The sequence below is a fragment of the Platalea leucorodia genome (genome assembly GCF_965183815.1).
Source record: "Platalea leucorodia genome assembly, chromosome: 7".
Lineage (NCBI taxonomy): Eukaryota > Metazoa > Chordata > Aves > Pelecaniformes > Threskiornithidae > Platalea > Platalea leucorodia.
Window position 1 is genome coordinate 14947817 of NC_138829.1, and position 144179 is coordinate 15091995.

At 43.7% G+C, this 144179-nt stretch overlaps 1 protein-coding gene across 4 annotated transcripts; it reads left to right on the top strand.

Annotated features, from left to right (window-relative positions):
• Nucleotides 1–6345: 6345 nt before the first annotated feature.
• On the top strand, nucleotides 6346–97609 carry BCL11B (BCL11 transcription factor B). 4 transcript variants are annotated; one of them, XM_082317608.1, is made up of 4 exons: nucleotides 6346–7198; nucleotides 20770–21138; nucleotides 49156–49371; nucleotides 95593–97609. In XM_082317608.1, the coding sequence occupies exons 1-4, from the start codon at nucleotides 7141–7143 to the stop codon at nucleotides 97602–97604; spliced, it is 2655 nt and encodes an 884-aa protein (XP_082173734.1). In that variant the 5' UTR covers nucleotides 6346–7140; the 3' UTR covers nucleotides 97605–97609. The 4 variants fall into 4 exon arrangements, with proteins under 4 accessions (XP_082173734.1, XP_082173735.1, XP_082173736.1 ...); XM_082317609.1 differs by having other exon boundaries at nucleotides 20773–21138; XM_082317610.1 differs by lacking the exon at nucleotides 49156–49371.
• The last annotated feature ends 46570 nt before the right edge of the window (nucleotides 97610–144179 follow it).

Sequence of the window (144179 nt, forward strand, 5' to 3'; positions counted from 1 at the left end):
CAGGTGCCTGGGGAGAAGGCGAAATCAAAACTGGGAAAGTGGCAAGCACGGTCCTGGAGTCAGGAGCAGCATCCTTGAAGGAACCGAGGTGGAAGGAAACACAATCCAGGTCTGGGGCGCGCGCGCGTGTGCGCACACGCGTGTGCTCGCGGTGTGTTACGGCCGATACCAGCTGCTGCCCTGGGCTTTTCAGCTCAGCCACCTTCAATGAGAGCGGCGATACATTGTCATTTGTTTGTCGAAGGGAATGCTGTTATTTGATCATTTTCAATTAAGATGTGAGTAGTTGCCTGAGACACGAGCAATGACGTTCACATTCATACTTTGCTCCTCTCTTTATGAACAGGAATGTGTAATTTGGGTGCAATACACAAGCACTCCCAGGCCAGGCATCTGCACTTCTCCGATCCGTAATTGTCAACAGGAAAAATGAAACTGCAGAGGCTGGTACCGAATCCAGAAACTGATGAATTTCCCTGTTTGAGTTCCATTGCCCAAGTTAAAATAATAAAATTAATAATAATAACAATGCTAACAGGTTACTATGGATATACCCGATTTAAATAAAATGAAGTAGGAAGAACAGAGAGGAATAAAGAAGAATGGATGGGGTGCTGTTCTCTTCTGATGTTCAGATTTGGATTTTCCTGATTCACAAGAGACAGGCTGGAACGTTTCTGTCATGAGTTCAAGCTGAAGATTTCATTGCCACGTTCAGAGCTTAGAGGCTTTTGTTATTTTAAACAATCCAAAGATTTCAAATCCTCTTAAAATCATCTCAGAAGGGAAAGGGAAGAAATCGGTTGAAACTTGCACTTGAAAGCAGTGGAGAGCTGTATGGATCCCAAATTTCAGGTTGTGTAAGTTCTGAGGAGCACTTACGGAGGAGCACTTCTTTGCCCCCTCCACATGCAAACTGAGTTGCACACGAATCTCTAGAGAGATACAGTGTTATGCGTTTCCATAATGGAGCAAGTTTTAGAAGTACCTCTTCAGATGAAAATATCCCTCCATTTCTAGGAGTTTTGCAGGGATTTTTTTTTTTTTACCACAAAACGAGCTCTGGTTCACGAAACGTAGTTTATTGCACCAAGCAATGATGGCATTTGTTTTCCAAAGACACAAACAATCCTTGGACTGAATTAATTAGGGAATATCTGCCAGCTTTTTTTAAAAAAGCCTCCCCAGCAACAGTGGATTTTGCCCATCTTCCTTCAAATTTTTTTTTTTTTTTGTAAATAACAGGCCTAACCCACGTGTTACAGGGATGCCCGAGTGGCATCCTTAGTGGGACAGAGCATATATAGCAGATGGGATGCCTGACTCCTGTTTACTTTGCGCGCTTGTAAAGCGTGTTCCCCTCTACCTTTGCCTGTCGGCGTGTGGACGCAGGTGCAGGCGGTGGGCTGCAGAATGAGAGAGGCTGCTGGAGAGGGCTGTTCTCTGACTTTTAGAGAGACCCTCAAGTTGCAAATGTAGCGGCGGGTCTTGCTCTCACTGCAGTCCCTGAGGGTCCTGCAAGTGATTTCAGTGGGGACACAACTGAATCTCTTCTGTGGGAAAGTCTGAAGCTTAAAAAGACCAAATTCTGCCTTTAGGAATGCACCTTTAAACTGAAGAAGGAAAACAGGGCCCAATCCTGCATTTTATCTGATTTAAAAAAAAAAAAAAATCAGTGTTTTTCTTCTGCTCTTGCTTACTGGTTCATTGATTTTTGGGGGGAGAGGTATTGTTTTGATTTTGTTTATTTTAATTGAAAAAATGTGTGGGAGAAAACTGGGCCCCAGCATTTGGACTGTTATCGAGTATGTTTAACACTTCAAAAGAGTTGGAAAAATGAGGGGCTCTGCAGGAAAAAAAACCAAACCACAAAACCCAGAAAAAAACCCCACAGACCATTGACTAAGCAGGGGACTCCAGAGAAGGTTTGGAATGTAAATGTTGAGGAAATCTCATTTTCTAAATTCACTCCTGGAAACATCAGCAAGTGACAGCTACCAAAAAGAAGGGGACACCAAATGTCTTGAAAACACAGCAAAATCTGCATTGCTTTTGCCTCTCTCCAAAAAGTCTTGGGAATGGGGCAGGAGATAATACATTATCCTCTTAAGCCTTCATTTCACTGCACCCTCAAATATACCAGTGTCATGGAAAAGAAAATCAAGTGAATAAATGTTGCAATTTATATATATTTGGATAGATAACAAGAACAATTTTACTGTTTGCCATAAATGAAAAACCCCACCAAATCATTCCTCTGATTGAGGTTCTGAAGCTCTGTTTATGGCTGCAAAGTGATTTGATACAAAAAAAAATTACACATTTTGAGTTATTATATCACCCAGAAATTTGATGCCACTTAACTATGTAATTTTCAGAAATGATATAAAACCACTGCAGAAAAATATTCAGGGAAGCCCAAAAGACCTCTTTTTATCTTTTTTTATGGGTCTAAAATGAGAACTCGCAGAGATCCTTGCACTGTATGTGAAGGCTGAACTGCCACCTCGGGAGCTTTATTAATATGTATGTAAATATGATCTGCTTAGATCCTGTGTTTCTGTGGCTTTTCACAAGGTGGAGCGGCTAACTAAGCCGATCAGATCGACGCCCTGTGTTTATTCTTTTTTTTGTTTTTTTCTTCCCAAGCAGCAACATTTAAAGATTCAAAGAGAATGAGGACAGCAGCCTCATTTATGTCAAGATTGTCTCAAACCTCCTTCCTTCCTTCCTTCCTTCCCTCTCTTTTCTCTCCCCCCCCAACTCCCAGATCTGTATCAAAAACAATTTACTTCTAACTTAGCATGAGCTTTCTCAGTAAAGACTGGGGAGAAACTAAAATCACATCACACAGAATCTGCAGCTCCAATTTTTCTTCCACTGAAAAGTTATTTGAGCAAATGGGGAGAAAGTGGAAATGCATTCGAAATGTGTCCAAGTGACACATCAAGCTTATCCTCCGTGAGGATATCGGGACTTCCTCTTTACACTGAAGCCACTGTTATTTATGTATCTATATCCGTGCCAAATTTTAGCTAAAGACATTGCACGATTTCAAAAAAAAAAAAAAAAAAAAAGAAAAGAAAGAGAAACCCAGAAGCTGAACATGTGTGCGCGGAGAGTTCTTGACTCGGCATGCCTTGTTGTGTACAGGATAAAATGGAATATTTAACATCATATTAGCTTGTTTTCCCCTATGGTAAGGACGGTGTTTCTAGACGAGAAGTCCTCAAATCCCTGGTATATTATGAAGAGAGAAAAGCTGATTACCTTAATACAAGATATTTTGTGCATGAGTGTGCTTTTTTCCCCTTAATTTAAAACAAGGGACTATAGCACCTTTAAGGCTAGCGAAACGCTTGTTCTCTTCTCGCAGGTTATGCTCCCCTTTTGCCTGTTTATTTCTTTCTTTGGGGGATTTTTTTGCTGTTGTTTTGGGGTTTTTTTGTTGTTGTTACGGGGCGCTGCGGCTCCGGGTTTGCAGGCCGGTGGCGGGAGGCCGCCGCCGTGCCGTAGCCCCCAGGACGGCGGAGCGGGGCCCGGGGTGGGAGCACAGGCCCCCTTCCCGGCTTCGGGCGCCCAGCACGGCCGCGCAGCCCGGGACAAAGCGGGGCGATGTCGGGGTCGCCCCCCGGGCAGCCCCCGGGGACCCCGGCCCCTCTGGCGGGGCTGCTGCCCCCGGCCGCGGCGGGGGGGGACAGAAGCGCGGGGCCAGCTGCAGATGGAGGCGGGTCGAGGGATAGGTCAAGGTTAGAAAGAGCCTCTATTGATCTGGCTTTGAACGAGAGACAGGGAGAGCAGAGAGACTAAAGGGGGAGCTGTGAGACAAGACATTAACAGCTTTCAGTGCTAATGATCACAAGTGCCAGACAGGGGAGGAAAGAGGAGACTGAGAAATCACTTTGGAATTTTTTTTTTTTCCCCTTATTGGGATGTATTTTCGGAGGAGGAGGAGGCGGCAGGCTGGGGGCTCACCCCCCGCAGCCCTGCCCGCAGCCGACGAGGCGGTGCGGGAGGGGGCTCCGGCGGCCCCGCCGCCCCGGGCAGCCGGGGCGCCCGCCTGGTCAATCATTGCCGGCCCTTATCTCCTGCTCTCGGTGCCCACTGGAAGACACTGGTTAATCAACAGATGATGCCCAGTAACTTCCCGATAAGCTGCGCTCCGAAGGGGTGCAGCTTCCTGCAGCTCGCCGAGAAGCGACGGCGGCCGCTGCGAGCCGGACTTTGCACCCCGCAGCCCGCCGGGACCGCGGCCGCAGCCCCGCGGGGCGGCCCCCGGGCCGGGCCGCGCTTCGCACGGCAGGCACAGCCACAGCCGCACAAAGCCTCCCCGCCTCGCCAGCCGGGGGGAAAGGCGTGATCCGAGGCGGGGGAGGAGTGAGGGCAGCCCCCATCCCCGCTGACCTGCCCGGGCCCCCTTCCCCGCGGGGGCGGAGGCCCGTGGAGGGGAGCCCCTTCCCTCCGCCCCCCCCCCCCCCCCCGAGGGTGCCGCATCCCGGCCCCCGCAGACTCGGACCACGCTGCCCCGGGGGGGGTCTCCTCCCGTCCCTCCCCTGCCCGGCGGCGCCGAGCCCCTGCCATCCCCACGCTCATTTTTCTTTGCGGGACCCTGCAAACCAAGCCAAAACAAAACCGATGAAGAATCTAAACGGCTTAAGCGCCGTTAAATGTCTTTTACGTGTTTGCCGGGCGTTAACAGAGGCGGAGGGCTGAGCCGGGGCAGAGGAGGGCACCGCAAGGCTGGCCCGGCGCCCACCGCCCGGCCTGGGAGCTGCGGGGGGCCCGGCTGCCCTCGGCGTGCCGCCGGGCCGGGCTCCGGGGGGCCGGGGGCTGGCAGCGCCGAAATGCGAGCTGTGAGCGGGCGGGCGGTGTGGGGAGGAAAAGGCAGATTTGCTGGAGGAGGCGAGAGCGTTGCTGTTTAGCCAAATTCTACTCAAAGCTGATTAAGGGCACCGAGATGAATTCTGGTCCCCCCCCAAGGCTCTTATGCGATTTAATAAAAAAAAAAATATTATTTAACGTGGAAAGTAAATGACACGACTGCAGAGCGGCTCTCCTAGCGTGCTCCGGGTAGAGGCTGGGTTTCTTGGGTTTCTGCTCCATCTGCCTTCAAGCCCCCAGCCCTCCCCCTCTCCCCATTCCCCTCGCCCTGTCCAGACCTGGTGCTGAAAAGCTGTTTGCACCGAACAATTTCCTTGTCTGGGGAGAGAGAGAGAAGGAAAAAAATAATAATGGCAGGAGATGGGCTGGGAGAGCGGAGGTAGAGCGGAAAAAGTTGGTTTCCAAGAATCTCCCAAGTTACAAGCGCACGCAGTTGTGGGCATTTACCTGCGTGTGAAATAGGAGGAAAAGTGCACCGAGATGCGGTCCCTGGGAACTCGGCGTCTCTCGATTCGTGGCTGAGACTAAATTCCTCCACGGAAAAATCCTCTCTGCCAGGATTTTAAGGGAAGGGGGGGTGGGAGAAGAAGGTCGGAGCGTGTGTGCGTGTGCGGATCGGGAGTGTGTGCGCGCGTGTCCCGCTACCATCACACTTCGGGTAGGGAGAGAGGAGGGAGGGAAAAAAAAAACAACCCTCTCCCCAGCCCACACAGATATTTGTGTTGTTGTAAAACTGTTCGAAAGAAATGCAGGGGAACGCGCTCGCCGCCGAGGAGCTGCGGCGGCGCCTGGAGGGAAGAGCGGCCCGAGACCCCGGGGAGCGGCCGCTCCGGGGCAGGGACGGCGCGGAGCACGACCCGGCGCCCAGCCCGGCCGGCGGAGAGCGGCCGCCGCGATGAGCGGCGGCGAGGCGGCGGCAGCGGCGGGCAGCGCGCCCCGGCCGCCCGCCCCCGCCGCCCCCGGCCGCCGAGCCCCGGCCGCCGCCCCCGCCCCGAGCGCGGCCGGGCCGCCCCCGCCGCCCCCGCCCCAGCCGCCCCCGCTGCGGCCGGCGCCGGGCCCGGGGAAGTTTGGCCGTGCGTGAGGATGCGGATTTATTCCTTCCCCCCCCCCCCCCCCCCCCGCCTCGCTTTTCCTTCGCTGCCGGCACTCCGCGTACCCGGGAAAGCAGCGCTGCACAAAGCCCGGAGCGGCTCCCGAGCCCTGCCTGGGCTTCAGTTTGTGCGCCAGCCTGTGTGTGTGCGTGTGCGAGTGTGTGTGCGGTGTGTGCGAGTGGCGTTTCTTGTTCTCTTGCAGGGTACAATGTTAAAAAGCCACCGCTAGTCGCCCCCAGTGCTCCTACTCTCTGGGTCTTTTTGTCTCTAGTGCAGATTAAACGTCACGTCCGCACTTGAACTTGAATTTTATCCCATTGTACAGAGGCAGCCCCAGCCATAGAGAGACAGAGCGCTCCCAGAGAACCAGGACTCCGCCATCTTCACATTGCAATATATAATAGTAATAGCCAGCACCAGCCCAGCTGCACTGGGGGCTTCCTTCCTTCCAGTCCCAGTGCCAGGCGAGGGGGGAAGAGTGCAAAGTGGTGCAGGAGCACTGGCAATCCAAAAGCACCAGGGCAAAGCAGTGCCACTTGAACTGGGAAAGAGGAGACACAGTTTTGGCTACCCCTTTTCAAAAAAATTATCTCTATATATCTACCCAGCAAGGGTCAATCTCTGAAAAACATTTTTTTTTTTGGCAATTTTTTGTGTGTGTGGGCAATCCCAATTCCAGTACTTTTTTTGATATTCCTGCTTTTTTTTGCTTTTTAAATTTTTTTTTATTTTTTTTCTTTTTTTTTACCCTCCTGGTGGAAAAGCGCACTTGCCAATTTGCCCAGCACTCTGGAAAGAGGGAAAGAGAAAAGTGTCACTGGCGGTGCATATCCTCCTAAGTTCAAGAAGAGATCTGGAAGTCCAAGTGGCAGAAGCAGTGGAGAAAAGACAGAGTGTGTGAAAGAGAAAGAAAAAAAAGAGCGAGAAAGAGCTTTTCCTGATGATGACGATGATGATGATTTTTAATTGAGAGGGGATCCCATCCAGTGCACCACAGCAGCAACAAAAAGGAGGCTTTTTTTTTCCTTTTTAATTTTTTTTTGAAAGAAGAAGAACTCGATCAAGAAGAAGAAAGAGGAAAAAAAAAAGAGGAGGAGGATCGCCCCCCCAACACATCCCCCCAAACCAGTGCAGCTCTCCAGGCGATGCCAGTGTAAATGCCAGGGCAATGTCCCGTCGCAAGCAGGGAAACCCGCAGCACTTGTCACAAAGAGAGATTATCACACGTAAGTTTGAACTTGGAACCAGACCGAGCCGAAATCGAGGAGCAAAATTAGGGAAGGGGAGGAAGCGGCTGGGGGGGGGGGGGGGGAGACTCCAGGAGCAACCAAAGCTGGTAAATGACTTCAGAGAGAGGGAGAGGAGAAGGGAATTAAAGAGGGGAGGGGGGTGTGTGGCTAGGGGGGATGGGCTGGGGGTGGAGGGGGGGAGAAGCCCGAAGTTTGCTGTGCGTTTTTGCAGCGGTGCGGAGGTGAGGCGGGCGGGCAGGCGGCGTGGAGCGGGGCAGGCGCTGCCGGCGGGGAGAGCGCGGCGTGGCGCGGGGCGGCGCGGGGCTCCCCCGGGAGCGGGGCGCGTCTGCGGGGGGCGGCGGAGCGGGGCGCGCCGCTCCGGGCCGGGCCGGGCCGGGCCACCCCGCCGGGGCTCCGCCGCTCGCCCCCGGCCCCGCTCCTCGTTCCCCGCTCCGGGGGCAGCGCGGAGCGGTGGGAAAAGTTGGCCGAGCGCCGTGCCTCGGCGTGACAGCCGGGCCGGGGGGGGGGGGGGGGGCGGATCAAGGTGGGCAGCGAGGGGGGGAGAAGCGGAGCGGCCGGGGGGGGCTTAACGGGAAGCAGATGGAGGCGGTGGCCGGCCGGGGCCGGCAGCGGCGGGCGCCGAGCCCCCCGACGCGGGGCAGGTAGATGGGCAGGCTGCGCCCTGCCCGCCCCGGGGCGCGTAACTCCTCCGGCGCGGGGAGGGGGGAGGCAGGATCAGCTCGGCTGGGGCGAGAGGCAGGGCAGGGGCTGCAGAGGGGCCGGGGGCGGGCGGGGGTGTCTGTCGGTGGCGGGGGACGCGGGGAGAGCCGAGGCGGGGGACGGGGCTGGAGGGCACGAAATGCGGGCCGGGCAGCGGCACCGGCTCGGGGTGCCGGGGCAGGAGCGGAGGCTGCACTTTGCCGAAGCTCCCATTGTGAAATGAAAACACACACGTACCCCCCCCCCCCCCCCCAATATATATATATATATATATATATATATAGGGAAGGAAAAGATAAAGCGGGGGGAGGGAAGGAGGCGCCCCCCCCTCCCCCCGGCTCCAGCATCCCCCCTCCTCCCCGTTCCCAGCCCCGCAGCCCCGGGAGAGGGGCGAGCGCCTGCAGGCAGAGCCGGGGGCAGGTCCCCGCGCCGGGCGCCCCGCTCCGCCGCTCCGCCGCTCCCGTCCCCGGGGGGGGGGCGCCTCCCGGGGCGCGGGGCCCCCAGCGCCCCCCGCTGCTCCGCCGCCACCGGGGCGCGGGGGGGTCCCCATTTCCCTCCCATAGGATCAGACCCGTTTGGGGGGGCTGGTAGAAAATGCCCGGCGCGCCGTGGGGAGGTTTGGGGGGCGGAGGGCGGGATGGGGTCCCGCACCCCGCCGGGAAGGCCGGCCGGACACCGCCCCCCCCCCCCCCCCCCCGAGTCCGCAAGTTGCCGGGCTGCGGGGGGCGGCGGCGCGCACGGAGCCGGCCCGGGGCTGAGCCTGAGCCGCGGCCGATCCGAATATTTATGTTGAGATTTTAAAGAATTTAAATAAATAAATAAAATATTCCCCCGGCTTCTCTCCCCTCCCCTGAAAGCCAAGAATAGGAGCCATCTGCCAGGAGCATTTGGTGCTTGCGAGCTCCTCTCTTTCTTTGTTACCGGTGATAAATTTCTGTTTGTAAGATTTCCTTGGGAATCAAGATATATATGTGTATATAATTTTTCCACCTCCTGTGAGATTTTTTTTCTTTTCGTAGCAGAGGGTTGTGGGGCGACGGTTTGGGTCCCGAAATTTCAATTTCTTTTGCTCCATCTTTCCCTTTTTTCTTTTTTTTTTTTTTTTTTGGTGTGCGCCTTTATTTTTTAACCCGTTCCTCCTTCTCCCCCCCCCCCCCCCCCCCCGCCCCCGTCCATCAGCTGGCGGAACACAGATGAAGATGCATCTGGTATTCAGCTCTTTTTGGGGGGGTTGTTTTTAATTCATTGTTATTTTGGAGTCAGATTTGCATCACCATAAAAGGTGGATTCCCCCTCCTCAGCTCCCTCCCCTTCGTCAATTGCATTTTTGTTTTTAACCATCCGGTTTGGAAAACGCGTTTCCCTTTTTTGTTGGTGGCTTCTTAATTTTCCCCCCCCCCTTTTTTTTTATTTTTTATTTTTAAGAAAAAGCATCAACAACCTAACCCCTCTAAATCGCCCGGTGCAATTTCTCCCACTTCTTTTCTGGCTCAGTTGCGAGGAGATGTGGGGTGTTGAAAGGGGGTGTGGGGAAAATCTGGTTTGTTGCGCACGTCTGAATTTGTTTAAAGGGGTGAAACATTTATTTTCTCGCTGCTGTTGCTGCTGGGGGGGGGGAGGTGGGGTGGAGAAGAGAGCCAGGTAGGTTTGTTCTTCCAATTTGATCTCCTTTTCTGATCGCTTTACTTGAAAGTAAATAATGAGGAAGGAGAGCATTAAAAGGTGCCGAGGAGCTGCGTGTACAATGGGTTTAGCGGGGAGGCTGGGGAGGAATGGAGAGCAGAGCGGTACGCAGCTTCCCTCCCTCCCCTCTTCCATTTATCTATCTCTCCATCCTGAGGAAGCTGGCGGAGAAATCAGGCTGCATACTGAACAGTGGCAGAAAAAAATGAAGGTATCCAGGGGAGGAGGGGGTGGGAGCCGGGGGGGCTGGGGCTGGGGTTGGGGCTGGGGGGAGCAGGAGGCGCAGGCATTGCAGCGCACAGGCGCTGAGCCTCAGCTGCAGGCTTGCAGGAGGGGGGTTTCGCAATCCCCGCGCTCCTCGGGAAGGTGTCATTCGTGGGGAAAAGCAGGCAGGGAGACTGGCCTCTGCGAGGGGGAGTTTGGAAAGTAGCGGGCAACGGAATGGGAAACCAAAACACTTGCAGCAAAATAAAGCCAACCCCAAGCCAAGCCCCCAGAGCCGGGATGAATTGATACTGCTTTCTGAAATCTTGCACTTATGTGGCGTTCAGCTTGGGCTTTTTTTCCCCCCTCTCTCTCTCTCTCCCTTTTTGGCATCTGTCAGGAGAGTTGCATTTCAGGATGGATTGGAGGTCTCTGCCAGGCATGGAAAGAGAGATTGGGAGAGAGGTGGGGAGAGAGAGAGGGAGAGAAGGGTTTTCTGACACTGCTCAGCTGGAGTTTATTGGGTTTCATGCTCTTGGTGTTCAGAGAAACGTTTAGATCCTGAGTGTAAGACAAACAAACAAACACAAAAAGCAGAGAGGCTGCAATGTAGTTGTGCTCCAGAGTTGCAGCGTCTCATTAGCACAGTGGTTTTTAAGACTGCAAAACGGAGTGGCCTGTTGGTCCTTGCCAGGCTCACCCGGGCAGCCTTGTAATGGATGTGTGTGCAGGACAAAAAGAGGGGAAACACATGGGGAGAAAAGAGCAGCTCTGCACCTTTCTTCAGTGGTGGTGGACAGAACAAACTTGGTAGCTGAGCGCGCTTACATGGGTGGACAAAGCAAAAGAGGCGATTATGTAGAGAAGAGGAGGCTGAGCTGTTGAGCTGCTCTGTGCAAAGAAACGTTATTTTGGTTTGATTCAAATTGCTGATTTTCCAGCTTAAGATCTTCTTTTTTTAACTTGAGAAATCTGTTTTCAAACTAGCCCTGCATTTTGCATTTGAAGGAAATGTGAAAGGCGAGAGCATGTGAAAAGCTCGCTGATAGCAGTTTTGCAGAAGGCGGCAAAGCAAGAACATTTCTGTAGAGCAGCAGCAAAGATTGGGAGGGAAAGGCACAGTAAAATCATACAATTCCAGGTAGAGAGCCAGGTTTCCCAAGGAGGCTCTTCAGTACCTGGTCAACAGGTTCCCTAGGAAAAGTAATAATTTCCTTTAACGCTTTGTATTTGTACGTAGTCATTAAAGAGAATAATTAAAAAAACCCTACCATTTTTTGCATGTCAAAGTTTTGCAAATTGCTTCAAGGAGCTTCTCTTAAAATGCATTTAGATGTAGTGCAATTAATTCACTTTTTCCTACAGAAAAAAAACCCACACCAATGTAATCAACTCTGATACAAAGAGAATGTAAGCTGACACTGAAGAATCAGAGAGGAATTTATTATTATTTTGGAGATGGCTGACTTTTTCATAATACCCACGTAGTTGTGCACAGAAAAGCCTAATGTGCGTTTAAGAGACGTTACATGTGTTAGCTTTAAATAGGACAGGAAAAAAAAAAGGTTGTGTGCTGTCGACTTCCAGGTTGCCTTCCATTTGAACATGTTTGTATTGGACTTATAAGATGAAAAAAAAATACTGGCACATTTTCATAGTTTCTGGTCTTTTAAAATATTTTTGAAAAACCGGCGCAGAGTAAATAGATTGTGGATCTAGGTTGTTTCGTCCTTTTTGGTTGATGTGCTCAGTGGCTTAAATAGATGTACAGCGGGTGAGAAATCATTTTGCATTTTTTTTGCCGGTCGGCAGATGCAGAGCATATTTTGTCAGGCTTATTTAAATATTGAGAAATAAAAGTCTTCAAGATTTTACAACCTGGCTGCCTTTAATAGGAATGGTTGGAGCCCTTGTCTTGCGCAAACTGTATGTTTCTCAGCAGAACAAAGGGTTGTCTTGTGACATATTTGACAATAATTACGACTTAGAGGAGTGCGCGCTCGTGGAAGTAGTACAAATTATTGATATCGGTTACCGACTTCAGCTGACACCTCCTCAGCGGCGCTTCCCAGGGCTGCGCTCGCTGCTGGCGAATCCGTCCCCTTAAAAACCGCCTCGCACCAGACTTGTGCCTCTCTCCCACCTTTCCTACCTGGGTCGCTCTGCGCTCCGTCGCGGTTGTTGGCGGCAAACACCATTCCAAAATAAACTTTGCTGGCCGTCCGAGCCGCCTGGCAAGCCTGCGGGGCGGCGGCGGCGGGAAGTGGCGGGCGGTGGCGGCTAGGGGGAGCTCGCAGCCCGCGCCACGGCCGGCCGGCGCGGCGCGCGCTGCCCGGGGAGCGGCGGCGCGAGGCTGCGGCGTGCAGCCGGAGCGCGGATTTTCACGCGCAGCTCCGCGCGGCGCCGGCTGAGCGGGGCCGCCAGCGAGGCGCAGCTATTTTGAGCTGAATCGCGGCTGATGAATTGACTCGGGCGGACAGGAGTTTTTAATTAAAATTAGTTTTTAACAATGCCTTTTATTGGCAACGTGCAGTGTTTAAATTCTCAATTTGTTGTTGGCGGATAGCGCTCGGGGTAATGATACCTGTACGTGAGCGAGTCTCTGTGCGTGGGGGGGGGAACCCCACGGAGACCCGTTTGTTTGTTCCAGTGGATGTAAAAACACGGAGCGAGGAAGCTGGAGTTCTGGGAGAAGGTGTGTACAGCAATAAAGCAGACATACACGTACATAATTTGGCGTTGATTACACGTCAGAAAGCCACATGTACCCCTGCCGAGAGGATTTGCTATTAGATAGTTTACCGTACTTTGATCCTCAGGTCCTTACAGCAAAAAATCTGCAGTTCCTGCAAATGAAAATAAGCATTATTTTTCCTAGAGAAATAAACACAAAATCACATCTGTCACGTAGAAGTTGCTGCTGAGCAGCTCACAGGCTGCTCTGCCGGGCTGGTGCTGTTCTCTGCTGCAGTCGGTTTGTGCATCGTGGAGGGACTTTAGCGGGACGCTTTCTTGCTCAAACGTATAATTTTGTGGCGTACACACGGGAAGCTTTGATCAGTGGATGTTTATTTCACCCAACCTGAGAAATTAATCAAGTTACGGTATTGTTAACAGAGCACAAGCATCTTCTTATTTTTAGGGCGCAATATGTGGATGGAGGTTATCCCGTGACAGGAAAGCGCACTTTATTCTAACCTGAAAGAGAAGTAAATTAGGTCAGACAAAAGATCAGGGCTGTCATCAGCTGTACAAAAACCCTTCACTCTTGGGTAGAGAGGGCCAGCAATTTATCTGATGATTTCTCTACTTCAATTAATGTGTGAATCGAGCTAGTTGGAAGCATATAGACAGCAGCCAGCTCGTTTAACAGACCGGTAAGCTGAAGAGCACAGCGCCTGGGCCGCTGATGATGCTGGTGTTCCCCAGCCATGGGGGGAACATGGCTGGGGAACACCTTTCCTTCTCCCCTCCTGAAACCTCAAACTTCGCCGGTTGTGGTTTTCCTTCCATTCCATGACTGTTAACTTCTACCAAGAGAAACAACGATCCCCCTCTCCTCCTCCCCGTCGCCTCTGCCCGCCCAGCGCACGCACACCCACGTTCCCCTTTCTCCCGCTCCCTCCTCTGCCTCCCACCCATCCCACTCCCCCAGGATGAAGCCTGGTGGAAAAGTCTCCCCGCGGAGACCTGATACCCCAAAATGGCCCTCTGCCTCCTTGCCAGAGCGTTTCCTTCTTTTTGGTTGCAGCTTGGTTTCTCCAGGGTTGCGTTGCAGTTGTCGGTTGAATTTGGTCTCCCCTCGGTAGCGTCCAGGGAAAGCACGCGGAAAAATAAATGGGGCTGGGGGTTACCGCCTGCTTTAAAGTTAGCGATACTGTAAAAGTGCTTGGTGAAGCATCAGCATTGGCTGTAGACGGATTTATATATCTGTATCTTTTTAACGAGGGACGGAAAAGACATCAATAACTGTGTGCATTGATAAATGCGTGATTCATTCAGCTGCTCTTACTACAGCACCTTCCTCTCTTGTGTTTATTTACTTTCTTAAAATGTATCTGGGCAGGCTGCACACCGTTCCTCGGCACCCACGGTTGCAACCTCAGAGGCAGTTGTGTGTTCAGCTCCTGAACATCACTTAAATTTGCTTGCTGTCTGCCCTCCCTCCCAAAAAGCTGTTGCTTGCTTGGTACTGTAGCCCCTTGCTGGAGCTTTAAGTAGCAGCTTCTTTTTTTTTTCTTTTCTTTTTTTTTTCCGAAGGATATATAAAAAATGCCTAAAGCAGGCTATTTGAAAACAAATTAAAGCAGAGGGACACACTTCATGCGTTGCAGGCACGCGCCAGTAGAAGGGGGTTAGAAGAATATCGTCATTTTACTGGCAAAAGTGACACCAGATCGGGGATTTGATTAATGGTGCAGCATTCACAGGGACTTAGTTCTGTATTTTTGACATATGCAAGTCTTTTGTATAGTAGCCTCAGTGCAAGAAATTCCATTTTTTTTTTTTTTTTCCTGGAGCAGCTGATAATTTGTGTGTGTGCTGGATATGCCCAAGGTACTTTCCAAAGACTAAGCTCTAGACAGCACAGTATAAAAAAGGAATCCAAAGTTAAGGGAGAGGAAAAAAACACACTGGTTTACTTAACTTTTTTATGACCCCTTTTACTAAGCCACTGGAAGAAGCCATAAATTCGCTGAATGTTATAATGAATATGCTTCAATGAAAGTAAAAAAAAAAAGGCTTAAGAAAATTGTATATGAGCAACAGTGTGCCACACACAATTGAGAAAAACAGTCTCTTTTGAGCCTGATATTTAAGAAAAGAACAGAGCTGTTGTGTGTTTAATACATGTTCAAAACTAATTACTTAATTTTGATCATGCCTTTTAAATCCTGGGGTAAGAATCTGTGCTTCCAATATCCTTTTCTACGCCAGTTAAAAGCCCGTACCCAAATACTGCTCCCTCTCCTTTTGTGGCGCCGAGCGCTCCTTTCTCTCCTTGGTTGTCGTTTAGTTTTAAATAAAACAAATGTATTCACTGGGGAACAAAGAATGCTTTTATATCACATCATCACATCCCATTTTATCTGCGGAGATTTACAGCTTCTGCAGTCTATAGAAGAGCCTATGCATTCTCCGCTCTCAAAAGCAGTAAATATTTTTTTATGAACGTATAGTTTACTTAAGAGGAGACACGCCACTCCCTTCTTTAGCACTGTACATAGTTTCTGGTGAAATAACATCTGACAAGTGTTGGAGATTTGCACGGATCCTTGGATGTTCTTGGCTTTTGTTCTGTTTGGGTCCAGCGTGGTTATTGTGTCGTTTTCCTCCTTCTTTTTCCTAAACCCCGATGCATTGCCCGGCTCTTTGTGGCAGTGCTTGGGCTTACTCTGTGTCAGGTGTGTACAGAGGGTTAAACTGCTTTCTGAGAGATTTGGGCTACTTCTGCAAAAGGCGCCTGACTGTACCGGCTTGCAGGAGAGTCATCTAACTCACGGCTGTGCATGGGGCTTGCTAAGGCGTTGGAGCAAAACGGGTTATTTCCCTCCCCTGCTGCGTCCTGGTCCCCTTGCTGTCGGCACCCAGCGGGGGCAGCTCGGCGGGCTGTGCCGGGGCGGTGGGCTCCATCCCGCCGCTGTGGGCAGGGGTCGGTGGCCAGCCCACCCCGGCCACCACCACCTGCTGTGCCGTGCTGCCGTCCGGCAGAGTGGGCTGGAGCGCGGCGGTGGATGGCCGGACGGCGGCGGCTCGGCAGCTGCACCGGGGCCACGCGCGGCACGGCGGAGGTTCGCCGCTGCTCCAGCCGCCTTTGTGCACTTTGCACATGCCTGAGAGTCGCTAGGAAAGTAAGGCAGAGCTGTGGGCTCCTGTGTTTCTGGGGCTTCCCGATCAAGTTGCCTCTTTTGGCCAACTCAGCCTCAGACTTTTATTTAAAAAAACATAAAATACTCCGAACAATTGTTTTTCAGTGCTCAGAAAAATTAAAAATTGATGGCAGATAAGCGGTGCCTAGTACCGCTGAGCGTGATGCTGATGCAATATGTAGGCATAAGCTCAACTCTGCACCTTGCAGCTGCAGGGAGCTGTGGGGAGGCTCCGAAAACAGGTTATTGATAAACTTCAACAGCGAGGAGCTGCGTCGCCCGCTTTGAGCAGCGTTAGTCTTTGTGCAGAGAGGATCCTGACACCGATCTCGGCGATAACCCAGCTAGAGAGCGTGTGATCCGAGCTATTTCCGTTAAGCATGTTGATGTTACAGTAAATGTGACATGTGGGTGTTGATTGAAGGGACATCATTTTCAGGCCTGCTTTGGGCCAGCACCCTGAAGAGCGAGTCCTTTCTTTGTGCTTGCTCCCCAACTAGGCTGAGCTCTTTCTGGATGTGCCTTCAAGACAGCAGCGACTGTGTGCGCAGACCGGTGTCCTCGGCGTGCTGCGGCTAGCTTGCGGGTGGCTTCCCGTGCCTGGGCGCCAGGAGCTGTGCCCCTGTGGCAGCCCCCGGGCAGCCCCAGCTCGTCCCAGAGACGGGTGACCCCTGATGTAGCCCGTGTTTTGCCCCTAGGTGGGCACAAGGGCAGGCAGTGGCTGCAGTGGGGTGCCGGGGCAGGCAGGGCACCCATCCACCATCTGCGGTGAAGGCACCGGCAGCGCTCGCCTTAACCCTCCCATTATCGATTTGTGCAGAAACCGACCGCGGAGGGGAGGTTTCACACGCAACGCTTTGGCCCATTACCAAACTGATCCCTCTTCCCCCTTTCTCTGCCTCCTTTTGATACTGTGGGACGGGAGAAATAAGGAAGAGAATAGGTTGGCAACTTTCAGATCCCTTCTTACCTTGGTTTTGCAGTGCAAAAAAAATACAAGAAAATAAATTACTGCTGCCTGGACGCAGCCTCACCCAAACCCCGTGAAGAAGCATCCACAGTTTTGTCCTTAGAGGCCTTGGAAATGATTTTTAGTAACGCAGTCTTTTTCACTATTAATGGGTATGATTTTGAGACATCTGACAGGCAGAAAGTAGTTAGCATGTGCATTTGCTTTAATACTGGGCGTAAGAGTATTGTTTGCACGGGGCACATATGCTCTAATGATGTCACCATGCTGAAGTAGGAGCACTGGTGGTTTTGCAACAGTGCCTTTATGGAATTAAGGAGTTTGTCCACTGTATTTTGGCATGGTAGGCAGCCGGAGAGTTTGGAGATGCTGCTTAGAGTCCAGCCAGCAAGTGTAACGCTTTTCAAACTAAAGCGAGTTATTTAGATTGGCCAGTTGCATTAATTTCATGAAGCCATCGGATAACAACAGTGTCACTCACATCCCCATAGATCGCCTGCCCCGACTCGCTGTGCTCCCTAGGCAGGCAGTGCCAAGGCAATCCTCCTCAGAGGAATCTCTGGGTGCAGGGAAAAGGCTGGGCACACCTTAACACACCTGGAAGAACCAAGGCACGAGTCCTGGCTGGAAATAGCTCGTTTGCATTTTTTTTTTCCTTTTCCCACGTAAGGGAGATGAGATGTTTTCCATTCTCCTTTTTTGTGTGGTTTGATTTTTCCTTCTTAAAAAAAAAAATTAATTTTAAATAAATACTCTTGAGGAAACACCCTCCTCCCCCCAAACCCAGTTACCAACAAACAGCAATAACACCACAGAGTTAAATTCAAATAATGTGAAGCGACTCATTTGAAACCTGCAGACACAAGTGGAGTCAGAACTTTAGATTAAGACTGGCCTAAATTGCCCCATTGGTATTAAAGGACTCCTTAAACAGCCTAAGATCTTGGCTGTTGTATTAACCAGGCATGACCCGATGCGTTATGGGCTGGACTTGCAGGCTTTTTTCTCTTTTCCTTTGTGGGTTTTAAATCTCTCCTGTAATGTTACTTGAATGTAGGTTTTTAATGGCTTAATTGAGTTATCAATAGGAAGCCTTTTCTTTTTTTTTTAATTCCGAGTAAAAAAAAAAAATGCAAATTGACATGGATAAAATGCATTTGAAGATCTATTCAGTATTTTGTTTTTCATTCTTTTATATATGATTTCCACATTGTGAATAAGGGGATGTAATATAGCTTCTGCATTGTTGGGTGTACGGCTGGTCTCATGCTTGGTGATTATTAAGCTCAAATCAGAAATAGAGTCAAGTAAAAAAATCTTTTGATAGTTTGAAACCCAATTACTACTGATCATGAGGGCTCCGCGTACCAAGAAAACGAAAAGCTGAATTTCGGTAATGTGACGACTGCCAAAATATGAAGGAATACCAGATGTTATTTTAAAAAAGTGCCATTGCAGAGTCCTTGGAAAGAGAGAGTGAGCGAGTGTAAGTGAATAGGCATATGTGGATTTAACTAATATTCAAATGAAGTGTAGAACTGAAAAGAAAGAATTCGCAACAGTTTAGCTGTTTAAACCTCCTTCGCGTTTCCACAGACGCCTGGTCAGGACCCTTATCAAATGCAGCAGTTTTGCTACCTTTTCTGAAGAGCACAATTTAAATCGCAGGCAAAAAAAAAAAAAAAAAAATCCCCACATCAAAAAGATAATAAAGTTGAGATCTGTGCTTTTCTTTCTATTTGTTATATGTATATAAATGCCAGAATTCAGCCTTTGTAATTTGAGAGACAGACTTTAATCTGAAGGCTTTGCAGGAATGTTAGGTGAAACTAGTAACGAGCATTTTCCCCCTCTGCCACCTTTTTTCCTTACGACCCTTGGTTCAGTTCCTGTTTTCGTGTTGTCTTTTCCAGCTCTTTGTCCCATCTCCCGCGTGTGTATCTGCGTGCCTGTGTGTGCCTCTCTGTGTGTTTTTTTTTTTTTTTAATATTTTGACACTCTGCTCCCCCTTAATAGGAATTCTTCCTAGAAATAGCGCGCACATTTCTAAAGGACCCTTTTCACAGTCCTTTTCTTTTGGCTCTAAAATGATGTATATGTAATTGGTAATTAAAGGTGCAAGCTCTCTTCAATATAAACAATATTGCTCAATGTTAGATCATTAAAGGGAACCACAGCACTAAATAATTACCTTTTGCATCGTGACACAGTGTTCGCAGGCATCCGCTCCTTCCCAGCAGTCCCTGTTCAGCACAGGGTTATGGTTACATTTTCACTAAGGCAAGGAGGCATCTTTTCATGATATAAATTGCTGAATTCATTACGTAGTATTGTCTTCAAACTCCTTTTAAACTTAGATTAAGGGGAAAAAGGTAATTAATGGTTTTCAGAATGAGTATTGTGCTGTGTATTTGGTAAGCTTGGTGTGAGTTAGGAAACTGAAGCCTTCCCATGCCCATCGTCTTGCTCCAGCAGGATGGTCCGTGCTCAGGCACTTCTCTGGGGTCCCGGTCCTTTTCCTGCTGCCGCTGGTGCTGCTGCTGCTCTCTGCTTTGCTGTTAGTGAGCTCTGATGCAACTTGTAATACAGCTGGTAGATAACACCGATCAATTATTATTCTGGAAGGAAAAACTGGGGGCGATTCTTTTTCTAAACTGCCTTTTTCAAGGCTCAACCATTTTTGTTGCCAGCTAATACATTCCACCTTCTACCTCTTGTCCCTTTCCTATGTGGTTTTTTTTTGCAATTTGGTGAAGAGTGGGACAAAACTGCTTTTGTTTTCAGCCAGGAGGAGAATCCAGATTTGGATTATAACATCTGTCTATCTCAGTCTCACTTCTTTGAGATATTTGTGTGACTTGCTTTCTAGAGGAAATCCATAAGCAAACCGCTCGGGCTAATAGAGAAGATTTTTCCTCCTATTCCTTTAATCCTGATTCGATTAGAGGTCTCACTTGCTGATTTACATACTGTTAGTTCCTCTGTTTTGTTCAGCCCAAATCCTATAGTCCTTGCAGAGGCAAAACAGCCTTAGGCAAAAGTCAGTGGAAATTTTGACCGAGTAGAGACCAAGGTTTGTATGATTTGGCAGTTACACGGCAGAACAAGAGAAAACAAACCAAAAAACACGTTTTGCCCCAGAAATGGATTGTGATCCATAATTATTTTATAATGTAAGAATTATCTTCAAAATACCCATTAAAAACACACTGTGTTTTATTAATTGTGAAATGAGAAGTTACTTATTTCTTAGACACTGATGCAGGTCACTCAGAAATGCTTTCCCAGTCTTTGGGGCTAATGGTACGAAATCCATCAGGTCCGTGGGCAAGATTTAAACAAAAAACTTTTATTAACCTATATAGCAACTGCAGGGGTATTGGACATCAGGAAAATGAGTGGAAGATTTCAGGCTCAGCCAATATTCCAGCATGTTAAATAAGTGCCTCGTTCCTTTTCCCACTGTACACACTTTTAAAACCCCTTAACTTCTCATGAGACCGTGTCCTGCTTACCTTACTCTTGCAAACAGTTTGTTGAATTCGTGCTAATGGGTGGTCATTTAACCTTGCCGGTATCTTTGTAATGGGACAAGGTGGTACTAATTTTGCATGCCACATGGAGCCTGATCCTGCTTGTTCAGAGCATGCAAGCATTTTTCCCCCTCTCTCTGAAATAGGAGGACAGGTTTGGGTGCATAAGATTTGCTGGATGGGGCCTTGGCCAGATGGCTGGGAGATGCGGTGTGAAAGAGAAGGTGGGATAAAAAGAGAGGAACTATTTCAGAAAGTAACTCGGGGCTCGAACGTTTGCAAAATGGCTCTTTGCTGATATCCTTGCAGCGCTGGCAGCAGTGCGAAGGAGCTGTCAGGAAAGCTATGCCAGGTCAGCCTTTCCATTTTGTTTCAGGCAGGCTTCGTTGCAAAATATATTGAAATCATTCTGGGAGAGCGGAAAAGCTGAAAAATAAAAGATCTAATCAGGCTTGGCTTCTCTGGGGGGGTGGGGGGGGAGGCTGGGCCTCTCGTGATGCATCCTTCAGAGTCTCTGAACATTCAAAGCAATCTCTTTCTCTTCTCCCCTCGTCCCTTTCCTCCCTCTTTCTCCTTGTCCATGTAAAGCAGAGGCTGACCATGTGGAACCGGCACTCGCCGACGAGGATGAGAGCCTGGCAATAGCAGAGCCGGGCGGCATCAGCATCGCCGCAGGCGGGACAGACCCCGACTTGTTAACCTGTGGACAGTGTCAGATGAACTTCCCGCTGGGAGACATCTTGGTTTTTATAGAGCACAAGAGAAAACAGTGCAATGGCACTGGTGGTGCCTGCTATGAAAAGAGCATGGATAAGAGCAGCCCTCCCCCCTCCTCACGCGCCGAGCTCAGGAAAGTGTCAGAGCCAGTGGAAATCGGGATCCAAGTCACACCCGATGAAGAAGACCGTCTTCTCACGCCTACAAAAGGAATTTGCCCCAAGCAGGAGAACATTGCAGGTACAGCATGTTTTACACTCAATCAACTGCCTAGGTAATCTTTTAACGAGAGCCCTCTAGAAAGTGCCATGAAACACAGGCTTCAGGAACAGGTCTTTATAGGAGCCACTGGTCTGGAGGATCCTCACGGCTATGCAGAGCTCAGCAGGGCTGTCCACTCCACGTTTAACTCAGTGTAGCTATCTGCAGAGGGCCAGCTCCCGGAGAGAGCGGCTTCTCAGTCCCCTGGGAGAGCCATAGGGCAGCCTGTACATGTAGGAAAAAGCAGAAAGTTGGGGTCAGAAACCATTTCAAGAGCATCCTTAAGCAGGTAGCAGTGGCAGAGCGATAGGGGACTTCGGTGAGATGCTCAGTTCAGTCCAGTTCAGATACCCTTTGTCACATGCAGACCCACTGGGAAGGACCAAATCCAGACCCCACTGAAGTCAGTGGAAAAATCCTCTTCCCACTGACTGCAGTGGGAAGAAGATATGGTTGCGAGGGCTAAAGCAGGGCTTCATTAAGTCCTTGCTTGTTCCTTCTGCTGGGCTAGATGTCAGCTTCCCAGTCTGCATTGCTGCCTGTGCCGCCTGTCCGAGGTCTCTGCAGATGGCTGGAGTTGGGTGGGCAACACCTCCATTCACATGCATACCCCAAGTGCGGCTTTTGAATGACGAGACGAGCACAGGCTGGCCTGGGTGAGCAAATTGCAGGCATCTCTTTTTATAAAACTCTCGTACGTGGTGCCGTTACCATTTACTCAGCGGACCTCCCTGGTTCAGAGGTGGGCAGGCAGGAGATGGTATCCACCTGGGCGAGCTGCTGCGCAGCGGTTCCTGCAGAGCGCCCAGCGTGGGGCCGCTTCCGTCGTGCAGGGCGTTTCTTCCCTCTGCAGCGGTGTGTTCCTCTGTAGTGGTGAAAGGAAGGCTCTGCTCCCTGCTAGTGAGTGGGGGTTTTATGTTACACAGCAGGATCTCCCCTCAAACGGGCCTTTTTTGTTCCAATTGACTGTATCCCATACAGAAGACCAGTGGCAATTTGTCTTTGCTGCTGCTATCCCCATTTCTCTAGGAATTATCCTGTGGCATTAGATCTGATGGTCCAGGATCCTGCCTGTAATAGAGATGTTCCCATGAGGGGATCCCCAGAAGACTTGTGAGAGGCTCCTATCTTTACACTTGAAGCTTAAGAGATTCCTGGTTTTAGCACTGCAGGTCTCCGAGTCAGTTCCTAGCATCTCTGACAGGCTTGGCCATTGTATAAATGAGTCTTCAGATCTCCAGATGATCTGCCTCTTGGGAGCAGGCATATGACACCCATTGAGTATCTTCTTGTCTTCTAGGAATCTTTTTTGGGTGCAGTCACCATCTTGGCATGGGGCAGCTGATAGTTTTAGGGGCATTAGTGGTGGCAGCCTGTGCTGTAGCATTGTAAGCAACCCTACTGTAAGACCTGACCCTGTCCTTTCCTCATCCTCTTTCAGCTTTCCCCATCCTTTTTCAGCTTTCCCCATCCTTTTGCAGTTGTGAATGCACCTCTTGGCAGAGATGACTACCTCATGGTGTAGCAGCTTTGAGGGCTAGATTTCCTTCCCATTTGGTGAGCGCAGAAGTATTCAGGACCTTCTCCTCCAGCCTGCTGAAGGCCTCCAGAATGGTGCTGAGCACTCTCAATAGCTCTTGATCGCGGTGTGAGCTGATGGTGCTCAGCCTCTTGCAGAGGGTGCCCAGTGCTTAGTAAGGTTGGTCCAGGAGACCTACGCTGTAGTTGCAATCCAGATCTCATCTCTTACTAATCTGTGCCCAAGTTCAGTCCATAGTGAAATACGTCAATGGCAATGCCCAGCGTAGAAAGTGCTGTCCCATCCCAGCTTCTGGGGGTCAGCATCAATATAACTAACGCTTTTGCCATGCAGAAAATCTGCTGGGGGAGGGGGTGAAGGCGATGTTCACATGTGGAAAAGGCGTAAAAAAAAATTTAAAAGCCAATCTGGAGCACCTAATCTCTTTCAGACTAAACTGAGTATCAAATGAAAATATGTAGGAAAGATTTTGAATTGAGAAAAATAAAAGGGTTTATCACTTGATTGGCATTTTCTCAGCAGTGCACGGAGATAGGGACATCCACTAAATAGTGCAGTAATAATGCTTTCTCAATTAGGAGCCCAGCTCCGAGATAAAAAGGTGCAGCGTCCTTCCGTATTTTTTTTAATAGCAGCAGATAGTTTTCAATAGTAGGATAAAAGCCTCACATTACAGCCATGGAGGGTAGCCATGAAAAACCCACAGAAGTCATTCACTGGAAAGGCTTTAGTGGGATATACCAAACCCCTTATTTATATTTCAATAGAAAGGCTTTCTGCATTAGCCAAGAAAATCAGAATCTGCATTTAACATTAAAGGTATTTCCCAGTGAGCGGCTGTAGAGCATTGTTGTTAGATTTGTTAAAAAAAGAGACTAAATACGATTTCATAAAAGGGAAACTTAATCTCTAAGGCAGCTTTCTCCCACCCCACCACCCCCTCCCTTTATTTTTTTATTTTTTTGGTAATAATGCAACAGCCTACAGTATTTTTACTTTATATGTGACGAAAGATATTCTTAGCCTTTCTGTACTGCGACAGGAAGAATGAATTTCTTTATTCCACCAAGAAATATGTAAAATAATCCCTTAGAAGTATGGGGAGATATGTTTGTTCAAAGCATTTAAAATGTTATTTTAATCAAAGGCACAAAACACTCTACATGCTGTGTCAGCTAAAGGAGACCATTACATTTTAACAGCAAATCATGCTCTTTTTTCCCCTCCTAGCCAGCCCCCCCCACTTTGAAACTAACTTTTTTTTCATTAAATAAAAAGGCGAAAAAGATTAAAGAATAAAAAAACTTCAGTGGCTCAAATGTATAAAGTAATTTAATATGGTGGAAGCATTAATTATTTTAGCTTAATTGAATTCTGAGGACTGCAGTAGTTGCATTTTTGTAGACAAGCTCTGTTTATTATTTCTTTGTGTAGATTAACAGTAAAGGAAACATAGATAACTTTCAGTTATTTATTGTAAAATAAATGTGTCAATTCATGTGTAAAGCAAGCTGTTCAAAGATAATTGAGTCTTTATATTTGAAGAGGGAAACCAGAAATCACCCACTCGCCACTCCGGCTCCCTGAAATGTGCTGCCACCGCTGCTGCCCTCAAATAGGTTTCAGCTCCTCTTCTTGATCTTGTGTTATTTTTGTAGACCTTCTTATTTGGTCGAAATGATTTGTGCGGCCTTCTGCAGTGTGACTAAGCTGCCAAACCTTACAGCTTCCCATGGCTGAATGTAGCGAGGGTAGGTCAAGCGCTGAGCTTGGCTCTGCCATTGCACCTCTCTTCCCTCTGGGCGTGAGGATGTTGGGATGCAGCACCGCGCCGAGCACTCACCCTGGCGCAGGATGCTCTGGAGTCCCGAGGTCTTTCCTTCTCTCTTTTTGCCTTTCTTTCTTTCTTTCTTGGTAACTCTGCTTGCTCTGGTCACTGAATGCCTCTTGACCATGTAACAGACCTTGTGCCGCTTCAAGAGAGGCAGGTAGAGCTAAGGAGTCTGCAAGAATTTGCAGGCACAAAGTGCAGATCTCCACCTGACATTTCTAGATATCAGTAGAGACAAAGGCAACTTTATCTCCGCAATCAGCTTTTAAAGACCTTCTGATAATGAAGTCTATCATCTTTCCCTGACTGGTAAATCCACGATTTTCAAGGCGCTTTCACTTAGTTACCACTGTCCGTAAGGTGTGTGGTAGCATGTTAGCTGGCACTGGGAGGACGTGACTTGCTTAGGAGCAGTTCGTCCTGTGAAGTTTTTTTTTTCAAATTGGCTGACCTGTTTGAAAATCAGTTCTGCCTCTCATACAGAGAGTGTGATAGTATCGAACAGATGTACCAGATAGTCGCACAGCAAAACACAGCCAGGCCAATGAGTTGGCTAGGAGTTATCAGTCACCGCTTCTTTCACTTTGCCGCTGGCAGGTATTTTGGAAAAAATTAGACCACTGTTGTATTTTATACCTCTTTTTATCTGTTATATTTATCAGATCTTGGGCATAACTGGGTGGCCTCTCCTGGCTGAAGAAGGCCCTGGGGAGGTGGGTCCCGCTGTCCTTTGACTGATGGTATCTCCTGTCCTCCTCACGTCCCTGCTGGGCTCACGGGCCACCAGGCTGTTCTTCAGCACGGCTCTCTGAAACGATCCAGATTAAAGAAAAAGTACCCATCAGCTTGTTTTTAATACTGGATGCTTTCAGAGAACCCCGGCAGAGGAGAGAGCCTCGGTGGGGCAGGGCACCACTTGGACCAGACCTCCAGCTTCACTGGCTGGTCTGCAGGCTCCGGGCAGCATACCCTTGCGGACAGAGAACCACACCAGCAGCAGAGGCTCATTAAGACAGCATAGTTAATTTCTGCAAAGACAGTGCTAGGAAAGGGGAGGGGGTTGATTGGAATTCCTCGTTCATCCCATCCCGGCCACCAGTGCTGGGCTCCACACATTATGTACTTGAACTAGATGTGCATCATGAAAAAAGGCTCCCTGTCAGAGGCAGGATTTAACTGCAACCCCTGCTCCATGAATGTTCATTTCAGGCTTTTGAATGGTAAAACTGCCAGCGAGGGAAACTAAATAACTCGCATGTGCTGGAAGCCAGAGATAAACACCGCCGCAGGTTGCCATGAAATAGGCTATTTGATATATTTAGAATTGTTATTTTTCTCCAAATTAAGATTAGTTAAATCCATGTGTGTTGTGTGAGTGATTGTTAACTCAATGGCATGGATTATCCTTTTTTCAAATCATGACAGCTAATTATTATTGCTGTCTACCCTGAGACATTCACTTACAATGTACCATTATGGACCCGCGCACCCATATTAACTGTAGGACTCAGACAGCCATCGTGATGCCTTCACACGTGAGGCGAGGAAAACGCGAGCTGGAACAGCCCGAGGCCTGCGGCAGCGATGTCGGGCTGGTTGGGAAGAGGTGCCCTGAGCAGCGCTGAGCCGGCACGGGGCAGGGGGGCCGTCTCCTTCCCGAGGCCGCCGTGGCACCGGGTCCTGCCGCCAGCACCTCCCCGGGGCGGTGGGTCTTGCAGAAGTGAGTTGTCAAGGCCAGGCCAGGAAAAACACTACGTGGGGAAGAAGAGGCTTCCAGAAGTGTGTGGTAACAGAGCCTGAGAAACTCGTGTTGCAGCTGAAATCCTTTTCGTGAGGCTTTTCCAGGCTTGTTTCTTCCCTCACGTCTGCCAGGCTTTTCCTGAGTGCAGAGGAGTTACCTGGCCTCCTCCTCCTCTGCAGCTTCACCAGGTATTTAGCAACGTGTTTTGCTAATTGGTGCGGCCAAGCAGCGGGAGGGGGACACACAGGGAAGGTGTCAGCCGCAGCGGTGCTGAGAGCAGGGTTAACAAGCAAGCCTCCTGCCCCCGGGGACCTCGGCTGAGGTCCTGACTTGGGTCGCAGGTTGAAAAACGAGCCGGGTGATCTCACCCAGAGCCCTGCTTGTGCCCGGGGCAGGGCGGAGGGCACATCGGGGCAGCCTGGCTCTCCTCCGGGGGACAGGGCACCCCCAGCCCACAGGAGGGGCCCACGACAGCAGCTGCCCTCCCTGGGCTTGCTGCGGTTTCAAGCATGAGGAGGAGCTGCCGAAACGTTGACGGCTTAACGGTGAGGCCCGGTGGACGCTCTTGAGGTGATGTGATCCCCCCTTTTAGGGGATCCTTAGGGGGCTGGTGCAGAGGGCATCCTGTGGTGGCTTGGCAGCCCCCCATCCTCGGTGTGCCCCCTCAGTTGGCAGTGAGGGATGGCAGGGCCGCGCTGCTTGGTGCTGCGCAGCCTCTCCCGCCAAGGCACGGGTAAGCACCCTGCTAATCCCAGCAAGAGTTAAAGGTGAGAAACCTGCCGATTACGAAACCCTTTCTTCCCCTTGCTTGAACTCCACCGCACCCATGTGGCGCGGCTCCAGCACCCTGTGCTCAGCCCCGGCCCGGGGGCCACCGGCCGCCCTCTCCCTGCCGCCATCTCAGCTTGCCCCCAGCCGTGCGTGTCCTGCCCTGGGTCCAGCCCCGCCGGGCACCGAGGCTTTCCCGGCATCCCCGAGAGGCAAGTGTAAAATTAATCACACTGAGTTTTAAAAGCAGACTAAAAAAACTGCGGAGGAATATTATGCCCTCGATTCTCCCTGCCGGTTTTAGCTTTTTGTTTTGTTCCTCTCGCCATCCTGTTTTTCAAAGTTATTTTCTGCACCCTGTGTGCGGTTAGCTGGACTCCCGCGAGGCCGGGACGGCAGGTGCCAGTGCTGGAGGAGCGGCGGGGGGTCGGGCTCGCCCCACTCGCCCCAGTTTCACCTGGGTAACTCCCCTGAAACCGGCAGTGCCATGCCAGATCGATCGGGCGGCGCAAGTGGGGACCTGCCCCCGAACACACAGGGTGCTGAACTGTGAAACGGGAGCTCGCTGCTGTTATTTTCTCTCTCTCTGATCTCTCTTAGTTATAGTGATCTTTGGTTTTATGTGTGACAGTGCTAGGTAAAACCTTTTCGACAGAAGTGCCATTTTGCAGGCTGATGAGAGGCGATTTAAGAAGGTCATTCAGTACACATGGCCAGAGTCTTCTCGCTCTGGGGTGGATGTGTATTACGAGTCACTCTTTAAGAGCAAAACTTGCTTGTTTGCACCGGCTTGGCACTGCCGTTAACCTCTTTCAGTTCAGTGGAAGGACTCTGGACTTACTCAGAGGTAGAGCCCAGTCAAAATGTCACCCAACAAAGTGGTTTTTTGCCTTTATTTGGGCCCTCTTGTGAAATTACTTGGGCCATGTGTGGGAGACCAGAAACCGTGTTTATATCTCTGATTATTATTAGCATGGAAAGACTGGTAGATTTTTTAGACAACACTAATGGTAAATGATGAAAAGGCACTGGTCAGCCAGTCATGACTCATTTTTCTTGACAACTTTGCATGCAACTTAGGAGCAAAGTAAAAGTACTGCCCAACCATCCTGTAGACTGCTTTGGCATTTGTGTGGATGTGACTAATAGCAATAGGCTTGTGCTCGGTGGAGTACTGACTGCAAGAAAGGAGTTGAGTGCATTCGCAGGGGAATTTTGCCCTGGGATGTAGCTGAAGGAAAGCCGGTTGTGTGGAAGTACTATAAAACAGAAAAGCTCCCATATAGATAGATAGAAAAAGTTGTTGTTCCTCTCCGACACTGAATAAATACATAAAGGCAGAGAAATGGTTCCTTTGCTTCAGCAGGACAGAAGTGCCGCTATAGCATGGGGCTGCCTCCCTTCATGTCTTTTCCATAGATTGTTTTCCTTTCTCAGCCCGTGTTTGAACTGTGCTGCCTATGCACACAGTGACCAAATCGGCTGTGACATAAAGGTTGAACCTTTCTAGGGTTTTTTGGAGATTGGAACATTTTTCTATCATAACTGGAGAAAAAAAACCCTGTGAAGTAATCATACTTTTTGTACAAGAAAAGCTTGGATTTCTATGTCATGTCACATAACTTCAAAGGGCATAGATTTGGGGCTGAGTTTCAGTGCTTGCTTCGGTGCCGAGTGGGAAGATGGGAGCCTGGAGGGTGAGAAATAGAGGAGAGAGGCCAGGTATAGAAATAAAACCGTGTTTCTCAGCGGACAACCCTGGATGCCTGGAAAAACTGGGTATCTCTCGGCTGGGGAGACACGCGTGCTCGCTCCGACAAGAGCATCCTTTTCAGCATGGTTCCTTCTCCCCGTTCCCTCCCACCCTCCAAATGGTAATTGGTGGGCTGTGCAGTAGAAATGTTATAAAAAAAAAAAAAAAGAAGAAAAAGTGGGTGGGTGGGGTATCTAGGGATTTGGTGTCTAAGCTCAGGAGTTAAGCCGGAAATCCCAGAGATGTAATGAAAACAAAACGGACTTTTCACTCGCGCTGTGGCATTCTGGCAGTGAGAACGCTTTTGTGAGCCAATGTTTTCATTGTAGGTTTTCTCGAGAGAAGTAGTGGAAACGAATCGTTAACCCCTTAACAGGAACGAATGTGGTTGCTGCAGCGGGGAGAGGAGAGCCGTCTTGGCTCCTCGTTGCCATGTTGGAGAGCTTGGGGGTGTGTGTATGTTTGTGTGTAGTGGGGAAGGTGGGGTAGATACCGCTTGTAAGGAGTTTAATAATCTTAATGGCAGATGTGAAGTGGTTACTTAGCGGTTGTTGTTTTTTCCTCTTTGCATGTATGCCTTTGCAGAAAGAGTTGAGCACGATCAGCACAAACCACTGTTAAGCCCAACAGCTCTTAAACTTGCTCTTTCTTCTGGCATTTAGTAGCATATTTCTTGAGCGAGAAAAGGGGATGCTGCTCGCCGGTCCCTTGGCAGGGTCATAAAAGCTGCAGATGGAAAAGACCTACCAAGTAGCAGATCCCAGTTTTCTTGCAAAGTGGAAGTACAAGATGCGTGTCTGTCGCAGGCGTGTTACGTATATAGCTTTAAATGTCCAGCAGCCTTGGACAACGTTCAGCCTTACAGGAGTAAGCCCCTTCATTAAAATGAGGGAGTTTGGGGAGGAAGGGAGGTGGGAGTGATTAATTTACCTTAACAGCCACTTTTGGTGAAGAGATTGTGTATCCCTGTCCTCCATGCTCTGATTAGGCAGCATTTTATTTTGATATTTTATTTCACCTTTTGATCACGGCTGGCACTTACCATATTTCTCTCTCCACTCTCTCATTAGGGTATTTTATCTGCACGTATTCTTGCAAGCGGTATAGAGCATCAGCCCCCTGCTCTAGCTAAAGAGCATCTCATCTACCCTTTAGCATCTCGGAAGAGCAATTAAAATCATTATACACCTTCTTCCAGCTGTCTGAGGTCCTCCGGTCCAGCCCTTGCATGCAGGCTGTGGGACATTTGGTGCTGTGCAGACTTTGGATGTAATTGCATAGCTGCTGCAAGGGGCTGTGTCTCTGCAGCTGACCTTGCTCAGCGCCTCTGGCCTCTGAATAGATGTTTGCCTTCTTTCTTCCCGCTTTGACAGCTCCCCCCCTCCTCACTCCAGCCCCTCACTCTGCCCCAGCCCACTCCTTGTCTGCTCACACTGGGAAAGCACCACGGCGGCAAGGTATTTGTGGCTGAAACTGCTTTGGCAATGAGCAGAGGCTGAGGAGAGTGTCGGTTCTCCCGCACGCCGCTGTTTGAAGAGGGGAAAAATAAGAAAGAAAAGAGACGCTGCTGAATAAATGATGGTTCTACATGTTTTTTATACCACGCTGCTTTCGTAATGGTCATTTAAACAAGGTGGAGTGGTGGGGGAGGAGAGAACAAGACGAGACTGCAGACAGGGATTAAACAGCGCTCTTCTTCTTTTAAGACATTTATTATTTTCAGAGTCAAACCTGTAGCCAGCTAATGTAACTGTAAAAGTCTCCTTTGAATTATTGGCGAGGTGCTCTGAAGTCTTCTGTTATAGCTGATGTACTTGCATGCAGGCAAAATCCAGATTTGAATTTAGCACCTACTTGTTTTATTTTCTTTATTAAACCAACTCCCAGCTCATTTTTTTCCTTTCAATACCCGCTTTTCGTTTCCCGTTTTCTAGAGTGCCCTATTACTAGCTCATAAAAAGAGTTAGAAACTGAAGGGAAGTTTCCTGAGCAAGAAGGATTTTTTTTTTTTTTGGCCTTTTTTTTTTTCTTCCCCTATGGCTTGGCCCAGAGCCAACCTGTCTTTCAACAAGTAGAGAGCCATTCCAAGTTGAAATTTATAGAGCAGAGTCCAGGTTCAAGGGCTGAAGCCCGCCAACAGCTCCAGCCTCTTTGTTACTGATTAATTCTGCAAGCGGTTCAGCTGGTTTGCTCACTTCTGCCTGCTCTTCACAGCACCGCAGCGCTTCGGAGTCCGCTGCCGCTGCTTCCCCCTCCCCTGCTTTTCAGCAGCAGCGCTTTCACCTCTCACTGTACAACGTCCCCCCGAAATTCATTTTAACCCCATGCAGTCCAAGCTGCACTGAGTCGACTTTATGGTAAAATTATAAAAAATCCTTTCTCTCCGCTTTTTTTCCCTCCTTTTTTTTTTTTTTTTTTCTTTTCCTTACAGCTAATTTTAAACGTCTGGAGCTTCCCGTTTCACTTCAGCTCATATTAACGATTGCTTCTTGGCATCGTTTGGAACCCAAGTTCCCAGGTTTTAATTAGTTTACTCAAACGCATGCAGCGGGGCAAAATAGTTTCTTTCAGCTTTACCTGCAAAGGATGTTTCCCGTCTCAGCAAGGGGGTTTCCCTTGCGGAAGGATTTGAAAGACACAAGTTTTCAAGTGGTCTCAATATGGGGCCCCACAAGAGTGAGCGTGGGAGGTGAGGGGGAGAACGAGCAGGAAGAAAAAAGGAGAAAAAAAAAAAACAACAAGAGTTTGGGAAAGTACCTTGAAATGAGGATGGTCCCAATCCTGCAACAAACTGGATGTCAAAGCATAACCTTATTGACGTCAGTGGGGGTTTTGCCATCGGCTTTAGCGAAGGCAGGATTTCATCCTTAGCCTGCGCCGAGCTGTAGGTACGCCAACGGTCCTCTCGCAGTCAGCGGGATTACTGATGTGCAGAAAGTTAAGCATGTCTGTAAGCGTTGGCAGGATTAAGATCTGTGCTGGTATTTTCAGACCAAGTGAAATGCATGTGGGAGGTTTTTAAAGAAGAAAGTGCATGGGAGTTTTAAAAAAAGGAGAGTGTAGCCGAGCCTGCCATTTTTAAGTGCCTTGGGGAAAAACCTGCGTTGCTATTAAAAATATCGGAGGACTAATGTGTTACTAATTGTGTCACAATTAACTTCTTTAAAGTATTCGATTGTGAGTCCCAAGAAAATAAAAAGAAGGGGGTGAATAGCTAGAAATTCAGGCCTGCGTTTCAGTTTAAACATTTCTTTTTTATTAACTAAAAATAAAAGCAAGCCTAGAGGTTCACTTTACCATGCATCTTGGCTACTCTGCTCCTAGAAATCTACTTTTGCGTAGGTTATTTAAAGAATTAAAAAAGGATGACAACAAAGAAAAGAAGCTCAAACCCAGTAGCTGAGACCCCTATATGTGGCTTTACCACAAAGCTCTTAAATTCTTGTTTAAACATTTCTCCAGAGCCGTTACTCAGGAAGTAAAAATGTGTGCTGTTTGTCTATAGCAGATTAAAAGTTTACCTTTAATGTGACAGCTTCTCAAATCTAGTGTCGGAAACTTGCCTCTATTTTATGGTATTATGAAACAGGTCTGGAGCAGAAACAATATATTTAACTAAGAGAGAATGAGATAGAATTTGTGGGTTTGTTTCTTTAATGGTTTATAACCAGAAACCTTTTCTGTGTCTGTCTCTGAAACTTTTGTACATACAAGTGGCCAGCACATGTAAACCACACTTTGAAATTTAACAGTTAACCTTAAAAATTCTTAAGTTCAGCAAAATGGAACTTTTTTTTTAGTCTAGGGACAGCTCTTTGTAATGATCTGGCAGAGGAATCTGAAGTTGTTTTTTTTCTCCAAAACATTCATAATTTCAGCAGTAGAAAACTGCAGCACACCCGAGCTCTGAGAAGGCTCTCTCACATCTGCCTCTGCCTGTGTGCCGATTCCCTGGGGTCCCATTTATAACAATCTAACAAGATAGAATCTGCCTTTGAGTATCAGTAAATATGGCTAAAGATCACAAAACTGTACGCATAATTGTTCAAGACTAAAAGGCAGAATATAGTGTTTGATCAATGTTTATGGTACAGGGCCTTCTTGCAGAAAGAAGTTAAAACAGTAACCCCCAAGCCCCCTTAAACCCCGCCCTGAGCCCCCACTCCATCCCCCTCAGACTCCACCGAAGCATGCTGTCCTCATTGTGCAAAGTTCATCATTTAAGATGATGCACTTCATTTTTGATTTTGAAGTTGATCGAGGATACTCGATGGGAGCTGTTTCTGGAACAAGATGCACAAGGTAGTTTTCTGTTAGCAGCACCAGTACACGGGAGTGAAGGACGTCTTTGCTGGCCAGCATAAGCACCCATCCCTCAGGTCAGGGGGCTTTTGACAGTGCGTTGTCTTGGGCTGGCCTCATCCTTACCACGTCTGCTCTGTGGATGAGGAAAAACACTCTCAGTCCTCAATGCTCCCTGTCTCAATTAACGCTCATTAGAAATATTTAAGCAGAGGGAGGTTATGGATGCAGAGTTGTCTCAGAGACCCCTAGCAAAGGCGCCTGCTTGTGTTGAAAGGACTGATGAGCTGGATGGATGAGGTCTCCGCTGGCGCTGGAGCCTTGCTGATGCTCAGGCTAGGGTTTGTGCTGGCCACCGGCAGCTTGCAGCAGGCATTGCCAAGGTGGGGTGATGCAGCAGCGGGTGGGTTGTCCCCGCTTCCTCCGCTGGAAGCCCGGGAACGCCTATTGTCTTCGCTCTTGGGAGACTTCCCTGCTGTCTGGAAGGGTTTTTTTTTTAGGGTGATAGTGAGTGGAGAATGCAATACAGATGGATCTGTTTCTCTTTCATTAGCTCTTTAAGATGCTTTTTAAAATGTGTTTGCTTGCTTTTCAAATGGTAAATGTCAGTGTTTCAAATATCACTGTTAAAAAAAAAAAAAAAAAAAAAAGGGTCTTTGAAAAAGCCCAGGCCAGGACTTTGTTAAAATGCTGGTCTAGAAGTGGCAAAGGTGACTCTGGACATGCACAAAGAGGGGAAGATGTGGGGCAGAGCCGGTGCTAGTTTACATTCAGGGCTGGTCCCTGTTGGAGGCTCCTGCCAGGGCAGAGCCCAGAGCAGGTCCTGCGGGGGGAGCCAGCGGCAGGGGAGAGCTGCAGCCAGCAAGCGGGGCTGGGTGCTGGCGAGGGTGCCCGCGGGGTGTGCTGAGCGGGTGGCTGTGACTTCTGCAGTGAAAAACCCGTGCTTTGGGGAACGGGGTAAGAGTACCGAGAGAAAACCTTGAGGGGCAGATGTGTGTATGCTCCAGCGGAGTTCGTTTCTTACCGAGGAAACTGTGGCCTTTGGGGTGAGATGCTGACTCGAGTGTGCAGAGCACTGCGCTAGCAGAAATACCACCCCAGCGTGCCATCACGGAAGAACCTTGGCGCTTCCAAAATCACGCTTGAATACTTCTGTTTCCCACCCTCCTGTCCCTACACTTCTCCCAGCCCTGGCTGTGTGATGGCAGGGATGAGCAGAGCCTAAACCCCATCCCCTGTAACCCTTCTCTAGGGCAGCTTTGTGTGGTTTGATGGGTAAAGTGCAGGAGACCATCAGCCCTTTCTCCAACCCTGCAATCCCACCTTTGTTCCCAGGAGTGGAGCAAGTCCAGGAATTTTTAGTGCTCGTTGCTGTTGGTTTTAACCCTCCCATCTCTTTGCCAGTGCCAGCTTTAAACCGCCCACAGGAGATATGCAGATAGGCACTCTCATTTCTCAGACGAGGCAGAAAAGATGTGAATGGCTTGATTTTTCCAACGTGCCCGGCTGCGTCCGGCAGGGGCTCGGGGCAGCCTGCTGTGCTCAGCACCCCTCTGGATGAGGCCACAAGTGCTACCATCCAAAATGACAGCAGGGAGCGGGTGATGGCAGCAGGGCTATCACTGGGAGAGCCTGCCCTCTGGTTCACTGCTCACAGCCCTACCCTTTTGTGCATGCACTGATATTTTTGAACAAGCCCAAATCCTTCCGGGTCTCCGTGCTGTTAGCAAGTTCCCCCCCTCCCCAAAGTCCTTGGCAAAACGGTTGGATTAAACAAATGTGAAATCACAGGCGGAGCACCAGGGAGGGCGGCGATCTCGCCCGTCCCCTCTCGCAGCCTGTGCACCACCGGTGAGGATGGATGGAGGATGGGAGGCTTCGTGCCACTTCCCGGAGCCTCGGCAGCGTTGCCGCTGTGGGCATGGTGCCAGAAGATGGCTTCTGCCTTGTAATTGAATAAGGATCTAAGGAAATTTCACTAGCGAGCATGCGATAGGGCCCTTCCCCGCACGGGGAGATGGGAGCCCCAGAGCTGGGTGCCTCGGGTGAGATCCTGTCTGAGTTTGGCTGTGTTGGGACGAGGATGGGTGCCCTCATCTTCACCGCGGGTGTCAGACCCAGGAGGAGCTGGGACTCCTCCACGCTGTATCACCGCAACTGGGTGCTGAAGAAGAGGAGGAGGCAGGGGGGAAAAGGGGGGGGGGAGAAAAGAAAAGATCTGTGACAAAATCATGCGACACCCACGTAAATATTGTTTGTATGAATTGGGTCCTTCATCTTTTGTTAGCAGCAGCTTGTTAATTAACAGCAGATTAGTGCTGCTTTCTTCTGACACATGAATATATTTTGGGCTAGAAAATACTTGTACTCAATAAAACTGTGTGACTGAACAATTCAGAAAGTACCAGCGGAGCGCCGTAATGGATTCCCTTTTCATCCCCTCCCCCCCGCCTCCTCCTCCTCCTGCTCTAAATGCAAGCAGATTTCTGCAGTCTAGTGCAGAAGAGACATGTTAAACACAGCTAAATAAATCATGTTTACTCTTGGCGTTCTTGGTAGTGAAAAATCTGTTGGCTGTTTTTACTTCCTTATTTCTCAGCATTTGCTTCCTACCTGTTTTTGAGCCTGTGCCCAGAAATAGTAGTTTTGTCAAACGAGTGGATTATGCCAACCAGCAGTTCCCTCTGCCAAGGAAGCTGCTGGATCGCAAAACCCGGTGACTTCTTTCTTACAGTGACACTGAGATTCTCCCCCTTCCTCCCCCCCATATTAGAATATAAAATAAAAGCATTAAAATCTGGAGAAGGAGAAAAAGTAACCAGATCCTGGCAGTTTAAGAGCCCAGATTAAGGAAAGTTGAACTTCTGTTCCAGAAGCCTTCCTTTAAGCTGTTTGTGGAGGTGAAAGCACTGGTGATAGCAATAATAGGAACCAGACATTTTCCCTTTCTCGTTATCATTCCTTGTCCCATTCCCCCCCCACAAATGGTGTGGGTTTCGTTTCAGTGTTGGGTTTTTTTTCCCCTCTACAGAGAGGTTTACAGCTGGGAGGGAGAGGTAACCGCGCCTTTATTTTAACCGAGCGGGCTCGTGGGCTCTGCTGTTGCAGGCAGCGGGTGAACTCTGGTTTTGAGGCCGAATTCTGCTCCTGACCCTGCGCTTCTGGGCGGCCCCATAAACCTCTTGCTCGAGTGAGGGCTGCTGAAGGGGCTGAGCTCCCTTTGCAAGGTGGGGTGAATGCAGACATGACAAAGCCATGCACAGGTATATGTGCGTGTATATATATATGTGTGTGGCACATCTGCTGTCATCAGCAGAGCTGTGTTGAGTGGAGGGGAGTGTAACCCAAAAGGTAACTAACTCTGTTTTGATGCAACCCTCTTTGACCTTGGGTGGCAACTTTTTAGCCTGGACCCATCCTCCTTGCTGCTGTTACCCCAGATGTCAGTGATCCCAGATGTGACTGTAACATGGATTATGAGCCTGGTGGACTCTCCCTGTTTGGTTTTAAAATTAGAAAAAAGATCCTTTTTCCCATCAGGGCTTTGCATGTATTTACTCTTTGATCACATTGGAAGGGCCTTATCCTGTCTCCGGAGGAGCTTTAGTTCTGCTTTCAGTGGTAACAGGGATCTGGCCCGTGCTGAATATTAGCATTTTAATGGCTTACTTAAAACCCCCTTGCTGGTACACTCACAGGGCTCCCTGCATGAGCGGAGTCCAGCTCTGGGGTTTTGCAAAGCCATGTTGCAGGCTGCAATGCCTGCTGAAAGAGAGGAGCGGGGACGGCCCATTTGTCATAGATTATTAGTACTGTCAATAATAACATGTCTACAGAAGCCAAATTAATTCCTTCTTCTACTTTACTAAGTCCGAGAAATGCCAGATCAGTTTCAGAACAGGGGAAAAAATAAACAGAATCAAAGTTTGTACGTTATGATTCCTCTGAATTTCTAGTGGGAATACTCTGCGATAGAAATGATATTTCCACAGAGGCATTGGCTGCCAGTTTGCTTAATTACATTAAATAGTGGTATAAACCTCGGCAGAACATAAACCTCTGTTACAGCCAGTCATTAGAATATTGAATCATAAGGAATAATGATACCAGTGCTAACGTGTTATAACAGTCTTTATTATATTAGTGATTGAAGTGTTATTTAAAAAAATAAGGTTTGTTGTAGTGGTTTAGGTGTGTATGCATATTTTCTCTGATCACCTATTTAAGAGGCTGAAGCCTGGATTTGAATTTATTACAGGGAAATAAAAGGCTTGCTTAGAGGAAGAACTACTAGATTGCTGCTTATGATTTTACAATTTGATTCCGCTTGTCCTTAAGGAAGGTTCATAACGCTTACTTGGGAAATGCTATCTACATCTAGAAAATTAGGGTTAAAAGGACTACTTTGTTGAAACTAATTACAGGAGAGTTCAGTTTTTTAGTTGGTGACATTTTAGAGATTTTGCTTGTAATGCAAGAGGTTATAGAAAGATTTGGTTAGACTGTGATATACAGCAATAAGCTGCCGTTTGAGTATGTTAACATTTTCATCGGAAACAAAACCAAAACCCACTAACCGTTATTTCACTGGGGTGATAGGTATGAATTTAACATTGCTTCCTCATCCTGACCATGGATGTTTGAAGGAATTCTTTTGCTTCACCTTGGTTTGTACAGTATCTCTGTTTTGTTATAATTTTTTTTTTTAAATACACTTTCCTGGGTAATCAACTTCAGCTTCCATTTTAAACAGACCTGATAATAAAAAGCCTTTTTGTGTCATACTTTTATCTTATGGAGAAAGATGCTATTCTGTACAAATAAATGGGTGAATTGGGAGTTATGGGGAAATCTGATCCAGAAAAAAATATACCTCAAAAAAAATGTCCTGTACGCAGAATGGTTCTTGGTTTCTTGTAGTTGGCTTTGCTCTTAGTTTTGTGTCATACTGAAAGGAGTAAAGGGTTCTTTTTATACCGTACTTGTGTTTTACCTCTCCTGATGCAGGGTTCAGTTATCCTGTCTAATTAGCACTTGTGACTGGCCAAATTCTGGTTGGATCCAAGTCTTTGGGTGAAGCTTTTCATTGTGCTATTTAGCAGCAGGATTGGGTGCAGGTTTGCAACGTGCTTCCTTGTGCAAATGAAATGTCGGTTTATTATTTCCCTTCTTTAACTTACATTATAGTCTGAACTAGATTCCTGGTTGCTGGTTTATTTGTCTGCTTTCTTTTGTTATTTAAAAGCTAGTTAATTTTCTAGCCTCTTTTCCATTCAGAGAGCATTATTTACTCAGTTGTGCTGGTGTCCAGTAAATTGAGGACTGAAGCTTTAGATCCTCAGGGTTTCCCTCATTTGGTGGATTGTTTTACCATCTCCAGTTGATTGCTCTGCTCACTTAATTTGATAGATTCCGTTATCAGACTTGGGCCCGCTTGTACACATGCAGCTGGATTGGTTTTCCCCTGAGAGATGCAAAACTCAAAGGGAATCCTCATTTTAAAAATCTCTGTTGCTTTTCCCCCCGCTACGATCGCTTGCACTGCTTTGCTTGTTTAAGTTCGCTCAGCGTTAGTGAAATGCGCTGGTGAGTGTGAACGTGCTCTGTGCATAAGGGAAAATTTGCAAATTATAAACGTGCACGTTAATGGGACCCCCCCAAACACTCTTATATTACTTGAAGTGTAATGTATGCATTCACACTAGGCAGGTAGACTATTTTTCACATTGAAATTCAGCACTTATAAAGTGCCTACACTTACATTGCTTTTGGCAAGGGGTGAGTGAAAAAAACAGGAGCTGTGATTCTCTCCCAGAGCTAATTGTGTCTGTATATTAAGTTTGTCCATCTGTGCTTTGCAGGGACATCGGTATCACCTGATGGTCCTCCTTCATATTTCCAGCACTGAAACAGTTAACAGTGCTGCTACTTAATATATTGCTGTTACAGAGTCGTTTTAGTTTCCAGGACATTTAACGAAATCAGGTGGATGTCATTAGCCAGTTTTCACAGATGGGGAGACTGAGGCACAGAGAGGCAGAGTGACTTCATCTGCCTCGCTTTCCCCAGGTTCCCTCCCCTTCCAGGAATTGTTCTTGCTATCAAACAGCTGAAGAGCTGCTGAAGCTTCATCCTGCCTAATTTCACCATTCTTTATTTATTTATTTATTTTATTTTATTTTAGTGTGGGACAGGGGAAAAAATTCAAAAGTACTAGTAGAAGGCAAACTTTAGAGTAAGGAGGAGATACTTACCTGAGGAGCAAATCCTGCTGTTGTCTTTTCCGGAGGCTACATTCTGCCCGAGGATACGTGTGTGCTGTGCAGCGTCTGCCGGTGCGAGCAGGGCTCAGTCTCGAATGGCTGAGGCAGCAGAGAAGTCCACCAGTGTTACTGACTCCTGCCTATCTGGGGCTCTTCCCTGGCCACTTCACTTCCTTCATTTTAGCCTCTTGACCATGCTCTTGTGGTCAAGCTCTCAGATTATTTGTAGTGGTATTTCTTTTTCTAGCTGCCTTTATATATTATTTTGCCCTTTGGAAACAGCTTTTTCCATCCACTGAATTCCTCTATTAATTCCAGGGCCTGTTAAATTTCTGTGATCGTCTGTTAGGGTGGTTATATGTTTCAATTACATCAGGAATATTTGCTGGTATATAGAAATATTCACGGTATAATCAGGACTAAAAATTTTAATCCCCACAAGGATTTTTACAACCATTGAAACTCCCCAGGACTTAATTACAAGAGTTGGGGAACAAACTTGGGAAAATTGATGAACTGTTTATTGTCAACCCTTTATGCCTTTTGGAAAACAAACTCCACAAATCAGGGTGATTATTGTTATTTGTTAGTTCATTGCGGTAGCTTCTGGACATTGCAGCTCAGATCAGGGCACCATTGTGTTAGGCACTCTGCACCCCTGGAGTGAGAGCCAAGCTCCGCTTGGAAGCATTTTGGGGCTGAACGGACCAGACAAGTGGAGGGTGGGAAGGGAAAAGCCGAGCTCTGGGAGGGGATGTGCCATAGCCCGGGTGGCTCGTGTCCTGGGGTGTGTGCCCTGGCCCCCGTCCCAGCCCAAAGCCCTGTCTGCAAGACCACCCTCCTGAGAGGAGAAAACGCCCTGGTTTCCTATGTTATATTTATATCACATCTGTTGATATGCTGTATTTACTTATGCCTTATGATATTTTAGGCTCAATCTGCCCTTGTTTCCCCTGCTGTTACTCCTGGTTGCTCTCATAGCAGAGGGGTACAGTCCTCCTGGGGGCAAAGCCTTGTGTCGGTGGGGTGGGCAGAGGGCATGGCAGGAGGAAGCAATGAATGCAGCCTTGGGGTGGGCGAGATGCCTTTTTCTTGTGTGTTTAATCGGGGTGAGGCACGATATTTCAGTTTTTTGCTTAGCTTCGTGTTCAAAGCACAGATGAGGGGCTGGGAGCAGGTTTGGATGAGCATCAGGTGGGAGGGGGGACGGGTGGTCCTGCCGGAGCCTCCGCAGGGACTCGGCTCATAGGGATGCTGCCGTGTGGCACCTGGATGCCCCCGCGGGTTTCCCACCCCGGCGCCCGAGCGGGTCCAGTGACAACCCACGCTCCCATTTCCTAAAAGACAGGTTTTGGCACTGCATAAGCAATCTTGCAGGCATAGTGTGGGCTACTTCTGGGGATCCACGTGGTCTCTTAGGTAAGTAAAAATCTCCACAGCCTGCCCTCGATGTCTGAGCCTCCAAAATGCCATGTGCAAATATGTGGATGACCTAAAATGTGGATTTTTACGCAGTGAGAAGAGTTGCATGCTCAAAACAGGATATTTAGATATATTAGGATATTTATTAACCACACGGGGTGTTCCAAGCTCAGTTTATTTATCTTTCTAAAGTGCTTCCAGATCTTTGCGTGGAAGGCACTAGAGAAATGAAAGGCGTATTATTATTGTTGTTGTTGTTATTATTATTATTATTATTACAGCATCTAACTACTGACAGGCAACCACAGCTGCACGCTCAATTCAAGCCACTTAAATTTAGGGGCTGATTTTTACAATATTGACTCTTAATACTTTTTGCCATTGACTCCATATGCTGAAATGTGTGTTCACCTGCCCTGCTGAAGTATCATTATTCTCCAGAAATATGTAAATGGGGTGCTTTTAATGAAAGGAAGAAAATGTGGCATAAATATTAAGTATTCACATTTATATGGTAGAACTCAACTGCCATTTAAGAAGGGCTTCAAAGCAACCAACTGTATGAGCTGGTAGTTGCTTCTCTGTCATTAAAAAAGAAAATGCATTGATTAAAATAAAGCCAAGGAATCTCATAGACAAAGGATAACATTTACGGTGTTCAAGGGTCTGACACGAGCGATGAACAGCCCAGGAAATGGAGAGCTGAGTTTCACAGTCAAGCGTTTTAATCAGTACGGTTGTGCACAGCCGCTGCCGCGTGTGTGTTATGTAATATCACACTTCACCCGCCCACACACACCTAGAGACAACAGGCGTCTTCGAAAGGTCTTGGCATTATTCAGAGGAAAGGCTCCCAGCAATACCCCTGCATGGTGTTCAACCTTATCTTTACTTAGTTTAGGTGTTTCTTTTTTTTTTTTTTTCCCCTCCTTCCCTTCTCCTTTTTTTTCCCCCCTTTTCTTTCCTGTGGTACATCAAGAGCGGGTATTTTTGTATCTCCAAAAATGGAGCAGATATGAGGGGAAAAATCCCATTAGCACCATGATGTGTTTTCACGGCAGCTCTGAAGGTTCTGGTCATGGCTGTTTTGTGCATTTTGTAGCATTGTCCTCATGCTGTTATTATTATTATTATTATTATTATTATTATTATTTTTTATTATATATTTTTTTTTAAGTAGAGTTGAAATGTTACATTCCGAAGACACCAGCTAATTATAAATGGTACACAGACTATGCTTTCTTTAGAATTTAAAATAGGAAATAATTAACCAGAGGTTTTAAAGATCTGCGGAAAAGCCAAACAGGCCTGTGAAACCCCAGGATCTAATAACAAAGAAGGTGAGTCGGTTTTCCAATGCCGTAAGAGTTTGAAGACATCCTTGCTCTGGCTTTTGAGTAACAGAAAGAGCTCAACCACATTTTGTCCTGGTATAAGGTAGCCCTGAAGTTAACTGCTTTTCCAAAGAAGACAAAAAAAAGGGATGTTGCTGGCTGCTAATTAGATGTATTTTAACTGCAGCGTCATTTCAGCAGCTGATATTGTTATTCTGTGCTTCAGTGTGAATCCTTAGTGAAACTATTAAACTGTGAGACCCTGAACTTACCAGACATTTTGTAACGTGGCTGGATTTTTGTATCCTTGTTCAGAAACCTGTGGGGAGTGGAGGACCTTTCTGGCTCAGACACAGGAAACACATTTCTTACCAACTGATTACCAGGGTGGGCAGCTGAGACCTCCTTGCACCCTTCTTTTGCACTTTCTTTTTCCTTTTTTTCCCTGACAATAATATTTCTTCTTTCTGTTGCTCTCCCTCCCTCCTCTCCCCGGCAGTGGTCAAGCCCCGCGGTGCACCCTCTAGCCGAGGAAGGGGATTTAACTGCAGGGACCGGTCTCGGTTATTTCGGGATACTTCTGCCTCCTGCCTGTTGTATACAATAAGTTGGCTGTTCTCAGTAGCCGGTAGGCTCTCAGCATCAGGCAGGCTCCTGCTTTTGAAAAGCAATAGCCCACAGCAGACGGTGGACTTAGCCATCATTTTCCTATCGGTTTCTCACCCAGGATTCTTACTTTGTAATTGCTGGGTTGGGTTTCTCAGGGTTTGGATTTTTCCCCCCGCCTTCTTGCATCGGTTGCTTTTATTCTCCTTTGCACTCTAAAACAAAGTGACTGATACAATATCCAAACTGATGAAAAAGAACGGGATTTTTTCCCCCTTTATTTGCTCAGATTTGAATTGGGTTATCTGCCTATCTTGTTTATGAAATTTTGTGCTGTCTTTTCTGCACAGACTGTGACTCCCAAATCTTCCACAGCTCCATTTCCATATTCCTGCGTGCTTGTTCTTTGTTAATCACTTGGCAAGCGCTTATTTGAATATTAAAAATTTCTTTAATCATCAAAGGCAGGAGCACAGCTTCATGAATATTCATATTTTTTTCCTCCTCAGACTGGATTCTAGTTCATTACCCTGCAGTAAAGCCAAACAGTCATCAATCGCGCTCATTACAGCCGCTGGCGTTTTGATTGGCTGCCTGCTGCTGGTAGCCCGCGTCCCCCATCCTCCCGCTCTCCTCCATGAGCTGTCGTGTACCTGCCAACAACAACAAAAAAAAATATATCAACAATGCAAGAATAAATTTCTCCGGTTGAAAAACAACTTTGCAAACTTGTCAAACAGTCCTCGTCACTTTTTTTTTTTTGGTTTTACACCAAAAAATTAAAAAAAAAAATCAGAAGGGAGAAACTTGAGCTTTAGAGATGAATATTTGTCAAGAGAGTTGACGTAAGTTTCATTTGCATAATGACTTTGTACTTCTGCATTAATAAAATTTGCATATGAAGCCATGTTAATTACTCCTGATCATGCTTTTTGCATTCATGCATAGTAATTTTCTCCGACTTGTGAGAATTAATGTCTTAGCATGGGGGGAGGAAGGGGGGGAGTTGGGGTACTGTCAAATTTCTGTGCCAGTGCCCCTCACTCACACTCTTTCTCCTTCTTGCTCACCACATCGCTGTTCTTGATCTATGACTCATTTATGCATTATCATTTGAAATTCTTTGGAGAAAGAAATGTATCAATTCAAAGGGAATCCTTGTCTGCCAAAAAAAAAATCCCTGAGCAAAATATAACAAGAAATCCCTTCCCTGCCCTCCTTCTTCCTTCCCTAGTGCAGCCTTTCTACTTCCAGCTCCAGCAAAGTTTTAGTCTTAGAATCGTAAGTTGGTGCGGGGGGGAACTGCTCCAAAATGGCTGTGTGTGCGCTGGGGGAGGAGGTAAAGGCTGGTGTGCAGGTGTGTCTGGCTGAGCGCCGGACTCCGTGCATGAGCGTATATAGCAGCGTGTCTGCCTGTACCGCTGAGTCCTCCTGCCGCTCCTGGGGGATGCCGTGTGTGTCCGCCACTTGCAGGGTGTGCATGGCATGCATTGCTCTGCTAGTTGCTGTTGAAAATGTTTGTGCCTCTGTGTCTCTCTGCACTCGTGTGTGTGTACACATGTGTGCTTGTGCACGTTTGCTTCGTCAACTCTGTTGGTGTCTGTGTAAAAAGATGTGAGAGAAAGATAATATCAGGTGGGAACAGTCCGTATGAGAGGGTGTAATACAGATGAGACAACTTGTTTTAGGAAAAGCTTGGAAAAAATCTGTTGGAAAGATTAGTGAACAGATCTGTATTTCACTTTTGGATGTGTCTGCTCAAGGCTGCTGCAATGGTACACGTAAAACCCATCTCAAAACTTCTGCAGTACTCTCCCCTGAACATGACAGGCACAGGGCAGGGATGAAGCTGCAGCCTGCACTCTGAATTTGTAGCCATACACTGTTTGAACAGATGTTTTTCTTTTTATTGAAAGAGAGTTTTTTAATAATGGAACGGAGGTTTAGTCTCTAACCAGCTATTGATTGATTTTCCATCACCAGACAGGCACAGAGAGACGCAGAAAAACTTGGTTCATGCCCTGTTAAGTGGCTTACACGTCTGCCTGTGCACCTACCTGTCTGCCTGTGTGCAGATACACATCCAGGCACCCACCCAGGCACCCACACAGCACCCCCAGGAACGCATCAGCTACGTGTGGCCGCAGTTACACGTGACACGAGACGTCAAGCAAGATCTCTTAAATCAAGATCAGGTCCCCTGGTCTGAACCATGCTGAGGTGGGACATTGTGAATGCTGCTTGCAGCTCCATCTTTGTGTTTTGCTCACGGACTGTTCTGCAGATGTGCCAGAGGAGTGTGGTGTTTCACATATACCATATCATATGGCCAGTCATGCCTAGGCTCAGGGAGAGGGACAACAAAAGGATGCAATTTATGCCTTGATTGTGGCTTTTGTCATGTTCATCTAGGCTCTTATGTTCATTTCCATCTTCTGAGGTCATGTCCAATTTACCTTATTTTCTTCTTTGCAAGTTTAAAAATAGCAGAGAGCAAAAAAATTACTCTTAGCGGTGTCTAGGAGTCAACATAACCTGTGAGCTACTGCCATGTACAGGCACTGAGTATATGCTGAGCCTGTTTAAAGAATGAGGACAAAATCCTCCTTTGCCATCAGCAATGCAGATCTTTTATTTACACGGTGACATTCCCTGTCCATGTTTCACACTCACGCTACGTGCAAAACTCCCCTTAGCGTCCATGCAGAATGAACGCAGAATATATAAGTGAGATCTGCAGTGCCGGTGACTGATTTCCCAGTGCTGACCCAAGAGGAAAATCGAGGCTCACACATAGTGTCAGCAGTGTCCGAGCGATACAGAGTTGCTTGTGTGTGCCCGCTCACCCCAGCTGGACCGGATTTTTGCCTCTAAGACTGCAGTGCAGTTCTTGTGGTCTGCTTTCCCTTAGCGCTGGCTGTGGCTGTTCCCTTTGTGGCAGTCAAGGGCTCGCAGGAGTGTTTTCTTTTTGAAACCTGTGTGCAACATGATGTGGTCGATCGGCTGTAGAATTCCAGAGACTGGCTCCCCTCCCTCGCCTGGTGCTGCATGGGTTGAGCAGAAAACTCTCAGCACCACCTTAGGATACCATCTGTCTATCTACCTATATCTGATTATCTTTTTATCTGTTTGTTCATTTTGTGTTTGTCCATCACCTGTAGCAGGTAAGTTGAAGAACAGTAGAGCCCCTGTCTTAATTTTCAGCTTTAAATAGAACCTTTACGGGGAAAAATCCCACAGAAGAAGAGCTGGAGCAGCAAAACATGGGCATTTTCCTAGCAAACACAAGCTGAGTGTTTCTGAGCACCACTGTTATTCTTTCTATAGCTATGAAGAGGTATCACGTACAGTGGAGCACTCCTTTTCTCCATGCCTTTCCTCGAGGCCAGTGGCTGCTATTTCCCTCTTCAGTATTTGCCACTTGATCTGATTCTATAGGACTGTCCTGATTTGTGACAAAGAAGCAAACGCTAAAGTGGTAGCAAAGGGGAGGAGGAATCACCTAGCTTGACTTTTCTTGTAGGGGCAGATTCAGCCTCCTGGTCTGGCAGCCCCACGATCTTTGTCTCTTAGCGCTGGACTCAGGAGTGCTGGTGGGACTCCCTGAGGATCTGCCAGAGTTTGTCTTTGTCCATTCTTCTTCTCCCTTACTAACCCTTTCCTTTCTGATGCTAAGTTAGCACTTTTTAGATTTCCTCATATATACATCAAAGGACAGAAAAAGAAGTTCCGAGTGATGCATTCAGTTCCATTCCTTCACTGGCAACAGGTTCTTATAGTCCTTCCCGTAAATTTGTTAGGCACCTTGTTAAGGCGGATTGCTGGCTTGCCCCCAGTACCTCTGTTGGAAGGCTCTTACAAGATCTTTGCCCAGATGGTTAGAAACCTCCTATTTGAAACCTCAATTTCCTTTCCACACTAGAGGAGACGTATTGGATAAGAGCAGGGAGGGTCTCCCTGTATCCACTTGGTAAGCGCTTAGCATCTTCTCGGACACCTCAGGGCTGTGCAAATTGTATCGAATTCATTGCCAATGGAAAGATGGGACCCACCAGGACTAGAGGAGAGGCTGTTGCTCTGAGGGTAGTGGTGTGTGCTAGAACCCGTGCACCTCCCATTAAAACCCCATGCAGTTGTGGTTGACGATGCACTTGGCGGGCTTCATACAGTTCCTCTGTGTGATGAGCTCCTTCAAAACCTCTAGTATGGCACCATGATGTGCAGAGGGCTGAGTGACTGCAGGACCTGTGCCCTTAGTCATGGTGGGGCCACAGACATGCCCAGGTGTAACCTGAGATGTAGCTGCCCTGTGGCCCTACTCTAAATCCCCATTTCAAGCTCACAACTTTCGCAGCAAGGATGAGTGCCCAGGCAGCTCAACATAGCCTATATTAGGCTAATTATTTTTATAATATTAGGAATATAAGATACAATTCTTAAGTCATTGGAGGAAATCTTTGTTACTTTTTGCTTGTTCCGTGAAAAACCCAAACTTGCCATTCATATATGTTACAGTAGCAGTAGAGTGGTTCAAACACACATAGAAATCCATGTCTGACATCAGTTTCCATGTGCCTAGTGCACAGTCCTGCCCAAAATGCAATGTAGGTACAATCTGGATAGTAGTTATCATTACCTGCTTATGTAGTACGTCCAGGGAGATCAAACAGTTGCAAAAGCCAAGCAACTGAGCTCCCAAAATAAAAAATCCTTGCTCGTCCCACGAGCCACAGAGATGGCTTCTATTTAAAACCAGTCCTCACAAAAGAGCACAAATTTTATCCTTGATGCTTGAAGCTCAAGTATTTACACAGGGAATTTAGACTCTTCACTTGTGGTTTTGGCAAAAGCTTCACACAAATGTTTTGCACTGGTGGTCTCTTAGCCATTTAAGATAAACGACAAAATCAAATGCAGTCCTTGCAGACTGGAGCGCTGGATGCTGTGCCAAGGATGAAGTATCCCCGTTTGCCTCACATGTGTAGCTGTCAGATCAACATGCAGACCTAGTTTCCGAATCGGGACTCTTGAGGTGGAGAGGCTCCCTTAGAAAATGTTGTTTTTTTGGGGTTGGAAGGAGCACAGATAAATACTTCTCCTTGCTGACACAGTGTAAGCTCCCTTAGAAAATGTTGCTTTTCTAGGGTTGGAGAGAGCACAGATGAGTATTTCTCCTTGCTGCCACGGCGTTTGCATGTATCTGCAGGGCACACATGCATGCACAGACAGAATTGCCACCATTAAAAAAAAGAGAGCATTTGCCAGAAGATACCCCACACTTAACACACATATTTCCTGATCTCAATACAGGGGGAAACTGTGGTTTCTGATCTACCACTGTGCGGTAACTGCTGGCAAATGCCAGCTTTTTAATGGCGACCACTCCACCACATATCTTCATTTAGAAACTGCCCTTGATTAGTAGCTACCCTTTATTTAATAATTAAGTGGCAGGCATAGTTTTAAATGAAGGGGGTGGGATTCTCAGTGGATGTAAAGCGGTGCCGTTTGCCCAAATTCCCTTTAAACTCTGCTAATTTGCGCCAGCCAAAAATGCAGCTCCTACCTGATTCTGCGTGTGTGTGTGTGTATGTTTGTGCATGTCTGTATTTGTGCAGGTGTATATCGATATTTAAGACTTGTATCTTAGTTTTTCAAAGCTGTGGAGCTAAGTTTGGACTAGTGCCAGGAGGACCGAGCGTTTCCAGCAAAGCAGGAGAAAACTCTTAAATATAGCCTTTAAATGGCAGGTGATTCCTAGAGGGGTTAAAAACAAGTAATATGGTTGGAGGCTACAATATCATCTTTTAGCTACCAGGAAAAGGTTGCTCCCTTTGCAGGCTCGATAGGGAAGCAGCATGCATAATCGGGGCATGCAAAATGCACAACTGGCCACAGCTCAAGTGGGAAGGCAGCACAGCGGCCGCCAATGCTTCCTTCTGGGAGCTCGGCTCCTGGCACTTCTCTGAAGCCATTTGAGCTCTAAGTCACCACACTTTGTCCGGGCTGGTGTGTGGAGCCCGCTTCACTGGCGGCTCGGCAGAAAGCTTGCCCAGTTTTGTGTCAGCTCAGTGCATTAACACAGCCATAAAACAATAATCCCCCTTTTGATTCGGTCCCTGAGCAAGTGCTGGTGGCGACGTCCGCCGCCTCCGGCTCTGCTCCATGCCAGGGCCAGCCGTTCCCCTCCACTTCACCCCTCTCTGTGCCCCCCGCGGCCCCCAGCCCAGGTTCGCGGGTCCCCCAGGTCTCTTCTTGCTCTTCCCCCGCCCGGTGCGAGCCCGCCAGCCTCAGCCGGACCCAGAGAGGGGCTCAGACCAAGCGTGTCGCGCGTTAGGCAGCCAGCCCCCGCCTCGCCTGTTTCCCCTGATGATGCCTCCTCTGTCCCTTCAAACTTAGATCCGACTGACAGTTTTTTCTATTGTTTTTTCTCCAGGGCCGTCCAGGCCTGCAAACCTGCCGGGGGCTCCCATAGCTGCCTCCTCCCACCCTCACACATCCGTGATCACGTCACCTCTCCGCGCACTGGCCTCCCTCCCGCCCTGCCTTAGCCTGCCCTGCTGTGGTGCACGTGCAGTCTCAGTTGGCGGGACTCAGACTGAGATTCAGACTGAGACGTCAGGCACATTTGGATGTCATTGTCAGTTGTCAGGTAATAGAAACATTTTTTTTTTGTTGCTATCTCAAGGTCAGTAGTGCTGCCAAGTGATGTCGTCTTTGCTGTGGGAGAGCTGCCTTCGCTGGGTTGCGTGGGGAAGGCAGCAAAAATGCCCTAAACCACCCCCCTCCCCTTCCTTCTTCCCCCTCCACCCTGGCAGAGGATGGGGAGTGAGAAAGGGTGTGCAGCTCCCTCCATTTCCCCACCCCTCCCCTCCTGCCTGCCCACCTTCAGCTGTCACCAGTGGCCACTGCTGGGCTATTTGTGCAACGTTGTGAACAAATGTCTGAGACTCCTTACAGAATGTGATACACCAGTATCAAGATTTCATCTCTCTGGGCTGTTTAGTTTAAGCTTAACTGGATAACATTTAACATCTGAGGTTCCCCCCCCGCCCTCCTTTTTTTTTGCCTCCCTCCCCAATCATTCATATTAAGGGCTCTTCTCTGCGTCCATGTGCACGCAGGATGTATGTGATCCATGCAGTTTTCTCCCTTGCTTTGAGAAAATGCTCCTTGGTAACTTGCCATGCCGCCCTGGCCTCCCCCCGTCAGCTTTTCTTTTCCTTTATTCCTTTTGGATGCCTGACTTTTGTCACCACGAGGAGGGGAAAGTGATGTGGAAATGAGGGCGCATCGAGCTAGCCAAAGAGGACGCGGACATATTGTTGCCAGACCCCATCATTTCAGACTCAGCAATCTCTTTGAAATCAGTGGGTGTTTCTGAGCGTGGCTCAGTTGCAAGATTGGGTCTATGGTAAACTGTGGGCTGGAGAGGTGAAAATAGGGAGGGCTTAAAAGAAAATACAGCTGTGGCAAAATCCACAAGCGTTTATGGAGTCTCGCTGTGGTGGGCCAAACTCTGCAGCCCTCGTCCATGCCAACGTGAGTGGAGTTGTAATAGGGAGCTCCCAGAATGATGCTGGATAAGTAATGTGTGAGGACCAGAGGACTTAGAGAGACAGCAGCGACTGTCAGGAGTAAAGCCTTTGGGAAATCGCTCCTCATGTCCCCCTGAAGCTGGCAAAACTTTGCTGAGCTCAGCTTTTTCTTTCCACAAACAATGGTACCACCTGGCTGCAGTACGCTGTATCCCACGAGAATGTGCCTGTACATCTCTCGCTGTTGTAATAAAGCGAGAGAAAAAGTTTTGCAAGAAATTTAAATTTGCTTCTTGGAAAGACAAAATATTCTCAGGAGGAGGCTAAGAGCACTCCGCAGGGTCTTGTTTTGACCCTGGGTGAAGCTCAGGGGCCGCGAGGAAGGCTCCTGTGCTGCCTGGGAGAGGCTCAGCCTGCACCCAGCCGCTTGTGCTGGGGCACAGGCACTGGGCTTGCAGCGATGCACTGCGTGGTGCGGTGTAGTCACTGCATCCAGGGGATTCGGTCAGATTTCCTATCCGAGCTGCCGTACACAGCTTGGGGAGGATGCTGTTTTAATCTGGCTCTGCTTCATCAGCCTCAGCAGACTGACCAACTGGCCTGAGACCAGGGCAGAGATGGGCTCTTCCGAATGGTGAGCACTGGATCAGAATGTCAGATAGTTCTCCTGCCTCCCCCTTCCCTCCTCCCCGTAACCAGTAAATCAAACTGGAACTGATGTCATGTTTTGCTGTTCCCTCTCTTCGCTGGTGCAGTATGCATGCAGGTGCCTTTGGTAGGCAGGTAGTTCTAACAGTGAACTGGATGCCCTGGTTCCCTGTTGCTCCTGATGCCAGCAGCTAGTGGGGAGGGAAGCAAGTACACCTAAAAATAGAAAAGGAAGGAAGGAATAACTTATTAAAGAATGTGGGAAGGTGAGGCTTTTGTACTTTGCGTACTTTGAGTTCTCACTTTGGAGTTGTGCGCTGTGAGTTTTCAGAATTGCCTGTTTGCTGGGAGAGCGATGCCAGCTCTGTGGAGAGAGAGACCTGTTATCATGGCTTCCTGTAATTACTGCTGCAGTCTGCGGCACTTAGAGAATAGGTTATATCAAAGTGCATGCTACATGTTTATGACAGTAGTTGGTCAAGTTCTGCTTGAAAGAAACATTTTCTTCCCTTGAAAAAGGAGATTATGGCTACTTAACCCTTTCTTAGCTTCCATAGTATTCACTGTATATGAGTCTGGGCATGGTTTAAAACCCTGTGGCAAGGGTTACGGGATCTTTCTAGCCTCTGAAATGTTTTGTGGAAATGAAAGAAAAGTGAGTTCTTTGTGTTGACTAATAATCTAGTGATGATCCCTGCATTGTGCCCTCTTTTTTAATATAGACATTTACAACAGTCACTTGTTACAGCTTTAGAGATCTGCTTGTCTCTCTGACTTGATTAGCCTTTTATTCTGTCAGCCCTGTTCTTGCTTCTGAGGAATTGTTTCCTTCTTCGAACAAAAGCCGTCAACAGTTCCCGCCTCTCCTCCTCGTTCATCATTTATTACCTTTCCTGTTTTTCAGCATTCATTTAATTCAGGACCTGGAGTTTTTCCGTGCAGTTCTCAAACGGGCTGCGACTCTGAAGGCTTGAAGTCGCAGGTACTCCCAAATGTCTGCTGGGCACTCACAAATCGGGCCCTCAAGAGTCCCAGCAGTTTTGTGCTGGAGAATCTAAGCTTCTGGCTGCCGGTGGGATTTGGGGTACGCACACATGAAAACTGCACTTGGAAATCTCCGACCTAGACAAGAGCGATTGCCCGGAATGCTGAGTAGCATTCAGTCGTGCACAGGGGAAGTCATGCTGCCTCATCCAGAGCTGTTTGTGATCTTTAGCAAACGTGCTGCTGATAGGAGTTTAAATCACAGTAAACGCTGCTGGGAAGTCCGCTTGGGTGTCCACTGTGTCGCTTGGCCGGTGCTGGTCGTGGTCCCCTCTGTTCATTTCTTTGTGTTCAGGGCACCACAGGATGAGGAATTTGAGAATAAAGGTCTATGTTTTTCCGTGTGATTTTGAAAAAATATCTACCACTGGAACAATCTCTCTCTCTCAGTCTCTTTATTTATTTATTTCTTGCCTCAGAGGCTTCTGTCTGTTGAATTGGGTTCTCCCGTTTAAATGTTTTTAGTGCCTGTTTAATTAGAAGTTGGAATAGAGTCATGAAATTCACAGGGTTGTGTAGCTTGGATCTAAAATATAAATGGGCAAAGCATTCATTTTGCTTTACCCCTTGCCAGATTAGGGTGCTTTTTTGAGCCTGCTTTTTATTTCATTTCAATGAATTGTAACTGCTCAGAGTAACTGTAAAACATACACAGGTTTCTTTGCATAACAGAGACATGCAAATGATTGTTGAGAGACGTAATTATGTAAAGAAAAGTATATGCCCGTATGCATGCACACATACACTGCAATGCTTTTTGTGGGGCTATTTTTTCACAATACATCTTCATAAGGCTCTTTTTACGATGCTGATTTATTAATATTGTACATTAAGGCTTAAATTGTCAAAGCTGCCTAAGAGATTTGGATGCCCATTTCCCATTAAAGTTAACGAGAAATGAGCTTTGAAAATCTCAGCGCAGAAGTGCATGGCACTTTACAGTGTGCTCTCCAAAGAAAAAAGTCCCTGCCCTGAAGATCCTACAGTGAAAAAGCCCCAGAAATGGAATTATAATCGGCATAAGGCAAAGGGGATTGTAACGGCACAGATAATAATTTATCCCCTATGCCTCCATTCAGATATATACCTGATCCAAAATCTTTGGACCTAGGCCCATGAGTGAGGGTTTTATATACCTCCGTAAAGATAATTAAATCTGTCCAATATACATATATTCAGCTAACCAGTGAAACTGCCTCCTTCCCACATGTGGGCTGATGGAAGGAGGTGGAAAGCAATTGCGATGCTTAGTTGCATACATAAAAACAGCAAGTGGGCACAGACAGCTGTGATTAATGGACAGGGCTGTGAAGTTTAAGGTCTAAAATAGAGGGAGGCATGGGGCCATAGCTCAGAAGAGTGGAACAAGCTCCTGTTAATTCAAGGAATCAGGTGTATTAGTCATTAGGACATTCTGAAAACCACACAGTCGTCTTGGAGAGTTAATATCAATTTACTTGGCTACTGAAATTCTACTTACTGCATCATTTAACTGCTCTGGTGTTTTCTTGGCAAAGGTTAAGGTGACAGTAAAGGTAAAAGAAGTACCTGTAAGTAAATGATAGGTTTTAAAAGAATACTTTTCCTCCTTCAATTATATCACCGTATTAATTTTGTGTTGGTTTTATAACTATAAGAAGAGCTAGATTAGACCACCCTGCTGTAAAAAGCTTGATGCAATTAATACAGTCTGTCTAGAAAGCAGTATTATTTCAAAAACTTTTATGTTAATGATATGGTATGCGCTCGGCACATTTCTTACTAGAACAAGAAGCAAGCTTTTGTTCACTCCAGACTGGGTTTTATTAACACAGGAGGATCAATGGAAAACAAAACAGTAATCAGAGCAGAGAATGCAAACTCACCCAGCAAAAACCTCCCAACTCATGGAGTCCAGGGACGATGGCTGGTGCTCTACTCTTCATTTTTAGTTGAGTGGAATCTCAAAAAAAAAAGTCAAGTCCACTAAAACTTGATTTCTGATGAGCACTGGGTGCTTCTTCGAGAGGAGAAAGAGGAATTGGGTGTATGTGTCTGAGGGCAAACAAAGATCTGTAGTTTCCCCAAGACCCTTTGTAAATGTATCTTTTCATTTTGCTGAATAAAGAAGAGGTTAGCATAAAGTACCGGCTAACATTCAGGAGAGATGTCCCTATTAGTCATGGTTACATGTATTTATTTATTTTAGTGAAATATTTAATGCATGCTATAGTAGAATTGAGTTTGTGGACAGTACTTACAGAGTGCAGGGATGTGTGAGAGATGCATATACTAAAAACGGTAATGCATCAGGCTGAGTGTATGCATCCATCTTTTCATCTATCTATCAATCTATGTGTTCATCCATCTATCCAAGTATTAAAATCATATGTGACCTGTCTGTCTATGTAGCTCTCTGTCTCACCAGATATTAAAATCAGATCCAAACTCAAAATAGATGGATCTAATCACAAACTGATTTTTTTGACTGAATGGCGTGTTTGTCAAGAGGCAGCAAAGAGATCTTAAGACGGCAAAGAGGCAGCTAAAATTAGGGCGCTGCATAGGGCCGCGGCACTGGCAATTTGAGCGTGGCTGAGGCTTTGTTCTAGGCAGACGCCCGATCACTATAACTTTGTAAGTCCTAATTATGTCAAGTTAAGAACCAGCAGGAGCAATAGCGATATTTAAAGGTGCTTTAAAGTGGATGCCTGCCATTTCCAGACATCCCAGGAAAAAAGAAAAGCCCTTAATTGCAATACTAACGGGTGGAACTGAATCTGGTAGTCTCGGGACAAAAGGGTTCAATGCAACCGTTGCCTGCAGTAAAGACAATGGCTCTAACATTGAGAGAGTTAACTCGATCGCATACCTCTACGCTGAGCCCTAGAGTCTGAACTCTTCAAACGCTCCAAATGGAGAGCTAAATCAAAGAATCCTGTTTCAAATCCATCCAAGATGTTGCTGTTTTTCTCCTCTGACAGGAGAAGCATTTGGAAGTGCAGTTTCTTTCTTTTTTTATAGCTGTCTTAAAAAGGAGTTTGGATGTTTAGCACAGCTGGTGCTCATTACATTATGCACTATCAATAAAATAGCATGTGTAATTAATTTTTAATGCAGTGCTGTATGCAGCGCTTTAAAGCAGTTACTGTATGGGGAGAGCCGACACCGGTCACTGACATCAGAAATATTGAAATAGAGGGCTAGATTTTGCATTTTTAAAGGGTGTATGTGCGAGTGGGGGAAGGGTAATTCCCAGCCAGCAATTCTCTGGCCACAATCAAATTTAAAAATATAGGAACAAGATGGATGAAGGTGATTTTATAATTTGCTTATTGGAATGAACGAATTTCCTTTTAGAGTTTGCTGAGCGATGGCTGGGTTAGGAGTAGGTGACTTCAGAGTATAGGTAAGCACCAGGGGACCGCACAGCAGTTGATCCATCTTTGTTAAAGCACGAACAGGCTTTGGTGATATCAGGTGGGAGACGAGGCAAAAGGGGAGGTTACGAGAAAGCAAAGGAAGGACATTTCCGTTCTATCTCATTGAGCAGGTTTTTTTTACAGGGCCTCTTTCTTGTGCCTTGTTGGTCCCATTAGTAATAAGGCCCATTTTTTCCCCTTGATTCAGTAAATATTTGGGAGTATCAGTAGTCTGGAAGGGAGAGAGTAGCTTGGTTACAAAGAGGCACCACTGATGGCAAGTTGCCGGCTGCTCTGACAGAAGACCCAAACAAATCACAGAGTCTTCTCTTTTCTTGGTGTTTATGTTGTACTTTCCAGAAGACACCAGCATAAATAAAGACTGCTTTAATGGGGCGCAGTAGGCAAAGTTTGGGCACCGTCATAGCTTTTGGCAGCCGTTACATCCTGAAACACCTTGGTCATCTGAAGGAGGAGCAGACCTATTTTTGATGTTGTAGCATGGTGCGTGTTCATACTCAGCAAAGGGACAGGAATTGCTTTTGCGTTTCTGCAGCAGGGTAACCAACAGGGATGGTTTGCAGGATAGGACCAGCCTCTCCCTGCCGCCACCTCCTTCCCACCCTTTTCAGGGAGTTGAACGCTTCTTGGTGAACGCTTCCTAAAAAGAGAAGAAATCAACTGCAGGAAGAGAAGGAAGGAAGCAATCACCTACAAAGCAACAAAATTAGGGGTAGTGTTGTTTGTCAGGTGCCTTGCCTTTTGGTTGGGCAACACACCAGCTTTCTAAGAGCTGATTTTTTTTTTTTATACACATGCATGAGGCATAAGTGTTTGCAATTATTCTTTCTTTCTCTCAGTAAATTGCCATTCATTTGTACATAGCATATGCTAAACAGTTCACTTGTACAGCCTCACCTGGCATATTCAGGATGGAGTTTTCTCCTGCCCCTTCAGCAGTAGTTTTTTGTCATCACTTTTCTTCTCGCTTTCTGTCAGATACGTGCGGATGTGTTTGTGTGTCTGAGCCAGGAAGTGAATTGGGCTGTTCAGTTTCTGTGAACAGAGATAAATCTCTTGTGCACGAATATAATGCTCAGTGTCAAAGGAAGTAGGGTGAGCCATGGGGTATGGTGTAGGTAGTTGCGATGAGAACTGCTCTTTAGTTCACAAGCCAGAGTGGGAAATGTGGAGGCAACAGCGAGGCGTTGTACATGTTGTAGTAAAATAGCTTTATTTTATTTTATTTTTTTAAAGGGATTGGGTCACATATTCCTAGGGTGGCTCAAGTTTAGGCCAGAGAACTGAAAAAAAATTACTCCGTGTCCCTCCAGAACTGCCTAATTCAGAGGACTTGGGTTCATTTTTGTTTTCTGAGTGCTTCATAAAAATAGATGTAAGGAAGAGTTCTGTGTTCAGGTGGGACGCTTTATGTTCAGAAAGGGATTTGAAGTCAAAGAAGCCATGCTGATGCACCTCGCGTGTGCCCCACTGGGCTCCTGTGTGCTGCATGCTGGCCCTTGTTTCTGCTGAGCAGTAAACAGCTGAGCAACTGTTAGCAACATACGTTTTTATGCTGTTTGCTTTCTTTTGGACAGGCTTTTTCCAGGCATTTTTGCAGTACGTACAGAAATCTGGTAGGCTAGAGTATGGTATGTGCCTTTGCTATCTTTATTTCCCTCTTGTTTTCGTCTTAATCAAACCATTTCTATGCGTCCCTGTTCCAGCTAACACAACCTGCTGTAGCACAAGCTGGGAAAGCCAGGTTCAATGAGTCAGTAAACCGTGCACTTGGAAGGAAGCAGGGAAAAATCCCACATAGCAAGGCCTTACATTTTTTATGAATTCAGTTGTAAGAGTCAGAGGTCCTGGGACTTCTGGAATGAGGTTAACGCAGGCACTAAGCAAGGCAGTGGGGAGACATAGGTGCTGGAATCACGCCATGAAACAGTGCTTTCTAAATTATTATCTTTGCTGTTAACATAAGGAATCTCTGGTTAGAGAAAGGCCAGTTTGCACAACATATCTGCAGCTTTTATGCTTGTTTAAACATCACTTGGCTGTTTGGAGCCAATTGTAAATGTATTATTTTCAGTCCGTCCGCCGGCAATGTGAGGGGAGCATCTGATCCTTTCTGTGTGTCAGACTGTTCTCCTTACATGTCCTGTATTGACCTAGATTACTTCACGTGAGGCCCAGATCTAAACCTGATCCTTCGGTCTCTTCCATGGCTGCGTGACAAGCGTGGTGCTTCCAGGGTATGCTGTACCACGCTAGCAGTCCACAGAGGGGTGGGTTAGGGACTGCCTCGGGATGCTTAGCTGAGCATCTTTCTACGAGGTGTTTTCTGACTTAAGTGGTGTTGTGCTGTTATACCAGCTATGAACATCGTCTATGGAATTCGGGGATGTACAGAGATTTAAGTAAGAATCACAGTACTGTTGGGAAATATGTACCATTTAAAACTATCCATGGCATTCAGGGTGAAAAGCAAAAATTCATGGAACATAGTAAGACCTCAGCATGGCAGCAGCCCCCTTTGCCTGTGGGGGAACTATTTTTTCCATTTGCATCATCTAACAGAGATTTGGGATATTTTCTCTTCTCCTCTTGTTGAACAGGGAGAGAGTAAGTTCATTTATTATGGCACAGACAGACTTATAATGCAAAGTCTGTCCAAAAATTAGGTCTGAGTGTTTACGGATTGATTAATCCAAATCCTTTATAAAAATGTGTGAACTGTTGATTAAACTGGCAATAGGATCATTGTTGTTTTGCCTACAGTGAGGACAAGATTAGTGGGTAACTTTACCTTTCTGCAAAACCTTATAAAATATAACAAAAAAAAAGATGTTCTTTCTCTATTTTTTTCTGGATTCTCCTTAAACTGAACTAATACCTCCATTGTAAAGTCGAGTTAGAATCTTAAAAACTCTGTAGCCTACTGGAGCCAAACCCTTCACTATCAATAGATACGTAGAATAGTTGTACAAAATCTTGTGAAGTTGCTGTAAACTCCCTCCCAATTTCCGTTGTACTTTCTCTGCATGTTTTCCACGAGGAGCGGTGTGAAAGTGGCAGTGGTGCTAGCCCCTGCCTCCACCACCACTGTCAACGTTCATTAGTGCAGTAGAGCACACTCATAAATGTCTGAGCTCTTCCCATATTTAGAGCCCTCTAGCCAGCAAATCTTTCCTTCTTCTCTCCCTGTTTCGAGGAAAAAACTTATGGTCAGGGTTTGAGGTGGGCACCTGAGGTTTAATTTTAATTCTGTGGCCTGATACCATCCAGAACTGTAAGAGAGAATGACGGTGTGTGGGAGACAGGACTATCACTGCCTTAAATAATTTGCTCCTTGCCCTTTCCTGTTAAGTTTGCCAGGCTGTCTCTCGTGATTCTAAGCTGGGATTTTTTAAATTTGTTTTCTCCTTAATAGGTAAAGATGAGTGAATGCTGTTTCTCACTTTCTCCTCACTCTTTCTTTGCAGATGTCTTTACTCTCTGGGGCGGGCTGGGACTGCCAGGGAGGTATTACCCAGGGGACTGCATTGCCCCGGGGTTAGATTTGCCTCTTTCCATGGCAGCACCAGGCTGTATTGCATATAGCTCCCTCCCAACAAGTCCCAGTGAGTCACCATCCCACTTGCTGGGCTGTCTGATGGGAGCAGGCTGCTCTGTCTGTGGTCATGGAGCTTCTCCCCATCCGCACCTTTCCCTTCCCCTGCTCTGCCCCAAACTTTCATACTTCTTTCTTTTTTTAATATATCATTTCATCTTTGCCATCAGGTAGGTCCTTCATTCATTGCTGTCTCTGCCAGTGGTCCCTGCAGTAATAATTACAGCATTTTTTTCTAAAAATCAAGTCCAAAGTGAATTTGCTTTTTTTTGGTTTTTTTTTTTAACTTCACATTTTTTTAAAATGGAAATGACTGCTGAAAGTAAACACAGCTTGCGCCGTGCAGACTTATTGGGCCAGCATGAATTTCCTTAATAAGCTGGGGTATGTCACTGTGCGCGCGCGTGCGCGCGTGTGGTTTTTCTCCCCTTAAACCTTGGAATAAGAATGCTGTCTCTTTAAATCCTAACTCAAACTTTACTGGCGATTTTACAGAGCCTGGTTTCATTTATAGTGGAGCCAGACTTGCTGTGTGAGAGCCGTCCGCATGCTGGAATTAGTCTTAAGCTCGCTTCTGTGGCGTTGCCAAATTCCATGTTTGTGTTTTATTTAGAATTCTTTTCACGGCCAGTCGAATCTGTTCAGGCACACATAGGCAGTGTTGCGCCCCATGGAGAAAATAAGCAAGTTTGCGTTTTCTTTGGCATAGGCCACGGCCACAAAAGACTGCGGTCTAAAAAAACATTTTTTAAAAGCTATTTTAACCCATAACAGATGTATAAAGTAGGCACACGCATGCCAGCTTCCTTAGTTTTAATTAAAAAATAATTACGGCTTTAATGGGATGCTAGTGACAAATTTGGATGAATGGTGGGTGACATTATCTCAAGGCTTGCTTCAACTTATAAATTAGTGCATTTCTCTTGGCCAGTGGTACAGATGAAATTAAATGAAGGAGCAGATTAATATTTCTTAAAGTTACATTGAACCAAATGAAAAATCAAATAAAATAAAAAACCAAGGCCCTGTCCTCCTTCTCTCTCTCATATTCCCGTTTGTATGAGATCACAGAACATGGAGGAAAGGTTATTTTCCCTGGCTGATAAACGATCTGGCCAACAATAAACTGGGCTTAGCTTTGCAAGGTACCTGTCCCTTTCGTAATTTCACATCGGTAGCCACATCGCCAAATTATTGTGATTAATGTCAGCAGACGCTTCTATTTATAACCACATCTAACTAGCTAACGCAGTACCTCCGAGCCAGGAAATCTTAAATATAAAACCACCCCTACATGCTGCATGTTGCAATGGTTCTCTCTCCATACCTCGGTTCACTGGCTGCCTTTTGGGCTGCGATGCCGGCCGTGATTCTTCACATCTTTAGGCTATTTTCAATTTCGGGCTTTTAAGGCTCACCAGAACTGAGCTAGATGCACAGGCTTGCACAGGTAACAGCAGTTTATATTTATGAAGAAATAAACAAAGGAGTAATAAACATGTAATGAGCTAACCCCAGATGGTATCTCGGCTGTTATTATGGTCAGGTGTATGCGGAGCTGGGGAAGGGAGAGGGAAGGATCAACATGGGAGGCTGTGGATATCGAAGGAGGAGGAGAGGTCTGACAGGTTCACTGGAAAAAGTGTCTTCCTCCGTCCCACGCAAGCCTCCATCCCACCCATGAACACCCTGAATAGGTACTGAGAGGAGAGGCGATAAAGCAGCACATTTTTTCATGGTGTGCAGCAGAACCACATTTATTTCCTTCGGACCTGCTCGTCCCACCCTGGCGCTTTCCAGCAGCAAAGGCAGCCCGGCGCGGGATGGGGCTTTCTGGATGGGAGCAGATGATCGGCTTCATGATCTGTGGCACAGGTAGATGAGGATCATTGTGTGTGTGGACAGCCAAACCCTGCTTGCCGTTCTCAGATGTATTCTTTCATGAAACTTCTCATCTGCTTAACATTTAGCCCCCCTTGTAAGAAAACCCTGAAACGCTGCTGATATGTGTCATCTAGATAGTGAGAGCTCTTCTTCACTAAGGCATTGTCAGTTTCTGTAACAAACATGTTACATTGTTTCCTCATTAAAAAATAAAAGCAATTTTTGGAAAAAGCAATTGAAGGAAAGATAAGAGTATCAGGTGTTTGTTGGATAGCTGCGCACCTTCCCCTAGACCAGTCCAGATTTGTCTTGTGATCTACAGATGTTTTGCTACTAATTTCCACGCAAATGTGGCAGTGTCCCCCACCTTGCTTGCTGAAAGCTGTCTGCCATGTTAAGCTGAGGAAACCCAGCAAGAGGAAGCTGCTCGGCTTGGTTCAAGCTAGTCTGGAGAATTTCAGCTCCTCAGGGTGATCTGCTTGATCCCTCCAGGAGAGCAGTGTCTCTCCTTGGTGTGCAGAATGTCCATTGCCTGAAGCTGAACCAAGCCAGACTTTCCAAAGAAAGATATGATTCTTAGGCTTTGTTTAACTGCAGCAAGAGAGAGAGAGATTTTCCTTTGTCAATGGAATGAGGATTTCTGTGGTAACATTTCCCTGAGCTTGAATTCCTCATGAGTGAAAATGAAGTTTCAGCATTAAAAACATGAGTCACACAGTGCAGATGAGAGTCATTTTTGCATTCCTGGAATTTTTGGAAGGGAAACATTACATTCACGTTAATCCTTTCAATTATACCTTATTGCTAAAATAATCCATGAGGCATTCTGCAGTAGATCCCTCTGCTATTTGGTTACAGTTGAGGCTTTGAAAATAGCACCTGAAAGCTTTTAGACTCCTGTGTGTCAGTATCTTAATTTTCTTTTTATGTTGCTGCACACAGGATGGTCTGGTGTCTTTTTTATTTACTCCTTAGGATTTTTTTGTTTAATAAATAAGGCTAATTTGATTTGTTCTGATCTGTCTCAAGTATCTAATTGCTGCTGTAGAGAATGATTAATGTCCAGTTGAAAGGATTCCACATCTATAAATGAGAATTGAAAGCAGATGTTAGTTTGATGAACGTGTGCTGCCCATTCCTTGTCTGCACTGGCTTAGGGAGCAGGCTGCTGAGATATCGCTGTCTATCAAAAGAGAGATGTTAGATGCCAAATACAGTTCAGAATCATACACCTATCATGAGCTGAGTGAACAGTTAACAAATAATGTATCCCAGGTAGTTTTTTTCCTCTGCTTATGAAATATCTATACACAAGACAGTGTTATCCTCAAATTGTCAGAAACACTTGACAAACTCCGGTTCAGGAGAATGCACCGTGAATTGATTACAAGCAGGGCTTTGCGTCTCAGTTTTTACTCAGGGAGTAGTGCTGGTGTGTTGTCCGAGGGCAGGTAAGTTCAGTTTCCAGTGCTATTGCATGTGCAGTGCTGATTCTGAAGTGAATTCAACTATAAAAAAAAAATATGAAGCTGATACTGTTCTCTTTTCTATTTGTGGACTGGCTAGGTGCTCAAGCATTTCTGGCAAGCTAGGCCAAATGCTTTTCAGAGTTTGCTAGCTTGAGTTCATGCAGATCTGTGGAGAGCAGACAGTAAAAGGAGCAAAAGACTGAATTGCCTGGTCACAAGATCAGGTTTTGTAGCGTCCAGCCAACTTTGACGTACACCTGCACACAATAAGCACAACAGCTTTTTAGATAAAAGCAGGTACAAACAGGATCTTTTCATGTGGGCTCTCCAGTTTAGTAATGCATGATGTTTTACAGTCCTTTCACAAGCGGTGCACTCTTGGCCGTTCGAGTGCGCCTTCCCTGCCAGTGTGTAACAGCAGGTTAGCAGCCAGCGCGTGTCAGAGTGGAGGAGGAGAGATTTTGGCCAAGGGCAGGCATTTCTGATAATGGCAGTAGGATTGTCAGTGTTTCCAAAAAACAGAGAGCTTGCTTTTTAAAGCCTCTTTTAAAAATCTTTCCTGCACTTTTAAAATGTTCACTAGTATTACTGTGAACAAAAGAGAAAAAATAGTTAGCTTAACAGATTTAGTCACTTTGATTTTTTATTTTTTTTTGTGAAATAGCCTTTGCATTTTTATTTTTTCTTAAATCGCTATTCAGGTAATGTCTATGACTAGAAAACTATTTCACAGATGGACAGATGGAGATGTAAAGACCAACACAAATCTTCCTTGCTGTCTATAAATCAGTCTGACTTGGGATGTGTGTATGGCAGGAGAGAGAGGGAAAGAGAGAGAGGAGGGGAGATAGAGGATAAAAGGGATAGAGAAGGGACTTGGAGTCATGGAGAAGGATAGGTGCTGGCATCCCAGAGCTCTGGCTCCGTCAGCTTCTGTACTGCAGTCATGTGAAAATTACAGCAGAGAACTTCCAGTGGGACCTTCCGTTCCCCTGGTACCTGAATAGGACTTCACATACAGCAGGCAGGTGAGAACAGAGGAGAGACTGGTTTTACATTTAGCTGGCTTTTCCTTTTGGGATGTAACTACAATGACATTAATTTCAAATATAATTATTTCCTAAAATACTTGGGTTTTGTTTCATAGATGGTACTGAACTGAGCAATGAGACTTTTTCAATTAAAGTAACTACACTTTACTGGGGTAAAACCTGGCCTTTTAGATTGTTTCTGATGATTTTTCCTGACCTGTATCTACCTGACTGTGCTGTAATGTCAACAGTTCCCAATTGATATACCCCACAAAGTGACTGGAAATCTGAAAGTGGACCACAATAAAGCAAATAGTAGCTCTCTCCTTATCAAGTCATACTTTCAAGTTATTAAAAAACAAAACCTGCTTTTTGTCTTCCTTTACTTCTCTTTCTTTCTCCACTCTCTTCTTAGCTTTCTTTTCTTATAGTGAAGAAATGTAATTGATGCAAACACGACTATCCTAAATTAAGCTGGTGAGATACTCATGTGACTGATACGATTACTGGTCAGCCTGTAGTGTGTGGTAAACTTCATTTTTGTGGAGAAGAGCCAGGACTGAAGTCAAGAGACGGGGCACAGCTTACAGTGCAGTCAGAAAAGTATGTTGCAGTTTCTCTTGGTGTAGTCTCCTGACTCGGTCGTTCCTACATTGTTGTATGGGGTAGGAGAAAACATCCTTGAGAAAATGTGTAAATAAACCTTTGTAACATGGTAGCTTTCCTCATTGCAATGAGCCCAGCCTGCCGAATGAGCTGTGAATGTGTAATTTTTGCAGGACAGGGCTTGTCCGCAGTATTTTATTGTTTCTGGAAGTGGTCACTTGAGCAAGCACACGTGTGCTATGAGTCAGTATTGGTTTGCTCTGGCTGCTTCTTAGCAGGTTTTCCTATGCATAAAGGTGTGCCTGGCCCTGAGCAAATTGTGGAACTCCCTCGTGTTGGCAGCAGGAAGGCGTAAAGGGGTTGGGAGCTTCATGTGGAGTACATAGCTCAACGCACATCAGAGGCTCAGCATCAGGAATCTCATGTTTGGTCTGCACAGGCAGATACTCTGTTGGCCTTACACAACTGAGGGCATGGCTGTAAGTTTTAATCATGCGTCTAAAATCAAAGGAGAACACCACACAGGGAGTGTTCCTTGGAAAAGGCATCTTTAGGAGACCAACAACAGGCTCTCTTTACAGCTGGGAGAAAAGAAAGCATTCCTGTCCTGGGATCCCCAGTGATATCAATGAAAGGACCCTGTATCTGGCTAAAAAAGGAAAATCCAGATTGAAAAATATCGTAAATGGATTTGAGAGTTTGCTGTATGCTTTTATTGCTATCCTGTGAAAAGCATAATAAGAGAAGGAGATTCTCATATCTCATGTCCTATTCCCTACAGTTTGGGAAATCTAAATCCAAACCTTGTTTCTCTATTGAATTTTCCCTGTGATCTTGGAAGAGTCCCTTAATTTCTCCATGGAAAGTCTTCCACCAATTCAGTAAGGAATTCCAACTCTTCACTCTCTGATGGGAGTATTATGAGGATAAAGATGTGAAAGTTTCTGAGGTGGTAGAATACTGAAATAATAAAAAGCTACAGAAGTATATAAAATGAATGAGAATAATTTAGGCTAATTTTTGAGGAATTGCTCGTCCTGGGTTTTATTGAATGTGATAGAAATGAGACTGAGGGCCTTCGATGGTGATTGATGTTTGTCCAACTGTTACTGTGTTTAAAATACTCACAAGTGTATAAGAGGTACTGCTGTTACTTCTCTCTGTGAAAACGGTGGATCAAATTGTGCTCTCAGGTACGGCAGCTCAAGACCATTGCAAATTAAGCCATTGGAAATCAATGGGGTTGCACATTTGTAACTGAGATCAGAATTTGGCTTGGCCTTGCGTGGTGCTCTGTGTGTTAATTCTTGCATCTAAACCTGGAAGAAATGGCTTTTTTATTACAGCAGTGCTTGAAGAGACCCCAGGAAAGTAAGGTGTAAATATTAGAGGCTGCCAACAGCTAGTGGCAGTTTCGGCCTAATAAACTGGAAGTAAATAACTTGGTGATTAGCTGGAATTGGCAGGCCACTTAAACACAGCACTGACTGGGTACATGGTTTTCCCTGTTCACACCTTAATACTATATAACAGCACGGATAGATGCCTGGAAGATACATGAGCCTCAGCAGAATTTGTTCTAAATCTACCTTGACACTTCTATTTGTGAATAATCTTAATGATAACAACAGCAACAACAACAACAATATGTACTTAGAACCTTTTGTCCCAAGGAGCCCAGAGCACTTCTAATTTGAAGAGTGAGCAAACAATAAACGATAAAATACGAGTCATTACAGCAAGGATAGTTTTGCAGCTCAAATGCCGAACTGGAAAGCCAGTGGAATTGGGGTTTCGTGCTGCTTCCCCTACCACACAGTCCCTCTGTGAACCTGCCCAACTCCCTTTCCCCCCAGTGTCTCTCTGTAGTGAGGACATGGAAGGGCTAATAACATGTGAGGCTTAATCTCAGGCAAACAGGTATGCAGATAAAGCAAGCAGTGCAAGAACCTAAACAGGATTATTGTGAATAGACTTGTATGTTCAGAGAAATTCAACCCTTGGAGATGCACTCCAGGGAGAAACACAATCAAATAGCCAGGGAACAAATTAACTCTTTCAGGGCAGGACATTGACGAAGTCCATCGGAGTTATCAGAAAAATCAATTGCTATTGATTCAGTGAGCATTAGATCAGGCTTCTTGCTGCCATTAAGTTGCATTTCAGGAGACAACAGGGCATTTTGGCAAGGGTAGTAAGAGAAAGTTTGGCACAGTCCACTCATTTTTGCCATTGCCATGCTCCTGTCTCAATTCTCTCTCTTCTTATGTCTGTGTACCATAAGTAGCAAGACAAGATTCTGGTTCAGTTGTCATTTGCTGCCTTTCTGAGTCCCACTTTAAGCTCCAATACACAGACTTGCTTTAACATTCCTCTGGATGACTTTACTTTTTCCTTCACAGCGATGAGGTTCCTGGTGCAAGGAGGAATTCCCCTCTCCTATGTAATAAAATGACCAGACTGGGTTGGCATTGTGTTCCCAAAGAGAAAAGGATATAAAATACTCAGTGCCAGGCTCCCTGACAGAATTAATATTTCACAGTATTGTGTCACTCCTGCAGCCTCTGATTTTCAGTTACCCATCCCTCTTAGTCATTTCATTAGTCATTATTTTTGGCAATGGGTGTAGTGATCTGGTTTGATTGGAAAGCACCAGGGTACAGTGTCCAGGTTTGTTACTTATGAATAATGGCCATCATGTTGACATGTAGCTTCCTAAGGATTTAAGCTGTGTAGGGGTCACAGAGTGCAGTGTTTCTTGACTCCTCTGCTCTCTGAAGTATAGTCTTTTGGTGGTTTAGAAATGGAGTGATAATCCTTAAAAATGCTGCAACTTGCCTGAGATTGTGAGGCATAGTTCATCTTTGTGGTTTCTCCTAATCAGCCCTCACAGGTGAGTATGACCATTTTACAGGCAGAAAAAAAAAAAAAGGGTTTGGGCACAGACTTGGTTAGTAAGTTCCCGGCCTCTAGAGATCTGGTCTGGTCACGTTGCTACATGAACAACAGGCATAAAATGAATGTACGGTTGAAAGTGATTTGCTTTGGGTTTGGATTAAGCCCATAATCCAGGTCAGCAGTTATCAAGTTATCTTGCAGAAGATAAGAGTATTTTGGCCCAAGGTAGTCAGAATTGAAATGCATGACAAAAATACATCTAAAATTCCTACTTAGGAGGGCTAAAACTTATGCATGGAGATACTAGAGCATTTCTGATGAAATCATGGGATCTGCTTGGCTTTTAACTTTTCTGTAACTGAGAACACGCAAAATAAATTAAAAAAAAGAGGCAACCTGAAAGATTTAAATACAACTAATTTTATCTTGTTGAGATTAAGTACTTGATACTTGGAGCCTGCTAGGAAAGCGAACCAGGGTTGGCTCTACAGTGTGAATCTCCAGGTTTTGAAGAAGCCAGGAATCCAGAATGGCTGCTTTATGTGGGATTTCTTCAGCCTCTTGGGTGAAGGTCTGAGCTGTGTGAAGATAGGTGTGCATGGTATTTTGCAAGCAGACATGAGCTTGTTCTGCCCATGCTTCAAGCCAACTGGACACAAGCCAGCCCTGCAGCGGAAGCCGTACAGCTGTGTGAGTGAGGATGTTGAGCCCCAGCCCTGTCTCTCTGCAGGGTTTGTTAGCTCGGGTTTGGGGTTGTACTAACCACAGCTACATGTCCTCTGCATTGATGCTGGCTTGTGTCTGGCCAGGTTGGAGTGCAGGCAGGGTGAGCCTTTGTCAGCCTGCCAGATACCATGTAGACATACCCTTCCTCACCCTAGGTAGCAGTTTCTCAGGCACTTAATTTTCGTTAAAGTCAGCATGAGCAAACGTTAGTCATCTTGAGTAACGGTTGCCAAAGGAGGTCCTTTGTGTAACGCATAGATTTAGCAATCTAGGCATTGACTTTGCATTACTTATGTTTGGTCTGCTTTCTCCCAGGCCTTTCCACTCTCTTGGTCACTGTCAATCCCCTTTCCTGCTAGCTGCTCCGGTCCATAATTGTGTCTGACTGCAGTGATACAGTTGTCAGCCCTGGAGAAGTCTCTAGAATTTATCGCTACCCTCCCTCAGGCAATGCAGTTTGCCACTAGCCCTGAGAGGCTGGTTTGGAGTCTCTTGAAATTGTTGAGATTAGTGATATTACCCTTTCTCTTCACCTTGAAGAAGGGAGTGGCAATTCAGTCATAAGAGAAGGAGTGACTTTAGCAAGCTGGTGTTTCTTCCCTAGGGAGTATAATAAAGGCTTCACCCTAGAGGGTACAAACTATGCTTCACAGGGTAAAACAAAAAGAGTCAAAAAGAAGTTAGCATTGGCTCCTGTTTCCAAGTTGTCTAAGCTTTGATTGGTTTCTGTAATTCAAAGAATTGTAGCAGTACATTTTGTTTCCTTTTTTTGTCTAATGCACTAGTATTCCTTCCTACCTGGCTTCTAGCTGAGGAAACTTGAACTTTACAGTGATATAAAAGCTTGAAATTGCCCAGAAAAATTCAACTTCCTTCACTTTTTCAGGTGCTAGCACTGGTGTACTGAAAAACCCCCACATGATATAGGTGTGAAACTGTGGTCTGTTCAACCCACTAGAAACTTCACGGTGACCTCTATCAGGTTTCTCATATGGATTTGTGACCTAAGAATTGAGAAGAATAACAAACGTTCACTTTGCATCAATTATTGAAGTGTCAAATTGTGTTTTTCTTCCTACTGGAATGAAACCCAAACTTGAAGTTTTCTGAGAAATGGAATTGCGTGTTCAGATTTTTAGGCAAAACCATGATATTTTGGTTCAAACCTGATGGCTTCTGGGTCAGTATCAATGTTGTTTCAGCATCTTTCTCCCAGATCATTTGCAGTCTGACAAGAGGAGTTGAATATGGGTCTTATCCAGGGCAGGTCCCTGACCACTGGACAACTCTCTTTTCTCTCTCTTGCACAGTGTTTCTGATGAAACTTCACTGAAATTCAGCTCTTAACACAGGTCATCTTAGTTGTAAAGAATCTTTGGTAAAAGTGTTCTGAGCAGCTCTAGTCCACAGTCTTCAAACTTGTTTTAACTTTAACCACGTAAGTCAAATCTGTAAGATAGGATCTGTGGTGTCCTGCGAAATGGAATGGGCTTTATACATTGATTACATTGCTTGGCTGGTAGTTATCCGCCAAGAGCTTTTTTAATGTGATAGACATAAGAAAAGCCTTCCAATTGTCTCTTCCATGCCCTGCATATCCCCGCTAGATTCCAAATAGGATCTGAAAGTCCAGACATGGGTCACTCAGCCCTGGGGTGTTACGGGTGCCCTCTTAGACCTGGGAGGAAAGCAGTGGAAACATACCTTGCAGAGTGGATGCACTTCACAGTTGGAGAGATGTAACCTAATTTGTCAGCTATCACAAACAACTCATTTCATTTCCATTGCTACAGTTTTGGCTAGAACTGTTCAAGCCCTGCAGGGTTCGGTTCACAAGGTTGTATGTGAACTGAACCCTGCTCTCAGGTTGAGGAAGGGTGGGTGGAGAATCAAACCTTTCAAGTTTGCTTAGAGGGATGAGTCTGAGAAATTCACACCTTCAGAACTCCTCATCCTCTTCCTCTACTCACATGTGCACTGAGCCCTTTAGTAGTCTTTACTCAGAACTCCATAGTGATCCTGGTAATACTTTCTCTCTATTCGTGTTTCTGGCTTTCTCTGCTGAGTCACCCAAAGCACTATACAGTGCTTTCCTCTCCTTCGGGGCTCTAGGTGCTGCCACTAATTAGCTCTTGCATTGTTATAAAGTATGTTCAGGATCTGCCCCGCACTGTAGGTTACCTTGTTGCAGGTTTGATCTTCTCTTGGTAATTCACATGTGGAATCTGTCTCTCTACCCAAGTTCATGAGAAGCGTGGTTTATAATTTGTAGAAAATATGATAGGGATACAGTTGTGCTCAAGCTACTGAGAACAAACACCGGTGCAATATTGTGGTTTGTTAAGGCTATTTGCAGCAGGATCCACATCCAAATAAACCCCAACCCAAAATCCAGTAGGCAAAATCATATTTATGTTCCACAGCCTTGATGTGGCACATGCAAGGAGTCAGCAGCATTTTTAATTCACAGTTGTGCCCCTATGAGTGTCCTCTTCTTGAACATTCATATTAATCCCAACTCTGTTTCAGTGTGTTGGCCATATTCCGTTCTTGCTTACACCCAGTTGATTACCAGGAATTAAATACTTGTAGTGGCAAAACGTATTAAAGATGAGATAATAAAAGAAAAGGATTTTGTGTATGCTCCCAATTACCTTAATGAGTATATATATATTTTACTTTGGCCATAGAGACCTTTTAATGTGGCTCCTCAGCTTGGCACAGAGTAACTCCCTTTCTTGCTACTTCCCATAGGTGTCCTAAGAAGGAATAATCCAAGCCTGTGAGTGATTTAGCTGCACGGTCCACCTCACTTTTCTCACAGTGATGGTATCATTTCTCTGTTTAAGTGCAGTACAGAACATGTGGCTTTGAACATGTGGATTTTGGTGGAAGACAAACAGATTCCCTCTCCCCTCGATGCTAGAAATAGCAATAGCACTGAGCAGTCAAAATATTTCAGTCTTTCGTTCTAACTGTGTTTGAGTGTGTCTGTGTTTTATGTCCTGTTATCAGTGCAGGAAAGAATCCCCCATCCTTGATAGCTTTTTTTGGTGCTTTTTGCAAACATGAGAGTGAAGAAGTAAGGGGGAGCTCTTCCACAACAAATATCGCTGCATGCTCTGGGATCTTTTGGAAACAAACCTTTTTTTTTTTTTTTTTTTTAAATTTATCTTCCAACAGTCCTTATTATTAAGATATTCATTCTTATAAAGGGATGTTAAATAATTAAGCCTGTGGAAGGGGCAACATCAACAAATGCTGGAATATATTTAAATAATGAAGAACATCTTTAATTTGTACATGTAAAATAATTGTGGGCCGATGGCAGGTTAAGCATTCATATTTATTAAAATGTACTTGCCTCTCCTTTAGAGGAAGAAGGTTGTCGTTTCCTATACTCTCCCTCAGCCTGAGCCACTTCAAGGCTTCCTTCTCTTCAGTCAAAAAGAATCAATTATGCATTGCGGTTGCTCTCCCCCAAAATACTTTGATTGCCTCATTTTGTTTTAGCTGAGAGCGCTCAAGTCATTCCTTTTTATGCAGGAGGGAAGAGGGGTGTAGAAATTACCCAGTCTGTAACCAAATAACCTGGCCTTTAGTGCGGATTCCTAGCGATTCAGAATATTGACAGCAATCAGGAGTCTCAGGCTGTTGAAACTTCCCCTCTAATTGAACTGGGAAAGGTAAACCAGTTTCAATGCTCCACACGCTGTAATTGCAATAATTTAATTTAGCTATTTAACCTGTAATTCAGTGGTATTTATTAAAGAGCATAGGAGAAAATGAGGCCATTAGGAGCCAGAGATGAATACATTGAAATGAAAATGAACACTTCTAACTGCTAGTTGACCTTCGTTTTGTAGCAGTTTTTATTAGGCTGGTCACGGTAATTACTGGGACGTGAATCATGGAGAAAAGTGAATAATTCTGTAATGAACATTTTTATTCATTATCTCACATTTTCAGGAACCAGAAAAGTATCATGTAAAAGTATCTCCAATGTTCTCTTTTTGTTTGTTTTTCGACAAATAATGGTTTGTGGACAATAGCCTGGTGCAAAACATCACTCCACTGTGAGAATTTGTGTCACGCTGAATTGATGGGCCCGTGGTGCTCCGCATGCAGCGTGCGGGGCTGTGGGGCATGCTCAGGGAGACCGAGCAGTTTGTAAATCAAACAGGAATCGCAATAGTAGATGTAGGACATGCTGGTCACCTGTGTTAAAACTTAGGAGGGCACATTTTGGGACAAAAGCTGGGGCATTAAAATCTTCCAGTGACTTGTGCTGTGCTCTCTGGGCTAGAGTCCTTTCACCCTGGCTCCTGCCAAGGGGCAGTTTGTTTGGGAACAGGTCTTCCTGACCATCAGTGAGCTGTTTTGGGGAGCAAAGTCAGCATCTGTGGAGGCTTCTGAGTGGTTTTTGTAAGGCAAGAGTGAGGCCTCTCCCAACACCACTGTGCGAGCAGTAGAGCGTCCTCCATTCCTCTCCTGCTTCAGCTCACGCCGGCATTTCCAATGCCAGCCTAGCTCTGGAGCACGAGCTGCATCCCCGGGGTTTGCTCCAGAGGAGAAAGGGTGGAGGGAGAGTAGGAGTGGGTGGATTTGTGGCTCTGCCTCTTGCATGGCTGCTCTGGGACTGCCGTCTCGCTGGGGAGCAGGGGAGGGGATCAGCACCCTGCGAGGAGGTGGGAGCCCATGTGCTGCCCTGCGCCGGTGCCTGCACGCCGTGTAGCACGGTCTGCTGGGCGTCCTGCCACCGCAACCCTTCCGGCCATGTTGTTTCATTAAATCTGCTCCTTTGCTGCAGCAAATTGTTCGGAGTTAGTGTCTCGGCAAGGAGGAGAACGGGAAGCGTTTTGGCAGTTGCGCTGTGATTGATATTCTGTTCGCTGCTCTTGAACACTCTGATCGTTCTTTTTACCACTCTTGTTTTCTTACTAGTGTTATTAAACCAGCCAGACTCTACAGGGACCTGGCCTCCTGCACTCCCATAGTTCACAAGATCTGGAGGGGTTTTTCTTTTGTTTTTGTCGTCTTTTTTTTTTTTTTTAAGAAATTTTTTTTAGTCTTTTTATTTTTGTTAATTACTGCCCAATACAATGAGATGTAAGTTCAGTGAGAGCAGTGCAGTGAGGAGGGTTACTCCCCAAATCCCTCTAGCATATCTGCACTATCCATGGCCACAGTAATTCTAATATGGATGAAGAGGGTGAATTTATTGATTGTAATTATTCACCCTGAAGAGGATGCTAATAGTTCCAGGTTCGAAGCTCTGCATGCTGGAGATGATCTTTGCTAGACATTCTTTTCTCTACTTAAAAGTGGCCAATAAACCTACACGAAGCAGCAGTGATGAAAAACTCCAGCTGCACTAGCCTCTTAATTTCCCAAAGTGTGTGTTTTCTTACTTGGAGCTCTTTGATTTTCAGCCTGACTTTGGAAAGGAACATAGGTCTCATTTAACTTTAAAGCATCCCAGTGATGCACATTCCCAAGATAGTTTTCCTAATTTCTTTCACTGTCTTCACTTTGAGGCACATCTTAGTCCCTCTGGCAAATCTCTCACTGGGACTGACATCGACTTGAGGCTTGGTATTCAAATAGCTGAGGCTATATTCTGTGGGTTTAAGGTGGTAAAAAACAAATGGAGTTTTAAGTGGTAAGGTGTGAATACTGTCAACATTCACCTGGGGTCAGAAATTGGACGTAACTTAAAAACTGAGATTGGAAGAGTGTTCTCATGGAGAGGCACCAAGGAGGTGGGCTGAAGAAAGGGTATGTGATATTCCCAGCTGACTGATTTTCCTGCCATATCCCCTTACCTGCAAGCTACCTCTTCCAGCGCAGCCTAGAATCCCAGCCTGGTAAATATGCCACTGTTTGCACCAATTGTCTCTGCCTGATACTGATTTAACCTCTACTTCACCAAAGAGTCTAACCTGAATGCTTGCTGGGGATTGGAAAGCACTCACCCCCCTTTGGAATTTGGCAGTGTGATCTCAGGGTGGCTTGCCAAGTCTTTTGTGGGGGGTTTAGTTACCTATGACTAGTTTTCTTTAGAATACTGCCACATTCTTCTGGACCCCTGTTGCTAAATGGAGATGTACAAATGCATGTCTGACCACCCCCATTCAGTGATCAGCCAGAAAACTTAATCTTGGGTCAACCTAATAGGGTCGAGTTTTATTACTACTAGTTTTTATCTGCTGTGCCTAGTTAACAATTACAGATGATATGTGAATACTGACTCAGTATTGCCAGGATACTCAAGAATTTGAGCAGGCTTAATACAACTCAGAGTTTAAAAACAATTAGAAGATTCTGGGCTGCATTTCTTTTAAAGACATTTATTTGCCTTGTTTATTCAAATGGGTAGAACTGAATGTCCTTACTATAGAGAGTCTCCTTACAATGCAAGAGTTAAAAACCCTTGCTGTACATTTTTCTACATCTACATCAAAGATAATGTAGTGGTGAGAGTTACAGACATAACTGTACAAATAGATATACATTCAACATATTCCTTTTGTATTTAATATATTTTTTATACACATACATGTATCTGCACATATATGTGGGTAGGCAATAAACAATTTCACCATTAAATTTTTGTTTGGAAACAAATGCCAGCCTGTGAGAACAGTATACTTTTTCTAGCATAGGATCTTTTTAAGCCATAGACTCTGCCACTGGGGACTGTACTATGAGATAATTGACCTCCATGTGAGTTATGTGTCCTGAGTCTAAAGCAAGGGCACACGTGGTGGCATCAAAATCAATTATCTCACAATCCATCCCCCAGTGGAAAGGGCTACTGCAGTTAGAATAGACCCATGAAAAAGATTTAGATATTTTAAAATGTTTTCAGTGACTTAATTCTTATAAATAATGTTATTGCATTATGCAAAGAAATAGAATAATGGTGGTGGATTAAACTGTGCTAAGTGTACCTACCAACGGACTCTCTATGAGCACTCACTAGCTGGGGGTGAAATCTCGTTGGGGTATCACTGATGGAGTATCACCAAGGTTGTATTAACTGGGCTACCTCCGTTGCTGCCATGCAGGTGACTGTCAAGTAGATGCATCTTCCTCTGTGGTCATCATCCTCTTGCGTTTGCCTGGGAGCAGCAGAAGTAATGGACAGAGCTGCTAAGCTCTGAGGACAAAATTCTACCTCCGCCAACCCTTGCAAACTCTTGCCAGGGTAATAGTATTTGGAGAGCGCAAAGGTATTTAACTCAGGGATGGTGTCTCCAGTCAGAGCCTGATCACCCAAATGATCATAGCTAAACTATCATGTACTGGAACTTTGAAACTCTTCAATTGCCCAGTTGCTTGGTTACAGGATCATTTGTCATCTATTCTGGTAGCAGGGTGAGAGGTGGGGGAACTGGAGGGAAGGGGGGAGAAGATTACATGTGCTGTTGAAAATGCAATGAGCACATTCGATCATATCTAATTCCCATTTATATTACTGTGGACATCCCTACTGCCCAGCTGCCCTCTCAAAGACTCAGAGCTATGGGATTTTTTGATGCATGAATGAAGACTGGGAAGAGGGCCAGCATGCTGTTCATAGGCTTCTTCATCATTTATTACCTTCTAGTTTTAATTGTTTTCCTGCTTCTCTCGAGATGCTTATCTAGGAGGAATTGTACTATGCAATGCAGACACACGAGGTGGCAACTGAAGATTGCTTGTTAGCTCAGTGCATCGTACAGTAGATGGATCTTAATAAAATAGAGAAGACTATTTACATTAATAGAAGAGGCCCATTTCTAAACCTTTTATTACTTAAGTGCACAAGTTTGATTCCTGTTTGCCCATTATAGAGGTGTGGGTTATATAATAATTGCCACATAACTGCATTATCTCTATCCTTATAGTAATGAAAATCAGATCTCTCTGTATGCCACTCCATTGCACCCTATTGTGTCTGCAGGGCTACATTAATCTCTGGTAAAAGGCTCTGGTAGATTTACAGTAGGGCAAAATTTGGTCTGCTTAGTTTCTAACTGGTACTTCAGCAGTGGGAAAATTAAACAGAAGCCACCAGAAGAGAGCTTGATGATAGGAGGTAAAACAAAGGGGAAGTTGGCAAAGGAGGGAAGGGTAATTAGTGAGGAAAAGATAGGAATGGAGAGTGTTTATCACAGAGCGAGATTTGAAGGGAGGAATTCAGATCTCTAGTTCTCTGTAGCTTCAATGCAGCTTCACGGTCCTTGTCTGTGGGCAGCTTTCAGATGTCACCCTCACTGCCATTTGGATTCCCTCATCAGAGCCCGGTGGCTTTGTTGCAGGCAGTGCCTCTGGTCACCTTTCATGGTCCCCATGCTGCTTTCCAGCCCTGCCTCGTCCTGCTGAAATTGTGCGTGCTACGGCCACAGCCTTTCCTCCTTGCAGAGCTGGCAATGGCTGTGAGGGGGGCAGCGCATGGCCGAGGTGCAGAGGAACTTGGTCTGCATTCGATCAGCCTCCAGCTCCAAAACCTGACACAGACACATTGGTGTACCCAGGGGAGGGAGAACTGGCAGTGTGGAGCCGTGTGAAATACGGCTCCAGCCTTTGCCGGTCGGTCCTTTTGTGTTTTCAGAGCACCCCACACTGTGCAGGCGATGTGACAAATCGCTCCGAATCTCCGAGGAAGGTTAGGCCCGTAGGCTGAAGCAGGAGTGACCACTTTGATTTAAGTCCTCTTTGATTTGAAGAATAAAAAGATGCAAGTCCCTTTTCATGCTTTGAGGGCTAGAGAATTAGGGGAGCTTTCATGCCTCTGTCCCATTTTAGTCTTCAGGAAGGCAAGGTTTATGCATTACTCCAATTTCTCTTTTCAAACACAAGAGTGCAGTTGAGAACAATTGTGTGTGCATTGGGGCCTGGAAGAATTGAAGGCCACTAAATGTAAGGGATCTTCCTAGGTGGAGAAAGTGGCTTTAGAAACAGGCATTTTTGAATTGATACCTTGAAAATTATTTTATTATTTTTCCCAACACTTCAATGACCTTAAGTGTTTATCTCACCTCTTGTGGGAGTAGATAGGGCTGCTCATTCTGTCATCGTGAAAGTTCATGTTATTCACTGAAGCAGTCAGGACTTCTCTGTTTGTCTGGTACCTAGCATTCGTTGTTAGTTAATTGGGAGAGTATTTGTTGACTTTGATGGGTCTGCTGAGCAGAGTCCATGATGCCAAGTTCAGTAGACAAAGCACATACACCAGATTTATCCATTCCTCATCCATCTTGACAAAGGGATAAATATTGACTCAAGTGTTCAATCTTGTTTCCCTCCCATCCCCCCTCCCAGCAAAACCAAAAGAACATGTTTTATGGATAGAGCCCAAATGACCAAGCCTAGATAAAAATACCTTGTGCTTGTAGATATGGAATGGAATCCATTAGTCTGAGTAACAGGTCATCTTGCCTGAGACAGCACACATCATTAGGTCTAAAAAGATGATAATATGTAATTTATAAATATATGTATTTTCTAATGAGTTAGGAAAAAACCTTTTACAGTCATATATTTTTAATTGTATAATGAACATTAAAGTATGTGAATCAGCTTAGTTTAAAAATACAAAAGAGCAGAAGTACCCTAATAATAAATCTGTAGGTGTGTGTTGGGAAAGAGCTGCAGTTTGCGTGACTGATGAGATATTAACAGTTTTGACCTGATCTCTCGGTGACTGATATTGATAACGCTCATTTCTAGAGTGCACCGAGGCTCCCATACGGCACAGCCTCTGTTGAGGTTGGAGGGGGTGTGTGCAGCTCACGCTGAGTCCGATGTTTCTAAATGGGGTACTTGAAGCAACCCGATTCATTTTTGTGAATCACGGCCATAAATTTAGAAAGCATAAAATGCCTGTTTCATAATGCTGCCCTGACTCTGGCAATGCGACATTATTTTTGTTGTGTACTCTCAAGTGCTCCCCCTCGTCTGAGACGCCGCCGGCTTGGGGCTTCTCTTAAGGATTTGCCGGCCTCAGAGTTACGAAACGTTTTCCTGATAATCGGCCTACGCTGTCACTGGCCCAATTAAATCCCATTACTTCTTGTTATACCCCAGTGGGATCCCCCAAACAATTCCTTGGCATCGTCTCTATCTGTCCCCTGTCAGACACTCCTGGATGCTTATCTGGAGCCTCCCACCAAACTCCAGCTATAAGTCAGCCTGATTGCTGTCTGCTCTGTGCACGTCCAGGGCCCTTCTTGCTGCTTTGCATCCCATATCCCTCAGTTGCATTTTTTTGTAAATCTGGCGTGCCATGATGTTTTGGTTAGAAAATAACTTCTCCGTAGAGTTAAGCATCTGCCTGAGATTGATAAAGGCAAAACAGTCCAGACTGAAGCTTGTCAATTAATCCCTCCGTCACCCAGCTCCATCTGCTGGTCTCAGGGGTCGTAGAGGAGGGAAGGCTCTTGATCACTGCTTGATCCAGGTACAATGACACCGAACTGTGGAAAATACCCTTAACTTCTCAATTTGTACACTTCAGTCGGCCTTTGTTATGCACATGGGCCAAATTCAGTCCTCAGTTTCACCATCCCAGGGTGTTCTTGAAGTCAGAATCTGATCCACAGCAAGACTAAATGGGAAACTATTTTTCCACAGAACAATGACCCAAGAATGTGTATGATTCTGTGCACCTTGCTAGTTGGTGGGTGTTGTCAAATTGGAGATAATTCAGAGAAGAACAACATAAGTGATTAAAACGTTGGCAGGATTGTTTCATAGGGAAAGATGAAAAGAACTAAAAATATATGAGCAAGTTAAAAAAGGAGCGGGTAGAGGGAAAATTATTCAAGTAACAAGGAACATTGGGGGTGATTCAGTAGTGTGACGCCCCCTCCAGGCCCCATTTCCAGAAGGTCTGGAGTGAGGTTATGAAGTCCGTGAAGCCAGTGGGGCTTCAGTATTGGCTTGATGCTACGCACCAGGTGCAGTTTCAGAATGAGAGCTACAGCCATGAATAATAGGTAAACTGAACTACATGTGAAATGAGCATTAGGAAAAACTTCCAGAACATGACTGATTTTCAGGTTGCAGAGTGTTCTTAAGAGGTGGAAAAATGCCAAATTTCAGCAAAGTACTTATAAACTCATCTCCTAGCGTTTGGTGAATACGTCTCCTTTGTTTGATGCATTTAAACCCAGATTAGATGTTAAACCTAGACTAGAAACGGAACAAGAAACTATTCAGTTGATCAGAAATCAAGAGCAAACAAATGAAAGGAAGGATGGTTTGGGAAGGAGCTGCCATATCTGACTTGTGCCCACTCCTGAAGTTTTCCATTTGCTGCTAGTTAAAAGTCAGTCTCCTGTGGAACCGGTAAGGATTTGGCTGAAGTAAGAATTGTGTAAAAGCAGAGAGTGTGATTTTGCTGTCCGTACCGCTAGGGAGTATTTTGCGATGGTCTGCTGCTGTGACACACTCAGGTTGCACTTGGCAGTGCAGGTGTCCCTGCTCAATGCCCTCTGACTCAGGCAGCAGACCTAAAGCCGATGTAGTTTCGCTCACACCAAACGGAGGTGTGGAACTCATTGCCAGAGGATGTTGCAGGGGCTAAAAGTATCAAACGGGTTCAGAAAAGGACTAGGCAAAATCAGGAAGATTTGGTGGGTGGTTAATAAAAATGCTAATCTGGTCTGGATCAACACCTGGCACTGAAAGACTCTAAATCGTTGATTGCTAGGAGCTGGGAGGTCTGGATAGGGTCTAGTTGTGAACTTTTTTCTACCTTGATTCACATGCTCTTTCCCTAAGCTTCTGCTGGTGGCCGTGGTTGAAAATGGGGTCCTGCCTGTGGGCAGGACCCAGGGGTTTTATGTTCTTATACAAGCAAGAGTAGTGGTGATTTCACTTTGTCCTGAAAGAGACCTCGAGGTTCCAGCTTAGGACGCCATAATTTCTCTTACAGGCTTCCTGTGTGAAGCCAGTGCAGCATTTGGGTCTGGCCTGAACACCCTCTTCCACTAGTTTAACTAAAGGGGTCTTTCAGACAGATAATCCAGAATACTTCAGGGTATAGATTGTTTTAACTGATTGCCACCCGAGTTTAGCTGACCTGTTTTAGCACACCTGTAGAAATTTACAGTGAGAAATTTCCTGATATAGCCAGTTTTAAGCTGACAGAAATAGAGGCTACACTGGGGTTTGCAGTGGTTAAAGTGAGTCCTTTTGATTAAACTGGTGCCAAATTCTGTGTGGACAAATCCTCATATTGTAACAAACCCACACATCCTCCCTTTCCTCTGACAATCATATCAGGCTGGTGAGTCCTATGGACCCAATCTAATAGAAATGGAATTTTTACCATGCAAATCTTATTACCTAAAGTGCCAATGAAACTAATGGGATTTTGGATAGTAAAAAATACTCTGTATGTGATACATAGTTTGGAATATAAATTCATTGGGGGGGGGGAGCAGATTGTAAGGAAAAGGAGCTGTTATTGCATGTGGTCCTTTGTGACTTTGGAGGACCTCTTCTTCCCAACACCCCTCAGCTCCCCCTTGATTTCAGTGGGACCAAAGTGATGTTTTGTGTCTTGCTGAAAACACTGAGCTCCTTGCAGATTTTGGTTTTCAAAATACACAACTAAATGTCTGTTTGTTTTAGGATTCATTTAAGGGAGGGGAACAGAAATAAAAAATATCTCAAATGCTCCACTCCAAGGACAGACATCTAGAGGAATAAGTATTTTTCCAAAGGGAACCATTTTTGCTGTGGAGGTTGGCTGAATGCATCAAGAACACAGGGGCCATTTGGACATAGTCTGACAATCCCTGGATAAAAAAAAAAAAAGGCTGAATCTATTTCGTTAACATTTTAATTTACCCCCCCCCCCATACACACACACATATATGGTGTATGTTATATATATGCTGGTGTCCGCAGGCTGCCAACCTGTGTGGCAACTCTCAGGCTGAGGACAGTGTCAGCAGATATATCCAAAGTTAATAACTGAAGTGCTGCAAACACTACAACCTTTAAAACTGTCTCCTATAGTTTCTATACGTTGTGATAACACAGCACAACTTGCAGAGGGTTCAACACCAATTGTCATTGCTTGGGCAGAATTCCTACCGACTTTTCTGGGAGCTTAGTTTATGTGTACATTCAGGTCTAAAATATTTTAAAGTGAAATCTTTGTAATAACCTACAGCGTTGCACCATTTCGATGGTGATGCTGATTACTTGGTTTCCTGTCACCTTGGAAGCAAAGATGCCAGAAACGATACCTTTATTTTTGTATTTATTTTAATGAAACACACAGAAAAGGCACTTTAGAAAAGTGGAGGAAAGAGGAGGAGGTCAGATAAAGACAACTGCAGTCTGATGTTCGTTTTTGTGGCGTTGATAGTTATTATTCCCAAAGAAAATAATGTCCTTTTTTATTTGCTTTTAACATTTCGCCCTTGGCATCTGTTCCATCCATTGTGGACTAACCTAGACTCTGTTCTCTGACGATGGGTTAAAGCGAGCACTTACTGAAAAGCATTCTCTACTTAATTACTTTTCCTTCTTCTGGAAGCTATTTTTTTTATAGTCACATGTTAATTGTGTATTAGTAGGCCTTTCTGATTAGTTGAAAACATAATGAAACCTTTGTAAACAACAGGGAGAATGAGGGAGAGGGAGGGAGGGAGCGGGAAGGGGGGAGAAAGGGACAGGGAGAAAGAGAGGTGTGAAGTGGGGGCTGGACCGGTGGGGGGGAGGTCGGCGAATTTTGAAAGGCAGAAATAATGCCAGTGGAAATTTCTGTTTTTTTGAATTACAACTTCCCTCGCCCAAATTAATCAACTTACTTAATGAGAAATGAGATGCATGGAGATGCAAATTGCTGTCGATCTCCAAAAGCAGGGTGGCAAAGGCAGCAAGTTGGAATGGCGTGGAGGGGGGCTGAGCCGCAGCTGTCCACTAACAAGTCAGTCCTATTTGTAAAGGGCACGGAGCTGAATAACGGTTTTGTTATTGGCTTTCTCTCTCGCTCAGCCGTAGGTAGAAATGCTGCATTTGTTTCCTGTGACTATTCCAGCGAGATAGATGTCCTCCTCTTTCATCTCGCTTGCCTGTTTGATTCCCACAGTGGTGCCCTGTGTTCCCCGTGTACCCCAGCCTCCCCTTGACGGGGCGGAAAATTTGGATGCACGAGGAACACAGGCTCAGGTGCAGGGTCTCGGACGCGCAAGGTAATACCAGGAATTATTAAGTTATCTGCACGCCCCTCAGAAGGGCAGGAAAATTTTTTTTAAAAAAACAAAATAAACAGTACTTAGGACCCAATTCAGTGACGCTCAGAGCCCAGCCAGTGCAGATCACATTTGGTGAATCAGCTGAATCAGGCCCTCTTCTCGGAGATGTTTTTTTCTTTTCCTGGAAAGCTGCTCCTTAAACACAGTTCACATTGGTTGTTTTTAAAAGGACTATCCTCTGTTTGCAGCGCTGGATTTTGAACGGGCAGAGCCTCCCCCCCTCCGGTCCTCCGCCCCCACCCCCTTCTGTTGCTGCTTTAAAGAGCTGTACTTAGAGGGATTTTGCAGCTCTCCGTGTGTTATTAGAAAACGTGTGGCTGGGACGGTTAAAATGGGAGTGCTACTGTATGCAAGAGCAATGTTCACTGTAAGCAATCCAAGGAAATCCTGCCAAGGCAGTATATGAACAGCAGCCAAACAAAACACAGGCGCCTTTCCAGTGAAAACCAGCACACTTCTGCAAATAGAGGAAAAATTGACTTTCTGATTTGGAGTGTTTCTGCAACTAAGAAGAATTACTACAGTGATTGTTCTAAAAATATTTTTCGGCAGCACATTCTCAAAGGGGTTGGGATGCTTAGCATTGTTTAATTATGCTTCTCTTAGGTGATCAATCTGGATTGTATAGAAATAAAATAGGAAGTTTTTTGGATCTTCTTTATAAGCCAACATTGGCATTATTTTCTGCAGTGTTATAGTGGCATAAAACACCACCTATTTAAGGAGCAAAAATTGTATTTTTATCTTTGCACTTCAGGAAGTATGATTGGAGATTCATCTTTTGCAACTTCATAGTCATATGAAGTCAATTTAACTGCCTAATCTAGAGCAACCCCCAAGATCCCTGCTTCTGTAACTGTTGGGTTTTATTTTTCATCTGAAGTACTTTACACCTTCCTCCTTCCCTTGTCCCCGCCTCGCCCCCCCATATTTAGCCTTTTAAAGCTTCCGCTCATTTTGCTTCTTTGTTCACCCAGTCTGGGATTTTCCTTTACAGGACTTTGGAGTCCTGTAGGAACCCTTTAGTATAAGATGTGTCTGCAGACATTCTGGCATTCAAAAAATTTCCATAATGATGGAAACTACATGGGATTCCACAAATATGTTTATTGCCAAGAATAAATATGTTATTAAAAAAATTGTTTTGCTAGTCTCAGCTACAGTTTTTTCAAAGAATTCTTAATAACGGAGTTTAAGAATGCAGTCAGTTTATCTAAAATGAGCTAAAGAAATAGGATAGATCTACAGAGAATTATTATAATCCTTTTTTACTTCCAAAACCCAACATGATATCAGCATAAGAAAAAGCAACAGAATTATCAAGGATTAATTTCAGTTTATGTATTTCTCCTATTATTTCAACTATTTTTCTTTTAACTAAAGATATAAAAGATACTTTGCCAGATATATCTCTATTTATTCCTCTAAAATATTTACAGCTGAGTTCTTCAGGCTTGTAGCTGCTGTGAACTCAGTTCTCTTCTTTTAACTGCACCACCACAAACCAGATTTATCCCTACATTGAAGACAGCATCTTGAGACTAACAAATCCCAATGTGGAAGATGACCCTCATCCAGAGCCCATTGAAGCCAGTGGAAAGATGCATATTGACTTTGGTGGGCTTTGTATTGGGACATTAAACATTCATTTCCTCCTCTTCTTTTGAATTTAAAACTACTCATTTTCAGGGTGAGATACTCTCTACTTTAAACAAATCTTAAAGTTGCCCTCATTTACTAAATTGTGCTGTATTTACTATTCAGGCAAAACTTCCAGTAGGGTGAAACTGTTGTATACGCTTCTCCCAAGATAAGATTGTGTTTCGAAGGTCTAGTTGGAATAGCTGGGGAAGGACGGACCTCTGCCCTGTACTTAGCCCCCTTTCTCCTTTGTGCATAGTGCTGTCTTCATAGTCAGTCTTACAGAGAGCAAATCATGTATATATACATATATATATACACACACACATACACACACACAAATTATGCATATATATGTGTATATATATATATATATAAACAAAAGAAAGCTTGAAAGTGTAAGCATTTCTGCCTTGAATGTGAGGGATATCATCCGCTGTGTTCAAATTAGGACATGGAAGTTGTGGCATATGCCATGTCAAGGCACAGCAGTGCAGTTCTGTATCTTTAAATGTTGATGCATAACAGTGAAACCAGGTGAGATCTGGCCCCAGGTGCTGGCTGCTGCATGCATTGCTGAACAATTTTTAAAGGATGCAGACTGGGTGGTTGGAGGAGGAAAAAGTACGTCTTTTTTCTAAATAGATCTTTTTTTGTGAAATATGCTGTCGGTTTAATGCAATGATTAAAAAAATGATCAACTTAAGCTTCGTACATTCTTCTAATAGCAGCTTGGTATAATCCAGTCCTGACCTGGCTCCCCCTGATGTGCAGTACTAGTCGTCACGGAGCCCCAGTTATGCCAAACTGGGGGAAGATTTTGTTGAGACCATGAAACTCATTTCACTGGTGACTGTACACGAATGCTGAATTAAGGGTCCTTCACAGAATTACTCTGAAGGGAAAGCTTGGATGCTGAAGAGGTGCTCCAAGGACTGCTTCTGCTTTCCCTGTTTGCACATCAAGAGCCTACATGGCTTGAAAAACAGCTCCACAGCAAAGTTTTTTCCTTCATTCCTTTCAATGCAAATCCAGTTTTGAATCATTTTACCTTCAAGTCCATGGGTTCAAATTCTGTGGTCACCAGAGATGAGGCATCAAGGTAAATTTGCAGATAATTTGGATAGTGGCCCATGTGGAAGGTTTGTGGCTTCTAACCTAATTAGAGGTGTAGTTTGTTGCAGGCAAAAATTATTGATACACAAGGAAGGTTTTACTCGGAGACATCTGTAGGTTGGCAGCTGTGCCAGCCATGCCTGTTCTTCTAAGTAACGGAAGCCATGCAGCCGGGAATAGCAGTGTTTTGGTGACAAGTGTTGAGAATATTGGTTGAATTGCACTATGAAAATATTTTCATTATTTTTATTAATACTGTTCTGCAAGCAGATTTGAGATATGTGCCTGTCTATGTCTGTGTGCGCGAGCGGATGAGGTAGAGAGGGAGGGCTGTTATTTTTATTTTTTTTCAATCACACCTCCTTAGCATTTTGTACATATCAGCATTCTAGCCCAGCGATTTGTTAATTGCACTGGAAGACCCACTTTAAATTCAGGAATACTGAAACTTTGAAACTGTAACATTTTGACTGGCGAGAATGACCAGTCTTCTTTTCTCTTTCGCAGTGAGCTAGTTGAAGGAAGCTGGCATTGTTGCAGAGTGAAAGCTCTGCAGAAGTGCCGCAGGTTTTTCATATGGAAATGTGAAATAATGGGGTGATTAAATAGAGCTGTATATTAAAGTACATCTGACATTAGAATTAGCATAATGTGCTCTAGCCCTAGGCTGAGTACTTTATTTGCCATCTGCGTCGGACCAAAATCCCCTGGGGAAGCGCTAAAATATTCTGAATAAACTCAGCCCGAGTTCTTATTGAGAGTAAAATACCATTTGTGGCACGTCGTATTGATTCGTCTTAATTGCGGTGCAGAAAAGAACATTCAGTTGCTGATGACTTTTGTACTCTGTGACAAGTCGGCTGGAGTTATTCTAACACTGCAGTTGGTTAACCTGAACAGACTGTCGTGCTCAGAGAAGGAGAAAACCTTATCTTCAGTAGCATAAACTACAGTATCATCTCCCGGCTTTACTCCTTTCTATCTCAATGCAGCATACTTTTTTTTTTTTTAAATATTATTTCCTGAAAACAGCAGCCAACGAACTGAGGGGGAAATGGGGCTTCATTGAATCAGTCCAAGAAAATTCACATTCTTACCTAGTTATTCTCCCCAGTCTCCCTCCCCACACTTCCACCCCCACATCTTCTTAAAAAAAATCCAGAAACATCTGATCAGCTTTCATCTAAGGGAGTGAAAAATCAGTGGAACTTGTCCTTGAGGATCCATCTCCGGAACCATTAGTTCAAGAGATTTATTATGTATATTCTGTAAAAAGCTGTGGCTTCTCCAGTGCATAAGCCCACAGTCTTAGTCGGTTGTAATGGTTTGATTTTTGTCAACTCTCCACTCAAATAGGTTGCTGAATACCTTTGAAAAAGTGCTTATAACATGCATAAAAGATAAATATTTCATCTGAAGGAAAATACTTTGATGCTCCATGCAATTCTGTAACATTCATAAGGTCCAGTTTTTACCCTATAATTGCCTATCATTATACACAATTTACATATTCAAACATTCTCTACAAACCTTAGTCTAGCATGTTTTTATTACAAATTCAGATCAAGGGAATAACCTTTAACTTCAGAGACAAATGAGACAAATTTACAAGTGCATGTCTGCTGTTTTCTTGTGTTTTATAAATCCCTGCAGACCCGAACACTTTTGCTATAACGCCACTCAGAACAATATACATATATTACTACTTGTTTGTAGTGCTTCGGTAATGAGTCCCCTTTGTATTAGATAACCTATATAATTCAGCATCTAGGCCCTCCATAACGTCAATTATCTCCTCATAGCTAAATGTACATTCCATTAAAACAAGATTTACAGCCTTTATAATACTTCTTAGGATTGAACGTGGAGATTTTGTGGATTTAAAGAAGCAGAGATGGGAGTTAGCATTTGTTAAAGAAGCAATGAATTAAAACAAAAATGCTATTTCATTTACTAACTATGAATAGGCACCTAATACCCTTAAGAAATAGTTGTAGTAAAACCGACTGAAGTACTCCTGGGGAAAAAAACAGGAAAATTTGTTTTCACCCTTTGGCTTTTTTTATTGTTTCCTAATTTACTCTTTATTTTTCCATTATATGACATGGACAATTTCCTTTATGTATCCTCCTTTAAGTTCCTATTCAGATTACTGAGAATTCTTGCTTGTAAGATGAGAAAATGGCACCTTAGAAAAGTCTGTGGGAAAAAAAAAAATCCCAGCACTTGCCAGTTTTCAAACAAAACTACTTACAGGAAACCGATTTAAAGGGAAGCTGCTGGCATATTTCATATGTTGTAGAAAAGACTGACATTATTTCAAATGCATTTGAATACCTTATGCAAAGAAAAGGCCTAAAAGTGTCCTTGAGCAGTACAAGGGTTTTTCATGAATGCTCCAAATGGGATCCTATATATTAAACCGCCAGCCATGGGTAGTCCTATGGTCTTTTCATCTCACGAGCGGGTACAATTCCCCCCCATATTACAATCCCCGTTTTCACTGGTAGTTTTCACTATTTTATACAGCAGGTTTGTAAAGCATCCTTTCAGTCTGCTAGCTGATGCCTTCGGTTCAGAGAAACTAACTAAAAGACACAAAGCTGTTTAGATGCTAAAGGTGGAGTCGATTGAAACTGTTGTATCACAAAGGGCTAATTTAAAGTTAACTCATTCACTATTGATCTTTTAATATTGATTTTCCTGTTTGCTCCTTACTTTTCACACTTCTCCCTTTCTCTGCTTTATAAATTGCCTTTGTATTTTAGAATTTAACACCAATTAGAAGAAGGTGTTCAGAGATGACAAACATGTTTTTATCTTCCACTTTAATAGTGCTTCTGGGTCAAAATCCCTGTGTCGTGAGTTCCAGTTTTTGCTATGCATTTTTCTTTCTTTTTCTGCACTAAGTAAAAGCACTTCTTATACTTCTGTAGGCTGAACATTAACTTCCAGTAAGCCACAAGCTCTTTTAAGGAATGAGAAATTGGACATCCAGAAGGAAGTTGCCCAAAATGACTATTGACATTTTATACCTAAAAATATAATATTGCCATTTTGTAATGCACTAGAAATTAAACTGAGCTGTGCATTTGGCTCATTTATGTGAATCTGGCAGTACAGATCTGAGGTATGATTAAGTCTCACAGAAAATGAGACTATTGAACACAAGCTGCATCTTCAGCCAAAGGTCGCCTGTGTCCATTAAGAAGCAGGAAGCATCTGTTTGTGTTATGCATGGCTGTAGTCTGCCTCCAGTCTCCTTCTTTTTTGTAAGTATAAATGCCAAAGAGGACATATAAAATGCTTCTGGGGAAAGTTTAATGAAAAAAAAAAAATCACAACTTCACATATTCATATAAGCCTAGTTAAGATCCTTGTTTGTGATAACCTGCTTATCTGGAAAAATTCAAAGTCTGCAATGGTGGTCATCAGAGCTACTTTGAATTCGTAGCAGGTTAATTCAAATCAGAGTTTGGCTAAGAGTATGATTTTAAGGTATCAGGTTGATATCTCTAAGTCTTTCAAGGATTCATGCTCTTTGTTCTTGGAATTTTGAAAGGATTGGCTGTAGACAGACAGCATGACAGTCTGACTTCTTGACTATGTGACTGGTAATTAATCTGTTTGGTTTTCCACTCGTATGATAAAATAGTTCATTTGACAAAAAAAGATATTTATTATTACAAGAATGGTAAACAGACAATTTGCAGTCCTGCCTAATAGAAAAGGAACACTGCTGAAAAGCACAAATCGCTTCAGAAAATGGTTCCCAAAAGTGGGGCAGCATTTAATCCACCAAAGACAGTTTGGCAGTTGGCTTTAGCATAGAAAGAATTAATAGTACATTACTAATAGTAGTGTAATATTAATATATTCTAATATTGGTGTCAACGAGTGCTATTGTAGATCTTTTTCAACAGGTAGAAAATGCTCTTGAGAATATTTGCATCGCTAATTAAAATCAGTGCTGGGAATGAGAGGGTCTTGTGGGGTTTGTAGGTTCTCTTGGCATAAAGCTTCTTGCATAATCTCTGTAGAGAACTTGCAGTCTCACTAGTCAAGGTAGAAACAGGATGGGGAAAGCTGTAAAACACGCAGGCTGTGTGTGGGAGAAGAATATTGCATGAAGTCGTGATTTTTCTTCTGTTTGAAGATGGCACTGGAGGAGATAGGCTATTCAAGAGGGAAGGTAGAAAAGGAGAACAGGGTTTACCTAGTATGGGAGGAAACAGGATTCTGTAACTGCGAAGTAATGCTTCTCAGTTACTTCTCCTCCTTTCTTCAAACACCCTTATTTTTCCATCCACCTCTTAAAAACATTTCATTTTTGTTTCCCTGTCACATTCTTTCCTTTCACTGACCTCATCCTGAGATTCCCCATTTCCAGATGATGACAGGCTCTGTGGCCCCTCATGCTTGGACTCTTGCACCTAAACCTTCATCTCCTCTTCTTGACTGAGATGCACTTCAGGTCAGCTGAGCTTTACAAGAGAGAGTGGCTGTTTATCTGAGTGAAGAATTGGAAGTGCTTAGGTTGTGAGACTGCAGGCGTCTTGCTAAGTCGTAAAACACCAACTTCAGTTGCCAGTTGATGCTTACTTTATGAATTGTTGGTGATAGTCCCCGTCACCCTCAGCAGGATGTGCTGCAAGACTCTCTTGAGCCCTTTCTTTAGACAAGACAGTGTAGGGATGGATGCACTGTGTTAGCTCTGGGGATGGATAGAGGAGTTGCGCTTGTTTTACATCTTCAGCTCGTGTTGCCATCAAAACAAAATTAAAATGAAGAGAGGTATAAAAAGAAATGGTTCCTTTGCATTTGGTGTTTAAAACTAGTGACTGGCATTGGACTGGCAGTGGTGATCCTCACCCAGGCTTGGACCCTGCTTCACACTTCTGTCTTTTTTATTGAGACTGTCAGTCCCTCTGAAATGGAGGTAGCAGCACTTCCAAACACCCCAGGGAGTGCAGGGAGGGTAAAACTCTCACTATTCGGTGCGCTCAGCATATGTTTATTCAATCATAAACATATGTAAGTAAATGTTCTTGCTAACTTGGATAATTTAGAGTGGTAATATGGCTTATAAAACCTCTTCAGCAGAAATACCTATATTAGAGATATTTTTGCATACCCAATCAAGCATTGGATATGAACCGATATAGTTCACACTGCAGATCCACACTGCAGACACCTGGAAAGTATTTGGTGCTTGTCTAGGTGACCTGTCAAACCAAGCATAACCATATATTTTCTTCACTATGAAACACTAAATCTTTCCAGTACTTAATGCCCTTCTCTTTAATGTCAGCTGGTCTTATAAGGAGACTTGTTAAACTAGTGTTCTCAATTATGGCATTTTAATTTAATAATAATTCAATTAAAGGTGTGTTTTTTATGGAGCATCCACGCTACCTTTATTGGTATTATTAGAGTAACCATCATAATAACAAGGAGTAATTATTTAAATGCTCATTAAAAATCGAGTGGTGGAGAAGAGAGTAACATTGGTGGAAAGACTGTAGGAACCTGATACATGTCTATTCCTGAGTGCTTCAATAAAAGGTGTCCTTTCTTTAAAGCTTGCAAGTTTCTACTTTTCCTGAACTTCTAAAGGTGCAGTAAAGCAGCATTAAAATTCCTTAACGTTTTTATTGCTTCTGTTGTAACTTTGTAAAGGGAACCAGAAACATTATCTGGAAAGTATTGCTAGAGGTAAAGAATGGCGGTGGTTATGTGGACCCGACTGCAGGTCCTCACCGCAGTCCTGGCAGGGGTTATGGGTGGGTGATTAAAAAGCGGGGGAGTTCGTTCTCTGTTACAGCTAATGGAATTATTCAGGCGTGCTGAGGGGAGGATTTGTAAGGCACTGGATGTCACTGTAGCCCAGCAGAAAATAATGAATTCTCAACAGTTCTTATCTCATGCTGATTACTGTTTGATGGTAACCAGAATAACTAAGGATATTTTGAGGGAAATTTATCTCCAGGGCAAAGGCGCTCAGCATTCAGGGTATATAGAAAGTCATGTACCAACTGGGCAAGGAAGATCTGTGTATCACTAAATGATACAAGTCAGACTGCAGAGGACAGATAATTCAGGGCATTCAGGCTTCCTGGTGCAGTGGGATGAATGTCCACAGACCCAGGCTACTCTTGTTCTGGGCTGGGCAAACTGACCTGTCTTTTCTCACTGCCCCCTGTAAGGGCAGAATTTGGGAGGCATGATCTGAATTTAGCTTTGTTTTGTGCTGTTCATGAAAGAGAAAAAAGCTCATTATTGCTTTGACATTTTGAACGGAACATAATCTATCATGCAGTAATGGAGGGAACACATTTTAATATTTCTGGAAAAGACCATCTTTTGTCATACTACGCAGAAAAGGCAAGAGTGTTCAGTAAGTTCATAGTTTGACATTACCTGCTTAGGGAGAAGATACTAGAGAGATTTTTAATCTATCAATCAGATAAAAACATAACAAAAACTAATGGTTGGCAGTTGAACTCAGCAATTTAAATCGGAAAGAAGACAGTTTTTTTAATACCGAAGATAGATAGTCAACCATTGCCACAGACTACTCTGATATGTAGTGAATTCTCTCTCATTTGGCATTTCCAAATCAAGTTGGGAGAAGGAGGTGCTAAAAGACATGAGGTGGTTCAACTGCAGATCACCGGGCTGGATGATACCTGTATGTGAGGTGCAGACTAAATTGTTTCCTATGTTTTTCATGTACATGTAGGTAGGACAAAATATTATGATCTTAAATTGCAGGAAGAAATATTTAGATTAGTCATTTGGGGAACCTTCATGATGGTAAAGGAGAGAAGGAATGAGGTAGACTTTGGGAAGGTTGTAGACTCTCCATCCGGGTGGCCTTTGAAGTGGAGCATCTGCCATAGATAAGAATGGATGCACAGATATGGGCATCCCTTGGGTCAGGAATTGGACAAGGGCAACCCTTAAGGTTTCTCCCAGTTCTCTCATTCTTTAATTTCACGGTGCTTCCTAGCCTTCAAATCAATATTTCTGAACCTATATACCCGTGTCTCAGTAGGATCCAGCCCTACAAACCTCTCTCATGTCTGAACTCCAGTGGCAGTATTTGTTTGGCTTTAGTGCAACCTTGAAGCTGCTATTGACTGCTCAGGGCTTGTGGCCTGGATGTCTCATCTCAGTACGTACACCGTATCTACCAACTAATGTAAAGATAAAAAATTATACTTGAGCCATCAGCCCCGAAAATCATGCCCAGTTATAGACTGTAGGGTTGAATCCATGTGCAGTTCATTGAACAGTATTAATGAATTGGCTTGTGTTTAACTCTAAGCACATGAATAATTTCATCACTATCCAACAGAGCACTTCAGCCTATTCTTAAGTTTCACTGATGTTGATTACTCACATGCTCAAAGTCAAGCACATGCTAAAGTGATAAAGACTGCATATGGCAAAGCCTATATAGCTAGTTGTCATAAAGTGGGTATTTAGACAGACTTCAGTGCAGGTGGCAAGGGATTAAGATAGACATACATCAAAAGTGGCCTTATAACAAAGAGTTTTATAGTCTAGGTGCACTGCATTATTAAATATAAGGATCATTCTTGAGCAATACGTGGCTGTTTCTGGGCATGTTTAAAATATTTAGCAAGTTTTTGAATATAAAAATGTTCGGAGTGGCTCTTCAAAGACTTTTTGACATTGTTCTGTTCTTAAAAGTGAACATCTACACTGCTCAGGGCAACTTCTAGGCAAGATAACCATGAAGTGATAATATGGAAATGAACATTTTATTTTATTTTTTTCATTTTTTTTAAATGGGGAGTCTGGGGAGAGTCTTGGAGGGCTGTGAAAGTTAAAATATATATATACACAGGCATGCACACATGAGCAGTCGTGAAGCAGTCAGGAATTGGTAGCCAGGTAGCCTGCAGTCAATTTTGCCATTGTGTTGGGGTCTCCTGAAGAGGAGTGTTAAGGAGCATAAAAGCTAAACAAAACAAAAAGGAAGAGAAGACTGTTTTATGACTGCTAGCTTGTAAATCTTAGATCACTAATAGCACTAATTTGCTCTGTTTGAAAGAAAACTAAAAAGGAGGGCGATTTACTTTCCTCACTTGAATTTCACGGAGGTGAAGTTTTGGAGAACAAAACAAAACAAAACAAAACATCTCAGTTCCATGTAACATGTAGTAGCAAGCATCCAGCCAGCTGCCATTTTGAGGGTAATTTTTTTAATCAGCCATTTCAGTTTTAGATTGGCCTTGATCCTCAGCCTGCTCAGGAATTTTTCTCCTTACATATGTGCCTTTGCTGAAGTAAACGTGTTGCTGTTGTCGTCGTCGTTGTCGTCTAATACACAGCTGCTTTCTTCCTCCTGTCAGCTCTTGAGCTAAGCAAGGAGAATGCATGCACACACACACACACACACACTCTCTCACTCACACACACACACTCACACACTTTATTTTTTTTAAAGAAAAAAAATCCCACAACAAAAAAGAATGGATGCTGTGACTTTAAAAATGAAAGAATCGAACAGCTGTGGGTAATAAATCGATTAATTAGAGTGGATAAAATGAAGGTGAAGGGTGCAGAGCACTCTTTAATTTGAAGATATATGACCTTGTAAGATGCTGCACTTCATTTGCTATTAGATCACACTTCAGAAGGGGCTTTATTAAAATCTATTCTAGGGTGAGCTGAGGTAAAACATATTGTTAAAAAAAGCTTTTGACAGAGTATGTTATATACTTTAGTCTGCTTCAGTGATTTCTGTCACTTTTTATACTACACATGTTGCTGTGCAAGAAAAGTTAAAGGTCTAGACATTTTCATCATATTTCTGTAAGAAACAGAAATTTAAATATTTGAAGTAATAATGGGAGCATTTACTGTTGCTTTGGCTGCAGAGCTGACATAAAACTCCCTAACTGCCTCGGTGCTGAGTAGATTTTTAAGGGATAATGTATCAGTTCCTTTCGCTGTTTGTATGTGGCTTTCATTAATGTCAGTAACAGTTACGGGCACTTTTTCCAAGCTGAGTACAGTTCCCAAACTTGTGTTTTTTCCAATAGCGGTTGTTAGGGACTAACCAAAGCAACTGGGTCTGTCCCGTACAATGCAGCGTGCAGGGCCAGGGCACAGGGGCTGTGTCAGCCAGGCAGAAACACCCGCTGTGTTGTGTACATTTTTTCTTGCCTTCTCTGAAATCGGGGTCTGAAGCTGCTACCCACAGCAATAGCCTTACTAAATCAATAGGAGCGTGAGGAGCTGCACCACATTTATCACCTACCTTTGTAAATAAGTCTCAATCTGATAGATGCTTTTTCCTTTACGCTTTTATGGATGTTCATTGGGTGATAAGATTAGATAGACCGACAGGCTGATAGGTAGGCAGATAATCTTCTAGCCTCCTTGTCAAAGGTTTTGTAGGTTTTGTTAGCAGCAGCCGTTCCTGCAACAGGCAGAAGAGGGGAATTCAGTCAGCAGCAGACGCCTGGTGTGCCTGAGTTTAATTTTTTTCTTTTTTGTTTTTTTTTTTTACTGCTATGAGTCATTCCTCTTTACAAAGGTAGTTTTGATAATACAGTTCTGTTCACCTTATAAACTCTTTCATTTTCAAGCTCAAGCATTGAGCTTTTGTGAATTACAGTCCCCCTGTCTCGAAAGGGGTTGTGTAGTTCAGCTTTGGATCTGAGCTCCCGCGGAGGGGCTGGGATGGGGCTTCGTTCAGGTTATGCAGATACGGGTCAGGCGGGAAGCTTGGTTCAGGCTTTGAACTTTCAGGAAGTTTAGTGCCTTTAGGTGCAGTGGGGCCATCGCTAGCCAAAATATGTACTTTAATAAACAAACAAACAAGCAAGAAATTAATTTTAGATTTTCCAAAATGGGTAGTTGTTTTTTCAGGAAACCTCCCCCTCATTTAAAAACAACAACAACAAAACAAATCCTGGATCATGATTTTCAAGTTGACACATATTTATGAATTTATCAGAGTCTTGCAGAGGCACTAAAAAAGCGGGGGGGGGGGGGGGGGGGGAGTGCTTTTTGAAGATAGCACATAGTTTATATTGTGCCCAGGACTGGAATTTTCTAGCTAGCAAAATTATGACTGTAGTGCAGACTTGTCCACACCTGTCCTTTATGTAAAGCTGAATCAAGGTTAAAGGAATGCTTTCCACCTTTATGCAGCCGTTCAAAGAGGCTAGAAAGGCAAACAGAACAATGTTTTTGGCTCCAGTGAGCGTTTCTGCATTGGAGGGCAGGCTCAGGCTCAGGCTCAGAAATTCTTGGGACCCAGTTCAAGCACGGCCCGACATTTGTTACTGTTAATTGCAACTGTGCTGTCGGCTTTGATTACCGGATGTTTCATTTGAGTGGCTTCTTGGTGTTTTGGCAAAAAGAATGTCAAAGCGGTTTATGCAAGGGTACATTTTCCAAGCTCCTGTTGACTTGAATAGGACTTGTGCAGCTAAATACCTACATAGTATTTTAAAAATGGAAGTGCTGGCATGACTGAAGCATGTATAAATTAAATTCAGCAATATCTCAGGGGACTGCTGCATGAAGTATATAAAAATATAAAATGAAAGAGTGAAAATGACACTGGAGCTCCTACCACACTGCATTTTCCTTGGTTTTCGGCTGCAGTCATAAATCCCTTGAAACAAATTCCTTTTTGTGGAATAAACACGTGAAAGGATTTGGATCCCTAGGCGTCATAAAGGAAGGTTTTATTTGCAAGTTAGAAGATATAAACGTATATAGCACCAATGCGTATGTGTGATATTTGTCATACATGTTAAGTGAATGTGTGGTGAGTAAATGTGCTGTTCAACAATTTATATCAGTCAATACATTGCAATTAAGTCCTTCTTTCAGAAATGCCAAGGAGGAAATGTGTTAGCAAAATAAAGTGCATGCCAACTGTATTTAAATGTTCTCCGCTGTATTATTTTTTGAGTGTTCTTTCTATTTTTCTTTTATAGGTAAAGATGAGCCTTCAAGCTATATTTGCACAACATGCAAGCAGCCTTTTAATAGCGCTTGGTTCTTGCTTCAGCATGCCCAGAACACACATGGATTCCGCATCTACCTGGAAACAAGCCCTTCAAACAGTTCCCTTACTCCACGCATCACCATCCCTCCTCCTCTGGGACCAGAGACTGTTGCACAGTCCCCGCTGATGAATTTCCTTGGAGACAACAACCCTTTCAATCTTTTGCGGATGACAGGACCCATCTTGCGTGAACACCCTGGCTTTGGTGAGGGTCGGCTCCCAAACACGCCTCCGCTGTTCAGCCCACCGCCTCGTCATCATCTGGATCCACATCGCCTTAGTGCCGAAGAAATGGGGTTAGTTGCCCAGCATCCCAGTGCCTTTGACAGAGTTATGCGTTTAAATCCTATGGCAATTGAGTCCCCAGCGATGGATTTCTCCAGAAGGCTTCGAGAGCTGGCAGGAAACAGTTCCACCCCTCCGCCAGTCTCACCCAGTCGCACCAACCCTATGCATCGCCTGTTGAATCCTTTCCAGCCGAGTCCTAAATCACCTTTTTTGAGCACCCCGCCACTGCCTCCCATGCCCCCCAGCAGCACTACGCCTCCCCAGCCTCAGGCCAAGAGCAAGTCCTGTGAATTTTGTGGGAAAACATTCAAGTTCCAGAGTAACCTTATCGTGCACCGGCGCAGTCACACAGGAGAAAAGCCCTACAAGTGTCAGCTCTGTGACCACGCTTGCTCCCAGGCCAGCAAGCTAAAACGCCACATGAAAACGCATATGCATAAAGCTGGCTCCATGACGGGCAGGTCAGACGATGGACTGTCCACCACTAGTTCCCCCGAGCCGGGCACAAGCGAGCTCACTGGAGAGGGACTGAAATCCAGTGAGGCAGATTTCAGGAATGAGAGCGATCCTTCCCTGGGCCACGACAATGAAGAAGAGGAAGAGGAGGAGGAGGAGGAAGAGGAGCTTGAAAATGAGAGCCGGCCAGAGTCAAGCTTCAGTATGGACTCGGAGCTGAGTCGTAACCGAGAAAACGGCTCCAAGTCGCTGCCGGATGAGAAATCCCTTGTCCTGGGAAAAGTCATCGAGAATGTAAGTCTAGGTGCCATCCAGCAATATAATGACATGCTAGCTGAAAAACAGAAGAGGAGTGGCTTCATGAAAAGGTCTTCTGACCAGCGAGACTTGTGTCCTCGAGACCTCTGTCAGAGAGATCCAGGCGACGAAGACTCAGTGGTAGGAGAGCTGGACCGCACTGAGGAAGGGACAGTCAACGGAAGAAACTTTGGCCCAGGTGAACCCTTCCCAAACTTGTTCCCCCGCAAGCCAACACCTATCACGAGCCCCAGTTTAAACAATTCTTCTAAAAGAATAAAGGTAGAGAAAGATTTGGACTTGCCACCAGCAACGATAATACCTTCTGAAAACGTTTACTCCCAGTGGCTGGTAGGGTACGCAGCATCGCGGCACTTCATGAAGGATCCGTTCCTCGGATTCACAGACTCCCGACAATCCCCCTTCGCGACCTCTTCCGAGCACTCGTCGGAGAACGGGAGCCTGCGTTTCTCCACCCCACCGGGGGACATGCTGGACGGGGGGCTCTCAGGGCGCAGCGGCACGGCGAGCGGAGGCAGCACCCCCCACATCAGCGGTCCCGGTCCCGGGAGACCCAGTTCAAAGGAAGGGCGCAGGAGTGATACATGTGAGTACTGTGGCAAGGTCTTTAAGAACTGCAGCAATTTGACGGTGCACCGTCGGAGCCACACTGGAGAGCGGCCTTACAAATGCGAGCTCTGCAACTATGCATGTGCCCAGAGCAGTAAGCTGACGCGCCATATGAAAACGCATGGCCAGATAGGGAAGGAGGTCTACCGCTGCGACATTTGCCAGATGCCCTTCAGTGTTTACAGCACCCTGGAGAAACACATGAAAAAGTGGCATGGAGAACATTTGCTGACAAATGACGTCAAAATTGAGCAGGCAGAAAGAAGCTAAGGCCCCCCCCCCCCCCCGCCCCCGCTAGGTTAAATTTCAGGGGTCTAGGTAACATTTTATTTGTACAGTTTAACTATTGCCAACTGAGAAAAGATGACCTAACTTGCCTCCGTAAACATAACTTAGCATAACTATGGTAGGTGCCAGTCTTTGGCACTTAAAATATAACCTGTGTCTACAAAGTTCTATTAAACCCGAGGGTTGATTAAGGCAGTAAAAATTGTGGAGCCTTTTAACTGTGCAATAATTTCTGTATTTATTGGGTTTTTGTAATTTTTTGGCATGTGCAGGTACTTTTTTTTATTCTTTCTGTTTAAATTTCTTTTAAAATTTTGTTGGGTATCCCTTTTTAATTTTACCCAGTCGTAGCCTGAGATTACTTGCATTGTAGGGGAGAAACATATCTTTTTAAATTATAATTTTTGGGCCGCTGCTTTGTTGAAATTTAAGCTAAGCATATGTAATTTCTTGTGAAGAAGCCAGCATTTGAACAGAAATTGTTCTTTTTTTTCTTTCTTTTTTTTTCCTTTCCTCTTCTTAAATAACCTTGAAGATTAGGAAAAACAAAATTGTACAGCGAATAACAATCTTTAAAATTAGCACTTTCTTTTGGAATTGGATTGAATATGTAGCACTGACAATGTCGCTGGCGATAGAGGCCTTTTCTAGATGGATTTCATCACTAAAGTTATGGCAACAAAAAAGACATAGGTGCAGAATGCAGCTACATTCAAAACCCAGAAACATTCTTAATTGTGCATTACTATCGGATAGTTTCTTCTTGTTGTTAAAAGCTATGGCAACATAATGGTGCCATTGTGTCACTTTTTGGGGTGTCTTTCCCTCCCTCTTCCCCTCCTGCCACTCTTCCCAGAGACAGTAAAAGTACGTCTTGAGCATTGCAATAGACTTTTCAAACCTTGGAGGAGCCAAATGCCATCTTTTTCTTTTTAAACCACAAAAACATAAATTTGAGTTCAGGACATGTACTTTAGTCCAGATTTGCTGTAGTTAAAATAATTACTCAAAGATGGGAAAGTGTGAATTTCTCAATGAAAAGCCTCAACTCATAGGCATTTGGTTTATGAATAGAAATAATAGAACTATCTTATATGATGTACAATGATGTTATTATAAGGAAGGGAAAAATAAATTCTAGTTGACTTACCTGTCTTGGCAAGATTCTGCTCCTACTGAAGTTGGTAAGAGTTTTACCCTTGACTTAATTAGGAACAGAATGGAACTGTATTCCGCTAAAAGCAGTATGACAGAAAAAAGTAAAGAAAAGAAAAATGCACCTGCTCTACTTTCAAATTCCAAATTTTTTGAAGCCTTTTACAACTAATATTAGCAAACAGTGGACAATTATGGTCAGAGATTTTAATTATGTTGACCCGCACTTTAAAGCTTTTGTTTGTGGTAAAGAGAAAAATGGCTTCTCAACAAGAAATTACATCATATTCTTCTACTTGGCCCAAAGGTGGGTTAAACTGTAAGGGAACAGCTGAGATTAAGTGTCAGTGTTGCTAAGCATGGCATTCACAATACTGGCACTATAAAGAAAAATAAATAAAAATAATTTATTGGACAGTTTTTCTACTGCCATTCAATTTGACGTGAGTGCCTTGAAAACTGATCTTCCTATTTGAGTCTCTTGAGACAAATGCAAAACGTTTTTGTGAAATGAAAAGACTTTAAAAAAAAAAGTAAAACAAGAAAAGTACATTCTTTAGAAAAAAAGAGCCACATTTACTTAAAAAAAAATTACTGGTTGAAGATAGTGGACATGAAAATGCCATAAGACCCAATCAAATGAAGATGTATACCCAGCACAACTTCGGACATCCATTAGCTGAATTATTCTCAGCCTTTTTTTTTTTTTCAGGACAACGCTGCTTAGGAAATGGAATGGAAATGATTTACTGCTGAATTAAAACTCAAATGACACAAATTACAAGTTGTTATCATTGAATGAGAAAAAACAATTCAGGAACAACGGCTAATTTTTTTGAAAAGTTAAATTTAGTGCACTCTGTCTTAAAATACGTTTACAGTATTGAATACATACAAGGGTAAAAAAGAAATTGTGTGTATGTGTGTTTGAGCAATCTTTTTTTTTTCAAAGTTTGCTTAATAGGTTATTAAAAAAAATGCCATAATGGCCATGTGTATATTGTTTTCTTTTGGTGACGGGGTTTTAGTATATATTATATATATTAAAATTTCTTGATTACTGTAAAAGTGGACCAGTATTTGTAATAATGGAGAATGCCTGGGCATTTTACAAAACCAGAAAGAAAAAAAAAAAAACCTTTTCTTTTTTCCTTGAAAATGTTGCAGTAAAATTTAAATGGTGGGTCTATAAATTTGTTCTTGTCACTGTAACTGTAAAGTCTTGAGTTTTAGTAAATTTTTTTCTGCCTTGGGTGTTGAATTTTTATTTCAAAAAATGTATAGAATCTTGTATTCGGGGATTAAAAGGTGATTGCTACACCATGTAGAAAAAGTATGTAGAAAAAAGTGCTTAATATTGTTATTGCTTTGCAGAAAAAAAAAAATCACGTTTCTGACCTGTACCTATTTTTCTCTTTTTTTCTCCCCTTCCCCCCTTCCCTTCCCCTTCTGGAATGGATATTGATATTGGTTGATTCATATGATGTAGGCACTTGCTGTATTTTTACTGAAGCTTGTAATTTTTTAACTGTACGCTTGTCCTTTTAAAGGGATTTAATGTACCTTTTTGTTAGTGAATTTGGAAATAAAAATAAAAACAAACAAACAGGCTGCCATAATATATTTTTTTAATTTGGCAGGATAAAATATTGCAAAAATAAAAAAAAATTTGTATGTGAAGTCCTTATTGTACAGAAAAAAAGGGGGTTGTTAGACGACCTTTGAGTAAAAGAAACAAAACAAAATAATTAAGTGCTTTTTTATTTTTAATTTTTTGTTGTTGTTGTTCACAAATAATTTTAGTTGTATATATGATTTTTTTGTCAGAAATGGCCTACAAAAAAGTGCTGTTCCCACAGGGCTCTAAATAACTTCAAAGTTGCCTGGACCCCTTGCATCAAGGTTTTACCAGGTATGGTTGAACCAGGCTGGATGGTTATTGCCTATTCGTGTGAAATGAAATTCAGTTCCCGTAAAGGTGTCTGGGGTGACATCCCACAGCTTCCCCGCACATTCGAGAGAGAGAGAGGAGATTTTTTTTTCCCCCTTCTGAACAAGAAGATGTCCAGCACATCTTCCCTCTCCCGGCCGCCCCCATCTCACTGCTCCCCACACCCTGCCACCGCTCTCTGGAAGAAAGTCGTTTTACAGCAAACAGTGAGAGCTGTTGCATCCACTTTGTCGTAAAATGGGCTGCTGTTGGTACAGCTGTAACCGGGTTGAAATAAAATTGGTCCAGGCATGGCCCTCCTCTTCCCTGTCAGAACAGGACCTACTCCGTGTACAGGTCTTGCCAGTCCATGTTATTAGCTGCTTTGCTGCTGTTCAGTCCTAATTGTACATTCCATAAATTTCTGAATGTTTGAGGGACTGGGATGAAATCCTGTGCCTTTTGATTTCTCTCTTCTTTGCTGTTCTTTCTCTCTCTCTCTCACACTCTCTCCCTTTTGGGTCGAGGGGAAGACAGGTGGCAGAAGAGGCACTGATGCTGTAGTGAAGGGGAGAAGGAGAAAATGCTCACCACTCTTGCAGGAAATGACGGTAAAACTAAAACACAAACAACAAAAAAAATATTGCCATGCCAAATTCTGCTGCTGCTTTCATCGGTGCAGAACTGCTGGAGCAATTGGAGAGGCATGGGTGTGCCAGCAGGGAGAATTTGGTCCAGCTACCGAACAGATAGATGTATGTCTTCCTGGCTTGAACAACGTACCCTTAAGACTTCTGGACAAATTCTGAATCTCAATTAAACTGATATAAATCAGGAATTATTCATCACTCTTAGTCCTGGATTACTCCAGTGTAGCTGAGGCTGGAATGTGGTTCCTTAAAGGCACATTTTCACTTTTTGGTGAAAATTCAGATCTCTGGCGTTCATATAAATCCAGAGTTATGTCACAGAACTCAGCAGAATCCCTTGGACATGCATCGGTGTAATGAAAATCAGAAGTTAACCACATATTTTCAGTCCACAATTCATTGATTTAATAAAGAATTTTACCTTTCATTTTAGCGTAAGTTGCTTTGGAGCTCCGGTCTCCCCGTTGTTTTTAATTATCCAGGATAGCTAACACCAGCAGTTGTCTAATTTTGTGACTTAAGTCACTGAAGCTAACAATAAGTCACCGAAAAGCACAAGCGTTGTGTTTCTGCAGACTGTAGTGATAATGAAATGGCCCTCCTTTTCTTCTTGCTTAGAAGAACTGTAGTTTACTAGGCCATAAGCACAATATAACATAGACATAAAATAGCTAGAATGCTGCCATAGTTCTCTTCACAATTTAAGTAGTTTTTTATTATTATTTTAAGGTTGAATTTATTACTTCCATTGTGTCTAGTCCTGCTGCCTTTGAAGTCCAGAGCAAAACTCCAGTCGACTCTCTCGGCAACAGGACAGGTCCGAGAACCTGGTTTTAGAAATAAAATTACCAATTTTTAAGGAAAGGGTCAAAAAATCAGCATTTCATCCCAGTCCTATGTAAAAGACAGTCCAAGGTTTTGTTTATCACAGGCAAACTCATTTTTATGGTGCTCTTTGTATTTTAGAACTGCAAAGCAAAGTAACGTTGATTTAAGTTGTTTGCATTTGTACCGGCAAGGCAAAATATTTTTATTACCTTTTTCTATTACTTATTGTATGAGCTTTTGTTGTTTACTTGGAGGTTTTGTCTTTTACTACAAGTTTGGAACTATTTATTATTGCTTGGTATTTGTGCTCTGTTTAAAAAACAAGAGCACTTTTTTTTTTATTATGGATAAAATGTTGAGATGGCTGGAGGTCATTTCAATATGGCTTAGTGAAATATTTATTGTTCCTTTTATTCTCTGTACAAGATTTTTGGCCTCTTTTTTTTCCCTTATTGTCACAATGTTGAGTTCAGCATGTGTCTACCATTTCATTTGTACGCTCGTTCAAAACAACGTTTGTTCCAGTTTCAAGTTATAAAAATAAATTGGACATTTGACTTGATCTCCAAATCTTGTCTTTCCTGTTTTTTTGAAACTGAGGGGTGGGAAGGGGAAAAAAGAAGGGAGTGAGGGGTCGAAGCTTCAGTACAGATGATAGAGCTCGTGCTGTATTTTCTGTTGGTTCTTGTGGGAGTCAATCAGGAGAGAATTCTTGTTTGGGGAGGACACGTGAGCACCTGCGTGATGCTAAGCAGGTGCTCAAGTCCTGCTTACATCCCTTGGACTTCAATATAATGTAAAGTAATTCCTGAGCGGGGGTCTTGATAGAAAATGGTAGAATAATCCGTGAAACAGTCAAATTTCTCATATGAAATTATGTTATGCTTGGGGCAATTAGCAGAGTTTTCTGAAGACGGTGAGAAGAGCTTTGCTCTTGTGTTTCTTTCCATCCCCATGAACTTAACCATGTGCTGTATGCACCTAAGTTTAATGTGTTTTGCTTCTTGGATGCCAACGCAAACAGGGAGAACACTTAGCAATTTAACCAGGAGCTGAATTTGGGCCACAGACTGTGTATTATGTGAGAAGCACCAAAATGTAACTGCAGCTAAACGCGCGCTCCTCCTCCTCCGCTAGGGACAAAGGCATGCACAGTTAAAGGCAGAATTTTGCACGATTTGCAGTTTGAGGATAAGAGCTGACAGCTACGGGCAGTTCACTGTCCTGATACTCTTTATCAAGCCAACCTGTTTGTTAGCAAATGCATGGAAATCTTAAATGAGAGAATTGTTATTCAAACCATTATTGGAAAGCTCAGGAAAGATTTGGAGTGTCGGAGACCAGATTCTGATTTCCTGGAGGCGCTGGTCCAACAAACCATGTAACAGGCTTGTGATTCAAAGCAGGTGGGTAATTGAAATTCATTTCAAAGGAACTGCTCCTGGACTTTAAAGTATTTGGCTCAACTCAGAAGTCAGGAGGGGAAGCTAAGTGGTTTGTGCTACAGAAGAGCTCCTACAGATGGTCCCTTCCTGATCTCAGGCTCCCTGAATCTACAGTCTAAATTTAGGTATGTGTGTAAGTGCTTTGCTGGATCAAGGCTTCAGTGATATATAAAAGTTACAGGCTTTGGAAAGTTGCACTCATGAAAAAACAGTGAAAATGAAATCGGAACCCGACGCTGACAATTATATTGGGCAATAGTTCACGCTGTAATTCCCAAAATGCCATGTTCGTTTTCAATGCCTTCTGCAGTGAGCTGTAAAGGCTGTTACATTTTACTTCTAAATTTTGTACAGTTTGCATTTGAATGGGGTGTTTTTGACACCCCATAAACATGACTTCACTCTAGTCGAGCTTTACACTGCTGTGTCATTTTGTCAGCTTTAAAGGCGTTGCAGGCCTTGCAGATGTTGATGTGGTGTTTGAAGATTTAGCGGCAGCGGCTGCTGCTGTGCATCCTGGCCTGTGGCCGGGAGGGTTTGGCGGCGCGAGCGGACTTTCCATCCACTGCCTCTGCTAGGGAAGGTGGTATCTGCCCAGCAAGGAGAAGCATGGACCTCCTGGAAGTAGTAATGCCTTAACTCATCACTGTTGGATCCGCTAGAGCTTGTCTGTCAGAGCCCTGATTCTGCACCACGTTGGCATGAGGGAAAAAGCAGGATTAGGCCCTTTTGACAGAGGAAATGTGAGAAATCACACAAACAAGGCTGCAAACAACTAAATCCAAATGAGTCTCTTTGCAGCATCCTCGGGTTGGATACTCCTGTTTCACACATGCTTGTGTAACCCAGGAAGAACTCCATTATAATCAGTAAAGGAAAAAGGTTTAGAAATATCTTTGTGAAATCCAAATTAAACCAATGGAGTTCAAACTTTAGTATGAAACGAGAGGTACTTTAAGTCAGCATTGTAATTATTATAATGAAGAAACATGTTATAAAGGTGATTTAATTTCTCAAGGGCCTTATTCCTCACACTGATTCTACACCATATTGCTTCTTTGGATTCAATAGATTTACTCCCAATTTATGTAAGTATTCCACGGGATTGAATCTAGCTTAGTCGTTTTACATCATACAAAAAAATTACGTAAATGATAAGAACATATAACAGAATAGCGGTGGCCATTGAACTCTAACTCCATAATTGAGATGTTTCCACCAGAAAGTGGAGTCAAAGAATTACATTTACCCTATCAAAGGACAGCAAGATACCATGTGATCGGTACGTCCAATTAAAACAGCTTGAAAACTGAGCACTCAAAATGAAAGGCTTCTGAACAGACCAATAATTATACACCAAAATCATTCAGGAAATAATTCTGAATAATGAATATATTTGAGAAAATTGTGATCTATTTGCAGACAACTTGTAAGCAAAAAAGAGGCAACATTTGCCTAATAGTAGATTTGCTCTGAATTATTCTCCTAGCTCAGCTAAACACTGACCTTTAGCTACTCAATGACAACATGCATTTTGCTGTCTGACAGATGATAGACTGTTCTCTGGGATCGCACATGTTAGAGATGGAAAAGACCTATTCACTCCTTTTGCCCATCCACTACCAATGCAAGATTATTCTTTTCAGTACATTTCCTAAACAGGACCTTATGCAGAACAGAATCAAATATAATTTTATATCTAGCCATTGAAAAAAAAATTGGCTGGTAAGAAAAGATTCTTCATCCAGTTCTGTCACTGTCCATTCCCCCATGGGTTAATCACAGGATATAACAATATGGTACTACATTTATTGAAAGCAAGCACATGCTTCAGGGCTTGGTTGGACTGTAGTTTGAGGGTGAGGTTAGTTCCAAAAATATTCCAATTCTTCTATTTCCCATACTAATCAGGAGCCCATTGCATTATACAGACAATTTACTGATTTACAGATTACTTCTTCTGCATAGAAGTTAAATGTAGGTTTCCTTTTATGTGTATCTTTTTATTTATTTCTTATTCTGTCAGGATACCTGTGAAATATCTCCTGTGCAAGTGAAGACCACTTACATATTTTCATGTAGAGTTGGCCTGTGCCAGTGCTGGTTATGGCAGAAGCCATAGATATCATCAGAGAACATCAAACCTAACGAAAATGTGAAGGAAAACAATCATGTTTTAATGATTCGTATAAATTGGCTAGGAATTACAATAATGCAAAAAATACATGTTGCTCTTCAAAAATATTTTAAGCATAAAGAATGGATGTCCAATGACTAACACCTTATATGTGTGTGTGTAAAAACTATGTATACATCTCTGTGTACATAACTTCAGATTCAAATTTCAAGTGTACTTGTAGAAAGCTATAGTATAGTATTGATTTCATTTGAATTTCTCCTAATGAACAGACAAGTGTAACTGAGCTCATTTTAGTCCACAGCACTATATCCTCAAGATTGCCAGTTACTTTAGCAAAGCTGATTTAAAATGGATATTACAGTGATAAATGAAGACCTCTTGCTTCCCTTCTAGAAATCACAATTGGAGCAGCCATTGCATGTGGGCAATGTCCATATAACATTCTAGTAGACACTATTAAGATCCCCAAGATCTGTTTTTTACTAGAAACCAATAGATCATAATGCAAAGTTCGGTGACTAGCCAGACTTATCTGGGGCATGTGAAGTTTCCACAGTACCAAAGTACCACTAGGAGGTATGTTTACAATTCTTTCTCTCACTATATTTATTAATTTGTATGAAAAGATGGATATAACTACCTGTGTGTTTGGGAGATGTGGGGCTTCACTCACCATGGAGCTTGTGTCTTCCCACTGCTGTGAGATGTGGAGAGATGAGCAAAACTAAGATATATGATGAAAGCCGAGCAGACATGGAAACACTCCAGAACAAACTCTCATCATTTAACTCTCCGTGATGTGATGGTGAGAAGAATTTCTGGAGTGTAAGACGGAGGCCAAAGGAGTAAAGTCTTCATATAATATATTCCCAATGTGAACCATCAGCAAAAACAGGGAAAATTGGTATTGATAGCAATAGTAGTTTCTATTCAGGATGTGGCTGCAGCAATCTAATCAGAAACCAGGCACTTCTCACAGAATACTTTGAATTCTTTGCAATGATGCAGCTTCACCGAGAAAAGCACCATTCCTGCAAAATACCCCCAATTGACTGACAGAACAAAATGATACAATTACAGAATTAGAAGAGGAGAGGGAAGGAGATGTTAAGAGATATAAACAAGGGAGAAAATCATGTTTCACATGGTAATAATGTTCAGATGAAAGGAATGTGTTGGAGGATCATTGATGAATCAAACCTGTTAGACATTTCAAAATACCTAAGTGAAATGGGAGTTTAAATCCCATTTTAGAGGTAACTTGAGTTCTAAGACCCACTGATTTTTAACAAGCCTTGCATTTCCAAATGACTTTTGAAAATAAGGCAGTGGTCCAAAGTAATTTTAGAAAAAAAAATCCTGTCATAGATATTATTCTGCTCATATTCCAATGGCTTAAATTATTACTTTTAATGTCTGAACATTTTTGAACATACAGAAATTGGAACGCCAGCCTCATCCTGTCTCAGTTTGTGGCTTAGCCTCACCTTTACTAGAGAGAGACATAACTCCTAATTCCTCATATTTCAAGTCTAGAAACCTATCATAGTACCCAACAGGCAACACAAATTCAGGGTAAGCAGCACATGGCCAGGACAGTGATCTAACGATTTCACTAGATATGAAAGACTGCAGACTAATTTCCGGATCAATACAGCTCATAACTATTCCAGTAGTCCTATTGAGAAACTCTCAGAATGACACCTTGGTGGAAACCTCTCTACCTGCAGGAGGTTGAAATTTAGATCTGTAATTTGGCTCATTGCAAAGACTCTTGAAGTAATAGCACGAAATCATAGCTATTTAAAACGCCCAAACTACCAGCAACCAACAACATGAACTTTCTTGTTGAGGAAAACACATTGTGAGTCAAAAGTCATGTCTCTGTATGAAAAATGGTCACCAATGAAAACGTTGCTATGTATGTGCTAGTTCTGAAGTTTGACATGTGAAGTATTTACCGTTTACTCCTCTGCCGTGGTTTATCCTCTCTATAAAAGACTTGCAAGATACCTCGCATGGGTGCTCCTCATCCACTCCAGTGCAAAGGCAGTAGTTTAACCAGTTCCCCACTGACAGACCAAGCTAGTCTGAGAAGAGAAGAGGACCTCAATTGGCACATCTTGTTCTGCAATGAATGTTTGACCATAGCTGCAGAATGCTTCTTGTCCATCCATGGCACTTCGATGCTCCACAGCAGATGTATGCAGAACGGATAATGACCAGCAGAGATGAGGATATGGATTCTGTTCCCAGATGTGGATCTGAAAGCAGATTTTTTTTTTTTTAGTAGCAAGTTAGAGAAATGCATTTTCTAATTCTACTTTGTGGGGGAGCAAACCATAATGGGACATTGCCTGGTGTAAATCAGCATTGCTCTGTTGTGCCAAGGCATCTAGGCTCACTTACTTATAACCTGATAGTATTTTCAAATTTCTGCTATCCACCCCAGCTTGGTAAATGGTTTTAATGTCTGATATATTTTTCAAAAACACTAAGATGTTCTTCAGATTTTTTAAAGCAAGAAGTGTTTTAAACCAAATTACCTTGATTTCTTTGTGATACTGAATGTGACTTTCCCAGTAAGTCAATCTTCAAAAAGAGTAGTAGGAAGCAGTAGCTCTCGGTAAATTAAGTAGACTGTGCATGTCAGTAGGAACGTCTGTGATGTATGTGAATGACTGGCTAGCAGAATTATGTAGCTTTTTTGTCATTTCAGTCTGATGTAATCTCTCAAGAAATTTTTCCCAGAAGTATGTACTTGATATGCAGAAACTCTGGCCACAGAGTTCACATGATTTTCCAAACTTAGAGATTGTTTCTTTTGTTAGCTGTGTATTCATATGTGATTTCATGTTACCGCTTTAATCCTGGTGGTGAGTGATTCCTCAGTGTAAAACCAATATGTTTCACTTGACCATGCTGTTTTCCCACAGATGAGATTTTGGTCATTCTTCCTCTGGCCAGGCAAGACTGGACATTGCCTTCTCCCTAAACTGTTAATGATGATGTGAACTAATTTGTACATGTAATTGTGCCTCAAGGAAGTTTCTTGGTTCCTGTGAAACACTTCTGGCCAAAAGGACTGGTGATCTGCTTCTGCAGTTCTCCCACATGATAGCTGCTTAAGCAAAACAGGAGCTTAAGCAGAAATGAATTCACATCCTCTGAGCACAAAGGACACTAGAACAACTTGCATACCTACAAGTAAAGTGTTGTTTGGCTTGCCTCTCTGTCTACCAGCCACACGTCATATTTCAGTTTGTTTCAATTCCTACATGCTCCTGATTTTCTCTTCAGGGTACCTTTTCTGTTCTGGGAGAGAGAGAGACATACAGCTTGAGGAAAACAAAGCCATCTTGGAGGAGCCACTCTCAAAATGGAGCAGGTTTTATGGGGTCAGTACTGGGAGCAGTTCTGTGCACTGAACTGGGAGCAGTTTCATTAAACCTTGGATGTCAGGCTGGAGACAACACTTACTATATTTGCACACCAAACCAAGTTGGGAGAGATCAAAATTGTGTTGAAGGCTGGTGGTGGTGCTCAAAGTGATTTTAATATCTTACAAAATTCACTAAACAGCCATTGGTAAGAAAAAGAGGGTATGAAGGATCACAAGTGACAGGCAGGCAACAACGTGCTGTTGGAAAAAAAGGTAGATACCACCACGGGGTGTATCAACAAGACAGTAACCTGCAAATGGCATGATGTACTCTGTCCACTCTGGCCAACATTGGTGAGGACTTTGGATATCCAGTTGTGGATTCAGTTCTTACAATTCAAGAAAAATCTAGGCCAGTTGGAGGGTTGTCCTGAAGGGAGCAAAGGAAATGATCAGGAGTCTACAGCCTATGTTTCATACGGAATTACTGAAAGCATTTGGATTGTTTATCCCAAAAAAGAGCAGAAGAAGGAGCCAAAGTGAAGCAGGGAGATAACTCCTCTCAAGTAGGGAAAAACATGTTGTAAAGATGTTCTCCCCCTCCATGTTTTCAAATGCCTCCATGGTACCTGGAAGAAGAAACATATCCACTGTACCTTCACATGGAATTTCACTTTATGCAACTCTCAAATCCTTTCCTTGGCAATCCTTTCCTTTCCTCACAAATCAGTGATCATGGCTCTCTTGGTTGGCATCTTAAAAGAGCAAAGATTTTTTAAAATGTTTACTAAACAAGGGAGTTCAATAGCAACACTTGCCTTCACCCAGGATTTATCAAACATAAGTAGAGACCTGTGGACCAGATTCAGATTTTGTGTAAGCTAGTGCAACATAACCTTTGAAAGAGTTCCTCCTTCTTCCACCAGACCTGAATTTAGCCCTTAATTTAACTCAGAGAAAAATGCAAATTAGCCTAATTAAACATACAGTTCAAGCAATCAAGATACTGGTTTTATACTATATTGATCTATTTTAAAATATCAACGTAGGACAGTTAAAAGCAAAGGGGGCAATTAATGTCTTTCCCTGGAAAGGTGTGAAAGGTACCTGTCAGGTTTCATTAAGTGTATTTATTCTTTCCTTTCAAATTGTCTCTCATTTGGGCAGACCACTCTTCTGGGTTAATGGTGACAGAAGACAGCAGCACTGCTGTAAGCATCCTACACAGCAAATGTAGCCTATTAGTGAAAGATGGGGAATCCTGAAAATGAAATACTTTATTGTCAATGCCTCTGAAATACCCCATATGCCTATAACCATCTCAGAAAAGCAACGCTGGAGCTTGCTACCTCTGGCTTTGTGAGAGACTTAATATCTTTGGGCAGCACATAACAGCAGCAAGAGAAAAAATTGTTATTATAGTAGCTTTATGAATGGGGATCTGAAGCACAGAAAGGTTAAGTTATTTGTTCAAGGTCATACAAAAAACTCTGTGAAGTAACCAGAAGTTTTGTGCAGATCTCCTGAGTCCGACTCTGGTGGGTTTTGATCTTCTTCCTCAGTCCTAAAGGAACATCCATCCATTGGTAGATGTGTTGTTACGGCAAGCGGCATCTGAAGGTGTAAGAAAAGATGTTTTTCCATACAAGCTTCACTCAGAGCTTGTCCAAGTCAGTGAAAAATCTCCCATTGATTTCAATGGGTCAGCTAAAAACTGCACGGGGCAAGGCCATTGTGCACTTTCAGGGGGAGCACAGCACCACTGTGTTGGACCACAAGGGATCAGCCTGACCTCAGCCAACCAACACACCTGCCCATCACTGGGGGAGCCTGACCTGCCATGGAGAGCGAGAAGGCGCTGGAGGGAGTTTTCCTACTGGACTTGCTGCAGCAGAAGGGATGGGGCTAAAGCCAAAAGAAGGGAGAAGAGGCAATGGGCAAGGAGGAGGGTCTTAGCGTATTTCCTGGCAAGACCTGCGCTGTGCCTTGTGTGTATTTCTGTGAGTTCCTCTGGAGCGCGTACTGCAGGGCTGTGATCACAGCCTACAGTTTGCAAATAACCAACAAATGTGAGCAGCCATAAGTCTCTGAGTTGTGACCTTTGATGGTGGAATAGATATCCCTCGTGATGCTGAGATTTTTTGACAGCTGAGCCTGACTCTGAGTTTACATGTTTTGTCAGGCCAGCATCTCTCAGGGTTTGTGGTTAGGGTGGCCTTGGTGACAGTCACTGTTTTCAGTTCAGGCCGTGAAAGAGATGCTGGGCCGCAGCAGCAATTCTTCGGATAATTCTCCAGCTGAAAATCTGCACATCTCAGCCTGACATTTTCTTCTCAGTAGTTTTTAATGTTATATGGATTTTTAAGAAGTATAATTTATGCCAGTGCCATTTAATGATGCACCTTTAACCAAAGATAAAACTCTACCCATGTTGCTTCTGATTTAGCCTTTTTGGCCTGGTTGCTGCAGATCATTTTAGCAAGGGAAAGGTTGTCTGCAGTATGAATCCCCCAACCAGTGAAACTACTTTGTCTTAATTACCTCAGGACGAGAGAGTGCCCCTGAAGCAATCATCTTTGTTTGTTAACACACCCTATCTACTGCGCTACTCCCCATAAATAAAACATGACCAAGATTACAATGTCATGTTCCTGTGGACTCCAGACCCTGGTAACTGCTCAAGTAGAATGCACAAAAACATCCCACAGCAACCCGGTGCGTATCGGAGGGCATATTGAAGGGATGTTTCTCATTCCTAAGCAACCACATGCATACCAGCTTCTAATATTAAACACGGAATGCTGGAATGCTAACAGAACGTATAAGACATACTCTTTCTCGCCTTTGTCGCGGGTAAACAGCAGATCCCAGGCCAGATCTGTAGCTGCTAAAAATCAGCAGAAGCTCCAAGATCTGGCCCAAGTGTTTACCCTCTGCAGATTGCCTAATTGGAGCCCATACCCACAGTGTTAGCAATTACTGTGGTGTTTGTGGGAGAGGGTTGTAGGTGATGTTAAAGAAGATTTAAGGATTTGCAAGCATTTTGTCTTGGTTTTCTCTTGTTTTTCTCTCTAAGTGTTTGTCCATTAGTGCTCTGCCAGTGTTGGTGTGCTCTCCAGGCAGGACAGCACTTGACTGCTTAGGCTAGGACAAATGACTACTACAAACAAATAGACTGGCTTCTTAAATATCTGGGAGGGGGAGGTAACAGGTATCAGCTGTGAAATAGTTTCCCAGGCTTTGATTCTTAGAGACAAAAATGGAGGGTAGGGCCACTCCTGAATAGTGTCTTAATTTGTGGTTGATCTCACTGAAATTAAGGGGCACTGTAGGGTTAAAGATGGCTTAATGTAGGTTAAGATAAGGGCAGTGCAAAATCACCTTCTCTGAGAATAACTTAGGGTTAGAGTAAGGGGTGGAATAAAGCTGCCCAGGTAGCTCAGAAATGCCCGCCTCCTCATTAGGAGGAAGGCATATTTTGCTGCCATCCTTAAGGGGCTTTGGTTTTTGGTGCAGTGGCAACCTGGACCAGTGTGGTAAGACAGTAGGGAAGAAGGGCTGGTCTGAGATCTGGCACCTTCTTCTTATTCTGCTGGGCTGCTTCAGAGCCGTGTGGCTTCAAAAGGGTCGAGGAGGGCTCTTCTGACCTTCTGGTTGTACAGGCCACTTCTGTTACAAAAATGCTTTTTTACACCTGCACTGCATATCTACACGTGTTGGGCCCAAATAAGTTAATTTCAATGTACTCTCAACCTTCCCCTGCCCTCTTTTTCTTAAAGAAACAATGTTTTCCATTCTGCTCCCTTCTGTCCTTAAAAAGAACCCCACTAATCCTGATACAAAACTGCCTTCTATTGGTCTGCTGATCAGCGACAAAGACCATTGGTGGTGCTTGCTTTTTCAAGTGGTGCAGCATGCTGCTTATTCAGAGAAGGTCCACAGGGAAGATCCAAGATATGGAAAGAGGATAATTGAGAAAAGGTGTCTTCAGACTGTGAAAGAGATATCTGAGGTCTAAAATCGTGTGGGTGGATAGGGATGGATGAAATGATGCTAGCTGGGGAAGGTCAGAAGTGTTTTTTCACCCCATGTGCAGGTAAGCTGCAGAACTCCTTGCTGTATGTTTCTAAAGGTTTGCATGCCTTAAAGGAGAGGCTTTGCAAACTTGCAGAAAAGAAACCTTCTGAGGATTCCTGAATACACAGAAACCACCTCTGGCCGAGGAAGCTGGTGAGCCACAAAGGGCTGGAGACTAGAAGCCTATTTAGGGAAATGTTGTACATGTTGCCTTGATCTTAGATGCTTCATATGCACCTGTATTTGGGCACTGTTGGAGAAAGAAGAGGCAGACCTTTGTTCTGATCCCACACATTGCTGCTACGGTCACACTCAGGGGCTGACAGTCAAATCTGTATGGCTGGTGTATGCACTTCATGGCACCTTTGTAAAATTTTCTGAAACAATCTTCAAAGGCCCTCCTAGTTGGGACCATCTTGTATGTTTGCAACTCTGATGCTGTATTTGTTCATTCAGAATATCTCTGTTTCTGTGGCCCATATTGTACGAAAAAGTATTCCTCTATGTCTAGTCAGCTCTCAGCATCTCTGCTCAGAGAATCACTTGTGCCAACTGCCCTGGTGTTTTTTTGTGAGAGAGACAAACATCTCCTGCAAGGGGAACCAACAGCTCTTTTTATACAGGACGCCAAACAGACATCAGAAAGGGCACACTGCTGTCTGACAGGCTGTTCCATGGATTATCAAAGGCAACTGCCTGCCAGTGCCTTGACCTACTGTATGCTTTGGTCAGGCCACGCATTTCATTCATTTGTGATTTCAGAGGTGCTTTTTGAAGGCAAAAACTCTTTTCTTGGCTAGTTGCTCTAAACGCAGGACTCTGAGTCTCTGTAGAATACTCCAGTCCTTTTAATGATTTGTGCCCTGTCACTTACGGAGTTCTGTCTTTTTCCCAGCACTGCAATAAAACGGTATTTCCCTCTCTTGTGCTTTCTTCCTACCACAGTACTTTCAAGTTTTGTTTTGTTTGTTCAGTGTTGTCTTGATAAATTCAATATTGTTCTTCCTGGTTTCCTTTCTCATCTTTGTCTTTATATCATTGTCCTGATTTACAAAAATCTGCTTTATTTCTTGAGCTTAAATCTCTGTATCTGCCTTCTTATCTCTTGCAGTTGCCTTGTTTCCTCAGATACATCCCCGGCTTTTATCTGGCATCTCGCAGCCTCTCTTGGCAACTTTCTGCTAAGTGTCTTCTATTTCTTCATTTGTAGCACCATTATTCAGGCGGGTTTTGCTCTGAGATTCACTGGCTTTCATCAGTCAGGACAGCACACTGGATGTTATGTAAGCACTGAAATTTTTTATTTAAAAGCTATCCGGTTAAAATGCGTAAAAAAGAAGGGGGTGAAAAAGAAGAATGGCCAAAGGAATAGAATAATGTCTAATCAGAGTTTACTGCAAGAATAATCTGCTGGACAACAGCTTTGGTTTGCAGGGAAACATAGGGATAAAAAAAAAAAAAAGAGCAATCTCCATATTGCATCAAATCAGTGCGGCTCTAAATCTCCCCAGCTGAGGGTTTGGCCCTGGCTGTTAATTCATTTATCTTGCTCAGAGACCTATCATCTGCAGAATATTTCAGTCATTTTGCAGCTGGGGAGAGAAACCTGTTGGGGCAGATTGATGTGTCCGTGCAGAGGAGTATGGATATTGTGAACCTGCCTGTGCCCAGGTGTGCGGCGCTACGGGTGGAGCTCCTCAGCTGCTTCCCTCTCCCACGGGCAGGTGTGTTGGCAGTGGCTTGGAGGGACGGCTGAGCTGTCATGGGAGGGCTACAGGCTGCTGCTCGAAGAGGCTGGTGGTAGACAGTGCTTTCTTCCCCCAGGAAGGGGCAGGAGGGGGACTGCGTGCCGCCGGGGCTGTCTCTGAGCTGCTCAGCCTCCAAGGGCTGACTTGCAGTCATCACCTACTGCTGTCCCGGGGCTGGGCCTGGAGGCGTGATCTGAGCCGTAATTTGTTGATGAAAGGGTCTCATAATGCAGAAAGTCTGAGTTACTGACCTCTGAGTCCTGTTAATTAAAGGTTGGTAATCCAGGAGGGAGGAGGACCTGAAAAATCACATTTTGTCCTAGGTAAATGGTTATCGGAGGCCACTGCTTTCACATGCTGACACTAGGGGAGACTCCAGACAGACCAGTGGAGTTAGCAGACAGAAACTGGCCTTGTAAATCTGAACTGCCAGTTTTTGCAACAATGAACAAAAATGTAATTGTTTAACCAAATGTATGTGTCATAACTTGGTGACCTCAGTGAATACGCTTTAATTAAGTCCTTTTGTTGCTTTTCACCCCTTTCCCCCCAAGCAATTCCAAGTTTTTGAAAACAGCCAAACAAAGTCTGTTGTGATTATTATGTATCTGGCAGAACTGTGAATGACCCACAACTATAAAAACACAATATATCAGCTCCCGTCTTTGGCTTTTAGGCAGGACTAGCTGTAGCCATTACTGGGGTAATGAGAACTTCTCAACTCTCAGTGCAATATGCTGCAGTCATCCCCTAGGGCGAAGCTGCGTATGAGCTGCTCAGCTGCTCTGAGCCTGCACCTTTTCCCTGAGATCAGGGGAGCCAAGCTGATACATATCAGCTCAGGATTTGGCCCAAAGACATTTGCTTTTGTCTTGGGAAAGGGACAGTCCGTAACTGTATCATTCAAGTCCGAAACCTGGCCTAAAGGAATGGAGCACAGGAGATCATAGGAGCTGCAGGGTGGGATGGAACATGTTTGAAGAAAAGGTTCAGAAAGCCTGGGTGATGTGGAAGATACAAAACAGGGGACAGACCAACGAAGCAAGGAGAGAATGAGGAATGCATGGGAAAAAAATCCAGGCCAGGGAAATGCGAAGGCAGTGAGAAAGAGCAGGGCTTGAGGGAGGTGAGGGTCAAGCAGAGTGGTTAGGTGGGTTTCAGTGCTGGGCACCTGAGTGGGAAGTGGGAGAAGGGGGAAAGATTTGGAAATGGGAAGTACTCGTTTCCCAGTTGGGATAATAAGGCATAAGAGCAGCAGGAGGCCCCAGCAAGGCGGGAAGTGGTAGGATCTGAGGCAAAAGGCTGTGAGTGGGGCTAGTGAAGTGTGTTTGTGTTTTCATTGCAGAAGCAGGTGGATAAAGGAGCTTGATTGAACAGGTAATTATTCTTCTTTTGCAGACCTATGGAGAATTTTCTAAACTCAAAAGAGGATCACAGAGAGGCAGACCATTGAAAATAAGTAAGTGGATGATCTCATTCCATTATTTTTAACTCCATATACCATTGATAATTAATTTGTCTGACACCGTATTGATTTTCTGTCTCTTGTTTTATTGTCTGTGTTTTGTTTGCAATATATAACTGGTAAAGTTACAATTAACCTGTATTGCCCTGTCCAAACACATCTGTGCATGCTTAGAAGCACAACATGAATATGATGCCTTGAAATGATGCTTGCAATGTACAGTAAAATGTTCATGCCTGTACTAATGAAAAAAATTATGAGAGGGGTGCTTTCATGGATGAAGGTAGAGCTACAACTGATGCTATACTGAGCCCTGTTTGGGGAACATAGTAGATATCTCATTGTGAAATGCTTCTTGTTTTGCCCATATCTAGGACAAAAGATCTGTACAAAATATTCTTCTGTAGATTTTTACCTAACTGATTAGCATTTCTAAGGGAATACTTGTGTTCAAGCCAAATCAGGATACTTTGCATTTCTTGAAAGAACTTCCCTCCTGATAACATTAAAAACCTTGATATGCATATGCTAAACATGTGATTCTCTGTTTTTTCTTGGTGGCCTGACATTGTTTTCATTGTCTTAAATGTAAGCTTTCTTGCTTCTAGATCAATTAATTCTGTTTGAATCTTCAGGATAGCTAATATGCGTATTTAAACACACACACACACTCCCTTTTCTTTGACTTAGGTTTTCATTCCCACACTGTGAACGTCAGCCACCAGGAACAGCAGTTCCTTTGGGTAATTTGCAGTGGAACAACCAAAATGCTAACCCAAACAAGTAGCAATGCCCTCCTGTGCGCCTTGGCTTCTGCACCATCAGTTCTGCAAGGCAGAATGGCTTTGCTTTGCCACCAGAATGCACAGGGTCAACCGGAGACAGTCCCAGAGAAGCACCTCCCAGCCGCGATGAAAGTGCTCACAGTCCCCTCCTCCTCCCAGCTGTTCATTCTCCTGCAACTGAGATACCCGGACCCTCCAAAATGTTTAATCCATCTGCAATTTCCCTGACAACTGCCCAAAACTGTCCTTCCCGGCTGCCAACAGCTCTCAATACATCCTGGACAGGCTGACTAAATATCCTCCTTCCTCTCGTGATATATGCCAGCAATCATGGCCACGCGGTGTTGTCACATCTTGCGACTGCTCCTCCTGGATATTACATAACATTATGGTCTGGAGGGAGCTGAGTCCTTAAGTTCATTCTTATTTCTGAATAGGTCTGTGGTTAATGTTGGTGCGATTTGTGTTCATGCTGGCACAAGGAAACTGGCATAAGAGCCTGGGCACCTGGGAGGACAAGTAGGCTCCTAGCTCTGAACCCCCAGCCTCTGAACACATGGGAGTTCAGTCTTAACTTAGTCACCAAAGCTCCTTCTTGAAGATAAATGGTGTGAACATTTGTTGCAGAGGTTGTTTCGGGTGTTAAATAAAGCTACAGTACCTATATTTTCTCTTGTTGTCATGGTTCATAGTATGAGGATCATTAGGCTTAGTCATTTCTGATCAGAAATGGGCCCAAGCCACAACTCCTCACTTGAATTTTCTAGGGGATACCTGGGGTTTATCCACTGAAGTTCGTAGAAAGCTACATGAATGGCATTCTGGTGGTGGACACTGATAGTTTTGCTCTTCTGGCTCAAAAGAGCACTCTTCCATTTGGGTAAAGCTTGTCTGTGAAGGAAATGCAGCCTTAGGAAAACTCTCTGTCAATTAAAACAAAAGCCTAAGCAGCTAAGGACCATCACAAGCCTCACAGTCTTCCACTCCAAGTGTGAGACATGCTTTGTGACCTTGCTTTATTCAGTGTGCAGCAACATGTGCAGACAAAACCAGAAAAAAAAAAAATCCCTAGGAAAACAAGAGGCCTGGCGCCACATCCTCCTCCTCCATGGGGAGATGATGAGAGAACAAAGAACATGTGATGGATTTGAGACACATCACATAATGTGATGTCCTCAGATACTCAGATGAGCAAGTATCCAAGTTTCGACAGGACAGAACGACACCTGAATTTCTGCAACAGATTTCAATGGAAAGTGAAGATGTTGGGGTGAGTGTTTCAATGCCACAGTACTCTTCTTGCAGTGGATGTTCATGGATCATCAAATTTAGTGGTTAGTATAGACATGTTTTCTTCTGGACATTTCATGGCATTCCTGACTTTATTAAAATCATGTGTTGTACTGCTGTGCTTTTTTTTATTTTATTCTTCCTTGTATGTAGAATGTCCTAGTTTGACTGCTGGTCCGGTGGCTATTTTCCAGGAAAACTGTTTTGTAACAGCTGGCGCACGTTCCTTGACTTTAGCTCATAGACTATCAGAGTTGAAAGTCTGCCTGTAATCATGTAATGGAGACAGGGCATGTTTTTAACTTACATAGTGAGGCTGAAGCTATGACAGCAAATATCACTTTCCTTACAGAGAAAGCTATAGATAGGCAGAGAGAAAAAAATAATTGTGACCGAAGGAAGAAATTCTTCAGTTCTGCTCCCACATTGAGTGACTGGAAGTCTGTAGGTGCATATTGTTGGTACCTGCTGTGACTACTTGCCTGTGGTAGATAATTTTCACACAGAAGGATTACTAATAACCAATATTTCCCAAAATCAGGAGCTATTTTCAGTGGGGAAAACAAATTTCTTAGTTGGTTTTTGCAAGTGGAGCTTTGAAGAGAATCCTTCTGGAAATTAAACTTCAGACAACCAACAACCAACATTTAATACAGCCTCACATAAATCAGACAAGGAGAACTGAAATGATAAAGGGTTTTGGAATTTGTTGTCCATAACCATCAGACATATCAGATCCAATCTTCAGCCATTGTAGTATCGTAGAGCTTGTTGAATGTGATGTTTTTTACAAGTTCTGATAATCTGGCTTTGTAATTTTTCAGGGTGTACAGGAGAGAGTGGTGCACTGGGCAAGAGATGTTTGTGACATATTCAGGGGAAAGCAATTAATGGATTTCTTTGTCCCTCTGAGTGTTGCCTCTGTTAGTGGGGTTTGGGGAGACATGTAATGGGAAGGCCTGACAGGGTTTTTGGTTAACACAGGAGCCGCCCGTCTCCTTCACTTCCTCAGCTGATCCCTCTCACATGATTTACATTGTTCTAAAAGGAGGACAGGCCAACAATTCAGGACATCTGCAGCAGCTTCCTTGCTTGTCTTTATGATTTTGCGTTGAGACAGGGCAAATTCTGGCCTTGGAGGGCTGAGCCTGGCTCTAGTTGCCCTCCCATTGCAAGCTGTCTTTGCTGCCTGGGGCTGAGAATCGGAGGCTCTGCTCACCCATGGCAATGTGCTGCTGGGCAGGCATGCCATGCATATCCAAATCTGCTCACCGTGTTTGCTTGTACTGAGGTCCTCAGCCCCTCAGTTTTGTTCTCTTCTGTTTCAGAAGACAGTTGGCTTTCTGGGTGACATCTCCAACCAGATAGCTGCTGAAATGAAACGTGCTGTTCTAGCATAAATCCAGTGTGCCTAGTGTAAAGATTCAACCTGGAAAGTGGGCTCTGAGGCGCATAAAAAAGAAGTTGAAAAGTATTTAAACATGAGTCTTAGCAGGGGAAAGCTGTAATCTGAATGTCTGTTTTAGTTCACTGCAAATATTTAGTGGCTGTAGATACATGAAATGAATCTTTTGACTTGGCTTCCTCTTGGAGGTGGGTGCCTTGATACGGTGTGTGAGCTGCACACTCATTTGACATGTAGGAGGACATAACCCCGCTGAGCTGCAAAAAATGGGACATCGTAAGCAGTGGGATAGACGTCTGCCTTCTTGCAGTCAGCATATTTGGGATCATAATCAGCTGGGCTTATTATGTCAGGTTTAATGCTTTGCTAACTGTGGTTGAGTGGAGAGTGGTTGGCTTGGCACACTGGCAGAGTGTTCATGTCTACCCACAACACAGCATATAGACATGCTATGTGATTGTTCCTATGCTGGGAGGAGGTTGGTCTCAACAGAAAAGTTAATTCAAAATATTGGAATTTTCTGTTGTAGATAATAAGAAATGGAAGTGTTAGGTTTTGGGTCACAGTGTACAAAAACACTATGGGAAAACCAGCATGCATTGTTCCTGCAGATAAAAACAAAATAAACAACAAAACAAAGGCCTGCAGAAGCCAAAGGAGCTGCTAGAGAAAAATGTGAAATACACTTTAAAGAGAAAAAAAGCAATAAGTCAGCACAGCACTAACAGGTAACGCAGAAGGTGACAAGTAACATGTCTCTTCAGAACCCCAGACAATGCCTTCTCTTTTACAGCTGTTGTCATTTCATTTGAAGGACATTAGTAGCTTCATCTTTGCTGCACTCATGGGAAGAAAGCAGAAGAGGCAGCACCTAGAAGTTATATTTCCCTGAAAGGAAGTGTTAAGGTGTGCTGGTTTTGGCTGGGGTAGAGTTAATTTTCTTCACAGTAGCTGGTATGGGGCTATGTTTTGGATTTGTGCTGACAACAGAGTTGATAATACAGGGATGTTTTAGTTATTGCTGAGCAGTGCTTACACAGAGTCAAGGCCTTTTCTGCTTCTCACCCCACCCCACCAGCGAGTAGTCTGGGGGGGGCCACAAGAAGCTGGGAGGGGACACAGCTGGGACAGCTGACCCCAACTGACCAAAGGGCTGTTCTGTACCATATGATGCCATGCTCAGTATATAAAGCTGGGGGAATAAGAAGGAAGGGGGACGTTCGGAGTGATGGCGTTTGTCTTCCCAAGTAACCGTTACATGTGATGAAGTCCTGCTGTCCTGGAGATGGCTGAACACCTGCCTGCCCATGGGAAGTAGCGAATGAATTCCTTGCTTTGCTTTGCTTGTGCGTGCGGCTTTTGCTTTCCCTATTAAACTGTCTTTATCTCAACCCATGAGTTTTCTCACTTTCACTCTTTGGATTCTCTCCCCCATCCCACTGGGGGGGAGCGCATGAGTAGCTGTGTGGTGTTTAGTTGCTGGCTGGGGTTAAACCACGACATAAGGGTTATCGGGTAAGCTAAAAAGGTGAACTAAAAGTGAAATGATGTCCTTGGTGTTTGATGTTCAAGCACAAAAAGAGAGAGAGCCAAAGCAGTGCATAGTTCAGGTTTTAGTCCTTCCTACACGTATAGTGTCCTCTCTCTCTCATGAGGCACTACTTAAAAGCAGAGTTTTTTGAAGATATCAGACATAAATGTATCACATAAGCAGCCTATCAAAACACAATATCCCTTCTTGGGAAGCCACGTTTCCTAATGTGCTTTTTACTGTACTTAAAATAGCAACATTAAATGTGGTTAGCAGAACTTTCTTATACACTTAAAATTCTCATCAATTATATAACTTAACACTGTTTCACACCAAGTTCTTTCTTGTATAGTTTTTGTGAGCTTCCAAATCACTTGGAGAATTAAGGTGTTTTCTTCTGGGTTTAAGAGAGTTATTTTTTCATGCCAGTATTGTACAAAGTCTTGTGTTTACCTTGCAGGCATCTTGATGTTGTTGCCAATGCAATTTATTCTTGTGATGATAAGAGACTGGCTTGTACTTGGTTCTTCTGTTAGCAGGGTGTTTTGAAAGTCTGTTCTGATGTTTACTGGTTGTTTGTCTGCTATGTTCCTTTCCACATCCTGCTGACTGAGTCTCAGTACCACCTTCATGTTAATGTCCTGAGTTTGTAATAAGTGTGTGTCTGTGATATTTGTGAATAATATGCCCAGCCACTGCTGTGTTACATGATTGAAGCTTTATCTGGTCAACACACGTATCTTCCTCACAAATATATTATTTCTCCTGAGATTACATTTGATCCCAACAGGGCCTCCTGATGGTAGTTTTGAGATGTCGCTAGTTCATCAGCTATTGTATGCTTTGAACTTTGGAAGTCTCAATTTTTGTCTTACTTATCCTTTCACTGTTGGCTCTCATCAAGCTCTAACAACACAGGGACTATTGGCATGCATCTAGATATCAACCTAGTATGGGCTTGTGTGGGAGAGATCCTCTCCCTCTATTTTTTTTCTCATTGAGGTTTTCTGTAATAGGCTGGAAATTTTTTCCTTTCTCTACTTGACCAGCTTTCACATTTCCTGGTAAATTGCTCAAACCCATTGTGAACAAACTAGTGTCTATTGTCTGAAATGACACAGTGTGGGATAACATTCGTGATGAAATGCTTTACTGCTTTGTTTGGGATGGTCACTGTGGTAGTGTCTGACAGTTCGTCTCATTTCCAGGAGGAGGGTTTTATATTAAACAGTTTAGCATGAGCGTATCCCTTGTTTTGACCAGATCACTCTTTCTCAAGATGCTGCTCTCTGCAGTGCCCTGGCCAGACTCCAAGTCAGGGAGTAATTTTCTGTCTATAAAAATCCCTCTCAAAGTTGCGAACAGTCAAGTCCTAAAGACTCTTGAATTTAATTTGTCAGGTTAAGGAAATGTCAGCTTAAGATAATGAGGAGAAAGCCTGAGATGTTTATTCCTTTTTTCTATTTTTCTAAATTTTGAGGATATAGAACTTCAGTTTTTATTAAAAATCTGCAAAATGTTTTTGAATGTTTAATATGTTTCTCCTATTTTTTGACGTATCCTCTGTTTCAGGCAGCTGTTGGGGTGTGTATCTCACAAATCAATCTGTACTTCTATCATGAAAAAAAGATGTTATGGTATTGAAGTCTTGCATCATCCTGTAAATCATGTTTTCCAGTGTAATGAATTATCAATTTAAAATCACTTTGTTTAATAGATATTTTGAGCAAAAGTTCATTTTTTAAAAAAATGTATTAATCAAAAAAAGGATATTCTCGCTTATTTCCTCAGTTTTCACTGACTGAACTGAGATTTTGTTTCCTTGCAAATCCTTTCAAAATAAGGTTTTATCAGTTTCCTTATTGCATAACTAAAATTTCCCAATCATCTCCACTATTTGAGTAAAAGGTTTGCAAAATACCTGCAGTGAAGAAGGAAGGTATAATTTATGAGCAAAATTTGGCTTGTAGTTGAGCAAAGATGCCTGTTTATCAAGACTGCATGGAATCCCAAGTCATGGAAAAAACCCCAAACAAATGCACATTGGAAATTTCATGAGAATGAAAAGGGAAGTAGGAAATTGAAATATGTATTGTACTGTATGGAACAAAATAGTTAAAGGTTGACATGTTATTTTTTGGAACGAGAAAAATGGAATTAGTGACAAGTCCCTTTGAGATCCTTTGGGATGGAAGATGGCACATAGTGGCAGGATGCACAGTATTTGCTGTATTATTATAATCTTTCTAATTGTTCAGAGAAATAAAATGTACTTTGCTTGCCATCCTGTCCCTCAAATTTCCATCCCCTCTTAGAATATGCATTTGAACAGTATAAAATGATGTTTTGGCAAGCCCTGTTGAAGATAATTACACAGACACTTTATTTAGGTCAAAGCAACTGGGACTACAGTTTCTTCTTCCAAGTTCCTAGAGATTGTTATTTTTGCGGAGGGGTCATCTGCATAACTTAGAAATGAAGAGGCCCTTGCATTGTATATGAGGCATAATTTTGTTTTTTTTTTCCCCATTTGCCTTTGATCTGAACAGAATGAGGAAAACCTCCTCCAGTTTGAATTTCAGAATTACATGAATTTTGAGTTTGGAGAATCACAGTGTGCTGGGAAGAAAAGGGAGAGCTGGTTAATCTTCTATAATGCTTTCTATACGAAAGAAAGGAAATATCTTAATAGCATGTTGCAACAACAAGTGTGTTGTGTGTGCGTGTGCACGTGTGTGTATGAGTGCACGCATGCTCATGCCTCCAACTCTGTGGTTGGAGTTGGCACAGAGAGCCCAACTAATAAATAAAGCTCTGACGGGTTGTGTTAATCATCTCTACTCTTGGAAAACCACTTTCGTAGGCTTTAGTTTGTAAATCTCATGCATTTCTTAGATGTTTAGTGCTCTCCTTCTGGGGAAACATTTTGTAAACCACATGTGTCATTTCTCTTCTGTAAACAGAGGAGGAGAACCTAATTTTGGGGTTCTCCAGATTTACAAGGTAAATTTGCAAATTTGCAAAAGCCAGTCCCAGGCTACACACTAAAGGTTGCAATTACTGATACATCCTAAATAGAACATGAGGCTTTTTTTAAAATAAAATTGCCAGTAAGCTATGAACCTTGTGTGATGTGTAAGCATAGGAAAAGCTAAAGCAATTCACCCATCATCCAATTCAGTGATGTTCCAGAAGAGGTGAATTTGGCTCACTCTTTTTTCATGCTAAAATAACAGCCTAAGAGTGATGGGATGGCATATATGTTGATAGCTTCCAAATAAGTGAAGAACTATGATCTCTTCATGCTTTTCCACTAGCTGTATATCTGATGTGTTCCATATAAAATTATTAAATAACAGGACATCATGGCCATAACTCCTTTAGTCTCTGACATTACAGTAGATAATTTCCCTATGTTTTTATATAGGTCCTATAGAATACCTATATACTTAGTTGTATAAAGCATAACCATATATTTTATGTGTATATTATTATACCTGTATTTGTAAAAAAGAATGTGCTTATTTGTAAAAAATAATGTGTTTATATGTTAGAGTATTTCTTTCTAAATATAATAAAATGTCAGAAAAGCTCTTGCTGTCTTGAGAGTACAAGTCAAAACCAGTTTTTTTTGTATTGTCACAGAACTCCAAAAATCCTTCTGTAAAACTGCAGCTGTGTGGTGCTCTTTGGCTGATAGCCTGTGCAACGGAGGGATGGCTTCAGGCTCCTGTCATTACCAAATGATTCCCTCCTTGGCTCCTTCAGTTTTCCTAGATATTTTACATACATACATACATACATACATATATATATAAAATCTTAATTTTTGGAAAAGAATGGAAGCTTTCTTTAATCAGAAGCAGGAGGAATTTAGCATATAATTAAGTAAGGATATTGTGGGGTGCTTTTTTTGAAAATACATGTGCTACAGGGATGCTGAGTTCTATAACATCTTATGTTACTTATTCTTTAGAATTGTTTTTCATTCTTATATTTCCTACCTTATGACAGGTGTAGAAGCAGAGGGATCATCTAAGACCAAAAGGAAAAGAAGAAAGGGAAAAAACTTTGCTAAGATGATGGAAGTTTGTACAGTCCTTTATTTACTCCATCAGAGGACTATATGGCTGTCCTGTGACGTGGAATCATTTAATTAGGAGATGGTACAAGTATTCAACCGAAGTGCTACAGCTAAACTCTGTAATTGCCACATGGAGCATCAACTGTGTCTTCTTGTATGCCGTCTGCTCCTATAAGATTGCATCAGTATGATCTGTTATGCCATCAATATTACTCCTCATTTTCAATGGGAACTCCAGTGAGACTCTGCAACTTTGTCAGACTCCTGAATAACTTGGAGTTGAGTTGGTTACAACATGATCAATTATTATAAAGGAAAATTATTAAGTTTCATCTGCCAAAATTAACTTTTGACTAGCATTCATTTAGTAGCTTTGATTGAAGTATCCCATGATCCAGGGAGACTGTGTTTTAAGATGGCAAACAAAATTCAATGGTGGTAACTGCAAAATAGTTATATAGAGGGAGGAATCCTCCCTGAAATCTTTGTCTGTTCATGTCTATATATCTGTGGACAGGATGGTATAGGTAGCCAGAGATGTTGAAATAATTTTGGAGAGTTGTTCAAAAGGATCAGCTCAAGAAAGGCAAAGGGAGCATTAGGAATGACTAGGTAAAGAATAGATGGAAAAATCAAAAGCATCTTTATGTTATTACGCATGTTCATGATGTATGTGTATCTTAAATACTGAATGCAGTTATGATTATCCTATCTCAAAAGAGACAAAGGTAACCTGAAAGCAGTAGAGAGAAATGTGACATGTTTTACCAGATGCAGGAATGCCTTCCATACACTGTGGACTGGAAAGAGTTGGACTTTTTAGCTTGGAAGAGAACTTCTGAGGGGATATGACAGAAGTCTATAATATAACTTATATTGCAGAGAATGTGATTAGGGAAAGATTAGGCTCTGTTTTTCACAATCCAGTGAAATTCACAGGTTTAAAACAAACAAACCCTTCCTTTTTTGTGCAGTGCATAATCAAAATGGAGAATAGGATATAGTGGAAGTAAAAAGTAAAAATGAATTAAAAAAAGAATTAGACATATTCATTGAAGTCCAGTGGTGGTGTTAAACCATATGTTTCCGAAGTCAACTCTGATTCACGGGGTCTTTAAAACTGATTGAGGGAAGCTTGGCAGGTAAACTGGAGATAAGGCCCAGCCTGGAGCTCCATCTCTGCTGCTTCCCCATGCATCCACCAATGGGCACAGGCTGGACGGATCGCTGTCTGATCCAGGGTGGGTTTTATGTTCTTATGTGTCCAGTGCTTAGAAATCTTGTCTTATATAAGATTTATTTCATTATTTTTATTAGCTTTTTTTTACCACCTTGAGACCTTTTGTGTGCTGCTCTTCCCACCCTCTTAGGCCCAGTCAGACAAATCTGGGAGACAGTCCCTGTGCTTGAGTATAAAAACAAGCTGTGGGAGAGACCACAGGAACCTGGAGAAGTGACTTGCTCTTGCTCACACAAGCACTGACTGCTAGTCAGGAATAACTTTATCTATCTGTGGTGAATTCTTGACCTTGTTAAAATCAATGGCAAAACTACCTTTGGCTCCAAAAGAGTTAGCTCTTCACCCTTTGTAATGAAAATTCTGTAGACGTTAGTTAGTATACTGTATTCTGAATTATGATATATATTAGAATAGGCTAGTCCAGGCTAGAAAAGTAATTAAAGAGTGCTCTTTCCAATTAATGGAAGCCTATTTACCTTACCTTCAGAAACTCTGAACTGCTTCCATCACTGTCCGTGATACTTATCACAAGCTGCCTTGGTGATTATCCAGTAAGGAGCTGCAACTCTGAACTCAGAGAGCTCTGAGAACCCAGGAGAGGCAACAGACAGCCCTTAAGAGGCAGCATGCATCTAGCAAAATCAGTTTTAAAATTAGTTCATCTATTTCTTCAGGTATATAGATTCCTGCCCTGCACGTTGGTGCTCCAAGTCTCACTCCGTCTGAATTTTCTACCTGCATAAGTTAACTTCAGCATGGAAAACCCCTGGGGAATATAGCAGTGTCTGTGAAAGGGGGACCTGGATGTTCTTGATTATGAGATGTGTATCTCAAATAGAGTAGGAATGATTTTAATCCAGATTATGACATTTGTATTCTTTTCAAGTTAGTCTGCAAAAGGGAAAACTTATTAACATCTCAAATCTATGGTAGAAAAATTATTTTCCATATTAAGATAAAAATCTTCAAGTTAATTTTAAATGTTACATATTTGTTTTTTTTCCTTGGTTTGCTTTTTCTCTATGAGATTTCTTTTGTCCCAGTGCATTTCATGAATAATAATCTTAAGTCTTCAAAATAACAATAACACTTGGATTTTCTTCCACATTAACTAGACTACATTTTTTGAACACATGCTAGAGATTTGGAGCCACATCCTTGTGAAAACTGAATCAAAGGAGCTTTGTTGATTTACACAGTCTGAAGATTTTTCTCTGTGTTCTGGGCTTTGCTGCTAGCCCCAGATTTCATGCTACAAGAAACCATGAGAGTTTCCATCATCACTGTATAACTGGCTCTATGCTTCCAAAAGCTAGGAGGAGAAATACAAATGGTGTGGAGAATATTAGTACTAGAAACTGGTTTAAATTTAGTAGTACAAAGTGCAAAGTACTTCACTTAGGAAACAATAACAAGAATTTCTGCTAGAAAAAGGAGACTCATTCAGACAGAAGACAAATGTCTGCATCTCAAACATTGCAGACTAATACACAGAGATGTACCTAAGCCATTGGCAATGATGTGGCTGTGAAAAAGGCAAATGAAATCCCAGGTAAGACATAGTAGAAACAGCAAAATATTAACGATACTACATATGGCATGAGAAGGATCTCCTCTGGAACAGGGTGTACTGTGCAGTTCTGTTCACTCTTGTTGAGTAAAGATTAATTTAAATGGGGGAAAAATGTATACGTGAATCTACTGGGAAGAAGACAGGGAAGCAACCTGTCTCAGGAAAAGAGACGGAAAGAGCTCGACAAGAGAAGCTAGTGTCTTGCCTCAGTCCTCCTGCCTGAGAGCATTATTTCTAGCTTCACAAGCAAAAATGGTATAAAAATCACCCAGACCACCATTCTGTGGTCAAACAATGGCTGACAGCTACATGTAGACCCTAAAAAACAATCGCTTCTTATGTCCTTTGAGATTTTACAGCTTGCTTTCTCACAGATGAATTTTAATATATCCGTCATTCTTTAGGTAGGAAAAGTAGCATACAGTATGCAACACTGAAATTATTTCCTATCCACTCTCCATATGGATACCGTCAGAGTAAGCTGCTTCACATAAAGATATTCTTAGTGGAAGCATAACAGCATCCGCATGAGGATCGAACAGGGGATTAATTCTCCCTAACTGTAGGTGCCTAAGGTGCTTCACATAGAAGCCTAGTTGTATCCAGAGGGCAATCAGATCTTAGGTGGGTTGAAACACCCTGGGGAGATGTCTCTCTCTTGACTAAGCAGTGTGATTTGGCACTCAGCTTTGGTGTCTCAGACAGTGCTTCTGTAACATCTCATAGGTGAATCCCTCCCCTTCGTGCAGAATTGCTGGTGTGCTGCAAATTCTCACCTCAATATGAATTGACTTCAAGATGAAGACGAAGCCAGCATCAAAGAACAAAATCAATGCTTGCTTTGTCACTGATTTGAAGGCAAGAGGATTGGGTTTAAAATAACATTCCTACCCAGAATATAGCTTCTTAAAATGTATACTTTACCATGAATCCCTTCCTCTCAGGGCAAGAAGATGGTAGTTAACTCATTCTAAGTTTCTTTACTGGTTGCTTCTACATGATTAATTCAAGCCTCTGAGGAAGAATTACTTCCAGGTTGACTTTTCCACTGGTTGGAATCTCTCCTGTCAGGATTATGAAGCTGTCTCCCACACAATTTAAAAACCTCTTTGATGTAGCCTGTATCTTGCTCTAGCTGCACAGTAAATATCTGGGAAATTAAACTCTCCAATGGGGAGGGTATCCTGTGGTTACAAGTATCTTGAGAGTTGGTCCAAGAATTATTATTCTTGCTTTCCTCCAGTCTTGGTGATCTATAGCATTTACCTCCTGTAGATTCCCCTTTGATTTTCATTCCTTTTGTCTTTATCCAAGAATTTCACTACCCTATTCTCCATTTTCATATTGTCGTCTGCTGGCATTGGAGGTGTTTTTCACATACATAACCATCCCTCCTCTGTCTCTTCCCGTTGTATCTCTTCTATATAAATTGAACCTGTCCGTACTGATATTCTGGTTATGAGAATCATTTTACAAGGTTTCACTTGCACTCAGACTTTCCATTATTTAGTGATACTTCTAGTTCTTCTTGCTTGTTTCCCATACAGAATTTCCATTCATATAAAGCCACTTTATGACTTTAGTACTTTTATTATTCATCTTCTATTTCAGAGCCTCGACTTCTGTCTTATTTTGTGTGTTAAAAGCACACACTTTATTCTTTGGATTAAGTAAAATCTTCTCCTTTCAGCTTATTTTAAAGCCCACATAACAAGCCAATTTTGTACCTGAGAAGTTGTCATTCTCTCTGTTTTAGTGGAGACCATCTAAGCAAAGCAGCCATCTCTCGTCACAGAAGATAGCCGAATGCTCTTTGATTCTAAAATCTTTTTTTCTGTGCTGTGGGATAATATGGTGATTGGTGTCTCATATCTGTCTTTGCTTTTCTTCACCAATGCATTGTATTGGAAGGCTCTGTGAAAAAAATCACCTGGGCTGATTTCAGCTTCGTTTCTTTCCCTCTTTTCCTTGATCTCTGAGGAGGTCTTTCATCTTCCCTAAACAAAATTATAGCAGTTCCTTAAGTCAGAGATTGCTTATCAGAAAAAAACCTTCCTTCTAAAGAAATAAATAAATAGAACAAAACTAGATGAGTATGAAACAAATGTTTCACATTGCTGCAGTTATCAGTATGCTAATGTCCGTGCTCTGCAGTATTACTCTGGAAATACTGCGGTATTACTGTGGAAACAGTGATGTGGGTTACTAAAAGAAAGATGATCTACTGTCAAATGCCTGCCAAAAAAAAGAGGGGTCAATTTCTTTAGGAGCCTTCCTATTAAAAAGAACAGCAGAAAACTGAAAGTCCAATCTGATTCATATTGCTGCAGATTTTGAAGGCTGAGCTCAAGGCATCATAACAAAATTGCAGTCCCAGCACTCCAGGAGACCTTCCTGGACTGTGCAGGATCACTGAAGGGATAAGCAGAAATATTATTTGTATTTTAACAGATAAATGTCAGTTAGCTGTTTTCCTGTTTTAACAGGGAATTTGAATGATGATTCCTGAGTTTCTCTGAGGTTGGTTCGCTTAGCAGCACTCTTTGATATTTGTGAAATGCCAGCTTTCTATGAATATAGGAGTTTGGCAAAGAACGAGAGAACTATTCATTAAAATTCAAAAGTACATAAATGACAAATAAGGAAGTAATTTAGAGGATGTATTTGGCATGTGGGGTGTGGAAACCAACCAAGTAGCCTACTGCAACTTTGACTATATTTGAAGTTATGTATTTAACCCATCCTTCTGATCTGAGGCTGGCTGGAGTCTGCAGAGGAAGCGTTTTCAGTCCTGTGAGAGGTACCAGGTGTGCTTTGTACTGAGGTCAAGTGATGGCCTCTAGACATTAGTGAGGCCAGGGTAAAGGCTGAAGAGCCGGGCCATCTGCTGCCCGTGCTCCATGGGGTTGATGGAAAGTGACAACACTGATGTAACCAAATGACAAATAGGCTAAATACAGTGATGTAACCAAGAGCTCAGTTTTTTATATCTATTGCCACATGCGGCCAGGAATGGGTGTTGTCCAACTGATGGCAATTTTTTCTCAAGAAGGGACAAAGGCAACACATTGTTATTTTTCCACAAGGATTAGAAGGGCTTGCTTTGTCTCTGCTGTGCTTAGAGCTTGCTTGGCTTTAGACATCGGCTTGAGCAGGGCAACTTGAGGAGGGTTTTTGCCTCACCTGGGCTAGAAGCCTGGGATGCTGAATATTCATTGCCATTTGTATGTGGAATTGATAGATAAAACCTATACTGGGATCACCTGTACATGTCAACTGCACTGTCGGCACATAGAAACAGAGTGATTTCTACCCAAGCTCATGTTGTCTACCAGGCAAAATACATCTCAGAGACGTCAAAGCTTCCTTTGCACGAGCAATTGTCTTTGCATGCCACAATGATTGTGCCGACTGCATCACAGAGCTGTGTTGGAGTTTGCAAACATGCCTTAGCTCCCTTTTCACAGGCAGTCGCTTGCATGGGAAAAACCTAATGAGTTCAGAGGCAAGGTTTGAAAATTTGCAGTACCATGAAAAAATATTGCAGAAGCTATCCACCCTGCTCACAAAGAGAGAGAAATATCAATCTATTCTTCCTTCTAATAAGCTCATTGGTACACACTAAAGCCAGGAATTACCTTTACTGGCTTGTGTGCCATTTTAGGTACACAAACTGCATGGTAACTTCATTGTTCACAATGGTAATTAAGTCACTACATTATCTCATCACAGTGAGTCACTTAACTGGCATCACTGTTGCAAGATGGGAAAATTTACCAAGCTGGAAAATTATGGGTCAGATTAACTCCTAGTGTAACATTCAGAAGTGTTATGCCCTGAATACATTTGGCCCACCCTTTATAAATTAGATTGTGTTTAATGTGCTTCGGAGAGGAGATGAATCAGACCTGCTGTTTGAAAAAAAAAAAAAAAAGAAGAAAAAACCTGTCTCATGCTTTTAGTTTGCCCATTCCTTAGGGCAAATGGCTGTTGAAGTTGTGGAAATAATCCCTTGTTTTCCCAGAAAAGGCCTACCTGCAGCTTCAGCAGTAGATCATCAAGAGAGTGTATCTTCTGTACCAGGTCATGGGAGTTCAGTGCTGAGTTGTACAGTAGAAAGAGCAGGCCTGCAGTTTCTTAAAGACATCAGACTGCTCTAAGTCAGCCATGCACATGGCCCTGAAGGGATATCTACAAGGTACTTAAAGCTATAACATCACTTGTAAAGGTCTGAGACGGGAATCAAGTCTAAAATATACAATTACATTTGAGATGTGTTTTAAAACAAGCCATGAATATCTGTTTTTGAAAACCCCCTGTGATTGAATTTGCCTTTTGACCATTAAATATTTTTTTTTAAAAAGAAGGAAAACAGAAACTGTTGATACTGTAATATTTTTTACTGATGACTCGCATTATCCCTGAGTGACAGCTCCTTAATTCGATTGCAGGAAAATACGGACATCGTGCCCAGGTAAACACTCATTAACTTTTCTTGACAGCCCTTTTTAAATTAAAGAAAAAAAAAAGGCACTCCAAGTTGCTGCCAAATTTGGCAGCTCTGATCTTGTCCTGACTCTAAGCCCAAGCAGCATTTACCAGGTTTCATTTCCGAGGACACTGGTGTGCTCAAAGCAAAGCGGGTGCCGCTGTCTCCAGCAGGCTTGGGGCTCTGGCGGCCACTGCCGTAGTGGTGTTCCCAGCTGGGAAATGCGTGGAGCAAAACCCCACGGTGGGTGCGGAGTGGTGCTCTTGGGTTTCAGTTTTGTGGAAAGAGTTAAGTGTTTAAAGACGAGGGTTCAGGGAAGGAGAGTCTGAGCCTGTTGAACTTGTTTTTCTCTCCCCCAGAGCTGCCCAAGTTTACAGTCTGTGGCGCTATCTGTAGGGCTTCAGACAGCAGTAAAAGGGAGGCAGAGAGGTTCCCTGACAAAAGCCTGAAACCCTGGTATCTCTTTTGTTTTCACCCTAGTCTATGGCCACTGACATTACTCCCTTACACCATGGATGGATAATAAGCCCCCTTCTCAGGAATAGAAAAGCTCTTATACATTTTAATGTGACCTTAGACAGTGCTTTTCAGAAATCACAGGCACATCTGACTACACTTGAGGTTGAATTGAGCTAATGGCATTCACCTCATCTTTAGATGCAAAATTGGAAGATAAAAAGACCTTGATGTGAAAAGGAAAGGGGGGTTGTGGGGAGCGGGGGTGGGGGGAAGAGAAGCAGATTAGAGATATTGCTTAAAAATCTTATGATTGCTAGTTGATAACGAAATGTCTCCTTCTCTTTCTAAAAACCCTATGGGCTTGCAAGATGTCCTTGCGCTTTTATTTTTAATGATAGAATCTTTTTATTCCCTGGCCAAGGAAATTTCAATGTTGCTGCATATGTGGCCAGGAGATACGTTGACCTTTAGCAAATCTTATTTTTAAAATCAGATGGAACAGTTATTGCAATATTCCAGCCCTGTAAGATTAAAAAAGAGCTTTCTTCCTCTGTAATCAGACGTGGATTAAATTTATTAAAGGTGCAGTATCTCTTTTTTAAATGACACTTGCCAGTCATACTGAATTCTAATAAGCCATTTGAAGATTTTGTATCCTCCTGCTTTTATTTTTTTTTAAAGCTGAAACCAAGGCATTATAAAAAGAGTAGGATAACTTATTTGACTAGCAAAGAAACTTGATGTTAACAGGAGAAGGGCAGCAGACAAAAGAAAGCAGCTGAAACATTAATGAATGATAATGCTGAGCAATGAAACATGCAAAGGAGCATGCAACTAGGAAATTCAATGAGGAAAATACAATTTAAAGACCAAAGTAAATCTACCCAATAAAAAGGTGCAACTGGCACAGAAAAAGGCTCAAAAAACCCAAAGTTGTGAGTTGGTTATAATAATTTCAGTTCTATTCCTGAGCAGAACTGTCTGCCTGTTAGGTGCACATGCACATTTGAGAATGCGAGACCAGTCAATCCTATTTGAATGTATTTGTATTTGCTAAGTACGAAGAGTTGCTCGGGGTTGTCCAAAATGTAAGTAAAGCTATAATCCTTTCTCTTGGGAGTGTACAGACTGACTAGATGGGTTCCTTGACACTGTTGTTGAAATTTTCAAAGCAAATCTGGAGAGTAATTCAGCAGCTTCTATTAAAATGAATCTAATTTGAGTCTTCCTTGAAAATCTTAACCTCTAAGTGTGGGTGCAAAAACACTGATGGCACAGGAAATGTGGAGTGTACAAGGACACTCAGCAGAAGTTTCTTGTTAAGCATATCCATCCTTTCAAAATAATTAGTAGAGTCCTAATTAGGAATCTGATCTATGCTCTCTGATTGTGCCTAGCAAAGGAGTCTTTCTATCTGACCTTCCCAGTCCTACTTAGCCAAAATTTCTGGTGGTGGCAGAATCAGTGTGGATGTGTGATAATCACAGTGGGAATCTCCACGGATGGCCTCGGGAAAAAAAGCAAAAATCCAGTTTTGCACTGCTGTATGCAGAGCCCTGGGTTGCGAGCAGTGCTGCAGCCTTGGGGCTGGCTGGAGGTCTCGGTCAGGACGGTGCTATAGGTGCCCTCGTCGGACCCTCGCTGCTGAGCCGGGCTTACTGCCCCTTCCACAGCAGCACAGGGAGAAGCCGTCCAGTGCCAGGTGTTGTCAAAGCACCCTCCAGCATCCCACCCTGAACTTCCCAGTTCTCTTTCTGGTTTCTATCTCTTATTCCCCAGAAGATGCCCATCATTGGAATTATATATGGTAGTGTGATACATAGAGCCAAATGTACCCCCAGGGTAACTTTGCTGACACTAGTAGATTAGCATGTGCGATAAATTTGGCCATTCCCGTGATGCAAAACCTCTTCTTTTTATCCCTAAATAAACATTAATTAAAAAATTTACATACATAAAATATATGAAAGGAAAAAAAAATACCCAACTGTTCCTGCATTAACATTATAAGAAATATCACTTACAACAGCGAAAGCTAGGAAATGAAGTAATTCAAGCTAGTCTGGAGAATTGAAGCATCAATGCCAGCTAACAGGAGCTGAGTATTAACTACCTGACTGCAATTTGTTAGTCATATTATTCCCTTATGATTTTCATTATACATAGGAAAACAGTCCTGCTTCGAATGTGTGATTTTTTAAACCCAGATGCTTTAGAAGACTTAAAACTTGTAAATCAAAACCAGAAGATATTTTTCTCTTCATTCTTTCTATTTCTCTCTCTTTCTTTTTTTTCTTTTTCTTTCTTTCTTTCTCTTTCTTTCTCTTTTTGTTTCCCTCTTTCTTCTTTCTTCCTTTCTTCCTTCCTTTCTTTTTCTTCTTTTTCTTTTTCTTTTTCTTTTTCTTTTTCTTTTTCTTTTTCTTTTCTTTTTATTTTTTTCTTTTTCTTTTTCTTCTCCTTTTTCTCTTTCTTTTTCTTTTTCTCATTCTCTTTCTCATTCTCTTTCTCATTCTCTCTTTCTCTTTCTCTTTCTCTTTCTCTTTCTCTTTCTCTTTTTCTTTGTCTTTTTTCTTTTTCTTTTTTACTTTTTTCTTTTTCTTTTTTCTTTTCCTTTTTCCTTTTTTCTTTTGTTTTTTCTTTTTCTTTTTCTTTTGTCTTTTTTCTCTTTTTTCTTTTTTTCTTTGTCTTCTTTTTCTTTTTCTTCTTTTTATTTTTATTTTTCTTTTTTCTTTTTCATTTTTCTTTTTCATTTTTCTTTTTCTTTTTTCTTTTTCTTTTTTCTTTCTTTTTTCTTTTTTCTTCCTTTTCCTTTTCCTTTTTTCCTTTTCCTTTTCCTTTTCCTTTTCCTTTTCCTTTTTCTTTTTCTCTTTTAATTTTTATTTTCCTCTCTCTTTAGCTCTCTTTCCTGCTCTCTTTTTATCCTCCTTCTCCCTCTCTTTTTATCTTTCTTTTTCCTCTCCTCTCTTCTCCTTCCTTCTTTTTTCCTTTTTTCTCCTTTTTTCTTTCTCTTCTGCTGTAGCTGATGGGAGTGCCTAACATTAGGCCAGTGTTCTTGTCATAATTTTCTAAATAAAAATTATTATTATTAGAGGGTGGTCCATTATTTCCTAAGTTTTAAAATGTTTTTTAAATTGCTTTTATAATATTGTACAATGCCCCAAGCACTTCAGTGGGGGAGCACTTTATAAATAAAATTATTATTATTATGCTTAGTGCACATGTCAGCAAGTGTTCATAAGAAATAAGTGACTGGTACCCTTGCCCTCCAGAGACTGAGAGCCTTATTTCTTTAACTTGACTTTCACCGGCCTGAAGTCTGGGTAAGAATTAGAGTCACTTCTAATCTTGTTCTTCCTATTGGCACAAGAAAATGAGCTGTCATTGAGTAGCACTGGCAATGAAGGGCCATTTTTATAATTCCTTCTACATCATATGCTATAACCACATTCCCTCTTTTTAATTTGAGGATGTAAAGTTGTCAAATGGGAAAAAAAGAGCTCTTTAAAATTTCAATGGGACCTTCTGGAAGAGTCATGTGTGTTGCGTGCATGGAAGTGTGGGTGGACTGGCAGAAAGGTAGGAATAATCTTAGGTTGTGTTGATGTTAAAGCTTAGTAAGCAGGTTGGTGCAGTATATGGAGAAAGTGTTGGTCCTAAGTTCCGATTGTATAGTTTTTGAAATCTGCAATTCTTTAATAGATATTTTTTTTCCCTTTAGATGAACTTTAAAGAAAAATGATAATGTAAGCACTGCTAGTTACTCTAGGTTGGGATTTAAGATTACAGCATTTAGTAAGATTATACATTTGATGAACAAGGCGAGGTGGTGTGTGTCAGCCTTTGAAGGGGTTACCTCGCTTAGGAAGTGAGTATTAACAGCATCTCAGCCCTACCAAGATTAATGTCAGTGGAATCAAAACTGGCATTAGCAGAGCACTGTTGTCAGGAAGCTCGCGACAGTTCAATAACTTGAACACACTGGGTAGATTTCAGTGTGTGTGTCAAAGACTAGTACTGCTTAAAAAGGCATGTGGCAAGTAGGAAGTTTTAATATAAAGATCATAAAAGATTTGAATACCAAATGTACAAGTGTTGAGTATTACTTGTGGGTACTTGAAAAAAAAAACAATTTTTTTTTCTTTTTTCCTGCCTCCCCTCCCTCACCGCCCCCCCCCCCCCCCCCCTTTTTTTAGGGCGGGGGGTTAGATAGGGAATCCCATCTATGAAGAATTGGTACAGGGGTCTAATACAACCTGTATATCTAATCTCTCACGTACATATATAACTGTAGACAAACCTAGTGAGAAACTGTGGTTTGTTAGCTAATGATAATAGGGACAATATGTAAGGGAGGGATGAAAACTGCTTTTCATGGATTTGTTAAACATGCTGCTATATGGGTTTGATTTCCACTTTTATGTTTCTTTACTTTTTCTGTGGCAACATTAAGGAGTCCAAGCACTATAAAAAACTAACTGCAAATGACCCTTTGCTAACTATAAAGGCCCTTCACTGATCTTTGAAGCCAGGGGAGCACTGATGAAAGCTGGTGATAAGTATACATAAATGTATTTTTCGGGGCACTTAAAGACTTACATGTGAGGGCCGGCCTCTTTTCCACCTCCTTCCCTGAAGGACGAAACAAAACAAGCCGTCGCTCCCGGCGAGTGCGCGCACAAAGGCCGGTGCCACCCCACCGGCCCCGCGGCGGAGGGGGCCGGGAGGCGCCGGCGGCGGAGCGGCCGCGCCGAGCGAGCGGGGCGCTGGGGGGGAAGCCGGAGCGCGGCTGCGGGCGGCCGGCCCTGCCCGGCCCTGCCCGGCCCTGCCCGGCCCTGCCCGGCCCCGCGCCCGGCCCTGCCCGGCCCTGCCCGGCCCCGCGCCCGGCCCCGCGCCCGGCCCTGCCTCGGGGGATGGAAAACTGGAACAGGGGCTTGTTTTTGAACCGTCTGAGAAGCTGCCCTCCTCTCCTCCCTCCCAGCCCATCCGAGAGTGGGGATTGCCTGGTTTTAGTAGTGATGTAGACTAGGAAATATTTTATTTTTCGGCTTGCTTTGTCAGACCTTTCGAGCTGAAAGCATAAGGCGATGCTCTATGTAACGTCTCGGTCCAGCTCTGGTTTACGTACATGTGCGTGGTGGGCGATTCTTGTTCTGAATTGGGAGCTGCAATTCAACACAAACACTAGTGCTTCTTGGGAGGAACTCGGGGTTGATTTCTGTGAAACATATAGCAGTTTAGTTTACAGGTCAAATATAGATAATACGTTGTGCCACATAAATTTCTAGCAGTAATAAGTTTGGGGATGTTGTCTATGTCTTTGGGAGGGGAAGAAAAATAGAGACATTCATTTGGAGAGGAGGATTTATTGTTACTGTCCTTCTGTTAATTTGTATGACTAAAATGTGCAATCTTAGAAGGCTAAAATGAAATTATATGAAGAGCATAATGTGCTTATTTGCCTCTGGTATAAGCTTTTTATAAATAAAGGAATTTGTCTGCAAATGATCTGAAGTAATATTTTAGCACAAGCCTTAAACCACACACTATTATTATCCATTCCCATGCTTCTCTCTCTATGTATCTACAGATATTTTTGCTGTCCTTGCCGTTGTGGAAACACAATCCTTTTCACAACTTTCCCTTCTGTAAGTTACTGGGATTTGAAAACCTAGATCTGACTTCTGGTCCCTCCTGATTCTTTAATAGCTGCCTCTGCTCTGCAGTTTGCTACTGAAAATCCAGAACTACTGGGAAGGAAAGATAAATAAATAAAAAAAAAAAAATTATTTGCTTTAAATGTGTGAAGTGTTCCAATAATTTTAAACAGTTTAATTTAAATTTTAAACTGCAAATCTTCAACCTCTAATCACTTCTAAACTGAAGTGGTTTTAACCAAATGTGAAGTGCTGCAGAGTTTGAAATGATTATGCCTGGAGTAGATGACTGTAAACTTTGGAGAGGGTTTCAAACTATCTTTTTTTTTTTTTTTTTTTTTTTTTTTAAACAAGCACTTGCACAGCGTTGAACTATTCCTGCTGAAGAAGGCAAGGGGCTGAGAGGGAAGCTCTATTGATACTGCAAGACCAAAACAGTGAAAGGACCGAAGCATTTGAAAGCTTTCAGAGGTACAGTGTTCAGCGCCAGGCTGAGGCAAGCTTAGAAAGCCCTTGCCAGCCCGAGAGCCCTGGTGGGGCTGGGGGTGTGCTGGGCTGGGGGTGCAAGGCAGGGAGGGTGCCGGGGGCTCTGTGGTCCCCGGCCTCCCGCGCCACGGGAAGGCGAGCCTCAGCGAGGCTCTGTGGCGAGGAAGGTATGTGTGCAGCAGGGGGATGGTTAACACTTCCAAATTCGCAGCTATGTTTTTAGGACTCTTTCCAGCATTAGTTTCTCTTCAACATTTTTATTTTAGGGCTTTCAGTCTTTGCATTATGTGTTTTTCCTGTTTGAGGGAGAGAGTAAGAAACTTAAACTAGAATTCAGAAGCTGGTCCAGGACTCGGCTCCAGCTGGAAAAACACATGTGCTGGCATTCAGCTCCTGTAAGCTCCTTTCTGACTATTTTGAATGCTGGCATTGTTACAATAGGCAGGGGAACAGCCATGATAGCCCAGGGTGACAAATTGCTCAGTCTTGTGCATATATGTTTTTGCCTGGCTGGTTTTTATTAGCATGTAAGCATCGTCTGCGGACTGCGCATTCTTTCCCTTTCATTTTCATGACCCCGTCCAGTTCAGACGACTGACAGGTTCACTATGTGATTTCCAGCTTTTGATGATTAACTTTTTGACAGCGGTCCTTATCTTTTATTTAATGTTATTATGATGATTATAACAAAGGGCTGCATGTTGGGCAGCGTGGAAATCAGACTGGGTTGCTGCCTCCTTAACTCTGGTGATAACTTTGTGTTGATTTAACATCGAAACAGAACACAACTTTATGGATTAAATGAGGAAAAAGGGAGACAACTGCCAAATCTGATTGTTTGGGTTACTGCAATAGGTAGTTATTTTATGTCAATAGGTAGCTATTTTGTGCCCTGCTCCTTCAAGGACTTTGGTACTTATTTAACTTTCCTCAGGCGAGTAATCCCATTGACTTAAGCAGGACTACACATATGTGTGTAAGGGCCAGGGCCTTATTATGCAGAGAGGATGTAAATAAACATCAACTTTTTCCCCTTTGGTTAAAAGGAGACTCTTGTAAATGAATGAAACCAAATGAACAAACAGAAAACAGATGAAAGAGAAAACATCCCTTCTTCCTGAAAGAAAATTGTTACATGCATCACTTCAGATTTGGCAGCCTCTTGTCTCTTGCAGACTCTGTTTTTGTTTGCTTAGAGATGGCTGAATTACTATTTTTGATACCACTTAGGACCATGTGCTAGAAAAGGGTTCTCATCAAAGCCTCCCAGTGGGGCTGGACAAGATCTCTCAAGCACGCTCCGTGCTCTCCAGCAGGGATGACGGAGGAAAGCGGCGACGGGTAATATTTGCTGTTCAGCCCCTCTTTTGCATAGGAATTTGCATGAAAGATATAAACACACTTTCCGTGTGTAAATCAGAAATAGCTGCTTGTTGGGCATTTGCCAAGGAGAAGGGCTTTGACTTTGTAGCTTGCTTTCACTGCTGGTCCAAGACCTTAAATCTCTTGTCCTCCAGGTGGTTATTAAATTATCCATGTCTATTGCTCTATGTTAATGTTATAGGTGATTTTTGTTCAGTTTTGCTGTCTTTCCTGAGGGTAGAGGCTGTTAGAAGGACACTAGATGCAGAAGACTGATTTCTTTTCTCTTCCAGGATCCGTTTGGTAGAAGACTGACTCCCCTATTTCCCAGTCGTCCTTTCCTCATGTGAGTTAGATACCGCTTTGTTGCTTTGATTTGAAACAGCTGCTAAGGGGATCTTTGCCACTGAGGTTTTGGTGACAAAATGGAGATTATCTCCTCAAACACCCTCCCAGACATGTCTCCTTCCTTCTCTGCCTTGCAGGGAAGGAGGTGAGTTTAGCATTAGGAAATGCCTCTGGGGGTTTTGTGGCAGTAGAAAATATTCCTTTGCTTTGGGAATTCAGTACTGGCAAGCAGTGGAGGCATGATATCCCTTTTTCACCACTGAAGTGGAGCGAAGAGGTTGAGTCAGGGCAGAATCCTGTATCCTTGTTGAGCAGATGTTCCTCTTTCATGCGTTGAGATTTTCCAATCAGTACATCTCATGGTTGGACTCAAGCAATACAAGATAAAATCAGTCCTTTCAGTGGGTGGAAAAACAGTCATGAATGTGTGAAAACTGTCTGGGAACATCCACGCTCTTCATTAAGGTCTTTTTGTGTATACTGAGGCTGATGGAAAACCTCCTGCCATCTTCTCTGAACTTTGGATCAGGCTTATACATGGATTTCAGTGATCAGCAGAGGTCTTGTTACAGGTGGCTGTCTTGGCTAAATGCCGGAGGTTGACCTCTAAAGGTACAAGGTGTGAGCTGTGACAGCATGAATTAAGAAACTGGGCTTTTATTTTTCTGGCTGAAGCAGACTCTTACATCCTCTAGATCGACTGCTGAGGAGGACGTTTAGCAGACTGTGCTCCTCTGTGAATCTGGTCAAAGCTTTTGTGCTGAAACATTTCTTCCGTTAAAAACACACTTGTTTGCTGGCACTGAGACATTTCAAAAGAACAGGCCTGTTCTGACACATCTTCCAAACGATTTTAAAACCGGACAGCGAAGCAGATTTCCATCAAAACCAGCCTGGCTCCTCACTGCTCCCTCTCTGCTATCCACCCCGTGGGCTGCTTGGGCTGGGGTGATCCCTGATGCTGGTGTGACCGACCTGCAGGCCCATGGTGCCCTCGCAGCTCCTGGTGCCAGGTGTGCCTCTGTGGCAGCAGGTTTGGGGCTCCCAGGAACCCTGCTCTGGTGCCCTGTTCCACTTGTAGAGCCATAGCTGAGTGGGAGGTGTCTGTGCTTGGGCTTCCCTGCACTCAGCACTTCTAACCAAAGCATTTCAATCATTTACAGTAGCTCGAATTTTCCTATCCATACCCAGCTTTGAAACTTCCACTCTTCACTCTGATGTGCATTTTTGGTTCTTTCAAAACTGCAAAGTTTCCCTCAGAAAGATCACCTTGGAAGCCAACTCTGGTCATGGTATGCACCTGGTTAACATGGCCTTAGAAGATAAAGTGAGAAAAATGTGTGAGAAAAATGTGTGAGAATAGTGCATCACTTTGCAAACACTTACCATGAAGCGCTTATTTTTGGGGGCAGTCAGAACACCTAAATGAGCCTGTGCCCTGGGAATAAATGTGGGACTTTGGACCATCATCTTATGTAAGTCAATATTGCTCCCTTCGGGTAAACAGAGTAATGAACTTCACCTGTGGCGGATCTGGCTCTCTATTTTGTGGGAGGCTTTTGCAGAAAGTGGCTGCCACTGGGGCTTCGTCCCTTGTTTACGGTCTGCACTGGCAGCTCTCTGGCCATTGTCTCCTCCTGGCTTCTGCCCAGCCGAAAAATCAGATGTCCCCTGTTGCTGGGTTCAGCGGGGCCGAGGGAGCTGGTGTCGGAGAGGCACCATGGGCAGGGACAGCTCTCAGGAGTGGGGCGAAGAGTTAGGCGCTTTCCATCGCTGCGCTTTTCTGTCAGGGAGGTTGAATTTAATTTGCTGGCTAATCTCTGGTGGTGAAATTCATTTCTGCTCTGTCTGTTTAGATTGCCATGACACCCGCCCATGCCGGTGTCCGCTGCACCCTTTGGCTGCCAGGCGCTCGGGGTGGAGCTGAGCAAGGAGGGGTGCCAGCTGCTCATAGATGCTTCCCCCCGCGTTTGGTCCTGGTGTGGTGTAAAGAGACTGGGGTCTGCTCAGAGATATCTGCTTCCCACGCAGAGCCCTAGTAAACTCATCACAGTGCAAGCCTCTGTAACATTGGAGGCCTGAGATCGCCTGAATTCTGTCCCTCCCTTCGTGGGTTTTAGCACTCAAATCAGTGTGATTATCCCAGTTCCTTTCCTTTGTTGTTTTGTTTTATTTTTCATCATAAAATTTTCTCATGTTTGTTAGGGGAGGAATACAAACAGAAGAATAGAAGGACAAGGTGAATGCTTTCTGGTCCTGCTCACATGGGACAACATTTCAAAACTTCTACGTCTTCCTCTGTATTTTGGCTCTGGTTTTAATAACTTTTAATCACTTTCCTCGTTAGCCTGATTGTTCTTTTTTCAATATGCTCCTTTAACTACTTATATACCTCGCAAAGAATAGTGCAGAGAAAGCAAACTAATTTATTAGAAAAGCAGAACCACATGGCATTCCATATTGGGCAGATTTGTGATGAGCAATTAATTATTTCTATTTTCTTCCTCCCCAGTTTAAATACAGTTTAAGTTGTTGATGTTAATATTATCAAACCAACATTTTTATATCATTTGCCAGGCTTGACAGAATTAAGTGGATTTCTTTAAGTGATAATAGACATAATTAATTTGGTGTGTAAGTTGCTTCATCGCCTTTGAAGTTAAGTAAAAAATGAGATGTTAAGACTGAATTAGTGATATTTAATTGGAAACCATTATAAAAAATAAACTACATACCCGGTAGTCCCATGAAATAGAAAAGAGAGAGTGTACGTATAACTGCAGAAATTAACAATTTGTGGTTGAATGTTTTGCTTTAATAGCTGTAAGGGTGGCAGCAGTGACTGTGAGCACAATGGAGAGAAAGCAGAGTGACACAGAAAGGGCAGGGCTGAGCTATTTGAACATGATTGACAAGAATAGTTACGTGAAATTTCTTTATAGGTCATGCAAACAGACAGAATGAAACCATTGTTCTTGGAGACAGTGCAAGTGTTTAATTTTCCTTATTTCATCTTTTGTAGTCCTATAAT

Bases quoted from the DNA above. Each gene is read 5' to 3' on its own strand.
- BCL11B (XM_082317608.1), top strand. From the start codon at position 7,141: ATGTCCCGTCGCAAGCAGGGAAACCCGCAGCACTTGTCACAAAGAGAG. The intron at 21,139-49,155 runs GTACAGCATGTT...TTTTTTCTCCAG, and splicing joins CAAGCAGGAGAACATTGCAG to GGCCGTCCAGGCCTGCAAAC. The intron at 49,372-95,592 runs GTAATAGAAACA...TTTCTTTTATAG, and splicing joins ATGTCATTGTCAGTTGTCAG to GTAAAGATGAGCCTTCAAGC.